Raw genomic sequence first — 142,513 nt, forward strand, 5'->3', positions numbered from 1 at the left:
ACACCGGATCAACTTTATCAGCCATTGAGGATTCATTCTACACCGAACACATATCATGCATCTACCACACTATTGCAATCTTTGGATAACATCATGGGGTAGCTGGAGGCTCACAATTACCCATACATTTGATATATATATACAAGACATCAATTAAGAAATAATTCATGAGGCTTGAATTTGTTCTGATTTTACCATATGTTGGCTCTTTATGCTAAATATTTTTCCATGAGCGATAGTGAAGTCTTATTTGTAAAATAATGAAAAACAGATGAACCATACTGCTTCAAAAAATATGAAGTTCGAAGCTTGAAGAAGTGCTTATGATTTAGAGAAACCTCATAGAGTAGCAACTGAAAACAACTGATACTAAGGTAAACAGACATTTTCAACAATTTTCGTACGTCCTTTAACAATGAGCAAAGCCCATACCACAAAGTCAGCTATAAAAGGCCCTGCAAGAAAAACGTATATAAACTATAATTTCAAACTAGAAAACTAACGGCTATTATCAAGATTATCCAGGCCACAGAAACAGATTGAAACAACAGTACTAGATTTTATAAGTCTTTTCAGTTTCAATCAATGATACGTCAATTTCACTCTCATTTGTATGACAAAAAAAGATCCCACCTTATACAGATTTTGAATATTGGAGTTATTATACTGCTCTCAATTAATGACTCATCAGCAATTATCATTATTTGTGAGAAAATTTACCAGAAACAAAAAAAATGTATGTAGTTCAGAGACAATTGAAACTAGCAGAGCAAACAAGAAATTTGTGACAGATTTAGAGACTACTAAAAAAATTGAGATTGGAAATTAGGAATGTGTCAAAGAGACAACAACCTGATGAAAGTGCGGAAAACAGCCAAAGACCACCAATGGGTCTTCAAGGCCTTCTTTGAATTGTCCAATTCAGGTTAGTAGAGTCTGTCGAGTTTACTCGACTGACAACCGAACCCCCCTAGTTTGACCTTTTGAACCTACGCGAGTTAATTCGTCATCAACCCTGGGTCGGGGCAGATTTAGTCAAGTTTCAAGATGGCATCAAAGAATAACAACAAACAAAATTGATACAAAATAACTGGTTTTTGACTCAACAGTAAATTGCCTCACTAAGTACTGATGGGATATCACATTAACAAAAAAATCAAAGCCCTTTAAAGGAAACCAAGCCAAGCCTGCCTCATGTGCCTAGAAGACAATTTAATGAACTGGAATCATTCTTATAAGACTTCAGGGATGATTCAGTGGAGGTTTACAGAATGGACCAATATTTTAAATAATTCACCAACCACTGAACAACTATCTTTTTTAACATAGCATAAAATGCTATATACAGGTAACACAGAAGGGGACATGCAATTTTCTAAAGGTTACTGTAATTTCACAGAAGATATGGAGGTTATAAAACAATATTTGATAGGGACAAATTGTGAATATTTAATTTAAGGTAGCACAATACAAAGATTTTATACCTCCTATTCCCCAGTTTTAAAATGCTGTAACTTTCTTTATAATGCTTGAAAATTTATTAAATTGGTATTTATGGATAGCTAACAGATTACTCTTTCAAATCAATGCAATGTTAGTATTATACAACAATTATGTAATTAATTATAATGTTAACTGTGTCTACAAAATTTGACAAGAAATTTCTACTTTCAATTGAAATTAGCTACTTCATGGTTATCCCGAGAGTGTTGATTTTATTATATGTTGTTCCTAGAGCCATTATTTACAAAAGTGTGTCTCAGATTTTGGATAGAATGTATAGATCAAATTTTACACCTAATCAAATATTATCTACTTTTATGTGGTAAGGATGCTTACACTAATTAGAGATTTATGAGAGAATGGAATATGATAGCGATAATTTGAAACACCCTTTTGTAGCTCCTGCTGTGTTGATTAAGTTAGTGTTTAAATTTCCTGTATAGTTATAGAGATGAAAGAGCTAAATTCATTCAAGTGAACTGACCAAGATTTTGCCATTAATTGCATAATAATTGATTACATAATGATTGCATAACAAAAATATTGCCTTCATTTAAATGATTAATCTTTTATCTATCTATATATACCTCTTTTATTAATTTATATGTAGTCTTAAGAAAGTAACAGCATTTTAAAGGTTGGAGATTGGAAGTAAAAAAATCTTTGTATTGTGCTACCTTAAAACAGGCAAACTTGTATAACTTCATTATCTCCTTCTATAAAATTGAGAATGGAAATGGGGAATGTGTCAAAGCGACAACAACCCGACCATAGAGCAGACAACAGCCGAAGGCCACCAATGGGTGTTTTATGAACTTTTAAACTTTTTAAATGTTATGAAACTTATACACTATGCTTATAACCACGAAATACAGATCAAGTACAAATTTTAGTACTGTCACTATTACCATTTTTTGTACTTTTATAAATTTATATGATAGACAAGCGGGGGCATCATATATGTCCCATGGACACATTCCTCATTCATTCATGGAGCCAATGTTTCCTATTTTATTAGTCCCCTACCGACGAAGTCGAAGGGGACTTTAGGTTTGCACTCTGTCCGTCTGTCCATCCGTCAGTCAGGCAAATCAGTTTTCCAGACTTTTTTTCTTCATGCTTGAAGATATTGATTTGATATTTTGTGTATTATTTTATCATGACATGTTACAGGTCAAGTTCGATTTTCACGATTTTAGCTTTTCTCCTTGTTCAGTTAAAGCCCTTTCCCTAGAATTAAATTTTTAATGAAATACTTATTAATTACTAGATTTCTGTTCAAAGGGAAATAACTCATTTTTTAAAAAGATTTGTAAAAGACATTGTATTAAGATAAATGACATTTTGGATTTTTTTCCTTTTCCTTAGTAAATTGTTTGAAAAATTTAGTGGTAGGTTTGTTTGTTATTTTATGTAGTTAACACCATGACAAGTTATAGATCAAGTTAGAATTTCGTTCCATTACAATGAATTTTTAACCAGTAGGGGACTATGTATTGTCATGCAATACTCACAGAATGCTTGTTATATTATACATATATACCTACACACATCCCAATATAAATGAACAAGAATGTGATCATAACTCTGATTTAGCATTAAAATTTGAAAGATCATGTCATAAGGAACATGTGTATCAAGTTTCAAGTCAATTTGACTTCAACTTCATCAAAAACTGCCTTGACCAAAAAATGTAACCTGAACACTTGAACTATCATTTTCTAGGCATTAAGATTAGAAGGGTCATATCATACATGTCATAGGGAAGTTCCTAACATGTGTACTTAGTTTCAAGTTGATTGGACTTCAACTTCATCAAAAACTACCTTGACCAAAAAATTTCACCTGAAGCGAGACAGACAGACGGACGAACAAACAGATGCACAGAACAAAAAATATAATGTCTTAAGCTTGGTTTGCTGCTTGGTTTTTATTGTAATGGGCCAAAAATAACTTGTGTTAACAAATTGTAACATTTGTCCACTTTGATTACTTGTAGATTTTTTAAAGCAAAGAGTTTTCCATAATAAGTATGTATGTTCAACTGAGTTTTTAAAAAGAAGAGAGCTATTCTGACAAGTAAGTATTTATAATTACATACATAATGTATAAAACCCCGAATAAAACCTGTGATTTTTTCAGTTATATTATGTTTGGGTTTTTTGACAGATCCTAATGTATTGTCTGACCCCAAAGATATTTTGGTTATTTTTTCACCATTAATATATATATAACTTCCTACTATACAAAATTTTTTTTAACATGATTTCATCTGGGAATCCTGAATCTGGCAAGAATCTACTTTTTATAGTTGACTTTAATTACTGTTGGATTTTACTAAAAACATTTCTTATATAAGTAGACCTAGTATTTCAATTCTAGCAGAAAAACTATGCTAGTACTTACAAAATAGGCTTCAAATCATAATGATTCAGTTAACTTAATTTTATAAAAAGAAATAACGGGGGAAAACATTCCATCCAACAGAATCAAATAATTATAGAATAACTAATCAAAGAATTCAAATAGAGAAAAATATTCAACGAGTGACCGAACAACACATTAATTCACGAATGCGTGTAGCGCATGAGTTAATTATCAGTGTTGTTCGGTCACAAGTTGAATATTTTTCGATATTTGAATTCTTTGATTAGTTATTCTTTTTATTACATTGGCAAATGGCTTTTTTTATGAAATTAAAGTAGAAAATGTAAGGAACTATATCTTTTTCTACGCATTCACAATTTGTTTTGTTCCGACGTCTTGACAACACCTATTGTTGTATGACGTCAGAGGAGTGAAATAACCACGTTTATTTCACATGTGAAATTATCGGTTTTTATTTCACTGGGAAATCAATGTAATTCATTGCAACTAATGTAATAAAACATAATAAAAGCATGTGCATGGGTAAAATACAGGCTTCAATAGCTAGCTGCTTATACAATGTGTCGAGTTCTTAATCGAAAGTGATGAATAATACTAGTCAGAGCTGATATATCCTAACTTTTTAGACTAACGGAAAATATTCAGATATTGCCAACAACTACAGAAGAGGTTCTGAACTTGGGTCATGGAAATACTTTAGAAAAAATAATTATAACAATTTGTAGAGTTACTGCCTTGCCAAGGAGCTGATGAAAAATTAGTATTTCAATTAAGAACTAAGGAGGCTCAAGGGTACAAACAATTCAGCAAAAATATAAACATTTTTGTTTTCATTACAAATTTTATTTATTACACTATTAATTGTAACTTCATGATATGGTACAAAAATCAACCTGAAACATCAATTCGTTTTGGCCCGAGATGACTTTTAAAATGTTTACATCATTAAAAAAAGCTCCAAATTATCTCCCTTTGGTGAAAAAAATGCCATTTTTTTGCATTAAAATTTAAATATCTTTTTTAACTCATCGGTGACCTATATTTTTTATTATTTTTTTCATACAAGCTGTACTTTCACTAAACTATTGTAAAATTTAAGCTATTTCTGTAATTAGGTTCTTTTTTAAATTTCGATATTACCTTTTTTTCTCTTATTAGTTCAACAGAAAAAAGTACCTTAACAAAAATGCATGCTTTTTTCGAAGGCAGATTGTGAGCTAAAATGAACGGTAACCCCATATTTTTATTTTATTTTTCTATTAAGTATTGGATGAAGTTAATTTATACCAAAAAATAGCGATATCCTATATTTCAGAAAAAATTTGATTTATGCCCCCTTAATGTCATTTTCTGTTTATCTCAAGGATAAAGAATGATAACCAAACTTTATAAATTAAATAAAATAATTTTTCATTATTTTTTTCAGAGTAGTGCCAAGATCTAGACATTGATTTGGGAACATAAGAAGACTTCTATTAGAAGTGCATAAAATCTGACATAGATTTGGAATCCTGCTCTATAATGACGTCATTTTGGACATCAATTTAAGGAACAGACGTGGATCTATATATTGCATTTATGAGAACTCAATTTGAATTGTTTAAAAGGTCAGATAAGTCTCTAAATTGGTATTTTTCATATATTCTTTCGTGTATGTTTCTTGTGGCTTGCTTGCTCATTTGGTTTCTTTTCTAGACTTATAATAATCCACTCCTCTCCGGGAAGTGATCAGATTTTGATTTAAATTGAATGTTAAAACTGATCATTGACTGGGTAGGTTTGGTGGAAAATCAACAATGTGTTGTATCTTTTTGTAAGAATGGTACCTTTGGATTGCTCTATGTTTTTCAATTCTAGATGGGTTTAAACTTTTATTGTTAAAATATTCATCGGCTGTGTCTGTGTGATTTTGAAGATAGAATTGAAATTTCAGAAATTTTCATGATGATATTTTCCTGCAGATTTCAGTAGTCTGAACACAACAAAGTTTTTATTGCAGTCAATTGTTGCTCTTGTTGATCATTGTTCAGCATTAATCAAGATTTAAAAAAAATATGCCTTACGCAGTCAATTGCATAAAAATGTTTATTCACCAGTATTCATAATTCATCATTCTACCAAGTTATGAGTTTTGACATTTCCCCCATTCACGTCTTCGTTTTCATTTTAACTCTTTCTTCATATAACTTGAAAATTAAATTTACATCTTAGCTGAAGATGTCAAATTTTAACTTATTGAAAACCCATAACTAACCATAAAGATTTAGATTTATTGATTTAAAAAAAAATGGAGAAAGGGGGAGGGGGTTGCGTTATTTATTTGGTTTATTTGGGGGTTTATTTTGAATTTCACTGCCTTAAGTTTTCATTATGGCAAACATCTTCCTTAATTCATACACAGAATAAAGGATGTGGTGTGTTTTCAAATACACCAAACACTATTCTAAACCAATGTCTCAAGACATGGATGTGACAAAAATGTGTCTTGAGACATATCTCAAGACACAGTTTTATATGTCTCAAGATGTCTTTAAGACATGTCTTTAAGACATGGTGTCTATAAGACGCGTCTTGGAAATTTGTCTCGAGACATCTCAAGATGTCTCCAGACAATAAGGTTCATTTGCTATGTTGTATACGAAAAATGAGTCTGGCGTACAAAATGTAGATCCTGGTACCTATGATGAGTTTATTGAAACAGACCATAAACCGTTACAAACACCACCAAGACTCAGCGTCTTCTTTTGACATACAAATTACAATTTAACATACAATACAAACAATGAAAACTTATGTTTCTAGCCGATCACTTCAGTTGAAATTACCTAATCGAAACAAAAAAATATTTGGTTCCTGATTAATCTGTGAATGAACAGAGTCTATTATTGTATTTACCGATCTCAGAACAGATGTATGATCGATTTTAAAAAAAAACAACAGCAGAAAATAATGAACCCAAAGTTCCAAAGAATGGACTACATTACAGGTCAAATAAAATTGAATCGAAAAATATGCAACGTGAAATGTTAAATAAAATCCGCAAATCGCATATTAGAATTAACAAATGTAAAGCTCAAAAACGAGATGTATTCTTTTGGAATGAATGGAATGGCTGTACAAATAGAAGGTTTTATCAGCAAATGTTTAAAATGTCAAGAGAATCAAAAGGATCAAACAAAAGAACTACTTGGTAGAGCTACTTGGGGAGACCGTTGTCGAAAGTTGCCGCAAATATTTTCCATGACTAAATAGATAAGAACTAATGTACTGCATTATGATTTACACTTAGGCCTTGATGTGCTCTTTTACACTTTTGCTCGCATACATCAAACAAATATGAAATTAGAATCAATTTTTAAATCATGTGTTACCATTTGCTTTGTAACTACCTTCATGGCTCTCATTATCAATAAATATTTTGTATTGGTGACCCCCTCCCACTCCCCCCCCCCCCACCCAATCTCCCAATTTTGCTGGATTCGCTTCTGATTACTCGTATTGCTGCTTGAGCAATTTTTGTGTAAGGATAACCCCACTGTTGATAAAGTCTGTATAGTGTGAACATGCATGAAAGTGACGTATTAATTGAGATATGTATATGACTATAAACAAAGTTATTCATTGTTAACAGGAATACATACACAACAGCATAGCAGCAGTTTATAACAGGTAGACAAAGTGTGATAAGGGCAAGAAATACTGTAAATATTGAACGTTGAAGTTCTTATTTCCAGATATTGAAGGAAAAAAACATTATTACAAATTTCATTTTCTTATGACATTATACAAGGAAAAACTAATTTACTTACACACATCCAAAGTATCTGAATTTCTCATCAGAGTAATACCATTGCTTGTTTAGCTTTACCTGTGCAAATGCCTCCGATACTACAAGCTGCAGATTTAAATTTTGTCTGTTATCAATTTTGTTTTCTCGATCTCTACATGATTCATACTTCAAACAACAATGCATTGCCCTGTCATTGGTTTCTGCGTTGCATGTATTTCCTTTTACTTTGGTACAATTGTTACATGACATTGAAAAGATTACATATTTATCCAGTGTAAATCCTGAAAACATTCCATCATCATGTATAATAACAAACATGCCGTAGGTGCAATCACTATTACTCAACTCTTCTTGGAAATGGTTGTTGTGTGAAAGAAAATCAGAAAAAAATTGTCCAACTCCTTTCAGCGAAATTCTTCATAACAAAAACTGTTTTCACCTTCACACTTCGATATTAGCCAGGAATCAACCTCTAATTTAAAAAAAAAATTTGCATGTTGTAATGTCATCTTTCGGTAAGGATTTCCTTAACAAGAATTATGCACCACATTAAAAAACAGGTGCATTAGGAAATTAAGTCAGTTTTCTACATCTAATAAAGAACGAGGTTAAATCTTTATATATTAATTACCTGATCTTTCGCACCAAACAAGCAACCAGGTTCAGGTAGTGCACTTCTTTATTTTAATAAAGCAACTTGTCTGCTTTATATTTCAAAACTCTTGTTGTATTCTTGGAAAAAGGCAATGTATTGCTTGACATTATTAATCCTGTAACATATTTGAATATACGACCCCCTAAAAGTGACCAAATTTATTACCATATATTGTATAACGCAGAAGAATATACATGGAATTGTAATCTTCATCGTATGCATAGGCGCAGATTCAGTCAATAATTATTGTATTTACTACTTCTGAATTATTTCAGCACCCCAATACTTCGAATTTACGATATCCATAAGTCATTAAGGACCTCTTAAAATATTTTAGGACCTCCATAATTTGATTTTTCAAGATATCCTGAAATATTTCAAGACCTTCATAATTTGAATTTCAGAGGTTCTGAAATATTTCTGGAGCTCCTTGAATACAACGATTAATAATGTCATTGTTGTTTATATTTGAAATAAGACTTATCAAATTCTTCAATTTTGAACATGTTTTTCGATACTTTACAGTTATGCAGAATATCAATTGTGTTATTACTCAATTATGTAATGCTATCGAAATCTGGGACAAACACCTTTAATTGAAAGAGGCCTGGAATGGGGCTCAAGTAAACCTCTTTCCATAAAATGTCCACAAATTCAGTTTGTGGGCATACATACATAAATTCCATTGGCAAATAAATAATATGTAAAGTTTAAACAAAAAGAAAATTATAGCTATGACATTGTTTCCTGTATATTATTTAAATACACACCTCTAGACTTATCTATCGACTACACCGTGTACATGTCATACTTCCTTAATTTGACCTATATAGCTAACGAAAAATGGCGACGTCAAAATCTATTAATCTTGGAGAAGCGCAAATTCTATGTGTATGTCATCTGTGTGAAGATGAAAAACAAATTATATGGAAATGCCTAGAATGTTCCCTGTTGATGTGTGATAAATGTAAAAGGAAAGTACACGTGAAATTCAACACAGCTGACGAACATAATGTCATCAAGGTAACAAATATCGGGAAGGATTGTTCCTTTCAGCCAAATCTTTTTGTTTTATGCGATGAACACCCTGAACAAAAGATTTGCATATTTTGTAAGAAGTGTAATCAGTTAGTCTGCCCTGTCTGTCTTTCCGAAAAACATAAAGATCATTTTTTCGAGAGTTTGAAAGTCGCATATGAGGAAAAATTTCAAAGTTTAAAATACTTTCAGGATAAACTAAAAGAGGATTTGGCTTTTCATTCAATATGTGAAAAAGAACTTAGTGACAGGACAAAATCGAATAGATGTTTTTACGAGAATGTGAAGAAAACAATTTTAGAACAAGAGGAAAGGTTTAAGAAGGCAATTGAGAATGAAACCCAATCCAGACTTAAAATTCTTGGAGACCGATTCAAAGAAATAAATATAAAGACAATAAAAGCACAAAACACAAACGTCAACGCACAAAAAGAAGTAGGTTCAATCTTGGAATCAGTTAATTTAGCTATAGATACAGGTAGTTTAAAAAGTGTAATTGAAACAGAACAATCCGTTAAGTCTTGGACAGAGCCCGAAAAGACTTATCGAGTTATTGATATCAATCCAATTGAACTAAAATGTGGTTCAATTGACCAAACTCAAATTTCGGAAATGTTTGGGTCTTTAAAAGAAGTTTCGGATACAGTACAGATTGAAGTCCTTTATTCTTACAGAAGTAAAGCCATTTTCAATAACATACAGCCCTGCCAAGATGGGTCAGTTTGGGTGAGTGATAAATACTCATGCTTGAGAAATATGGAATTGGGAAACGAAATTCAACAACGACAAGAAGTAAAGGATATAAGTGTTGAAGAAATGCTCGAAAGTGAAAAAGGCGAAGTAATTTTATCTCTTTCTGGACAATCAAAACTTGTAACATTGGCAGACGACGGTAAATTAAAGGATTTTATAGATTTTTCGCCATTTATTTCTCGACCACTCCATATAACAAAATCTGGTAAGATAGTAGTGGGAATTTGTGAAGAAATTTCGTACAAATTGTCAGAAAATAGTGTAAGGCAAATCATCATCATTGAGGCGAGTGGGAAAAAAATGCATACATTTGAATTCGATGCTGACCATAAACGAATATTAACATATGCTCTAAAAGCAACAACAAATATTAACAATGATTTGTATGTGATTGACAAGACATCTAAAGACAAACACGGTCGTCTTCTGTCGCTTGCTTATCCAAATAAACTTATGTGGACGTATACGGGAAATACAACTATAAACTCAAAACTTCAGTTCAAACCGAATTGTCTTGCTGTAACTGCAACCGGAAATATTGTTTTGTTAGACTCCGATACTAAAGTTCTACATATTTTAGATATAAGAGGTGCTTTAAAAACCTTTGTTTCATTATTAAATGTTCACGTGATTAGCCCTGAGTTTATGTGTATTGACGGACAAGAGAGATTGTGGATCAGTTGTGGGGGATTGTCTTCAGATTCTTATATGACGTATTTTACTAATATATTTCAAGGAATGCTTGTTGTCATGTCTTTTACTGGGTTTTGAAATTAAAGATGAAATTAATGCATCGTTATTATTATTTCAAGTTACTTTTATTGAAATTGTGAATGATTTTTATTTATTTGGATAAAGTACAAGATTACCTGTATTCTTGAGTGAGCTCTTTTAACACACAAAGAACCCATTGTTTTATTATATTTTGAAAAAAGAACTGACACTGACGAAGGCCATTTGCTGTGCCAAATATCTGTTAATAGAATTTAATATGCTCGTTGACCCAATAATGTATTCCATTGATATTATTTTATCCTTGAACAATGGATTGTAACTGATAATATTGTTAACACACTCGGTTGACGATTGACAAAATTTAAAAGTTTGATTATTATACCTTTTATTTTGTTAGTCAGTAAAATTATAATGATAACAAGTAATACCTGTAATGTCTCAGGACGAAAACATAAAATCGAATTGTCGACTGCAAACAAAAAATGGAGCAAATTTTGTCCTTATAACATGTAAATTATAAAGTTACAATCACTAAATGCTTTAGAGTTGTGAATTAACAAATGAATGTTATATTCAGAGCCCCTCTAGTTGTGCAAGTCCGTCGCTGGTTTTAAGACGCAAGTGCTGCCAAATTCTTGCCCACTAAATGGTAGCCTGGCATCCTGGCTAAACTTCTCTTCGCTGAGTTCTACTGTCGAGCAGTTAGTCAGGATCCCAGGCTAACCGAATGGACTAAAACAAAATACAAAACGACAAGTTCAATATGAAACATAACACAAATGGAAATGTTATAAATGTAAAGCTCAAAAACGAGATGTATTCTTTTGGAATGAATGGAATGGCTGTACAAATAGAAGGTTTTATCAGCAAATGTTTAAAATGTCAAGAGAATCAAAAGGATCAAACAAAAGAACTACTTGGTAGAGCTACTTGGGGAGACCGTTGTCGAAAGTTGCCGCAAATATTTTCCATGACTAAATAGATAAGAACTAATGTACTGCATTATGACTTACACTTAGGCCTTGATGTGCTCTTTTACACTTTTGCTCGCATACATCAAACAAATATGAAATTAGAATCAATTTTTTAAATCATGTGTTACCATTTGCTTTGATACTACCTTCATGGCTCTCATTATCAATAAATATTTTGTATTGGTGACCCCCTCCCACTCCCCCCCCCCCCCCCCCACCCAATCTCCCAATTTTGCTGGATTCGCTTCTGATTCCTCGTATTGCTGCTTGAGCAATTTTTGTTTAAGGATAACCCCACTGTTGATAAAGTCTGTATAGTGTGAACATGCATGAAAGTGACGTATTAATTGAGATATGTATATGACTATAAACAAAGTTATTCATTGTTAACAGGAATACATACACAACAGCATAGCAGCAGTTTATAACAGGTAGACAAAGTGTGATAAGGGCAAGAAATACTGTAAATATTGAACGTTGAAGTTCTTATTTCCAGATATTGAAGGAAAAAAACATTATTACAAATTTCATTTTCTTATGACATTATACAAGGAAAAACTCATTTACTTACACACATCCAAAGTATCTGAATTTCTCATCAGAGTAATACCATTGCTTGTTTAGCTTTACCTGTGCAAATGCCTCCGATACTACAAGCTGCAGATTTAAATTTTGTCTGTTATCAATTTTGTTTTCTCGATCTCTACATGATTCATACTTCAAACAACAATGCATTGCCCTGTCATTGGTTTCTGCGTTGCATGTATTTCCTTTTACTTTGGTACAATTGTTACATGACATTGAAAAGATTACATATTTATCCAGTGTAAATCCTGAAAACATTCCATCATCATGTATAATAACAAACATGCCGTAGGTGCAATCACTATTACTCAACTCTTCTTGGAAATGGTTGTTGTGTGAAAGAAAATCAGAAAAAAATTGTCCAACTCCTTTCAGCGAAATTCTTCATAACAAAAACTGTTTTCACCTTCACACTTCGATATTAGCCAGGAATCAACCTCTAATTTAAAAAAAATTTTGCATGTTGTAATGTCATCTTTCGGTAAGGATTTCCTTAACAAGAATTATGCACCACATTAAAAAACAGGTGCATTAGGAAATTAAGTCAGTTTTCTACATCTAATAAAGAACGAGGTTAAATCTTTATATATTAATTACCTGATCTTTCGCACCAAACAAGCAACCAGGTTCAGGTAGTGCACTTCTTTATTTTAATAAAGCAACTTGTCTGCTTTATATTTCAAAACTCTTGTTGTATTCTTGGAAAAAGGCAATGTATTGCTTGACATTATTAATCCTGTAACATATTTGAATATACGACCCCCTAAAAGTGACCAAATTTATTACCATATATTGTATAACGCAGAAGAATATACATGGAATTGTAATCTTCATCGTATGCATAGGCGCAGATTCAGTCAATAATTATTGTATTTACTACTTCTGAATTATTTCAGCACCCCAATACTTCGAATTTACGATATCCATAAGTCATTAAGGACCTCTTAAAATATTTTAGGACCTCCATAATTTGATTTTTCAAGATATCCTGAAATATTTCAAGACCTTCATAATTTGAATTACAGAGGTTCTGAAATATTTCAGGAGCTCCTTGAATACAACGATTAATAATGTCATTGTTGTTTATATTTGAAATAAGACTTATCAAATTCTTCAATTTTGAACATGTTTTTCGATACTTTACAGTTATGCAGAATATCAATTGTGTTATTACTCAATTATGTAATGCTATCGAAATCTGGGACAAACACCTTTAATTGAAAGAGGCCTGGAATGGGGCTCAAGTAAACCTCTTTCCATAAAATGTCCACAAATTCAGTTTGTGGGCATACATACATAAATTCCATTGGCAAATAAATGATATGTAAAGTTTAAACAAAAAGAAAATTATAGCTATGACATTGTTTCCTGTATATTATTTAAATACACACCTCTAGACTTATCTATCGACTACACCGTGTACATGTCATACTTCCTTAATTTGACCTATATAGCTAACGAAAAATGGCGACGTCAAAATCTATTAATCTTGGAGAAGCGCAAATTCTATGTGTATGTCATCTGTGTGAAGATGAAAAACAAATTATATGGAAATGCCTAGAATGTTCCCTGTTGATGTGTGATAAATGTAAAAGGAAAGTACACGTGAAATTCAACACAGCTGACGAACATAATGTCATCAAGGTAACAAATATCGGGAAGGATTGTTCCTTTCAGCCAAATCTTTTTGTTTTATGCGATGAACACCCTGAACAAAAGATTTGCATATTTTGTAAGAAGTGTAATCAGTTAGTCTGCCCTGTCTGTCTTTCCGAAAAACATAACGATCATTTTTTCGAGAGTTTGAAAGTCGCATATGAGGAAAAATTTCAAAGTTTAAAATACTTTCAGGATAAACTAAAAGAGGATTTGGCTTTTCATTCAATATGTGAAAAAGAACTTAGTGACAGGACAAAATCGAATAGATGTTTTTACGAGAATGTGAAGAAAACAATTTTAGAACAAGAGGAAAGGTTTAAGAAGGCAATTGAGAATGAAACCCAATCCAGACTTAAAATTCTTGGAGACCGATTCAAAGAAATAAATATAGAGACAATAAAAGCACAAAACACAAACGTCAACGCACAAAAAGAAGTAGGTTCAATCTTGGAATCAGTTAATTTAGCTATAGATACAGGTAGTTTAAAAAGTGTAATTGAAACAGAACAATCCGTTAAGTCTTGGACAGAGCCCGAAAAGACTTATCGAGTTATTGATATCAATCCAATTGAACTAAAATGTGGTTCAATTGACCAAACTCAAATTTCGGAAATGTTTGGGTCTTTAAAAGAAGTTTCGGATACAGTACAGATTGAAGTCCTTTATTCTTACAGAAGTAAAGCCATTTTCAATAACATACAGCCCTGCCAAGATGGGTCAGTTTGGGTGAGTGATAAATACTCATGCTTGAGAAATATGGAATTGGGAAACGAAATTCAACAACGACAAGAAGTAAAGGATATAAGTGTTGAAGAAATGCTCGAAAGTGAAAAAGGCGAAGTAATTTTATCTCTTTCTGGACAATCAAAACTTGTAACATTGGCAGACGACGGTAAATTAAAGGATTTTATAGATTTTTCGCCATTTATTTCTCGACCACTCCATATAACAAAATCTGGTAAGATAGTAGTGGGAATTTGTGAAGAAATTTCGTACAAATTGTCAGAAAATAGTGTAAGGCAAATCATCATCATTGAGGCGAGTGGGAAAAAAATGCATACATTTGAATTCGATGCTGACCATAAACGAATATTAACATATGCTCTAAAAGCAACAACAAATATTAACAATGATTTGTATGTGATTGACAAGACATCTAAAGACAAACACGGTCGTCTTCTGTCGCTTGCTTATCCAAATAAACTTATGTGGACGTATACGGGAAATACAACTATAAACTCAAAACTTCAGTTCAAACCGAATTGTCTTGCTGTAACTGCAACCGGAAATATTGTCTTGTTAGACTCCGATACTAAAGTTCTACATATTTTAGATATAAGAGGTGCTTTAAAAACCTTTGTTTCATTATTAAATGTTCACGTGATTAGCCCTGAGTTTATGTGTATTGACGGACAAGAGAGATTGTGGATCAGTTGTGGGGGATTGTCTTCAGATTCTTATATGACGTATTTTACTAATATATTTCAAGGAATGCTTGTTGTCATGTCTTTTACTGGGTTTTGAAATTAAAGATGAAATTAATGCATCGTTATTATTATTTCAAGTTACTTTTATTGAAATTGTGAATGATTTTTATTTATTTGGATAAAGTACAAGATTACCTGTATTCTTGAGTGAGCTCTTTTAACACACAAAGAACCCATTGTTTTATTACATTTTGAAAAAAGAACTGACACTGACGAAGGCCATTTGCTGTGCCAAATATCTGTTAATACAATTTAATATGCTCGTTGACCCAATAATGTATTCCATTGATATTATTTTATCCTTGAACAATGGATTGTAACTGATAATATTGTTAACACACTCGGTTGACGATTGACAAAAGTTAAAAGTTTGATTATTATACCTTTTATTTTGTTAGTCAGTAAAATTATAATGATAACAAGTAATACCTGTAATGTCTCAGGACGAAAACATAAAATCGAATTGTCGACTGCAAACAAAAAATGGAGCAAATTTTGTCCTTATAACATGTAAATTATAAAGTTACAATCACTAAATGCTTTAGAGTTGTGAATTAACAAATGAATGTTATATTCAGAGCCCCTCTAGTTGTGCAAGTCCGTCGCTGGTTTTAAGACGCAAGTGCTGTCAAATTCTTGCCCACTAAATGGTAGCCTGGCATCCTGGCTAAACTTCTCTTCGCTGAGTTCTACTGTCGAGCAGTTAGTCAGGATCCCAGGCTAACCGAATGGACTAAAACAAAATACAAAACGACAAGTTCAATATGAAACATAACACAAATGGAAATGTTATAAAGTATAATTATTTCCTGTGAATTTTTTGACTGGATTGATTGATTGATTGATTGATAGGTGTTTAACACCATTTTTACCACTATTGTGATATTTTGTGGCGGTCAGTTTTTATTGGTGGAGGAAGCCGGAGTGCCCGGAAAGAACCACCAACTTTCGGTAGGAAAACTGACAATCCTAGTCAATAACGATTGTAGTCGGGCGCACCTGACACGTGCGGGATTCTAACGCACAATCTCAGTGTCAATAGTAATACAGTAGTTCGACTACTTAGCCACTCGGCCATCGGGCCCCCTTTTTAGACTGGATACCATCTAATTACCATCAACATAACTTTAGACGATTTCCGATAGAAATATTAATATAAATATTGCGACGAGCTGGTCGATTGTGTCTCGAAATAAATTATCACCGCTCTACAGAAAGTGTCGTGAAATGGAAAAAAATAAAGTTCTATCAACTCTGGTATCAATGTTCAAAGTTAAGGTATAGATGTTCATAGTGACTAAAAATTGAAGTGTGATAGGCAAAATAGCTAAGGCACTTTTTTCAATATGTAAGCCGAGAAACTCATTAACACCGACCTAGTTAGTACAACGGATGACACGAGTGGTGTAAGCTTTACAATATATTATGTACAAAACATCCAATATTCTGCATATACAAAAAAAAGCTCCTTACGCAGAAACTGCTCCAACAGAGTTATGAGGAGGAAAGATTAAAAATGACACTCCGTAAATTTTATGGACACCATCACGAATTGGTTGATCTATACGATGTGTCTGTGTCTAAACTAACTAACGACATTTTTACCACTTCTTAGATTGTGGTTTACCATCTACATGGTCTGGTCTCCTAAGTACCGAACGTGACCTATTCCCGAATATGACTGTTTTGCCGAGTGTGAATTCGCATTGCTATTAGACGTGTCTCAGTATTTATACATCCAACATTCATGTATTTAGTTATGGTGTTTCTTTTGTAAGTCTGGTTTGATATTGTGTTATGTCTTATCGTTTGTGGTTTGAATTCTATTTTTATTTTTTATTTTCTATATGTATGTAAAGTTAAGATAATTAATCAGCTAGCTCATTTATATGATTTTTAGTTTAAAGCAACTAGATGCACAGGATTTATTTGTTGTACACAGTTTTGATTTAGAAGAAAAACCGACATGGTTAGAAAATACAAATAATTACACCATCACTAACAGAATTCTATATTCTTGTAATGGTTAGAAAATACATAAAATAACACCATTACAAACTTAATCCCAATTTTATATTCTATTTTTAGAAATTTACCTGTGACGTCACTTTTTGTGGCATTGATACATTCGTGTGACGCACAGTTCATAATTCTATTATGATGTACGGTTGTACTGTCGTAAATTAATAGTTTATTTGTACTGTATTTTTGTCACGTAATGTTGTCATTTTAGCGGTATTTTTAACATTGCCATATAAGCGGAAGGTTTGGCTAGCCATAAAACCAGGTTCAACCCACCATTTTTTCTTAAAATGTCCTGTAGCAATTTCAGGAATATGGCAGTTGTTATCAAATAGTCCGTTTCTATGTATGTTGGCGTTTGCTTTTGTAGCAGTTCAGTGTGTCTGTTGTTCCGTTGTTTTTCTCTTATAGTTGATGTGTTTTCCTCGCTTAATCAATTTATGACTATTGAACTTAATACTGTTGCCTTTATTCATGGTCCAAGTTTTATCATTGAATGTACCAGAGACATATAATACAATTATTACATGTCTCTGAATGCACTTTTATATCATCTTTTATATTTTTAATTAGAACGTTTGTTGACAGGTTTTTTATAATAAAGGTCCTAACTGTTTTAATTAAAACAATTTTCAGTCTCTCTCTTTCTTTAAAACAACAATAAAAAAAGTATGCTGTTAAATCAGCCTACTTCAGCAAGCATATGAGGAAGAACAAATCAAACGTATCACTCAAAATAAGTTCAACATGTGTCACCACAAATTGGTTGATCATTACAGTGTTGCATTTTCTCCACTATAAAGAAATTCCATAGGCTCACAATGTTGTACAGCAGTCACGCATTTTGTCTACAAAAAACTTATCAGTGACGCTTGAATCATAAGAGTTAAAAAGGCCTTATAAAGTATATGAAGCTTAAGAGCATTGGAGACCCATAATTTCGAAAAATAATTTTGCGAAATACAGCTATTATAATCTATTCCTGAGATAGAAAATCTTAAGTTTTATAAACTTAAAACAGCTCTGAATTTGGATTGTGATTGAATATTTGACACAGCATAGGTTTGTGACACAAAATGATGTGGTCAAAGAACTGAAAATTTTGAAATTGGATATTAACCTATTATGGTCCAATATCCAAAATCAAAGTACATGGTTAGAATCAGCGTATCAAAGAACCCCAAGAGTTCAAATTTTTATGAAATCAAACAAAAATTTTGGACCTCAATGTGGACCATTTTGACAACGAAGCCAAAAACCAAAATTTAAATACATGGTTACATTCAGCATTTCAAAGAACCCCATCAATTCAATTTTTGCTGAAATCAAACAAAGTTTAATTTTGGACCCTGATTTGTAGCAAATTGAAAACTGGGCCCAAAAAAAATTTAAATACAGGTTTAGATTCAGCATTTCAAAGAACCCAATATATATTCAATATATGTTGAAATCAAACACAGTTTAGTTTTGGACCCAGATTTGCATCAACTTGAAAACTGGGCCCAAAATCAAAAATATAAATACATATTTATTAACAGACAATATAAACTTAATTTTTAAAGGAGTTCGCTTCATCAAAAAATAAATAAATGGGGAATGTGTCCATGGGACACAGATGATGCCCCCGCTTGCATATAACATTATTTAGAGACTCAAGAACAGTAAAGGTAACGCTACCTAAATTTGTACTTGATCCGAGTTTTTTGGTAATCCGCATTGTGTATAATGAAGGAATATTTATTGCAGAAGCAAACATAATGCTATAGCAAAATAACATAATATATAATGACAATAATGACAGTAAACATGCAGAGAACAACACAAAAAGGTCATAACAAGCACAGAACTACAACTGTTATACAATAATAATTTGTAATCTTAGCTTCCATGCCGCTAAATTTACACAATTTTTTAGTTAAATTCTTTGAGCTAGCCTGTAAAAGAAATACAAGCTTTCTATGATTTGGCCATGAGCAATAAAATTTTGGTAAAAACTGTAGCCTCAATGATGTAAAGGCAGGACATACTAAAACAAAATGGTACTTATTTTCAATACAATTCATATGACAGCATATACATATACAATTTTCTCTGACAATATTGTCAAAACGACCAACTTTTATATTCAGTTTTAATGTTCCACTACGTAGTTTAGTGAGTGTATAAGTTTCATAACATTTGGTTGAGGCAAACTTAAGTTAGAGAACGGAAACGCTGATTTTTTTCATTTGTAAAGGGGCATAACTCTAGAACGGTAAAAGTGACGCCATCTAAATTCGAACTGGATCTGTGTTTTGTGATAATAAGCATTGTGTATAATATCCATAGCATTTGGTTGAGGCAGACTAAAGTTAGGAAGGAAACAAAAAATTCAGCAATTTTTCCATTTGTAAAGGGAAATAACTCTAGAACGGGAAAAGTGACTCCAACCAAATTCAAACATGATCTGTGTTTTGTGGTAATCAGCATTGTCTATAAATTTCATAGTATTTGGTTGAGGCAAACTAAAATTAGAGAACGGAAACCAATTATGGGACGTACGGACGTACATACAGACGGACAAGGGTAAAACTTAATGCCTCCCTCCGCTATGGGTGTGGGGGGGGGGGGGGGAGGGATAAAAACATATCTAGCATTTTCTATTAATTTATACAGAAAAACAAACAAACCTACCACAAAATTCTTCAAAAAATTTACCAAAGAAAAGAAAAAAATAATTTCCTAAATATCATTTATCATCAATACAATGTCTTCAAAAAAATCTATTAAACTTATCTGTAATTATCTTCAAAATATCTAATAATGAACAGTAAATTTCAAACTATATTCAATAATCCTACAGAGCTTATCATCAATAACACTTAGGAAACACAGAATTTTCAAATAAATCTGTCAATTCAATTATAATTGTGTAATTGATTTTACGATCATTTATTATCATTAATGTAGATTTCAGTCTGGGTATGGTATTTCACAGTTATCATACTGGAAAACAAACAACAACAACAATTAAAGAAAGCAAATAAATTTTAGATGTATAAAAATACTTAGTGTAATCAAAATTTATATATATAATTAATATCCCAATATTTATTCTTTCATTTGTCACAAATTACTATCTGCATCTTATCTATCAATGTCAACAACTTTATCTATAAGATGTATTGTAATGAAATATATTTGTTAATAAAAATAGATTATTATCTAAAATTACATTTTTTTAATAAGATGTAACATAACATAATGTATGACACCATTGTATTTAAAACTTCACTTACCAACACTTCTACTTCAACAGATGGACAAAGGTTTAATTCAATTTCCAAGGAAATTTTCAACCATAAGAAAATATTCAAACATGTTAACAATTTTTAAATAGAACACAATGCATACACAATTATAGCCACAATTAATATATCTGAATCAGCAAACCTATTTTAAACTATGACTCAATTTTAGATTTCTATAATAAATCTATAAATGTAGAGCTTTATTAACTATTTAATATCCCAACCCTCCTATTCTGGTATGGAACCTAGTGCTAAAATTTCTTACACATCCATACACTTATACTAAAGTTATTGTCTGTGAAACATTTTTTTTCCATGAATCAGTGATGTAAACCACAAAAATAGTTCTCTAAAATTAGATATGATGTTATATCTAGTTTTACACGCTTAGATTCAGCATTTTAAAGAACCCCTAGAATCCATTTTTTTTAAATAAAAAAAAAGTTGTATTTTGGAACCTTTGAACCTTAATGTGGACCAATTTGAAGACAGGCCTCAAAATTAAAAAAAAATAAATACACAGTTAGATTCAGCATATCAAGTAACACTAACAATTTTTTTTTTAAAGAAATCAAACAAAGTTTAATTTTGGACCCTTTGGACCTTCATATGAATCAATTCAAAATTAGACCCTAAAATCCAAATACTAAATACCCAATAAGATTCAGCATTTTAAAAACTCTCAAGAATTCAAGACTTTTGAATTAAACCCCATTGAAATTGCTAAAACAATAACCAATTTATACAAAGTATTGATTTTGGTCCCTTTAAAACTAAACCAATAGGGTCAAAACCCCTAAAATCAAACCCAAACTTTATTTTATGGTATACCACCTTGTGGCACAATTTAATAGCATTAAAAAGACTTATACTCAAGTTATTGTCCAGAAATCAGAAAATCTTAGTTTTTTTGGCCCCTTTTCAGCCTCTTATTATTAAGCAGTTTGGACCATGACCTCTTAAATCAGTCCCAACTTTCTTTTTGAGGTATGGAACCTGAATAAGCTCCAAAATGAATCCCAACCTTCCTATTGTGATGTGCAACCTTGTGTTCAAATTTTGACCAAAGAAATATCTCTTATACTCAAGTTATTGTCTTAAAACCAGACAAATAATTGTTTTTGGACCCTTTCTTGGCCCTCATTACAAAACAGCTAAGACAATAACCCCAAAAATCTATCCCAACCCGCCTATTGTGGTATGGGACCTTGTACTAAAATTTCTTACACATCCATACACTTACACTAAAGTTATGGTCTGCGAACCAATTTATTTTCCATGAACCAGTAAAACTGACCTTTTTTGGTTCCTAATCACAAAACCGCAAGGACAATAGCCCCCAAAAGAAACCTAACCATCCTTTACTGGGATGGAAACTTGTTCTAAAATTTCATAGAGATCCATGAACTTATACTCAAGTTATTGTCTGCGAACCAAAATGTCTTCAGACAACGACGCAGACAACGCCATAACATAATACTACCTGCGGTCGTATAAAAAGTATAAAGTCCTTACTGTGATGCTGATTGGATATTAATCTCAATTTTGAAGTCATCGACGTCAGTACAATTACTAAGGCGAATGACCGCGAGAACGAATGTTGGCATTCTGTCAGGTTGGAAAATGATCAAATGGGATTTAATATAGCTTACTCTTAGCACTTATGTGTTGACATGAATTGTCATTGATATGTTCATAATTTTAAATCAACTGCTAACAAAACTTTAAACTTTTCGAAATATTAAGGATTTTTTACCCTAGGAACGGCTTACCTTAGCTGTAGTTGGTAAATCTTTCGGAATTTTGGGTCCTCAATGCTCTTCAACTTGATTTGGCCTTGTTTACTTTTTTTATTCGAGCGTCACTGATGAGTCTTTGTAGACGAAACGCGCGTCTGGCGTGCAAACCTTTAATCCTGGTATCTATGAGGAGTTTATTTAGCTAAACGGACCCCAGTTACAATACTCATGCCTTACATGCGCAAATGAAATAGAAAGGTAATAAAGCATGAACTTGTCAAAACGAGGGTAAACAGAAGTTGGGACTTTCCATTCAGTAAGAAGCCCTTCAATCACAAAATTATCTGCAAACCTATATAGGTTTATTCGGGTATTATTTAACCGATATGTAGACGTGCTATCTGGATTGTGGAACGTTGTGGACTATCATTTAGGAAAAACATTTACCTTTTCTTGTTTAGACTAAAAGATTAACTAAACGTTTAGTCTAAACAAGAAAAGGTAAATGTTTTTCCTAAATGATAGTCCACAACGTTCCACAATCCAGATAGCACGTCTACATATCGGTTAAATAATACCCGAAAAAACCTATATAGGTTTGCAGATAATTTTGTGATTGAAGGGCTTCTTACTGAATGGAAAGTCCCAACTTCTGTTTACCCTCGTTTTGACAAGTTCCTGCTTTATTAAACTACTTATTTGAATATCAGATTCGTTTTCCTTCAATATAAATGCCCAAAATTCTTTGGAGTTACAAGGAGTACCCTTAATACCATCTATCACTTCTTGTCTTATAAAACTTATATAATCATATTTTGATATAATTTTTTTATGGTTTTTTTTCTTTTTTTTTTTGGCATAGCTTTTTCAATTTCTCTATTACTTTAGTTTGAGTTTAGAATATTCTTTTGGTATTTTTCTCTTCTTTTTAATTACATTGAAAAGACATCAAAGTAACGAACGGCCAAATAGCATAAAGAAACTTTAATATATGACAGTTATTTTCAATTCGATTGATGTGTTTAAGCTTTGGATTTTGCCATTTAATAAGGAACTTTCCGTTTTGAGTTTTCCTTGGAGGTCGGTTTGTTTGTTATTTTACAATATCACTTATCTTGCAGCATTCAAAAAGACAATAGATATAAGAAGATGTGGTATGACTGTCAATGAGACAACTCTCCATCCAAGTCAAAATTTATAAAAGTAAACCATTATAGGTCAAAGTACGGTCTTCAACACGGAGCCTTGGCTCACACCGAACAGTAAGCTATAAAGGGCCCCAAAAATTACTAGTGTAAAACCATTCAAACGGGAAAACCTACGGTCTAATCTATATAAAAAACGAGAAACGAGAAACACGTATGAACCAAAACAAAAAACGACAACTACTGAACATCAGATTCCCGACTTAGGACAGGTGCAAACAAATGCAGCGGGTTTAAACGTTTTTATGGTACCAAACCTTCACCCTTTTTCTGAAACAACAGTGTAACATCACAACATAGAAAGACACACTATAAAATATCAACTGAAATAGCTTAACTCAATCAAAGGACATATTAACACCAGTGAACATACACTGAACAAATAAATTTGACCTATGATACAATGTAAATACAAAATAAATAAAAACTAAGGGAAGAATAATAAAAGTAACATGTTATATCGGTATGAAATGTTAAACAACATAAGAAAAATAATATGCTCGAACAAAAATATCAGCCATTTGCAATAACTTTAAACACAGGTAATTGAAAAGTTTGTCTAACTAAATTATCTTTCGTTCTCCAATCTAGCTTCCAGTCGTTTCCATCAGGCACTTTGGATTTGATTGTCATTCATTGGATATGCCGTCTTTTCCCATTTACATCAAACCATAATTGCTTTGTTTAATAAACTGTTGGTGTATTAACATTCCTAAAGAATTCCAACTGCCCAGTAACCAGTGCTGGCATGCTTATAATCTGGGACCATTACGCTATTACACTAATTGTACTAGTCAAAGTTATAATGCATTGTGAGTGTAAATATGCATTTGATAAATTACTTAATAGGAAATCAGTAAATGTGTATTGAAGACTTTTGTTTGTCATTTCGTCAATTTTCGGTTTTTGTCATAGCTTTTGTCTTTTTTTGTTTTTTACTTAAAAGTTTTGAATGCTCCTTTTGCATCTTCTGCCTCTTTTTATTAAAATGATTTATGGTCCAAGTTTTATCTTTGAATGTACCAGAGACATATAATACAATTATTACATGTCTCTGAATGCACTTTTATATTACTAGTATCTTTTATATTTTTAAACTTTTTTTTATAGGTTTTTTTTTGAAAAAGGTCCTAACTGTTTGTCTTCGGGTTCCAAATTAAAACAATTTTCAGTCTTTCTATCTTTAAAATAACAATAAAAAAAGTATGCTGTTAATCAGTCTACTTCAGCAAGGATATGAGGAAGAACAAATCAAACGTATCACTCAAAACAAGTTCAACATGTGTCACCACAAATTGGTTGATCTTTAGTGTTGCATTTTCTCCACTATAAGTAAATTTCATAGGCTCAAAATTTTGTACGGCAGTCACGCATTTTGTCTACAAAAGACTTATCAGGGACGCTTGAATCATAAGAGTTAAATAGACCAAATAAAGTATATGAAGCTGAAGAGCATTGGAGACTCATAATTCCGAAAAAGTTTTGTCAAATACAGCTATTATAATCTATTCCTGAGATAGAAAATCCTAAGTTTTATAAACTCAATTCATAAGTATGACCAAATCAATGATATTTCATGACAAAATAGAAGTGCTGACTACTGGGCTGGTGATACCCTCGAGGAGGAAACCTCCACCAGCAGTTACATCGACCAAGTGGTTGTAGATAAACTAATCATAGATACCAGGCTTAAATTTTTGCACGCTAGATACACGTTTTGTCCACAAACGACTCATAAATATAAATGAGTGGTATTTTACAAGGTCCTCTGGGGTAAAAAATTACATTGTAGCCACTTTATCATTTTTTTTAAATTATGTAATGCATGCAAAGCAGTATATGTCATCCCTGCAAATGCACCTAGGCTGGCTACCTTTGAACATATTTAAATTCCAATAGTGAGCAAGATCACATATATCATCCTAGCAACAACAAATCATATTGGTTATTTTTACAAGTCCCCCTCTCAAAACATATTGCATATTTCAGATAAACAAGTTCCCCTCCTGACACAATGGTCCCCAGTTTTAGATTTTAATGATTATAAGAGTCATCTGTGGTTTTGGTGAGTGGAAACCTTCATTTAAATAAAAAGATTTGTGGAAAAAAAAGGGACTAGCAGGGCAACAAGGAAGTGATGAATAATGGACGAACAGATTGATGAATAAACAGGTCAAAAACATTACACCCACCCAAATTTCGTAGCATGGGGTACAAAAATCAGTCGAGTTTCAAGTTCAAAGGCTATGATATATTTTGTTAGCTATTGGATACAAAAATATAGAGATCTGGTATGATTGTCAATGAGACAACTATCCAACAGATTTCAAATGGAGAGGATGTTAGCAATCATAAGCCACAGTAAGCTTTAAACAATGAGAAAATATCAAACTGTAGGCTATAAGAGGCATGAAAAATGTAAAACAATTCAAACAAGAAAACTAACGGCCTAATTTATAACTTCACAGTTTACAAAAAAAAAAACAAATATGACAGACATGAACCATTGACCACTGGACTACAGGCTCCGGACTTCAGACAGGCACTTATAGAATGTGGCAGGGTTAAACATGTTTGTGAGTGCACAACCCTCTCCCATCAGTACAGTACATACAATCATTAAAGAGGGCTTTTGTAGCTAATTTCTCTCATTAGTTCATCTTCAGTTATCACTGTCAACTCTAAGATTGTGATTTCCAACCCCACTTGGGGTGAGGCATGTTTGACTGATCTTAATGGACAAGGATTGCCAGTTGTCCTGCAGAAAGTTGTTGGTTCTCTCCAGGTAGTTAAATGTCCTCTACCAATAACTAGAGGCTCTAAAGAGCCTGTGTGGATCACCTTGGTGTATGTGCATATTCAACAAAGGACACTCTCCAACATTGTAGACAAGAACAGAATTCATGACCAAAATCTGTTTTGTTGATCTTATATTGCTGATCATTTAGCCTGTTTAGTTTCTCTCTATCTTCTTTAGTTTTTGCTCAAAACACAAAAGAGGATAAAAAAATCCTCATTTAAGGGCAATCACTCCTATAGAGTGACAGTCCACTAAACTATATCGTCAAAATTTGACTTGTTAGTAGATCTTGACTTGATGATTATTTTTGTGATTTAAAGTGTATCTTTATCTATTAAAATTCTATCATATATGGCAAAACGCAAAAAAAAAGGATAAAATCGTCTTTAAAGGGCAATAACTCCAATAAGGAGTCGTCTGACCATTTCCTTCATATTGTCCTCATTGTAGATTTTGTTTTGCTGATCATTTTTGCCAAGCCAAGTTTCTATCTGTCTATTTAAATTTTCAGAAATAAGGCAAAAATGCAAAAAAATGGTCAAAATCATCATCAAATAACTCTAAGGAGTCAATTGACCATTTCCACCATGTTGACCTATTTGGAGAACTTGTCTTGCTGACCATTTTAAAGTTTCTCTGTTCTAGTTTTCAATTTAGTAGGCAAAAATGAAAAAAAAAGGTAAAATTCGTCATTTAAGGGCAATAACTCCTATAAGAAGTCATCTGACAGTTTAGACAATTGGTAGAGCTCAACAATTTGAACATTTTTGCTCTGGTCAGATTTTCTCTCTTTATAATGGTTTTCAAAATAATAGACAAAACTTTCATTTTACCCCCTATGTTCTATGTTTAGCCATGTTTGCCATTTTGGTTGGTAGGCAGGGTCATTGGACATATTTTTTAAACTAGATACCCCAATGATGTGATTAAAATTTGGCAAAGTAGTTTCAGTGGAGAAGATTTTTGTAAAAGATGACAAAAATTTACGAAAAATTGAAAAAAATTTACTATAAAGAACAATAACTCCTTAAGGGGTCAATTGACAATTTTGGTCATATTGAATTATTTATAGATTTGACTTTGCTGAACATTTTTGCTGTACAGTTTATTTCTATCTATAATAATATTCAAGATACATGTAATAACCAAAAACTGTAAAATTTCCTTAAAATTACAATTTCAGGGTGGACAGATTCCATGTCAGATTTTCTCTAAATGCTTTAGTTTGATAAGATATATATAAACCAAAAACTTTATTTTACCCCTATGTTTTTATTTTAGCCATGGCGGACATCTTGTTGGCAGGCGGGGTAATCAGACACATTTTTCAAACTAGATACCCCAATAATGATTGTGGCCAAGTTTGGTTAAATTTGCCCCAGTAGTTTCAGAGAAGAAGATTTTTGTAAAAGTTAATGGTTGCCGGACGCCAAGTGATGAGAAAAGCTCAAAAATGGTCAACCAGGATCATTCGAACTCTAGCCTTATTTAAAACCATCCATTGCTTCTAAATATACATATATATATATATATAAAATTCGTGAAGGAATTTTCATTTTTTATTATATTCAGTACACATTTCTTTAGCAAATTTTTGTATAGTTCTTTTGGAAACACTCATATCTTCACTTTTAAAGTATTTCTCTGACTGCTCAAGCCAGAACTCTTTAGTCCGTTCAAAGTAATCATTTACAGGCTCATCTTCAGTCTTCACGGGAACGTCACATCCTTCCAATATGTCGTCTAAGTCATCATCATCATCGTCGTCATCATCATCTGACACTACAATAAGGCATAAAATTATTATTAATTGACTTTCAATATTGATAAACATGAGTCTTTTCAAATGATACTGTGGATTCATTATTATTCATAAGATACCAATTTTTGTGGATTTTGTTGGTACAGGCGAACCTCAAATTTAAATATTCAACGAAGTACAAATTTTCTATAGGCTTATGCAGACTTTTGTAAGGACCACGAAATCAAATATCAATGAAAATACTATGGTTCCTTTATCCACGAAAAATTGTTATCCATGAAAATAAATGAATCCACAGTATGTAATGATTTGGTTCATATGTGTATCATGTGTATATTGAGTTACCAAACTTTGTTTATGGCTTTCATTTGAGATGTGGGATATGTCAATGAAACAACAACATATGGACAAAAACAACTTATAAAGGTTAACATATGTTTATCTACAATAAAAAGGTATCTATCTTTACAATGTGTCATGATTTTCTAGAGTCTAAATAGTCAATCAAGCATTTTCAATGCAGAAAATATGAAATAATTGCTAATGAGAAAACTATCCACCAAATAACTTGCATAAAAGCAACTATAGGTTGTCATATAGCCTTCAACAATGAGCAGAACCCTTGATAGTCCATCAAATAGTGTTGTTTTTGGCTATTATCTGGAAAACTAAAAATTGAATGGAAAAATTCTACAGATAAATTAACATGACCTCTTTATTTTTATATTTATTCACTTACTTATAGTTTGAAACAAGACTAATGTTAAGACCTTTATAGCTGACTATACAATATAGGCAATAACTCCTGTTATAATCGTTGCCCTTTACTTGGACAACAAAAGTTTTTAGTAAGTAAAATCCTTGTTTCTGCTGTGCAAAATGCCTTTGCCAAAATGATACAAGATATAATTTTTTAGAAGGAAAGGCTGTAAAGTTATAACTTATTTATGCTTTCATTTGGCTTTAAAAAAGAAGAAGACAAAAAATAACATATAATTAACACATGTGAAAAAAGTAAATTCTCAATTTGATCGGATCCTTCTTATTTGATAATCAACCTTCCATGTCCTCACTTTTCTTTGTTTTGCCTTCATCGTCTGAGGAATCAGAGTCCTCACAAACCTTAAATAAAAACAGGAAACATTTATACAGTCATATTACTTTCAATATTCAATTCAAAGGACATATACCAATACATATAGAAAGAAACTTTATCATGAAATTATGAAAAAGGCTACTAAAAATAACAAGAAGGTTCTTGCTATCCATCACTTCTCAATGTTTGGCTGTAAAGGAGCAGTAACTTCTCCCTAAAATTCTGAAGTGTGGTTACCCCTCATTAACTCCTTGAAAAATGGAGCTACAATCTAATGTGCTATTTAAAGGAATGATACATACCGTTCCTCTAAAAACACAACACAAAATTTCGCACAAGGATCTTCTCAAATTATAATTATTAATTAATGAAAATATGACATTATATAAATTAAAGAACCTTAGTGAGCTCGCTCACATACCCCACGTCCCCACATTGAGAAATAAAATAACTGTAAGAAAAAAAAATTGTATAAGAAAAAAAAATTGAATCATAATTTCCTCTCGATATGCACATCTACATAGTATGTCCTTATTATCTACAAAGTTTCATGAAATTCTGTTGTGTGGTTTCAGAGGAGTTGCGATGACAAACTGTTGCAGAGGTATATTGAAGCAAATAAGTTCAAACGGGCGTAACTCCTAGAAAAAAAATTGAATCATAATTTCCTGTCAATATGCACATCTACCTAGTATGTCCTTATTATCTACAAAGTTTCATGAAATTCTGTTGTGTGGTTTCAGAGGAGTTGCGATGACAAACTGTTGCAGAGGTATATTGAAGCAAATAAGTTCAAAGGGGCGTAACTCCTAGAAAAAAAATTGAATCGTAATTTCCTGTAGATATGCACATCTACGTAGTATGTCCTTATTATCTGAAAAGGTTTCATGAAATTCTATTGTGTGGTTTGAGAGGAGTTGCGATGACAAAAGGTTGCAGTAGTATATTGGGCAAATAAGTTCAAAGGGGCGTAACTCCTGGAAAAAAAATTGAATCGTAATTTCCTGTCGATATGCACATCTACGTAGTATGTCCTTATTATCTACAAAGTTTCATGAAATTTTGTTGTGTGGTTTCAGAGGAGTTGCAATGACAAACTGTTGCAGTAGTACATAAAAGTAAATAAAATGCTTCGCTGGGCGCAGCTTGATACGACCGCAGAGGTCAAACCCTGAACAGTTGGGGCAAGTATGGACACAACATTCAAGCTTGATACAGCTCTGAATTTGGATTGTGATTAAATATTTGACACAGCATAGGTTTCTGACACAGAAAGAATGTGGTCTAAGAACTTCAATTTTTTTAATTTACCTATTATGGTCCAATTTCCAAAATCAAAATACATGGTTAGATTCAGCATATCAAAGAACCCCATATATTCAATTTTTGTTGAAATCAAACAAAGTTTAATTTTGGACCCCAACTTGGACAAACTTGAAAACTGGTCCCATAATCAAAAATCTAAACACATGTTTAGATTCAGCATATCAAAGTACCCCAAGAATTCAATTTTTGTTATAATCAAACTTAGTTTAATTTTTGACCCTTTGGACCTTAATGTAGACCAATTTAAAAAATGGGACCTAAAATTAAAAATACGGTTAGATTTGGCATATCAAAGAACCCCATATATTCAATTTTTGATGAAATCAAACAAAGTTTAATTTTGGACCCTTTTGACCTCAATATGAACCAATTTGATAGCGGGCCCACAAATAAAAAATCTAAATACATGGTAAGATTCAGCATATCAAAGAACCCCATATATTCAATTTTTGCTGAAATCAAACAAAGTTTAATTTTGGACCCAAATTTGGACCAACTTGAAAACTGGGCCAAAAATCTAAAATCTAAATACATGTTTAGATTCAGCATATCAAAGAACCCCATATATTCATTTTTTGTAGAAATCAAACAAAGTTTAATTTTGGACCCCAACTTGGACCAACTTGAAAACTGGGCCCATTATCAAAAATCTAAACACATGTTTAGATTTAGCATATCAAAGAACCCCAAGAATTCAATTTTTGTTAAAATCAAACTAAGTTTAATTTTGGACCCTTTTGACCTCAATGTGGACAAAGTTGATAACGGGGCCCAAAAATCAAAAATCTAAATACATGGTTAGATTCAGCATATCGGAGAACCCCATATATTCAATTTTTGTTAAAATCAAACAAAGTTTAATTTTGGACCCTTTGGACCTTAATGTAGACCAATTTGAAAACTGGACCCAAAATTAAAAATCTAAATACACGGTTAGATTCGGCATAACAAATAAATAAATGTGGTCAAAGATTTTACAAATCTAATGCGCCATACTGTGCAATTAAAGATTACTTCTTGAAATTTTTCAATATTTGAGATTTGAAAAAAAAATAATATTTGAAGAATAATTCTTTTTAATTTCTGAAATCTGAAATGAAAAAAAAATTGACCCCCACAATTTCTTTAACCCCCCCCCCTTTTTTCCCCCAAAAAAATCTTTCCCTCAAGATATGGTCATAATATCTCAATTCAAATTTCCAATGGAGTTTGCAACCATAATTACCCATTTAAATTTACCATAGTGCTAACTTAATCTATTTTATAATAGAATTTAAAATATAGTGTCAAATCTTTCATATGGATTTTGTTGTAAAAAAAAAAGATGCAACATTTGCAGATATTTTTACTGGTCTTCCTTTATAAATATGCATTTCTTTAAACATAATTTAAAAGCAGTGTAAGGGAAGTAACCAAAACGTTGTATTTGGATTACCTCCCTTACACTGTTTTAAATTATCTTAATTGTTCATTAACCATTACTTTATACATAATTTAAAAGCAGTGTAAGGGAGATAATTTCAATGATGTATTTGATTTATCTCCCTTACACTGCTTTATGTTTTGTACTAAAGTATTTGTCCATTAACCAGGACAACCTTGTTTTCCCCCCTTTTTTGCCCCTAATTCTTAAACGGTTTGAGCCATAACCCCCCAAAGCAAATCCTAACCATCCCTTTGTGGTATGGAAACTTGTAGTATAATTTCAGAGAGATCCATACACCGTTCCACAGTTATTGTCTGGAAACTAGAAAATGCTTATTTTTGGCCCCTTTTTGGCCCCTAATTCCTTAACTGTTGGTACCATAACCCCCAAAATCAATCCCCACCTTCCTTTTGTGGTATTGAACCTTATGGTAAAATTTCATAGAGATCCATTCTCTTAAACTAAAGTTAGAGTGCGAAAACTAATGCGTCTTCGGACAACGACGACGACGCCATTGTCATACCAATATACGACCACACAAATTTTTTTGCGGTCGTATAATAAGTTCAAAGGGGCGTAACTCCTAGAAAAAAAAAATAGATTGTAATTTCCTGTCGATATGCACAACTACATAGAATGTCCTTATTATCTAAAAAGGTTTCGTGAAATTCTGTTGTGTGGTTTGAGAGGAGTTGCGATGACAAGAAACAGGACTGACGGACTGACAGACGGACGGGTCAAAAACATTATACCCTCCGCAACTCGTTGCGTGGGGTATAATAATGCATAGCTGGAAGGGGGATAGAGCCGATTACTACCCTGAGAAACATTGTCAACAGAGGCATTTTAAAATGAAGTATAACAAGCATTCTGAGAGTATTGCATGGCAATACATAGTCCACTACCGGTTAAGAATTCATTGTACTGAAACAAAATGCTAACTTGATCTATAACTTTGCATGGTGTAAACTATATTACAAATATCAAGTCATTATCTTCAAGCATGGCGAAAAAAAGTGTGGAAAACTGATTATTTGAATGTATTTTCTATGTCCAAGGACCATATCTCAAAATCATCAGGCCGGAACAAAATTCAAAATTGATCTGTAACTTGTCATGATAAAAGTATATACCAAATTTCAAATCAATATCTTAAAGCACAAAGAAAAAAAGTGTGGAAAACTGATTTGCCGGACTGGCGGATGGACAGACAGACAGATGGAGTGCAAATCTAAATTCCCCTTCGACTTCGTCGGTAGGGGACTAATAAATTGTAATGCCAGATTTTTTATGGGTTAATAGGAGGAAGATAATTTACTCTATTACCCTTCAAGGAGGCGCTTGATCAATTGTGCGATTTATTGAATAGGGGTGGTTGTTATATCCAAGACATCATAGTTTATTACTTTGAATTTTAAAATTAAATAAAACATTCACCTGGGTTGACAATGTTTCTCCAGCTAACAATCTGCCATATCAACCTATCAGCTATGTGTTATTTATATAATAATACACTAATAAGATTATACTTCTCGTAAACACAACTTATGGCATTATTAAGCTACAAATATTTAAAAATATAACAATTCACATACAACAAATCTTTTCCCTATATCCTATTCTTAAACACTTTTTAAGAAGGCACTGACTTGCAGATATTTAAACACACAATTAACAACAACATTTTCTTAGAACCACAGTATTAAAGGTTAACAGAAATCAGTAATACTATACTAACCTTTCCTTTTTCATCATCCTGAATTATAATCCTCCATTCATCCATTTTATGTAAATCAATAGAATATAAATCTGACAAAGTCCATTGTTTATCACCAGATTCATAAGTCCCACCATATAAATATAACATACTATTTTTAACAGTCAATGCTGACCCCATTCTAGGACTAGGAACAAATAAGTCTTTGTCTACACTCATGTCTGTATCATCCATGTCCATAGTATTACTGCATTGTGAAGTAGAACTTTGAGGTCCAACTTTTACAGTAAATACACCATCAGTTACTTCTTCACTAACCCCACATGCCCCCTTTTCCTCATCTAACTTGAGTTTTTTAATTTCCTGTGTTGCTTCATTTTCATCTCCCATGTTTACATTATCATTCTCTTCCTCGTCACTTTCTTCTTCATCTCCTTCTTCCATATCTTCATCATTTTCTTTATTTCTTCTCCTTTTCTTCTTTTCTTTTTCGTCCTTCTTCCCTCTTAATAAATGATATATAAATCAACATCTGTGAATATCATCTTCACAAGTATAAAAATTTGTAAGGGTTCCGCAGAACCCAGTGTCTCGCCTACTTTTGCTATTAATCGCAGGCTCAACAAAAATGAGATGAGGAAAAAATTTAATAAAAATATTCCTCTCGATACCATTTTTATATTGTAAGAAGCTTCTGTCCAAGTTTGGTAAAAATTCAGGATAGTTATGAATCTAATAAATGTTTTAAAAAATTTAACTGCAGACTGTATCTAATGTTAACTGGAAGAAAAACTAAGTCCATTTATAAGTAAAATATGGATAAACAAGTAAAAATTTTAATAAAAAAAAATCTGGATACTATCTTATGATCATAAACAAGCTTTTGTCCAAGTTTGGTAGAAATCCAGGATAGTTTGAGAAAGTTATTAAAATTTAAAAAACTTTAACCACAGAGTGAATATTTGTGGACGCCACCAACGACGACGACACCGACGGAATGTAGGATCGCTATGTCTCGCTTTTTCGACAAAAATGTAAGAATAACATGATTAAATAATGAGTTAGAATATCATTGGCAGGAATGCAAAAATTCCTTTTTTCTGAATGTATACCGAAAAAGAAAGAGATAAAAGCACAGAATTTTTACATGTAAAATATGTTTATTACTGAATGTTAGAAGCAAACAAGAAGTTGCATCTGATATCATGAAAAGTATATCACCACTCATTGATTATTAGAAATTCACAAAATATTTCATGTTTAGCAGGTTAATAACAATTCAAATATCTGTTCAGCAAGTTATGTAACTTTACAGAAAAATATCGTCGTCTATTGTAAGTAGTTCCTATCAATCTAACTTAAGCAGAAAACTTAACATTGAAAATTGCTAATTAATTCAATATCACTGGACCATGACCTAGGAAGCAGGGCCTCAAAAAAGTTGTCAAACTGATATGTACAAATAGTAATGCAACTTTATAGAAAATATCATTGTTCTATCACAAGTAGTTCCTATCAAACTGAGAAGACTTAAAATTAAAAATTGCTTATTAATTAAAAGTGGCTGGACCATGACCTAGGGGGCAGGGCCTTTAAATAGTCGTGAAACTGATATGAACTGATAGTAATGCAACTTCATACAAAATATCATTGATCTATCATATATAAGTAGATTCTATCAAACTAACTTAAGAAAAAAACTTAACATTGAAAATTGCTAATTAATTCAAAGTCACTGGACCACATCATAGGGGGCAGGGCCTCAAATAGTCATCAAACTGATATGTACTGATAGTAATGCAACTTTATATTAAAGATCAATGATCTATCACAAGTAGTTCCTATCAAATTGACTCACTGGTAAGCAGAAAACTAAACAATTGTTGATGCCGACATTGTCATTGATGTCGGAAAAACAATCCCTATGTCTTGCTTCCAGGTGAGACAAAAACTGTTTTAATATTTATGAATGACCAGACAAGGGGGGTAGCAATATATCAACCACACTCAGATTGGGGGTATATTAATAACCATATAAACATTTTATTCCCTTCAATGATTTTATAAAAAATTAAAGATGTATATAAAAGTTGCATTATTTTCATTTCAAACTGACCAGTCTAAACACATTCTTGGAATGTTGTCTTACTTAGTAAATAACTATTTGAATGTGAAAGAATTATCAATCAATTTCAAGTCAAACACTACATAACATCACCTACCTTGGTGCCATATTAAACCATTTTCCCTTTTCCATATCCAACATATACATATTATTATAAAACAACCTTAACACTACATAACATCGTCTACATTGGTGCCATATTGAACCATTTTCCATTTTCCATATCCAACATATACATATCATTATAAAACCTGCATAACACTACATAACATCACCTACCTTGGTGCCATATTGAACCATTTTCCCTTTTCCATATCCAACATATACATATCATTATAAAACCTGCCTTCTAACTGCTCTTCATCTTCTTCCTGATAAAACAATTATGATGGGTGGTTCAATATTAATGCATCATTCTTGTTAAACGAAACTTTATTAAGATAGATATAAAGGCAGATTTTTTTTTTTGGGGGGGGGGGGGGGGGGGGGGGGGATGGGGGGCAGGGGCCCAGGGGTCCCCACTTATGGAGCGACATATATGGTAAAGGCAATAACAAAAATGGAGTTTGCAACCATAATTACCCATTTAAATACATCATAAAAGTCTTAAAATAGAAAATGACATACATAATCATGTCTAAAAATAATATATCTTTAATCAGCATTTTTATTAGTAACTTCTAATAAAATGCTCCGCAGGGCGCAGCTTGATACGACCGCAGAGGTCGAACCCTGAACAGTTGGGGCAAGTATGGAAACAACATTCAAGTTTGATACAGCTCTGAATTTGGATTGTTATTAAATATTTGACACAGCATAGGTTTCTGACACAGAATGAATGTGGTCTAAGAACTTAAAAATTTTAAATTGGACATTCACCTATTATGGTCCAATATCCAAAATCTAAATACATGGTTAGATTCAGCATATCAAAGAACCCCAAGAATTAAATTTTTGATGAAATCAAACAAAGTTTAATTTTGGACCCTTTTGACCTCAATGTGGACAAAGTTGATAACGGGGCCTAAAAATCTAAATACATGGTTAGATTCAGCATATCAAAGAACCCCATATATTCAATTTTTGTTGAAATCAAACAAAGTTTAATTTTGGACCCCAATTTGGACCAACTTGAAAACTGGGCCCATAATCAATAGCACGAAAGCCCTGTAAAGGCAGTTAATTACAGGTTGTGTGTATTTTAAGTCCAGTTATATCATTATCTTGCATAGTACAGTGTACTTATCAGAGGTGCCTTTCAGTATTTAAGATTTAGAGTTCTCTAATGATATTGAATAAGTTTTATGAATGTCATATTCTGAGCACTATATGAAGGCGATTGTTCTCACTTGTTTATGAACTAGTGCATTATGTCCAGTTTGTACCTTTTTTATCTATGTTTATAGTCAAATTAGTTATCAAAGGTACCAGGATTATAATTTAATACGCCAGACGTGTGTTTCGTCTACATAAGACTCATCAGTGACGTTCAGATCAAAATAGTAACAAAGCCAAACAAGTGCAAAGTTGAAGAGCATTGAGGACCCAAAATTCCAAAAAGTTGTGCCAAATACGGCTAAGGTAATCTATTCCTTGGATAAGAAAATCCTTAGTTTTTTCATTGGCAATCATAACACATCTCCTTATTTATATAATGATCTATATTCAACGACCTCAGGTACAAATAAAATGCTCCGCTGGGGCACAGCTTGATACGACCGCAGAGGTCAAACCCTGAACAGTTGGGGCAAGTATGGACACAACATTCAAGCTTGATACAGCACTGAATTTGGATTGTAATTAAATATTTGACACAGCATAGGTTTCTCACACAGAATGAAAGTAGTCTAAGAACTTAAAATTTTTTAATTTACCTATTCAAACCATATCATTATTATTTGCTTTTATATATAAATCAGAAATAACCAATTTAAAATGGAAAATTTTAAAGAAAAAAAAGGAAAAAAAAATCCCCCCCCCCAAATTTTTTGAAACCCCCTTATGATTCATCACCCCCAAACTCAATCCCAGCCTTCCCTTTGTGGTATGGTACCTTGCAGTATAATTTCAGAGAGATCCATACACTTGAACACAAATTATTGTCTGGAAACTAGAAAAATGCTTGGGTTTTTTGCACCTTTTTGGCCCCAAATTCCTAAAAGTTTAGGGCAATTACCCCAAACTCAAACCAAGCTTTCCCTTTGTGATATGGAACCTTGCAGTACAATGTCATAAAGATCCATACACTTACACACAAGTTATTGTCATGAAACTAGAAAAATGCTTGTTTTTTTGCCCCTTTATGGCCCCTAATTCCTAACATTTTGAGACAATTACCCCCAAAAACAATCCCAGCCTTCCCTTTGTGGTATGGTACCTTGCAGTACAATTTCAGAGAGATCCATACACTTGAACACAAGTTATTGTCTGGAAACTAGAAAAGTGCTTATTTTTGGCCCCTTATTCCTAAACGTTTTGGGCAAGTACCCCCACACTCAATTCCAGCTTTCCCTTTGTGATATGGAACCTTGTAGTACAATTTCATAAATATCCATACACTTACACACAAGTTATTGTCATGAAACTAGAAAAATGCTTGTTTTTTGCCCCCTAATTCCTAAAATTTGGAGGCAATTACCCCCAAAATCAATCCCAGCATTCAAACCCTCAATCAGCATCATTTAACAGTAATATCTAAAAATGGAAATTACATAATAAAGGTATTAAAATAGAAAATGACATCATAGTCATGGCTAAAAATAAACAAAATCCTTAATCAGCAACATTTTACAGTAATATCTAAAAATAAAATTCCTTTGTAACCATAAAAGCCCATTTAAATACATCATGACAGATATTAAAATAAATAAAATGCTTCGCTGGGCGCAGCTTGATACGACCGCAGAGGTCGAACCCTGAACAGTTGGGGTAAGTATGGACACAACATTCAAGCTCTGAATTTGGATTGTGATTAAATATTTGACACAGCATAGGTTTCTGACACAGAAAGAATGTGGTCTAAGAACTTCAATTTTTTTAATTTAACTATTATGGTCCAATGTCCAAAATCATAATACATGGTTAGATTCAGCATATCAAAGAACCCCATATATTCAATTTTTGTTGAAATCAAACAAAGTTTAATTTTGGACCCCAACTTGGACAAACTTGAAAACTGGTCCCACAATCAAAAATCTAAACACATGTTTAGATTCAGCATATCAAAGTACCCCAAGAATTCATTTTTTGTTAAAATCAAACTAACTTTAATTTTGGACCCTTTGGACCTTAATGTAGACCAATTTAAAAAACGGGACCCAAAATTAAAAATCTAAAAACACGGTTAGATTTGGCATATCAAAGAACCCCAATAATTCAATTTTTGATGAAATCAAACAAAGTTTGATTTTGGACCCTTTTGACCTCAATATGAACCAATTTGATAGCGGGCCCACAAATAAAAAATCTAAATACAAGGTAAGATTCAGCATATCAAAGAACCCCATATATTCAATTTTTGTTGAAATCAAACAAAGTTTAATTTTGGACCCCAATTTGGACCAACTTGAAAACTTGGCCAAAAATCTAAAATCTAAATACATGTTTAGATTCAGCATATCAAAGAACCCCATATATTCAATTTTTGTTGAAATCAAACAAAGTTTAATTTTGTTGGACCCCAACTTGGACCAACTTGAAAACTGGGCTCATAATCAAAAATCTAAACACATGTTTAGATTCAGCATATCAAAGAACCCCAAAAATTCAATTTTTGTTAAAATCAAACTAAGTTTAATTTTGGACCCTTTGGACCTTAATGTAGACCAATTTAAAAAACGGGACCCAAAATTAAAAATCTAAATACACGGTTAGATTTGGCATATCAAAGAACCACAATAATTAAATTTTTGATGAAATCAAACAAAGTTTAATTTTGGACCCTTTTGACCTCAATATGAACCAATTTGATAGCGGGCCCACAAATAAAAAATCTAAATACATGGTAAGATTCAGCATATCAAAGAACCCCATATATTCAATTTTTGTTGAAATCAAACAAAGTTTAATTTTGGACCCCAGTTTGGACCAACTTGAAAACTGGGCCAAAAATCTAAAATCTAAATACATGTTTAGATTCAGCATATCAAAGAACCCCATATATTCAATTTTTGTTGAAATCAAACAAAGTTTAATTTTGGACCCCAACTTGGACCAACTTGAAAACTGGGCCCATAATCAAAAATCTAAACACATGTTTAGATTCAGCATATCAAAGAACCCCAAGAATTCAATTTTTGTTAAAATCAAACTAAGTTTAATTTTGGACCCTTTGGACCTTAATGTAGACCAATTTAAAAAACGGGACCCAAAATTAAAAATCTAAATACACGGTTAGATTTGGCATATCAAAGAACCCCAATAATTCAATTTTTGATGAAATCAAACAAAGTTTAATTTTGGACCCTTTTGACCTCAATATGAACCAATTTGATAGCGGGGTCCACAAATAAAAAATCTAAATACATGGTTAGATTCAGCAAATCAAAGAACCCCATATATTCAATTTTTGTTGAAATCAAACAAAGTTTAATTTTGGACCCCAATTTGGACCAACTTGAAAACTTGGCCAAAAATCTAAAATCTAAATACATGTTTAGATTCAGCATATCAAAGAACCCCATATATTCAATTTTTGTTAAAATCAAACAAATTTTAATTTTGGACCCTTTGGACCTTAATGTAGACCAATTTGAAAACTGGATCCAAAATTAAAAATCTAAATACATCGTTAGATTCGGCATAACAAATAAATAAATGTGGTCAAAGATTTTACAAATCTAATGCGCTATACTGTGTAATTAAAGATTACTTCTTGAAATTTTTCAATATTTGAAATTTGAAAAAAAAATAATATTTGAAGAATAATTCTTTTTAATTTCTGAAATCTGAAATGAGAAAAAATTGACCCCCCACAATTTCTTTTTACCCCCCCCCCCCCCATTTTTTCCCCCAAACCATAATTACCCATTTAAATTTACCATAGTGCTAACTTAATCTATTTTATAATAGAATTTAAAATATAGTGTCAAATCTTTCATATGGATTTTTTTGTAAAAAAAAAAAGATGCAACATTTGCAGATATTTTTACTGGTCTTCCTTTATAAATATGCATTTCTTTAAACATAATTTAAAAGCAGTGTAAGGGAAGTAACCAAAACGTTGTATTTGGATTACCTCCCTTACACTGTTTTAAATTATCTTAATTGTTCATTAACCATTACTTTATACATAATTTAAAAGCAGTGTAAGGGAGATAATTTCAATGATGTATTTGATTTATCTCCCTTACACTGCTTTGAATTATGTTTTGTACTAAAGTATTTGTCCATTAACCAGGACAACCTTGTTTTTCCCCCTTTTTTGCCCCTAATTCTTAAACGGTTTGAGCCATAACCCCTCAAAGCAAATCCTAACCATCCCTTTGTCGTATGGAAACTTGTAGTATAATTTCAGAGAGATCCATACACTGTTCCACAGTTATTGTCTGGAAACTAGAAAATGCTTATTTTTGGCCCCTTTTTGGCCCCTAATTCCTTAACTGTTGGTACCATAACCCCCAAAATCAATCCCCACCTTCCTTTTGTTGTATTGAACCTTATGGTAAAATTTCATAGAGATCCATTCACTTAAACTAAAGTTAGAGTGCGAAAACTAATGCGTATTCGGACGACGACGACGACGACGACGACGACGACGCCAACGTCATACCAATAAACGACCACAAAAATTTTTTTGCGGTCGTATAAAAAAATGTATGTAACTAAACTATGATGGGAAACCTTTGACTTCTTTCTTTATATAAACTTTTGATTTGGTACCATAGAACTATGTAGAGTAAATGTACATTGCAACATGTCAACTCTTTCAACTCCAAGCAAATTTATATTTCCAAGCATAAAGTAATTTATGAATGAAATAAAATGCTCCGCAGTACAATTTCAGAGAGATCCATACACTTGAACACATGTTATTGTCTGGAAACTAGAAAAATGCTTGTTTTTTGGCCCCTTTTTGGTCCCAAATTCCTAAACGTTTAGGGCAATTACCCCCAAACTCAAACCCAGCTTTCCCTTTGTGATATGGAACCTTGTAGTACAATTTCCTACAGATCCATACACTTACACACAAGTTATTGCCATGAAACTAGAAAAATGCTTGTTTTTTGCCCCTTTTTGGCCCCTAATTCCTAAAATTTGGAGGCAATTACCCCCAAAATCAATCCCAGCATTCCCTTTGTGATATGGAACCATGTGATACAATGTCAGAGAGATCCATACACTTACACACAAGTTATTGTCATGATACTAGAAAAATGCTTGTTTTTTGCCCCTTTTTGGCCCCTAATTCCTAAAATTCGGAGGCAATTACCCCCAAAATCAATCCCAGCATTCCCTTTGTGGTATGGTACCTTGCAGTACAATTTCAGAGAGATCCATACACTTGAACACAAGTTATTGTCTGGAAACTAGAAAAATGCTTATTTTTGGCCCCTTATTCCTAAACTTTTTGGGCAATTACCCCCAAACTCAATTCCAGCTTTCCCTTTGTGATATGGAACCTTGTAGTACAATTTCATAAAGATCCATACACTTACACACAAGTTATTGCCATGAAACTAGAAAAATGCTCGTTTTTTGCCCCTTTTTGGCCCCTAATTCCTAAAATTTGGAGGCAATTACCCCCAAATTCAATCCCAGCATTCCCTTTGTGATATGGAACCTTGTGATACAATGTCAGAGAGATCCATAGACTTGCACACAAGTTATTGTCATGAAACTAGAAAAATGCTTGTTTTTTGCCCTTTTTGGCCCCTAATTCCTAAAATTTGGAGGCAATTACCCCCAAAAATCAATCCCAGCATTCCCTTTGTGATATGGAACCTTGTGGTACAATGTCAGAGAGATCGATACACTTACACACAAGTTATGTCTGGAAGTTACAAAAATGCTTATTTTTGGCCCCTTTTTGGCCCCTAATTCCTTAACTGTTGGTACCATAACCCCCAAAATCAATCCCCACTTTCCTTTTGTGGTATTGAACCTTATTTTAAAATTTCATTGAGATCCATTCACTTAAACTAAAGTTAGAGTGCGAAAACTAATGTGTCTTCGGACGACGACGCCTGACGACGCCGACGTCATACCAATATACGACCACAAAAATGTTTTTGCGGTTGTATAAAAACGAGTTCTTAATTAAGAAATAAACTGATTCGCTGAGCGCAGCTGGATACACCCGCAGAGGTTCTACCCTGAACAGCTGGGGCAAAAATGGACACAATATTCAAGCTTGATTCAGGTCTGAATTTGGATTGTAATTAAATATTTGACAAATTATAGTTTCTGAATAAATGTAGTCAATGAACTTGAAATCGGTTATATGAATTGAATTTATATTCAATTAAAGATTTCTTGCTGTTGTGCAATACACTGTGCTGTTGTGCAATACTTAATAAATCTGTTGCCAGACTATAAACAAATAAAGTTCAATTTCTTCTCAATGTCATATTTGAAATTTATGAAAATCAATAGGGAGATTACATCAATAGCTATAAATAATTCACCAAAGTTTCATGTGAACTGCTTAAAGCATTTTTGAGTTGTTGTCCAAAAACTGGAAAATCCCCCCTTTTTTAATGAATAAAACCCCATAACTCAGAAATGTAAAATCTAAAATTTATAAAATTCTAAAGGGAGCTTACGGATTGATAATTTAGTCTTAGATGCAAGATTTTTTTATCAGTTGTTAGTGGCTTTGAACTAGCTGTCAGTAACTGCGAGTACTCTCAGATTTGTACTTAGTGTCTTTTTGTTGTTTGGATGTACAACTACCCGACCACGTCCACTTGTATTTGTATTTATCCATCTGATGAGTTTAGCCTCTTTCAACTGATTTTTATAGTTCTTTCTTATATTGTACTGTTACACCACTGTCGCAGGTTAGGGGAGGGTTGGGATCCCGCTAACATGTTTAAGCCCGCCACATTCTGTATGTACATGTATGTGCCTGTCCCAAGTCAGGAGCCTATAAAAGTGTAATTCAGTGGTTGTCGTTTGTTTATGTGTTGCATATTTGTTATATTTGTTCATTTTTTACATAAAATAGGCCGTTAGTTTTCTTGTTTGAATTGTTTTACATTGTCATTTCTGGGCCTTTTATAGCTGACTGTGCGGTATGGGCTTTGCTCATTGTTGAAGGCCGTACTGTGACCTATAGCTGTTAATTTCTGTGTCATTTGGTCTCTTGTGCATGTGTGGAGAGTTGTCTCATTGGCAATCATACCACATCTTCTTTTTTATATTTACATCAACAGATGTAAAAAATTCACCAAAGTCAAGGTGAGACAACAAAACTTAGTTGTAAGGTCTCTGAAATTTTTTACAGGGTACGAGTTTTTCTCATTGTTGGAGATTGTACGGTGACAGTAACACCTGTAACTGCTTAAACCCATTTCTTATGCACTTTAGTTTGATAAACTCACTGAATATCATACCACATCTCCTTATTTTTATATGCATTACAATTTACATGTGCATGTAATTGTAAATATATATATATCAGAACAAAATTCATTGCGTCACTTTTATTTATGCATCCTTTGGCACAATACAAGTTCTAAAATTACACACATAAAACAACTAAATGTTATTTCAGATGAAAGTTTTGTTTCAGTTCCATTCATAGGATTTATTAGAATTTTGTATGTTTTGCCAAGTCCAATAATTCGCTCTATGAAACATAGAGACATAGTTGACTAAACCACCAGGTGTCGAACATTCAAGAATTTTCAGGGTTTCTGTTTTATTTGATGAAAAGGTTGCCTGAGCTCTAGGAGCTTTAGGTTTTATCACGGGATATTCTGTGCTGTCAATAATAATCCAAGTCGTAGGAAACTTTAATTTGAAGTTGGATGGTGAAAAATACCTGACTAAACCACTAGATGGCCAAGTGTTAGCCTCACACCACTGTTTAGACATAAAAACAATCCATGTATACACAATATTCTTAACACTAGATTCAATCTAGAATCTAGACAGTTCAAAGTTGGTTGTATGATGCCTCAATTTCATCAAAGTCATAAAAAAACTGATTTTCAACTGACACCCTATCAATTTGAAAATATATGTATCTCAAACAATGTGCTGCTGGACCAAGTGTGGTCAAAACAAATAAAAATATAGTATACAACTCTAAACCGGTATAAAAATGCATGGCTGTGTCACGTGTCTTCATTTCAAAATTCTCTGCTGAAAACATAGGCATTGATGGTGTTTGCGTAATTCCATCTGTGAAGCTCAACATTAGCTCGGCAGTTGGTGGTGGACAGTAATAAATCCTTTCTGCAGTATGAATGACTTCTTCAGGAAAACCAACTTTACAATCAAAACTTTCCTCTAGATTTCTACTACAATATTCATCAAGTTTAGTTCTTTTGTTTTCACAGGAAACTGCCCTGATTTTTCTTTTTGCGGACTATTCAGTCTCTTGCTTGGTCCAGGAAAATAGGCTGGGAATTGCAGTAGACTTAAGTCTCTGTATGGTGGGTTTGCGCCCTGAAAAAGGTTATAAAACATTAGTTTTTTTATAATTAAATGAACTTCCATTAGCAATGTATACTTTGTACTACCTGGCGAAATATTAACTAGATTTATTCATTACAATCTGGATAAAACTATGTTTGCCTGATTCAATGTATGTTATGTAAATCCAAAGGACAAACAATGAGAGACTTATGCAACAAACGTACATTGTTTGTACCTAAATAACTATAATATAGATGAGAGCATGTCATTGTTTTGTTCCTGTTAACATTGTCATTGATATTTTTCAAGAAAGTCTATGAGGCATAGCTTATGCATTCCTGTCATTACTACAATAGCATAATTACTGCTAAAATAATTCTCAGTATGATATACCTCTTGTAAGAAATCATTATAATTGTAGCAATCACCAAAAAATCTCAAACAGATCACATTGAATCGTAATCCAAAAAATTATGACGTCTTGAATTACCCACCCCCTTTTATTCTAAAACGATAATTGCGGTTGTAAACAGACTTTGGTTTATTCGCATGGCGATTACATATATAACTATATATTTCACAAAGAAAATAGAGTTTTACCATGAATAGTTTCCTGCACGTAGTCTTTTTCAGTAAAACGTGCCTTGCAAACAACAGCTGATTGAGATGGACTCCACGATATCATCGTGTTCTCGTCCAATCTGCGTATGGGCCATGGCGTTGATCCAACTTTTCCTTCTTTTTAAGTCATTTGGAAATGCATGTCCTCCTCTTAAATGACATCCAGGTACACAACAACAAGCACTTGGCGTCGTTAATTAAAAATATAACTGAAATAGTTGCACAGTGCAGAAACCGGAAGAAGAGGAACAGGATCCGCTACCACGGCGCCACCTATTCAGGAACGATAATTTGCTACTTTATATAACTGCGAAAATAACGTTAGACGGGTTCACGTGCATAAACAGAAATGCGCTTTAAATTGTATAATATAATTCATGTTCAGTCGACCTTTAATTATTATATCAACGACTGAAATGATTTATAAACATCTAGATTGCAGATAACACTCGAAATTAACCCGAGCTCTTTCCACACGGAATTCAAATAATTCTAGTTTGTCAATCGGTTGACTGCTTATAATGCAAAATACTAATATATCAAAAGTTTTTAAAACTAACAAAACACAATGATCGTTTCTCTATTTCCCAATGTAAATGAAATGAAACAAAAAACATTTTATATCGCAATAAGAAGAGGAGATAATTCAACATTTCCGGATCTACTTGGAGTCTAATGACCCCCCACGTAGATAAGTTGGATATCGCGGAAGGAAGGATTAACCCGGCAACTAGAAAGGCATTAAAGCACTGCCTTTAAAAATCTAAATACATGTTTAGATTCAGCATATCAAAGAACACTAAAAATTCAATTTTTGTTAAAATCAAACTAAGTTTAAATTTGGACCCTTTGGACCTTAATGTAGACCAATTTGAAAACGGAACCAAAAATTAAGAATCTAAATACACGGTTAAATTCGGCATATCAAAGAACCCCAATAATTCAATTTTTGATGAAATCAAACAAAGTTAAATTTTGGACCCTTTGGACCTCAATGTGGACCAATTTAAAAACGGGGCCCAAAATCCAAAAACTTAATACACGGTTATATTCAGCATATTAAAGAACCCCAAGAATTCAAGAATAAAACCCCATTGAAATTGATCAAGAAATAAGCAATTTATAAGAAGTATCTTCTTTTGCACAATACTGTGCAATTGAATATTTCTTGCTATTGCGCAATACTGTACAATTGACAATTTCTTGCTATTGCGCAATATTGTGCTATTGGATATTTCTTGCTATTGCGCAATACTGTGCAATTGAAGATTTCTTGCTATTGCGCAATACTGTGCAATTGAAGATTTCTTGCTATTGTGCAATACTGTGCAATTGAAAATTTCTTGCTATTGCACAATACTTATTATATAAAAATTTACACATCCTGTTTGGTGTGTATCTCCTACCATATCATTATTATTTGCTTTTAAATATAAATCAGAAATAACCAACTTAAAATGGAAAATTTTAAAAGAAAACCTTTGTGGTATGGAAACTTGCAGTACAATTTCAGAGAGATCCATACACTTGAACACAAGTTATTGTCTTGAAACTAGAAAAATGCTTATTTTTTGGCCCCTTTTTGGCCCCAAATTCCTAAACGTTTCAGGCAATTACCCCCCAACTCAATTCCAGCTTTCCCTTTGTGATATGAAACCTTGTAGTACAATTTCAGAAATATCCAAAAACTTACACACAAGTTATTGTCATGAAACTAGAAAAATGCTTATTTTTTGCCCCTTTCTTGGCCCCTAATTCCTAAAATTTTGAGGCAATTACCCCCGAACTCAATTCCAGCTTTCCCTTTGTGATATGAAACCTTGTAGTACAATTTCAGAAATATCCAAACACTTACACACAAGTTATTGTCATGAAACTAGAAAAATGCTTGTTTTTTGCCTCTTTTTTTGCCCCTAATTCCTAAAATTTTGAGGCAATTACCCCCAAAATCAATTACAGCCTTCCCTTTGTGATATGGAACCTTGTGGTACAATGTCAGAGAGATCCATACACTTACACACAAGTTATTGTCTGAAAGTTACAAAAATGCTTATTTTTGGCCCCTTTTTGGCCCCCTTATTCCTTAACTGTTGGTACCATAACCCCCAAAATCAATCCCAACCTTCTTTCCATGGTATTGAACCTTATGGTAAAATTTCATGGAGATCCATTCACTTAAACTAAAGGTAGAGTGCGAAAACCAATGTGTCGCCGGACAACACCAGACGACGACGACGCCAAAGTCATACCAATATACGACCAAAAAATTTTTAATTTTTGCGGTCGTATAAAAATAAATTGACAGCTAATCACCTCAAGACAATACAAAATTTCTTTATACATAATTTTAAAGCAGTGTAAGGGAGGTAATCCAAATTTAACATTGTACTTAAAAATGATTGTCCATTAACAAGGAAACCCTTGTTTTTCCCCCTTTTTTGCCGCTAATTCCTAAACGGTTTGAGCCATTACCCCCGAAAGCCAATTCTAACCATCCCTTTGTGGTATGGAAACTTGTTGTACAAATTTCAGAGAGATCCATACACTGTTCCACAAGTTATTGTCTGAAAACTAGAAAAATGCTTATTTGGGCCCTTTTTTGGCCCCTAATTCCTAAACTGTTAGGATCATAACCCCCAAAATTAATCCCAACCTTCCTTTTGTGGTTATAAACCTTGTGTTTCAATTTCATAGATTTCTATTAACTAATACTAAAGTTATTGTCCGGAAACCAAGTGTCTTCGGACGACGACGACGTGATACCAATATACCACCGCAAATATTTTTTGTGGTCGTATAAAAATTTCCTTTGATGCAATTTCTTGATCTTGAAGATTAGCTTCTGTCCAAGTTTCATAACAACAAAAAATACTGTAAAATGAAAAAAATATTTTCAAAATTTTGCTTTAGACATTATCTCTTAGGGCTGTTCCAGAATTAAAGGCATACAAGGCATTTTTTTAGACCTCAACCACCCATAATACATAATTTTTAGTTTTACTTTGAACTCTTACCAAAAAGAAAATGCAACCACCCATAACTAATTAATTCGGTGCCTCCCAACCCCCAACACAATCAATTTTGGAACAGCCCTTAATCATAAGAAAGCTTCTGCCAAAGTTTCATAGAATTCTATGATGGTTATACAAAGTAATTGATGTGTAAAATAAACTTAACCCCATACTGTGTCTACTTGTAAACTGCCAAAAACTAAGTCCATATATCATAAAAATACAGAAAAATGAAATTCACTATTTTATCAATTTTGCTCTGGATACCGTCTTTGGTCATAAACAAGCTTTTGTACTAATTTCATAAAATTCCAATATGGTCTGACCAAGTTATTGATGTCTAGAAAAACTTTAACCACAGATTAAACCTAAATGTTGATAACCCCAACATCTGAATCTAGGATCCCTATGTCTCCCTTCTGCGACATAAATGTTGCAGGCTCAACAAAAACAGTTGGCTGACAGAAAAAACAAGATTAACCAATGGATAAAGAAAAAATGAAGGAACAGGCAAAAACATTGACAATATTCTCCCTACTTAAGTGAGAGAGGTTAACTACTAACCTCGTCAAACACTCCACCAAAACAGACAGCTTTGTTACCAGGGATTACTACCATAGGCATACCACAACGAGGACTAGGTTTATTTCCAGACTGTTTCCCTTGTACCCATCTCCATTTCAAAGGGGCACTATCATCCTTCTTCTTGGCTAAAAGTAATAAAAAAATTGGTTCAAAAACTCATATGAACAGACAATAAGACAATGTCTTATATTAGGAAAAACTTAACATACTTTATTGGTATTATTACTTCATTCACATTCTGGAGTCATATAAATACTTCTTGTATCTATAAAACTAAATGAGAATTTTTAGCACTGACCATTTACATGTAAGAGTTGCATAGGGTTCTTATATTCAATAATGATATTGTATCATACCAACAGTACCGTAATAAAATTTGAGTTAGTTTCCTGTGAAATGAAGCATGTTTTGACCTTGATTTCTTAATTGAATCTCCTTCCTTTCTATGTGTCCAAGTGTGTGTGCATTCTGCTTTAATCTTTCCTGATTGTTTGACAAATATTGACCAATGGATGCATTACATTTGTATCATTTTGGTTGCTGTCTCATTTATATATAACCCATATCTCCTTTAAAATTTTTAGTCTTTTAAAGCTGAACAAGCATAAGGTGCTTTACAGTGAGTATAGGATTCTCCACCCTATCTCTAAATTTTCACCAGATTGACTTAGTAACAAAAATATAAATCTGTCAGAACAATTACCTCTATCTTGTAGGAAAATTAAGCAAAATAAATGGGAAATTCATAAATTCAGTTAAGTTTTTGTATAAAAGAATTACAGAGAATGTACAAACCATCACAGGCACACAATATAAACATATCAGTATGTATTGTTCCTTTATCAACATCTTTCTTTATTCTCTCTTTGCTGTAGCCTCCATACACCACTGCTTTAGGGATATCTTGGAACACCCCCATCATAAATCCTGACCGTGGGGCTGGTGGATTACCTGTTATCTCAAGCTTATCCCATGAGTATGTTTCAAAATTAAATGCAAATGCATCATTAAAATATTTGTAATCCCTGTAAACAGAAATGAGAAATTCATAAAATAAAAATTATTCGATTTTTAAATATCAATCGTGGCATTTTAACTATGCTTAAATTTGTATAAAATTTTTGAATGATTCAGATTTAAAAAAATTCTTATGTTTATGTACTCTTTAAATGAGATCTATTAAAATTGTAGATACATTTTGAGAGATTTTTGTTTGCCTTATGTTCAGTGACAAATAATTTATATTCACAATGAGAACAAACTAACAATTTATACAAATAAAGGTTCTGCAGGGTCAATAGGTCAACTGGCATGAATGGCACACAATTTGGATAACCATAGGAAAATGAGAGTATGTTAGATAGGCGCAGAAAATTTTGCCTTGCAACAGGCCATCTAAAGACCTCTCAAGAGAGTTGTTACAAAGATTCTTTAACGTGTAGAGAGCATGTATCTCTCCCTACAAAAGGCATCAGATTTAATGTCCCCATTGCTACCAGACATAGCTGTGTATTTATACATCCTGTACAGCCCAACAGATGCCCATTCTAGCAACAGTTTTACTGTTTGATGGTCCAAGGGGATAACCATTTTTATATACTCAAGACAACCAGTTATATTCATGATTAACAAACCTAATGTTGTCATGGAAACCTCCAAACACAATCAACTGTTTCTTACAAATAACCATTCTGTGACCACTTCTGCTGGATGGTGATCCAGGGACACTGAAACCCAAATAAAATTCTAAAATTAATGTGTATATTTCAAGTTTTATTTATGTTCATGAATATCAAAGGTGTAACTTGTCTAGTACCAGTTACACTTGTCTAGTACCAGTTACAGAGTATTGTCAGAAATTCAGTTTTTCTTGAATACTGTACAACCGGAAATCTGTTTGGAGTTACTAATCATACTTTTAGCACCATCAACTAAGAATTTAACTCTTTTTAAAGTAATAACAAGAGTGCACACGCTGAAATGTCTCGCCTTCTTTACTAATCATTGATATTATGTTGATAGTCCTAAATATAAAGCTTTACTACAACTATCACATACACTTAACATGATCCAAGAAAATAAGGTCAAGGTCATATAAACCAAACAAGAAATACATGTACACCTTACAATCATTCAATACACTAAATATAGTTGACCTATTGTTTATAGTTTCTAAGATACAGATTTAACCAAGAAAACTAAACATTGACCAATGAACCAAGAAAATGAGGTCAAGGTCAGATGAACAATGCCAGGCAGACATGTACTACAGCTTGCAATCCTTCCATACAACAAATATAGTTGTCCTATTGCTTATAGTATTAGAAAAACAGACCAAAACACAAAAACTTAACACTGAGCAATGAACCGAGAAAATGAGGTCAAGGTCAAATAAAACCTGCAAGACTGACAGGTACATCATAAAATATTTCCATACACCAAATATAGATGACCTATTGCATAAAGTATTAGAAAAAAAGATCAAAACTCAAAAACTTAACTTTGACCACTGAACCATGAAAATGAGGTCAAGGTCAGAAGACACCTGCCCGCTAGACATGTACACCTTACAATCATTCCATACACCAAACATAGTAGACCTATGGCATACAGTATAAGAAAAACAGACCAAAACACAAAAACTTAACTATAACCACTGAACCATGAAAATGAGGTCAAGGTCAGATGACACCTGCCAGTTGGACATGTACACCTTACAGTCCTTCCATACACCGAATATACTAGACCTATTGCTTATAGTATCTGAGATATGGACTTGACCACCAAAACTTAACCTTGTTCATTGATCCATGAAATGAGGTCGAGGTCAAGTGAAAACTGTGTGACGGGCATGAGGACCTTGCAAGGTACGCACATACCAAATATAGTTGAACTATTGCATATAGTATTAGAAAAAAAGACCAAAACTCAAAAACTTAACTTTGACCACTGAACCATGAAAATGAGGTCAAAGTCAGATGACACCTGCCCGCTAGACATGTACACCTTACAATCATTCCATACACCAAATATAATAGACCTATGGCATACAGTATAAGAAAAACAGACCAAAACACAAAAACTTAACTATAACCACTGAACCATGAAAATGAGGTCAAGGTCAGATGACACCTGCCAGTTGGACATGTACACCTTACAGTCCTTCCATACACCGAATATACTAGACCTATTGCTTATAGTATCTGAGATATGGACTTGACCACCAAAACTTAACCTTGTTCACTGATCCATGAAATGAGGTCGAGGTCAAGTGAAAACTGTCTGACGGGCATGAGGACCTTGCAAGGTACGCACATACCAAATATAGTTATCCTATTACTTATAATAAGAGAGAATCTAACATTACAAAAAATCTTAACTTTTTTTTCAAGTAGTCACTGAACCATGAAAATGAGGTCAAGGACATTGGACATGTGACTGACAGAAACTTCGTAACATGAGGCATCCATATACAAAGTATGAAGCATCCAGACCTTCCACCTTCTAAAATATAAAGCTTTTAAGAAGTTAGCTAACGCCGCCGCCGCCGTAGCCGCCGCTGGATCACTATCCCTATGTCGAGCTTTCTGCGACAAAAGTCTCTGTTCAGAGGTCGAACCCTGAACAGTTGGGGCAAGTATGGACACAACATTCAAGCTTGATACAGCACTGAATTTGGATTGTGATTAAATATTTGACTCAGCATAGGTTTCTGACACAGAATGAATGTGGTCTAAGAACTTAAAAAATTTTTAATTTACCTATTCAAACCATGTCATTATTATTTGCTTTTATATATAAATCAGAAATAACCAATTTAAAAAAAAGGGAAAAAAAATCCCCCCCCCAATTTTTTGAACCCCCTTATGATTTATCACCCCCAAACTCAATCCCAGCCTTCCCTTTGTGGTATGGTACCTTGCAGTACAATTTAAGAGAGATCCATACACTTGAACACAAGTAATTGTCTGGAAACTAGAAAAATGCTTGTTTTTTGGCCCCTTTTTGGCCTCAAATTCCTAAATGTTTTGGGCAATTACCCCCAAACTCAAACCCAGCTTTCCCTTTGTGATATTGAACCTTGTAGTGCAATTTCAGAAATATCCATACACTTACACACAAGTTATTGTCCGGAAACTAGAAAAATGCTTGTTTTTTGCCCCTTTTTGGCCCCTAATTCCTATAATTTCGAGGCAATTACCCCCAACATCAATTCCAGCTTTCCCTTTGTGATATGGAACCTTGTAGTACAATTTCATAAAGATCCATACACTTACACACAAGTTATTGTCTGGAAACTAGAAAAATGCTTGTTTTTTGCCCCTTTTTTGCCCCTAATTTCTAAAGTTTTGAGGAAATTACCCCCAATATCAATCCCAGCCTTCCCTTTGTGGTATGGTACCATGCAGTACAATTTCAGAGAGATCCATACACTTGAACACAAGTTATTGTCATGAAACTAGAAAAACGCTTGTTTTTTGCCCCTTTTTTGCCCCTAATTTCTAAATTTTGAGGAAATTACCCCCAATATCAATCCCAGCCTTCCCTTTGTGGTATGGTACCATGCAGTACAATTTCAGAGAGATCCATACACTTGAACACAAGTTATTGTCTGGAAACTAGAAAAATGCTTGTTTTTTGCCCCTTTTTTGCCCCTAATTTCTAAAATTTTGAGGAAATTACCCCCAATATCAATCCCAGCCTTCCCTTTGTGGTATGGTACCATGCAGTACAATTTCAGAGAGATCCATACACTTGAACACAAGTTATTCTCTGGAAACTAGAAAAATGCTTATTTTTGGCCCCTTATTCCTAAACGTTTTGGGCAATTACCCCCAAACTCAATTTCAGCTTTCCCTTTGTGATATGGAACCTTGTAGTACAATTTCAGAAAGATCCATACACTAACACTCAAGTAATTGTCATGAAACTAGAAAAATGCTTGTTTTTTGCCCCTTTTTTGGCTCTAATTTCTAAAATTTGGAGGCAATTACCCCCAAAATCAATCCTTTCATTCCCTTTGTGATATGGAACCTTGTGGTACAATGTCAGAGAGATCCATACACTAACACACAAGTTATGTCTGGAAGTTACAAAAATGCTTATTTTTGGCCCCTTTTTGGCCCCTTATTCCTTAACTGTTGGTACCATAACCCCCAAAATCAATCCCAACCTTCCTTTTGTGGTATTGAACCTTATGGTAAAATTTCATAGAGATCCATTCACTTAAACTAAAGTTAGAGTGCGAAAACCAATGTGTCTTCGGACGATGATGACGACGACGACGACGCCAACATCATACCAATATACGACTGCAAAATTATTTTGCGGTCGTATAAAAATTGAGGACGTCATAAAGTGATAACATCATGTGCCGACATACATATCTTCCCAGGACATGCCAAATAACAGAAAACTTGGCATTTCCCAGTCTTATTTGGATCAAACAAAATATAATTTATACATATGAAGTATGTATCTAAAGAAAACAGCAGTATGTCAAATTTTCTATAGCTTTTGTGTTTGCATTAAATGCAAGGAGACAGTAATTGATAACTGATAGTTTGCATAAAAAACATAATAATAACTAGCATACAATGTATCTTAAAAAGTCCAACTTTTTTATAAATTATCTCCCCCTCAAAAATAGTTATGTTTTGCTTTGATTTGTATTAGCAGTATTTTCATGTTTAATTGGAGCATTTTCATTACTGACTCTGTTTTATTGATAACCAAAATACATTAATCATATACATACCGAATTTTTTCCCATCTCTTATCTTTCAAATGAAAGACCCATAATTCTTTGTAATGGTAAAATTGTGATTGTGTTGGACTTGCAAATTCTCCACCAAATATCCAAAGCTGTCCCCCGCCTTGTTTTAAGGTTACAGCCTATATACAAAAAATGATAACATGCATTCATATAAACCTAAGATAATGTATCCTGTATATTTAAACTCATAAGTCCAAAATTAACAGACAATGATACGGCAAAAAAAAAAAACAACCAAAAGACAAACAACCGTAAACAAAACACAACATAGAAAATAAAGACTGAGCAACCCCACCAAAAACTAGGGGTGATCTCAGGTGCTCTGGAAAGGTAAGCAGATCCTGAAATGTGGCTTCCATCCTGTTGTTCATGTAAGTACAAACCTGGTGATAAGTCTAATTAGGTTTTAGCCTTTTTTATTTCATAAGGCATAGCATTTTTTTCATTTATAGGATTTTTTTGTCTACCTGAAGACAATTTATTCTTTTGTTTTATCTTACAAGAGTGCATGATATGCCTGTCTTGTGCATATTGAAATTTTTGCTAAAGTAAAATGGAACATTAAGAGGGCATCTAACAGGGAGTTCATAAAATAGCTCTGTAGAAAAACTACCATGAGGATATACTTCAGTATAATTATCCCCTTTAACTGGAACATTTATCCTTAAAAAAATTCAAATGCAAAACTCAGCCTACATTCACCAATTCCAACAACAGTGTAAAGTTTGTGGTAATTTGATCCAAGCATACTACAGCTAGTGTGTGACATGTAAACAATTGCCTTTAATCTGACGGTTAAAGTCAATGTCCATGTAATGACAAATCCTTAAATTTTCAAAGTCAAAAGGTTTCTTATATACACTAATTCCAACAATTGTATAAAGTTTCCATTAAATCAATCCAAGTAATGAAGTAAACTATTTTTAGTGTGCAACATTTGAACATTTTTACTTAAATCTGGATGTGGTAGGCCTGTTTATGTGTGTTTTGTGAACAGACAGATGTGCGAAACAGACGTGACAGACAGATGGACAATGGTTATACAATAATATGTCCTGTAGATGATGGACATATAATAAAGTACAAACCTGATGTGAACTTCTTGGTGGAGGTGCATTTGGTGCCGTGACCTTTGTCCATTCATTCTTCTTGATGTTATAGAAAAGTAGGTCATTGTACATATACATCTAAAATTAAAGGGAACAATAGAAATGATAAACCTCACTTAAAACTAGAGGCTCTAAGGAGCCTGTGTCCCTCACCTAGGTCTATAAGCATCTTCAACAATGGAATCTCTCCGACATTGTTAGATTAGAATAGAATTCATGACAAAAATTTTTTTTTTTTGTTGATCTTGTCTTGCTGATAATTTTTTCTGTTTACAGTTTCTCTCTATTTTCTTTAGTTTTGCCAAAACACAAAAAACAGTAAAAAAATATCAATTTAGGCAATCACTCCTATAAAGACTAACCCAACGATTTCGGCAAAGTTTTCCTTATTTGTAGATCTTGTCTTGCTTTTCACTTTTGCTATTTAAAGTGTCTATCTATCTTTTATAGTTTTCATGATAGTAGGCAAAAACGTAAAAATTTGTCATTAAACAGCAACTAATCCTTCAAGCAGTTGACTGATGATTTCAGCTATATGACTTATTTGTAGATCGTCATGCTGATCATAAGGTCTACTATATTTGATGTATGGAATGATTGAAAGGTGTACATATCCAACTGGCAGGTGTCATCTGACCTTGACCTCATTTTCATGGTTCAGTGGTTAAAGTTAAGTTTTTGTGTTTTGGTCTTTTTTTCTAATATTATATGCAATAGGTCAACTATATTTGAGTATGGAATGATTGTAAGGTGTACATGTATTTCTGGTTTGGTTTATCTGACCTTGACCTCATTTTCTTGGATCTGGTTAAGTTTATGTGATATTTGTAGTAAAGCTTTATATTTAGGACTATCAACATAAATCAATGGTCAGTAAAGCAGGCGAGACCAGGGCTTCCAAAATTTCCTGACGACAGCCAGACATTTTTCAAAGAAATATTTTTGACGGTCAATGATCATCTGGATACTTAAATGTAAGTGAGAGGATGCATAAATTGATATATGTGTCTAAATTATTAGTAGTGTTATATGCAATAAAATTATTTATAACTGTTTTGTTTTCTTCATTCTAAAAATAAATAAAATATTATCCTCGGTATTGTGTCATTTTTCTGTGTATCGTAATACAGTAACCATCATTGCATCAATCAGCTTCAGTACCTGACTGTTCTCATGTTTTTGTTTCTGTTAATATAATCTATCTTCTCTCTGTGAGTACTTAACACTTTGTAAATTAAGGCCATCTTATTTGAAACTGTTGATGTTGGCTTTAATTGCAGTACAACTTGATCATCAATACACGTGATACTTTTCTTTTTGTGTATTGATTACCTGACCACGTGACTTTTACAACTGATGCGGTATTTATAGATAACATTGAGGAGGCCCAATGAAGGATATTGTTTTAAACCGTGTAAAATCTACTGAACAGTGATAACATTTTTCTTTGTACAATTTCCCAACCTGATTTGGAAAATAAGGAATAAATAAAAACATACTCAGTTGATAAATAATTTAATGAATAACAACATGATATTTTATGTAAGCATATAACAACGTTTGCCCATGATGGCAGATTTGTAAAGTTCAATTTGAGACAAAGTCTTTATAACAGTCGGAGATTGTCATGATTGGATATTAGTCTTTATGATTTTAATTATAAAAACAGTTTTTAATATGAAAAACAAGAATAGAGAACGCCCCCCTTATTTATTGGACAACTCAGCTTGGTATACCCATGGAAGTATTATATTGACAGGAGTCAATATAATACTTCCATGGTATACCCAAGCGAAGCTATTCTCTGTGTTTTTCCTATATATTTTAGTAAATTTTCCCCTTGAGAGTACCCCAGTATTTAACACGATGTACAGTGTTAAATAAAATAATATATATCATACTTATTCATTTATAAATATCCTTATTTGAAGAATAACTTTTAAATATCAGGATACTTTTTTAAACTGAATGCTCATTTAAAATAATATCTATAAAGCGTAATTAAATAGGATGTTGTTCCATACACGCTTACATGTTTGACCTCGTTTACCTGATTACCTTTATGTACATTGTTATGCATCATTAATTCTATTGATAAACACAAGCTAAGGACACCTCATCAAAGGTAACAAACCTGTAATCAGTGAATGATTTATGGCTTCAATATAACTTATTGAAGGGATAATTGTTTGACAGCTTGTTGTTATTTAAATAAAAGAAAACGTGTTTTTTCTACTTTTTATTGATGTACACAAGCTAAAGACCAAGCCGTACATTTATGTACCCAGAGGATTAGACTAACTGAGACACTTCAAAGTATCTGAAATATGCTGCTTCTGTTTTATTAAACCCAATTATGACCGAAATATATTTGTGAAATAGATTGCCACAATTATAAACTAAAATGCCCAAACAGACATGCCCAAAGCCCCAAACGGACATTTTTATCGATCGATATTTTGGTAAAAATTGAAATGACCGTTTCATGAAAATGCCTTGAATGACAAAATGTGGCACACCAATTCTATTTGACCGTTTGAGGCTGAGAGCAGCCGGTCTTTTTATGAAAGTTTCGGTCAAGTCCGGAATATATGACCGTTTTGGAAGCCCTGGGCGAGACATTTCAGCGTATGCACTCTTGTTCACATATTAAACAAAAACACAACTTTTTTTTTTTAAAATCGTCATAAAAGGGCAATAACTCAAATAAGGAGTCGTCTGATGATTTCGTCCATGTGGCCTTATTTGTAGATCTTGTCTTGTTGATCATTTTTCGAATATAAAGTTTCTCCTTATCTATCATAGTTTTTCAGAAATTAGGCAAACATGAAAAAAATCGGTAAAATTCATCATTTAAGGGCAATAACTCATATAAGAAGTCCTCTGACAGTTTTGAAATAAATAGACAATATGTAGATCTCATCATTTTGAACATTTTATTTTCGCCACTGAAAGATTTTCTCCATTCATAGTGATTTTCAAGATAATAGACCAAACTTGCATTTTACCCCTATGCTCTATTTTTAGCCATGTCGGCCATGTTGGTTGGCAGACGTGGTCATCAAGCACATTTTTTTGTTAAGTTAAATACCTACTCATTATGAGACTCCGGCAAATCGGATACCCAAAATGTCAGCAAAAAAATATCCCATTACCTGATATATTCAATTAGACGATAAAGGTATATTCATTGAATATTCTGCAATAATGAGTAGACCTAATCCTGAGATGTTACTAGCCCTGACCACTGCTATATATATGAAAGGGCTGGAGTGATTTTTATCAGAAACATCACCACGATGTTTGTGTAAAAAAATTATCAGCTGGTTATGTAATGCTCATATAAAAAAGAAGATGTGGTATGATTGCCATATATTTTTTTCAGTTTTTAAATCCTTTATTTATTAAAATGAATCAAATGTCCTGAAATATTTATGTGAAGAAAAATCTACCGTCCATACCATACCACAAAAACTAAATATTGTTCAATGAACCATGAAATTGAGGTCAAGTTCAGATGAAATCTGTCAGTCGGACATGTACCCCGTACAATCATTCCATACACCAAATTTAGTTGACTTACTGCTTATAATAAAGGAAAACTAAACATTTTTGTGGTTTGGTCTATTTCTCAGATACTATAAGCATGATAAGCAATAGGACCACTACAATTGATGTATGGAATGATTGTCAGGTGTACATGTCTGTCTGCCAGGTTTCATCTGACCTCGACCTCATTTTCATGGTTCATTGGACAATTTTTAGTTTTTGTTGTTTTGTTTATGTCGAGATATTATTAGCAATTAGTCAACTATATTTGGTGTATGGAATGATTTTAAGGTGTACATGTCTGTCTGGCAGGGTGTATATGACCTTGACCTCATTTTCATGGTTCATTGGTCAATTATAAATTTTGTGATTTTGTCAGTTTATCAGATACTATTAGCAATAAGTCAACTATATTTGATGTATGGAATGATTGTAAGGTGTACATGTCTGTCTGGCAGGGTTCATATGACCTTGACCTCATTTTCATTGTTCATTGGTCAATGTTAAGTTTATGTAATACTTCTGAGTTAAACCTTCATATTACAGACTTTCAACATAAATTCAATGATAAGTAAAACAGGCAAGACATTTCAGCATGTGCACTCTTGTTATCTATTGTCTCAGACTGGAGTTCCATGTACCGGAAGAATACTAAGGAATTTGCAAATTTATGTAAATAAAATCATTTTAATTTCAATATGTTGTGTTTTAGAGATTTTTTCACGATTGTGCAATTGGGACGAGGGGTCAAAATTGTGTAGTTCACGTCTAAATCCTGAAAGTTGGCAGGTATGCAGTTCTCTAACTAAAACCTTGCTTTCTGATATATTTTTAATATGGCAACCGTTCATAAATTCTATATACAAAAAAAACCCACTCGTATTGTAGAGACAGTCATTTCCATGGAGCCATGCAACATGTCACTCACCTTTGAACCAGTAAAAAATTCTCCTCCAAACATAATAAGTTCATCCTTGTCTGGATGGGCATTTAATGTTGTGTTTGACCTGTAAATACAGAATATGAAAATAAAAGGAATATCTACAGTAATATCAGCTAAATCATCAATGATATGTCCAAAAAATATCAAGTGGGAAATGGGTCAATATCCCTAATGCACCTCCAATTGAGGAACACAAAAAGTTGTGTGTAAACAAAAAATCTGTGTGTAGTGATATTGGACATGTTTCAATTTTTAACAAGTGACTGAGCTTAACCATTTGTGTTGATCTGGAAAGTAGAGGACCATAGAATAAATGTGTAAAAACTATGGAGTTATTAAATGTATTCAAAGTATTAAATTTTCAAAGAAATTATTGTGTGAAAAAAGGGATTTTTTACCATGAAGATTTATCACGAAAGGATTTTCGGGGTATGCTAATTTACGGAAAAATGAATCACACTTCGTACCCCGAAAATTTAATCACATATGTGAAAATGTCTCAGCTTCGAAACGAGCCATCATACATATCCAAGTTTACGATATGGACTGAGCTAGAAAAGAAAATGTTACCATTACCGCCTATGTAGAAACAATTGCGCATATTGCCCCAAATGTGTATGAAATTTTAGTCTCATTTGAAAATCTCATTTATAAACATATTAATGTTGCCTTCTTGTTTTTTGTAGATCCCACCATCTTGTACTTGAATGTTTTTATTTTTTTTAATCAATGATGTGATACACTAATCAGAATTTCTTATTTTCTTAATATAATTTGGAATTCATTTTCTTAAATACAACTATCTTCTGTCCATTTTCACTGGATATAGATACTTAAAGCAATTTGCTGTTAGTCAAAGTTCCCTCATCTCCAATATTGTGTTTTGCATCTATCAAATTATATTGCAAACTTTTAACTTCTATATAATGTATGGGACCAAATATTCAAAGTGTCTTGTCTTAAGATAATGTAATGTTTTTTTTTTTGTACTGCAATTTTCTAAAAAAAAAAAATCAAGGGCCATTTGGACTTGACTCAGGTTAGGCTGACATATTCTTATTCTTTAATTAATAAAAACAACAGTAATGTCACACCTGTCACTAGTACTTGTATTATATTGGTAATGTGTGTATCAACTTGGGTGATGAGAGATTACATTTCTCCTCAGTAACTTTATAATTACATTGTAGGTATAAATGTTTGAGTTACCTTGGTGATGGAGGAGGACATTTTTCTTCTATCACCTGTGTCCTTGACTTATCTTGTTCTTGAAATTCTGCTATTAATTTTTCTATGTCATCCTATAATATAATAAATATAAATAAAGTCGATAACTATGGTAATCACAAAATAATTTTTCATTTATCTCCTCCAAGGTTGATGGGTTATTATTTTGTCATTCCTTCCACCCAACAAAGGATGGATAGTTTGTCTGGAAAACTACTCCTACAGATTTCAACCAAAAACTTTCATATCATGCAGATTGTATCCATAAATACCAAGGGAGTGTTGTCTGTTTCATTCTCTTAAAATTTTCCACAAATGACAGGTTGTTGAATTTTTTTTATAATATAATGCATGTAGTGTAAAGGATTTGTATGGTTGACATCTCATTCAGTTTTCAAGCTAGTATGCAGACTGTTTTTACATATATCAAAGCTGGGCATTATATCTTTTGATTTTCTGCAAATTAAACTGTTCCAGGCTTTCAATTTAAATATCTAGCCATTAGGGTGCAAGGTGTTATCTTACAGATTGTAGGCAACATATCAAACTTCAGGGAATACTCAGATGTAAGGTGGTGTGTTCATATTTCTACAACATTTGATATTTTTGTTAACAGGTAAAAAATTTCTAGCTGGAGAAACATGATTTTTTGGCAATAGGAATAGATTAAATTTACCGGTAAATGAAGTTACAGCGAATCCAGCTCAAATTAACTTTTGAATGATCTTATAGATTCATAGTTGAAAAAAGTCACAAAAAGGGTTTAAAGAGCAATATTCTGGACATCTATGCATGTATATGCTATGGCCTTGTCAGTTTGTTTTCAACTTATTAGTTTGAGAATCCTTTTGGTATCTTCAATGATAGCCTCTCTTTTAGATGTAAAGCTTTGTTAAGGTTCATGTGAACAAAAAAATGTGCACTTTAAAATCCAGCAGGGATCATCTCCATGACCTGTTTTAAGATGGCGCACTGCCATCATTAAAATATCTTCCGCCATCGTCAAATGATCCCCACCATCGTTAAATTATCTTCTGCCATCATCAAATGATCCCCGCCATTGTCAAAAATGTGTTTTCGTTTCATTAGCTGCCGCCATTTTTTTATAATTAATTGCATGTACCGGGTAATTGTACAACCCTTATTGTATTATAATCCAAAGGGTCCTCCTGATTACAGTTTTAAAGCCCTGAGGGATAACAGCTGAAGATTGATAATCACTTGTACAGGTAGATCAACACACCCCTGACAGGATAACAAACACTTCATCAAGATAGACGATTGACTGCACTATTTAATTACGTTACAGCAAATGCTAATGAAAATTTGAATAAAAAAAAAAATTTTTAAATCCAGTTACAAACAATAAAGTTTAACAAGTCGAACACATGCCATTATATTGACTTACGCAATCAGCATCCCCCTTTTTAAACAAGTACAAAATAAGACGTAAAACAGTACATAATTTCATGCCAAAAAACACCAGTACAGCAATTATCGATAATATTGAATCCCTTTACAAGTTTAATAAAATGCTCCGCAGGGCGCAGCTTGATACAACCGCAGAGGTCGAACCCTGAACAGTTGGGGCAAGTATGGACACAACATTCAAGCTTGATACAGCTCTGAATTTGGATTGTGATTAAATATTTGACACAGCATAGGTTTCTGACACAGAATGAATGTGGTCTAAGAACTTAAAAATTTTAAATTGGACATTCACCTATTATGGTCCAATATCCAAAATCTAAATACATGGTTAGATTCAGAATATCAAAGAACCCCAAGAATTCAATTTTTGATGAAATCAAACAAAGTTTAATTTTGGACCCTTTTGACCTCAATGTGGACAAAGTTGATAACAGGGCCCAAAAATCAAAAATCTAAATACATGGTTAGATTCAGCATATTAAAGAACCCCATATATTCAATTTTTGTTGAAATCAAACAAAGTTTAATTTTGGACCCCGATTTGGACCAACTTGAAAACTGGGCCCATAATCAAAAATCTAAATACATGTTTAGATTCAGCATATCAAAGAACCCTAAGAATTCAATTTTTGTTAAAATCAAACTTAGTTTAATTTTGGACCCTTTGGACCTTAATGTAGACCAATATGAAAACGGAACCAAAAATTAAGAATCTAAATACACGGTTAGATTTGGCATATCAAAGAACCCCAATAATTCAATTTTTGATGAAATCAAACAAAGTTTAATTTTGGACCCTTTGGACCTCAATGTGGACCAATTTAAAAACGGGGCCCAAAATCCAAAAACTTAATACATGGTTAGATTCAGCATATTAAAGAACCCCAAAAATTCAAGAATAAAACCCCATTGAAAATGGTCAAGAAATAAGCAATTTATACGAAGCATCTTCTTTTGCACAATACTGTGCAATTGAATATTTCTTGCTATTGCGCAATACTGCACAATTGACAATTTCTTGCTATTGCGCAATTTTGTGCTATTGGATATTTCTTGCTATTGCGCAATACTGTGCAATTGAAGATTTCTTGCTATTGCGCAATACTGTGCAATTGAAGATTTCTTGCTATTGTGCAATACTGTGCAATTGAAAATTTCTTGCTATTGCATAATACTTATTATATAATAATTTACACAACCTGTTTGGTGTGTATCTCCTACCATATCATTATTATTTGCTTTTAAATATAAATCAGAAATAACCAACTTAAAATGGAAAATTTTAAAAGAAAAAAAAAGGAAAAAAAAAAAATCCCCCCCCCCCAAATTTTTTGAATGATTCATCACCCCCAAACTCAATCCCAGCCTTCCCTTTGTGGTATGGTACCTTGCAGTACAATTTCAGAGAGATCCATACACTTGAACACAAGTTATTGTCTGGAAACTAGAAAAATGCTTATTTTAGGCCCCATTTTGGCCCCTTATTTCTAAACGTTTCGGGCAATTACCCCCAAACTCAATTCCAGCTTTCCCTTTGTGATATGGAACCTTGTAGTACAATTTCAGAAAGATCCATACACTAACACACAAGTTATTGTCATGAAACTAGAAAAATGCTTGTTTTTTGCCCCTTTTTTGGCCCCTAATTTCATATATTTTGAGGCAATTACCCCCAAAATAAATCCCAGCATTCCCTTTGTGATATGAAACCTTGTGGTACAATGTCAGAGAGATCCATACACTAACACACAAGTTATGTCTGGAAGTTACAAAAATGCTTATTTTTGGCCCCTAATTCCTTAACTGTTGGTACCATAACCCCAAAATCAATCCCAACCATCCTTTTGTGGTATTGAATCTTATGGTAAAATTTCATAGAGATCCATTCACTTAAACTAAAGTTAGAGTGCGAAAACCAATGTGTCTTCGGACGACGCAGGACGACAACGACGACAACGTCATACCAATATATGACCGCAAAAATTTTTGCGGTCGTATAAAAATAAATACATGAATATTAATTATATATATATAACTGCAACTTGATAATCTGAAGAAATTTCGTATCGTTATTCCGAATTCATTTAGCAGTTTACAATCAAATTAGTACATCTGGTTTACATTCAGAATCGAAAGATGCATGTTGCATAGTCTATTACTATGAAATTTGCAATTTAAAGTCATTAAAACCATTGAAGTTGTAAACGTTTTACCTCCAAATCTTTATTCAATGTTTTACAAAACAGGTATGAAACTTCTTCTTGTTGATGCTGCAAATCGTCAATACCGGTTCATGACTTCCAAATTTGAGAAAAGATCCCACTGATTTTTAAGTCCTAAACAATTACCAAAATGGCAAGAAAACGACATAGGAACCTTAAGGACAGTTTGTGGTCATTCTTGACTAAGGGGAAGCCATGCAGGCTTGAGACTGGAATTGTTACAAATGACAATTAATGAAAATATTGGTTATTCTATAATGAAATAAATATAACAAGCAATATATCAGTCTATTCACCATTCCTTACATAGAAATGGAGGAATGAAATACTTTTGATTATGCCACACTGTAGACGTGGGGTTTTGTGATGGTGAAAATTCCTCCATTGTTAAATTTTCCTTCATGGAGATCCCTGATCCAGTTAAGTATTTAGTTTTCTAAAACATAAAATGCATTTGAATTTTATTTTATATCTAGGGCATGCTATGGCTTAAAACATTTCCAGATACTACGGACTTAGGTTTGTCTGTACATTTTGAGGTGAAAACACAGTCATTTTAACCAAAAGGTCCACATAAACCTTAAAAATATAACAGATATAGGAAGATGTGGTATGAGTGCCAATGAGACAACTCTCCATCCAAGTTACAATTTATAAAAGTAAACCATTATAGGTCAAGGTACGGCCTTCAATACGGAGCATTGGCTCACACCGAACAGCAAGCTATAAAGGGCCCCAAAAAATTACTAGTGTAAAACCATTCAAAAGGAAAAACCAACGGTCTACTCTATATAAAAACGAGAAACGAGAAACATGTATGAACTACATAAACAGACGACAACTACTGTAATCAGATTCCTGACTTAGGACAGGTGCAAACATTTGCAGGGGGATTAAACATGGTACCAAACCTTCTCCCTTTTCTGAAACAATAGTATAACATCACAACATAGAAAAACACACTATAAAATATCAATTGGAAGGCTTAACTCAATCAAAAAACGTAAATTAACACACAATGAACGAATAAATTTGACCTGTGACACCTGAATGCAAATACATAGTTTATAAAAAATTACAAGGGATAAATAATTAAAGTCAAAAGTAAATAAACAGGTTTAAACAAAGTTAAAGTATGATATCACTGTGAAATGTCAAACAATTTTTAGAAATTCATCACTTTTGAAGAAACCTGCGTCATATTATACACAGGTAAATGAAAATAATTTTGTTGTAAGTATACTTCTTCTTCTGTGTGTATAAAATCTTCCGTTTAGGAATACCAAGAAATTTCTTTAAATCAATAAAACTAATCTAACACTTGGTACATATGGGGTGAATATCAACAATAAAACTATACAATTAGTGCTAGATAAAACTTCCTGTACAGGTCCAAGAACAGCATCTAAGGAAAAATGAAATAATTTTGATGTTCATAGTACAAAGAAGTGAAAATTTGTAGTAATACCAAATAATCAAAGCTGGTATATAGACAAGATCCATGTTAACATTAAATAACAAAAAAGCATTACAAATAGTATCAACAGGTCAAATTAAAAAGAAAATACGATTTGGGAGCACTGGCAGTTACTGACAGCTAGTTAAAAGCCAAAACAATTAATAATAAAAAATCATGCATCAGAGACTAAAATCAACTAAAATACATCCCAGGGATTAAGTATTTTAACGTCATGAACAGTCAAAGAAGACATGACTTGTGCAATGCCAAAAATAAATGTATATATTATCTTATGATCATAAACAAGCTTCTGTCCAAGTTTGGTATAAATCCAGGATAGTTTAAGAAAGTTATTAAAATTTCAAAAACTTTAACCACAGAGTGAATATTTGTGGACGCCGCCGCCGCCGACGTCTGAATGTAGGATCGCTATGTCTTGCTTTTTCGACAAAAGTCGAAGGCTCGACAAAAATGAACGTGTGTGTGTCTCTATACATCCCGTTTGAAAAGAAAATACAAATTTAGTTATGTTTTAATTTGCTAATGACAAAATCGATATTAGTGCCAATGTAAACTATATTCAGAGATCTAATTACAACATTGGTACGATAACCCTTACTAATAAGTTTGCTTAAAGGTTCGATGAGTTTACACGGATCACATAATGATTTTCGCGCTTTAAGTTCAATATTAACATAAAATTTAGGATGTGAAATACCATTTTTAATAAGTTTTCTACAGGTACAGCCAAATTTACTAATCAAATCTTTGTATCTATGAAAGAATTTAGTAAAAGTTTTAAGTAATTTATGGTAACGAAATCCCTGACTTAATAATTTACCAGTGATGCATTGATTACGTTCGTTAAAATCTATGACATCACTACACACATGGGCATACCAAACGAGTTGGGATATATAAACACTGTATGATGGAGCCAAAGGCACATCGCCGTCTAAAAAAGAAAATTTAACAATAGGGAATGAAAAATTGTCTCTTTTGTCGTAAATTTTAGTATGGAGTTTCCCTTTAGAAATTGAAATGTCTAAATCTAGAAATGGACAACAGCTGCTGTTTATGTTAGATTTAGTTAAAGTAAGTTCTTTTGGGTAAATTTTGGTAGTATATTTAGAGAACTCTGGATTATTTAACGAAAAAATATCATCCAGATAACGGTAGGTATTGTTGAATGTATCAACCAAATGTAACAATGATGTGTCTCTACTGAGTCTGGTCATAAACTGAGATTCATAGCAATACAGGAATAAATCTGCTATTAAAGGGGCGCAGTTAGTGCCCATAGGAATACCTACTACCTGACGATACACTTTATCGCCGAAACATACATACATGTTGTCCAGGAGAAAATTTAAAGCTTCAATCACATCCTCACATTTCTAGTAAGTGTATCTAGCATACTTTCCTTTATCGTCACAGAAAAAGGCTTTAAACGAGTTACAGCAAATAAATTTACAATGAGATTTTTTCGAAAGACCATTTTATTAAATATGAAATTTTTTTCTTTATTAGATTGTGTGGAAGTGTAGTGTAGAGAGTAGAAAAATCATAACTGTCAACAGAACCATCAAAAGCATGTATTCTATCTAAAACCTCAAAAGAATTTTTTCATTGTTACATTGCAAATTTGGATGACATCTAATATGAGAGTCTGGTTAGGGGGTCCCTGATTTTTTATTATTTATATTTTTTAGATCATTTTTCGCTATTCTTTATTTGATATGATGAATAGACACAGAATGAAAACTGTCCACTTAAACCATAAAGGGGTAGTACATATGATTTATTTGTCTATATTTGATTTATTCAAGTTTATCAAGCAAAGGATCTTTGTGTTATTGATAAATGTAATCCCTGAAATCATTTCAGGGAATTTGTAAAATACTTCTTAAAATTTTCAGTGATTATGTAAAATCACTGGTCATTTTCAGAGTTATACATAATCACTAATGATTCTACAAATTCACTGTAACATATATACCTTGATGAGTTCTCATTGGTGACATGTAATTGCTTCTGACTTCTTGTGCTGCATTTTGTGAAAATTAAGGTATAATCCACTAATTGATGGATATTTATGACTGGTTTCCTAAGCCTGCATCAGTTCAAACTTAAAGGGTTGTTAAGTTGAAATGGACAGATCAGCAGGAGACTACTGACATACCTATCAACTGACCTGGATCCTGCGGGTGTGACCCAAGATTTTCACAATTCTGAGGGGTCACCCGGAACATCCGCCGGGTGACCAAATAACCGGGGAATTCGGAAAACAACCCGTTTTCACCCAGATTCCTAAGCCTTCAGACTGATTAGATATAAACTGATATCTTTAAAATACCGGCAAATTCGTAATTCTTCCTGGACAAGAAGTTCAACTAGCTGTGTAAACTCAGCTCAAGTGACCCATTTCAGTGCATGGCTTCACTTGGTAGCTTTGGTGTCAAACACACTGTTAATTAACACCAATTACCTTAGCTTTAGGTCGTAAATAATTTGTGTATTTCAAAGTTGTTTTAAAAACAATTTGAGTTACTTCCCCTTTTTGTCAATTTACAATATAATCCTTGAACTTATGTTTTTTTTGTAGAAAGATTAAATCTAAAATGAATTGAATGCAAAAACATATCAGAATAATACTTTCTTATTGTTCTACCTTAGAACAATTAAAAAATAAAAATTTTGAAAATTACTTTTTTCATCTATACCTCCTTTAATTGTTTAACTTTATTTTATTATATTCTAATATCAACCACTGTTTTACAGCCATTCAAGGTTGTTAAACACTTCCAGTAGTAGATATATTCTACTGTATAACAGCTGCACAAATATATGCAAAGAAAACAAATAGTGGAACATTGAATGTCATGGACTGAATAAAATCAGGAATAAAGGCAATGTAACACAAATCTATCAATGGCCTCCAAGTGCAAAGAAATAATAAAATGTACAATTTTAAATTACTTAAACATGTGGACATGTGTTGGACACTTTGATATAAATTATAAGAAAAATGTCCCCTAAATACTGAAATTCAGCTCGAAAAAGTGTATACGCGTTATGACCTGAGATTTCATTCTTCTATGCAGGTCATCACCTGCATTTTCATTGTCATAGGTTGACAGGTATGTACTGAACAAAAATAAGATTTAATAAATGAAAACTCAGAATTTGTAAGTAGGAAAAGGAAGGTCATTGTAGTTTTTGCTTTTCTCTAACAAAATGCAGCAAGAAGTGTCAGAATCAATTATATGTCATCATGTTGTTTATACCAGAATTGAGTATAATAATCAATAATTAAAATAATCAGTATATTGATGGTGGCCGCAAAATGGTAGAAATCCACCAATATAAATTTGGCAAATAACTGGTTATTCGGATATTCTTGTATAAGTAGGGAAAACATTTAGACGTACTTCGCCCTTAGATGCAAGTTCTTTCTTAGCACGTTTTGCAGCATTCTTCTCTGTTTTTAAATCTGTCTTTTCTTTTCCCTTTCCTTGCTTGTCTTTTTTGTTTTTCTTTCCCATTCTGTCAGAACACACGTGTTCTAAATATAAACAATCTATGCAAACATGTTGTTACGATAGACGGTATAAAACGTACTAACATAAAACGCATTGCTGATTGGAAATTGATTGATGCACTCCACACAAAAGTATTCAACGAGGCTTAGGCGAAACGTTATCATGATCAGCTGGGACTAATTAATGATGAACCTATTATCTGTTGGTCCCAGATTTCAGTTAAGAGTCTTACGTCCCAGCTCGTTAAAACGATAGACGGACAAGTAGATCAGTCGATATTCCTTAAAATCCGTTCTTTCACACAACTTTTCAATTTTGAAACTGACTTGGACTAAAAAATGAAAGAATTAGAAACTTCTGACTAGAACAAAACATATAGTAGTAATCAACCATTATTTGATTTTCAGTGTCCGGGGCTACTTAAATATCTAAACTACTTCAAACTATTCTGTAAACTATGTCACAAAGATGAATTGTTATGGATTAATCAGATGTAACTTTTCCGTTTATAAAGGAAAGTACGGTAAACAATTGAATCTGTATGAATAAAAGTATGTAAGTTGATCAATTCAACTTAAAAATCAGTGCCATATTGATCTGTAATTAACCATATGTCACAACAAGGACGTATAACTAACATACGTCCTTGGTCACAATTATCAGTGGTTCACCTGAGAAAATAAACAAAACTTTGAATTGTTTGAAATATTAAGGAGTTTCTACACCAGGAATAGATAACCTTATCTGTATTGTATTTGGCAAACACCTTTTTTGGGCCCTCAATGGTCTTCAACATCGTACTTTATTTGGCCTTTTAACTTTGATTTGAGCGTAACTGATGAGTCTTTTAAGACTAAACGCGCGCCTGGTGTACAGAATTAGAAGTTATGAACGGATTTTTTTGGGGTATAACTTTAACTTGTTCAGTGGCGGATCCAGAACTTTTCATAAGGGGGGCCCACTGACTGACCTAAGGGGGGGCCCGCTACAGTCATGCTTCAGTGATTCCCTATATAATCAAACAAATTTTTCCCACGAAAGGGGGGGGGGGCGGCCCCCAAGGCCCCCCCCCTCCCCCTGGATCCGCCTATGCTTGTTAATTACCTGGTCTAAACAAAATTTTAAAAATGCAGCAAAACAAATATGAAGAATAGTCTGGCACTGTCCCAGGCTAGGAGAGGGTTGAAGGCTCACAAACATGTTATACCTCGCAACTTTCTTTATTTACCTGTCTAAAGTCAGGAATCTGTTATTCAGTGGTTGTCGTTCGTTCATGGCTGTCATATTTGTTTTTTCGTAAATCATATGGCTATAAATCAGGCCTTCAGTTGTTCCATTTGAATTGTTTCACATTATGTCATGTGGACTCGGGGCCTTATATAGCTAACAATATACAGTACGGGGTTTGCTCATTGTTGAAGGCCGTATGGTGACCTTCGATTGCTTTTATCCACGTCATTTTAACATTGGTAGATATTTGTCTCATTGACAATCATACCACATCTCTTTCCAGATAACATCACTGATATTCAAATTACCTCATATATTCCTTTGCCCCGGATTTCAACAACGGCCACCATGCAGATATTATAGGGTTATTTCATTAATATTGAGGAATATTGTCCTTTTTTAGATTCGGCAAAGAGCTCACCAGAGCTTATGGTTTATGTGTTTTATAATATGCCGAAATATAAAACAAAGTGTTCTATGTCTATGTTTCAGTATTAGCATATCAAATTCCACGATCTTGTGAGTATTGCAATACATGGTATATTGCAAGGGACAATGTTCCTCAATATTAGTACAATATCACTTTAATAGTAAAGTGCCGAATATGTCATCAACATTGATCATTCTTCGTACAACTCTTGCATACAGCTCTCATTCCTATAGTAAGGACGCAATGTCCATCTCCATCATCTTGTTTATCTCTCATTTGACGTTTGTTGAGACACCCCATTGCACTGTGTTTTACGCCCTGGGCCATTCGACCAACTAGGCTATATAAAGCTATAGATTTCTTTAATCGTATGATAGCTTCCAATGAGATATTGTATACCTTTGCAGTTCATTTTTTTCTCTTCAATATGTCGAATAAAGGATGATGTCCATGCATTGTCCGGGTTTGGCAATACTTTTTTCACCTACTTGATTAATCAGCTCTTCAACTGGTCTGTAAAGGTTTTGGTCAGTTTCAAATATTTTGGAGTCAAGCATAACGTAGAGAGACATTAACTGTGGAAATGCGCATCTCCATAAGGCAGTAAAATGGGCACCGTTTAATTTGAATACTCAGTGGCATAAAGTAAAACATATATACAAAACCACGTCAAGCAAATTCATGAACTAGCGTCTGCAGAATGTGATCATATGCACATATGATGTCAAACTCAGTTGGCAAGAAGTTCTTTTTTGTTTAGCGCTAAATAGTCTTAAATAATATATTTTTTTTGAATTATTATCACTGATAGAAAGTCAAGATTCTCAAGAAACCAACATACATGACTTTTTATATTTGTTTCAATTTGATGTTGCATTATATGCTATACTGATCATATAGTTAGTCTAACATGCATAAAAGTAGGTGTAGGATAAACGTCATCAGAAACCTCCTCTGATGTAAATAACAAGGCAACCCAACGACACCAGTAGCCGACTATACGGTATGGAATTTTCTAATTGTTGAAGGCCGTACGGTTGCCTATAATTGCTTACATCCATTTCATTTGAACTTGGGTGGATAGTTGCCTCATTGGCAATCATACCACATCTCCTTATTTTTATAAAGTTGTGACTGAGTGCGAAAATATGCAGATATATATAGATACCAAATGTACAAGCTGCAATGTCACAATGTGATATTTTTTGTAAGTGATGTTATCATAGTGTATCTATAAAGCTGATATTTTGCTGCATAAAAAATTGCAATATCAATATCAGGAATATCTGATTATCTTGTTTATCGGGCTGAATTCATCTGGTTTTAAGAATCCAGGCTAGACAATGTTATTCCTTAAAACCACTGTATGCACGTTGGTACAAAGTATAAAATAATAAAACATTGTAAACAAAATAAATTGTGCACATGACAAGATAAGAATGTTACAATTACTATACAAGAGCATTTAGTTATTGTAATAGAAAACATACCAGATAGGCAAAGGCTAACTAGGAATACCTGCTAATGAACTAATTACCTTTATTTATTTAAATATATTTTTTTACTTATTTCTATAAGTTTTTTTGTAAAAAAAAAAAAAAAAAAATTTCGTTTACTCTTTTACAGTAAAATGTATCCAAAACTCTTTTCGTCAGTCATCTTAAGATCTACAATTCCAAAAAAAAAAAGAAATTCGTCGCCTATAATTCTTGGCATTGACATAAATTGCAATATCTTCTTTGTCTACCTAAACCTATCCATCTACAGTTTTAATTGGTAATCTATGATTACCAGTTCTAAATCTACAAAATATAACCCTATCTCTAGCTGGTAATATATCTAAATATTTTTCTAACACAAACTTATCCTTATATAATCTGTACGGTAAGCCTTTTGACGAATTATATATATCTGAATGCCAGTGTTGTTGAAATTGGTAAAAAACTTTTGTTTTAAACTAACATAATCAATACAATATATAGGCCGTTTTACAAGCTATATAATATAACTGGACAACATCAACGACTATGACGATGATAATAATGATAATTATGATTTGGTGTCGTCCAGTGACAAATATAAAATGCATATAAGAACGAAAACATGTACTTTCAGATCTGCACTTAGTGTCTTTTTTGTTGTAGGGATGTATAAAGACCCTGCCACGTCCGGTCTGTGTTTTTGTTACTTGTTTTTCTTCTTTGTATCGATCTGATGAGTTAAGCTCTTTTCAGCTGATTTTTATAATTTGTTCATATGTTGTACTGATACACCACTGTCCCAGGTTAGGGAAGGGTTGTGCGCCCGCTAACATGTTTAACCCCGCCACATTCTGTATGTGCCTGTCCCAAGTCAGGAGCCCGTAATTCAGTGGTTGTCGTTTGTTGCTGTGTATCATATTTGTATTTAGTTCATTGGTTTTACATAAAATCAGGCCGTTAGTTTTCTCGTTTGAATTTCGGTGCCTTGTATAGCTGACTATGCGGATGGGTGTTGCTCATTGTTGAAGGCCGTACTGTGACCTATAGTTGTTAACTTCCTAGTCAGTTAGTAACTGTTAGAGATTTGTTTCATTGGCAATTATACCACATCTTCTTATGAGCTCACCTGGCTCGAAGGGCCAAGTGAGTTTTCTCATCACTTGGCGTCCGTCGTCCGTCGTCCGTCGACCGTTGTCGTCGTCCGCCGTCGTTAACTTTTACAAAAATCTTCTCCTCTGAAACTACTGGGCCAAATTTAACCAAACTTTGCCACAATCATCATTGGGGAATCTAGTTTAAAAAATGTGTCCGATGACCCTGCCTGTCAACCAAGATGGCCGGCATGGCTAAAAATAGAAAATAGGGGTAAAATGCAAGTTTTGTCTATTATTTTGAAAACCGTTATAAATAGAAAAAATCTGACAGCAGCAGAAATGTTCAGAATGTTGAGCCCTCCCAATGTTCGTATAAGTCAAAAATGACAGACGACTTCTTATAGGAGTTATTGCCCTTAAATGACAAATTTTACCATTTTTTTTTTCATTTTTGCCTATTATCTTGAAAACTATAATAGATAGCGAGAAACTTAAAATACAAAAATGATCAGCAAGACAAGTTCTACAAATAAGACTACATGGTCGAAATCGACAGTCGACTCCTTATTAGAGTTGTTGCCCTTTGATGACGATTTTTACCAGTTTTTTTGCGTTTTTTTCTTATATATGTAAAACAATTATGATATATAGATAGAAACTTAAATAAGCAAAAATGATCAGCAAGACAAGATCTACAATTAAGACAAATGAAGGAAATCATCCGACGACTCCTTAATGGAGTTATTTCCATTTAATGACGATGGTAACTATTTTTTTTGCGTTTTGCCTTATATGTTAAATATTATAATAGATAAATAGACACTTAAAATCACAAAAATGATCAGCAAGGCAAGATCTACTAACAAGTCAAATTTTGCAGATATATAGTTCGTAGTTTGTCACTCTTTATATTCGAGTGATTGCCCTTAAATGAGGATTTGTTTTACCCTCTTTTGTGTTATGAGCAAAAACTAAAGAAGATAGAGGGACACTAAACAGACTAAATATCAGCATACAATATCAACAAAACAGAGATTTTTGTCATGAATTCTATACACGTATACAATATTGGAGAATGGCCTTTGTTGAATATGCACATAGACTAAGTTGAGTGACACAGGCTCTTTAGGGCCTCTAGTTTTTATAATGTTATATAAATGTATGGACCCTATCTTGTACATGGACGAAACGCTTAGCCGGATTTTCAACGTTCTAGTTTACAAGATAAATATGTCCACAGGAAGACTTGTCACCCTACCCAACCACATTTATTCTGACTCAGAGCCGACCTTCTCCGAAATTCTACGTGCATTGCGGAGAATCAGCAAAAACAATGTTGAGTATTTGGTTTTGATTCGTTTTTCTTTGTGGCTTCGTAAACGAACATTGTAGAATTAGTTTGGAAATTTTTTTTTATCTATAACAAGTCATAGATATGCACTATCTTTAACAAAGGACTACGGGTCAATTTCTATGTATTTATTTAAGGGTGCATGTACTTTTGGAAAACTAACCGAATCTTGTGATTTAAAGATTACAGTATTTAAGCTTCATAGATATGCGTTCTTTGAGGTTCCGACATCATTTAACCATTTAGAAATTTTATTCAGATTATTAATTTGCGTTACAAAACGCGTTGGAAGAAAATCACATGCACTTTCAAGCGAAATTGAAGTAAAGACAGATGTGGAAAAAACTAAAAATTCTTTATATATTAGCTGGGAACAGTATATCTAACATATATATGTTCCTGATATTAGATATATATATATATATATATATATATACGACTGTAAAATCTTTAAATATTTAAAAATAACAGGAGCCTGTAATTCAGTGGTTGTCGTTTGTTGCTGTATATCATAATTGTTTTTCGTTTATTGTTTTGTACACTTGCTATGCGATATGGGTTTTGCTCATTGTTGAAAGCCGTATGGTGACCTTTATTTGTTAGCTTCTACGTCATTTGGTCTTTGGTGGAGAGTTTTCTCATTGGCATTCACACCACATCCTCTTATTTTTATAAATAGATTATCGAATACTTGATAACATTTTCATTCTTAAATAGTTTTTAAGTGTTGATGAACATGTTAAAAATATCTCCTCACTTTATTTGCCGCTTCCAGTCCATACCGCCGCTTTTGTTAAAATGGCTTAAAACTGCAATTGCAAGATTCGTAAATTTTGAGCATCCATCTTAATATGAAAAGGAAATGCATTATAAAATTATTCGTAGTCCGTAGCTATCATTCATAAGTTACTATAAAACTAATCCAACATACACATTTGGGAATAATATATCTGGTACTTCTCGATTTTTACTAGTGTACATGATGTATACAGAATTTTAAGCTCTCTCAATACATAAAACCTTAATGGGGGGTGGGGGTCTCATTGGGGGTGTCTGATCACGGATCCCGTTTATTGTTTTGTCAAATTCCCGTATCCCACTTATCATTGATATATAATAACGTTTGTAATTTCACGTGTCCCGCCCGACTTCGTTTCCCGTTTTTACGCACAATAATTTGACTTTCTTTCTTTCACGAGTCACGCTTACAAAAAATCGACCATTCCAGCGTCGCATTTAGACCGCAATGAGACCCACTTAATGAATTTTCCCAAAATATGTCTATTTCAACAACTGAGTTTTTGAGGACATCGATCTTCTTATTGTCAACGGCCAGCGGAATTTTCATATATTAATATTGTCCGGGTGTGAAAATAAAGTCCAGCCTGAGACTACAATAACACAGTCAGCAAAATTGAAAGGAAGATATATTCAGTTAACAGAAACGATTACCTGTTAAAATATTTTACTATTTTTGGAACATTTATGAGATCAGGTAAGCTTCTAGTGTATTGGGGTTTTTGAAACGGAACCTTAGACATTGTCCACCAAAGGTAAAAGAAAGACCATATATACCAAAGTCTAGTACGGACAGAAGTGGAGTAAGCAACACGTTCCCAACGGAACCCACAAATGAAAACCCAGATCAAACAGCATATTTGTTTTTCGTTTATTGTTTTGTACATAAATCAGGCCGTTAGTTTTCACATTTGAACTAATTGATTTTACATTTGTCATTTTGGGTCCTGCTATAGCTTTCTTTGTCAGTGGCCGGGGGGGGGGGGGGGGGGGGGGGGGTCCGGGGGTTTGAACCCCTCTTTTTTTTTACCATGAATTTGAATGGAGACATATATTTGGAACACCCCCCCCCCCCCCGCCCTTTCTCCTTGGTTGGAACCCCCCTTTTAACCTTTTAAAAATTGCTGGCGGGATCCGCCCCTGTATGTGGTATGTCTGGTGGAGAGTTGTCTCATTGGCAATCATACAACATTTTCAAGGCTTATTTTTATTGACAGTGAAATGCTACAAAATTTGTAAAGAACCAACAAAATAAGCCAGAGAAGCCAATCAGTGTAACTCAACTGGAACAATTGGAACAAAGAAGAACCATGGCAGATGACACCCTCATGGACAAAGTAGTCCACCATCTAATAGCTATACCAGTACTCTATATCTCAACACCAGCTACACTTTGAAATTCCTGCCATACCACTACAGAATGAACTCATACCAACATTCATGTTTTCCCTAGAACAGTTACCATCTGGATGACTCTGTCAGAATCTGTTGTGCTCGCACCATTACTGGAGACCCTCAAGTCATCCCCCAGGGGCACCAACCAAAGAGAACCAACATCAACTAACGAGCTTGAGAACTTTTGTATATATATATATATATATATATATATATATAGTGTACATACATGTTATAGTTATAATCACCGGAGCTATCTTTTTTATTGGATTATTTGCGCACATCACCGTGACTTACTCACATGCACACAAGTCCTCGTTATTAGATTCCAGTATGGATTTTGACGAGAAACGAAGTTGAAGTTGAAGTTGAAGTCTTGATTGAAGACAGAGAATATATCAAATGTGGCTCTGTTGAAGGGGAAAAGCTATCTGTCAGGGGTGGATCCACCAGGACTTTTCAAAAGGGGGATTATTGAATGATATAGCGCCGCCGAGCAGAGCGTTTCGAACATTTTTTTGGACGATTTTATACTAAAAATGTATACATGTATTTATCTTTTTTGCGATCAAACATAAATAGGTATATATATACATATATATATAAAACAAGTCTAAATTGAAAACAACGTTCAACTTGACCTATGATTGCGTTGGATAAAAACCGCAATTTTTATACGTGTGCATGTAAAAAATTTCGTTGTAGAAGGGTCTAAATACAGCACAAACAACATTTTCCAAAAGACCAAAAGAGTGAAAAAATATATTTTAACAAAACGCATTTGACTAGAAGGTCGAACAACTGATGTTCTTAAACCCTGTAGACTGCCATTGGCGATTGCCAAATAAATTGATCACAAGGTGTAACAAAATGGATCTCTATATATATATGTATATTATAATCGCTTGTATCAGAGGCTTTTCTAATGTTCATTGAACACCAGTGAACTGTATATATGTGACTCTAAATAAAGTTTACTTACGTCACTTAAACTAATGTGGGAGTCGGGGGAAATCAAAGACAACATCTTTGAACAAAAAAACTAAATTGTGCAATACTGTTAACCCCCAAAAACCGTAATTAACTTTTTTGTTTTACAGTAGATTGGCCTAGCCATGGTCAGCCATGATTTTATTGGGGTTCCGGCATAAATAAGATTTATTTCAAGAATCAAGTCATTTTTTCTTCAATGTCAAGCAACAGATAAAATGGTTTTTTTTTATGTTAGCTATATATAAGTCCGTAAAAAGAGCTCTAGTAATGGACTTCTGGATTCGTTCCAAACTTTAAATAATTGAAAAAGAATGAAAGTAAAAGTAGCATTTCGTAGAATTGTTTAATATTTTACGAAAATGTGAATGAGTTAGAATGTGTGATTAAAATATTAAATACGCTTACAATTTTCTTAATAAAGATATTTAATGTAATTTTTTGGACGATTCACTGACTAATTACTAATATATTGAAACATTTGAGACAACACGATTTAATAACACAAAATTACATGTTGTACATCACGAGTCATTCCAATGCAATAAATTATGTTTCCTTTATTTTGCAATTCTTTGTGAAATATTTTGAATATACTATGCAACCTAAAGTATTTTTTTACAGAAAGAGAATTAAATGTATCGTTTTAATCAAATATATGTCATGGAAAAGAATGGATTTACCAAAACTTATTGGCTAACCTCAAGGATTCCCGGATGTAGGTCTAATCATGTCAATGGCGAATCTGTCTTCAGACAGATGAATATTTTAACTTTATAGCGATTCCCTGAACAGGAAAATTGTTCCACACATCACAATGGTGTGTAAGGAATTAGATGAACTCTGTGCCAAATTCGGAAGCCTTAGTCCCCACCTACGAATAGACTACATTTATGGAATGTTGCGAATGTGTCTGCCTCCGGAGTTGAGGTTTATAGGTTCTGTTGTCGAGGATCTGGCCAAAAAGGATTTTAATCACCTCAGGGAACATGAAAATAAAGCAAACAATCAGACCGAATTGAAGAAATATAGAAATGTTGACGAAAAAACGTTAATCGAAGGGATGGCATTTAATCTATCGCTTTTACATTCAGTGAACACTCCATGTGCAAACATTATTTTTAGCTTATTGGAGGAAAATTCTAAAAGTGCATTTCACATTTCTAATTCAACAGACAAGAAAACTATTGATATTATTTTATTGGTGCTAACAATGGCAAAGTATCACCCAGCTTTTACTTTTCACCAAAGAACTGTTTTTACAGAGTATTACAAGAAAGTAGAACAACAGTTGCACAACATCTATGCTAAGGTACATAATGATTTCAACATGTTTAGCCAAAAGGCATAATGGTTTCACTTCAGCCTCTCACCTTGAGTCCTCTGCTTTACTTTGTTCTCACATGACTCAAATGTTTCTGACATTTCTACACTTCATCTAAATTATATAATGTACACCTGTCAAACAAGCACACTACATACATTATATATATATAATGAAGCAGGCAAAATGTAGAAGGTGGGCAGGTCTTCAGTGTGAAAGTGTATTAGACCTTTCAGGGAAGGATCCAGGATTTTTGAAAAGGGGGTGGGCATAATTCCTGAAAATGGAATGTAAACTGCAGAAAGTAGCAAGGAGGAAAATTTTGGTCAATTTTACGCTAAAAAACTATATGTTTTCCAATGAAAGGGGAAGGATACGCCCTCTTCGTCCCACTCACTCCGCCACTGCCTTTTCTAAACCAAACATTTCAAGTTTTTTTTTACAGCAATTAACTAAGGTGGGGGTGGGGGTGGGTTTAGTTGTCAAATAAATTTTAGGTACAATTAGTTCCCTCAATTTAGAAACTGGTTTGTTTTGATTGGTCTTAGTTTGTTTATACTAAACTAAATACATTATAAACATGATAAAGTATCCTCAGAAAATACAGAAGAGTCCATCAAAAGCAATTTAATGTGGAGTGACACAAATGTAGCATGGTTTCCTCTAAATTTTCTAAGACCTATAATTGTGAATTAACCACATTTTATCAAACAGTACATGTACACACAATGTATATATTGTGCTAATTACAGTTGTCGCTTATATATAATTAAGGCTATAAGAGCACAATGTACATTTGTACATTGTACATTGTGGTTATACATGTACATTGAATACTACCATCTACATGTAGGGAAATAAATTTGCCATGAAACTTTTTAAACCCTAATCTACATCAGTGGTACATGTAGACTTTATACATTGTAGATGTATACATGTACATTGTACATGTTATATGTACACATAGCTGTATATTATGTTTTTATACATGGTTGGTTGTATTTTCAATATCCTGTTTGGATTTGGTTACCTGCTAGAGGAAGAACAATATATGAACCAGTTTGACATTGTTTAACATATACAGTAATTTACCGTAGAAAGGCTTGTATAGTTCGCACTGGTACATAGTCCGCACCCCCTTCTCCCCACGAAATTTTAGGTAAAAAAACTTTTTGTAACTGTTAGAAAAGGTCTAATGAAACTCCGGTAATTTCAAATCCTGTGCGGTCGTTTGCAGTATTTTCTTGGAAAAACCTGTTTTCCATCATCAAACAGAAGCTGAAACTGCTTGTAAATGATTCTAGAACGCTTCATGATTGTTAAAATAAGTTTAATTCACTTAAAAAACAATTTCGAAACTTGTGTATGTTTAAACAGGAAGTTTAAAAAGCATGTGTAAAAGAAGAAATTAACCGGTGAGAGTCGAAATTCGTACATAACAGATATCACTATAATACGACTTTGAAAGTAAAACAGTTCCATCCTTTTGTAAAACAGTCTTTAATATATCTATCACATTAATGTTTGAAGGGTCTTAAGCTAATACAAACCATATTAGTCAGTATGAAACACCAAAACGGAACGAACAATAACCGATTACGTTTTGTAGTTTACAAATTCTAAGCTGGTTTACGGTTGTCTTTTTGACTATGTTTGTATCGTTTCAATCAAACAGATACCAGTTTATTTCAACCAATGCATTGAAAAGAAACGAGAAATTTGTAATGAAAGGTTTAGTTTTTATATTTATCAGTATTAATTTGATATTGAATAGAAATAACTTATTAATATGGATGAGTTAAAATTATTAGTTTGAAAAATGATAAGAGCGCCCTCTACAATATAAATAACAAAGATGGCGGAACGTAAACAAACCACCTCGCCCGCGAAATTGAAATTTTTCTCTTATTTCTTGCTTATTGTACTCTATAGTCCGCACCCCGTCTGGAAGGTCCAATTTTGGAGAATAAAACCGCAGACTATAAAAGCCTTTCTACGGTAGTGCAACTGTTGAAAATACATTGAATTTTTTCCAATTCAAAAGTTTTTATTTTATCCCAATGAAAAATATTCAAAATGCAAGATATGAAAATGTACAAATACAATGTAGACACACCAGACAGGATAATACATTACTGAAGTTATGATGATTTTCAAGCTTAAGTGGTAGTTATGATTAATATTCAAATAATCTCAGGACATTAGTTCTCAACAAATTTTAAGGACAACAAAAATGTATAATGAATGCTAGGTGACTATAGGTGTACTCAACAGTATAGGAACTAGTGCCAGGAACAGATGGTCACAGGAGTTGAACAATCTCTTGATGGTTCAACCCAGGGAGTGGAACTCTTTAACTTTAAATGACTGACTTTAACAGAGCAGCTGAATTGTGGTCATCCATTACCAAGAAAAGTCTGGCTTGATATTGAAATTGTTATAGATAGCAAATAATGATAATATTGGTTATTCATGTTATTCTATAACCCATGATAACAAAACATCATAAACAATACATGTATGTCAGTCTATTCACTATTCCTAGCAAAATATGGAGAACAAATTTCAATCATGACGTGCAGGTTATTGTCCTGGTGAAAGTTCTTCCATTGTTAAATTTTTATCCATGCATACACTGTGTCGTATCCAAATATCAAGAATTGTTGATTTTTAGTGCGTAAGAGGGGGTACTTTTTGAGGTAAAAGGTTGAGACTTGTTTTCAGTTGTCAGAGGTCGATCCTTCCTTTATCATGTTTATAATCATGTCTGTCTGTTGACTCTAATATACTGTCCCACAGGTTGCAGTGGCTCAAAAATGTAAGTCAGGAACGTTTCAGTATAACTTACATGTACAATCATAAGATTTTTTGTAAAAAGAATCACAGATGTTTATTGGTTATTCTCCATAAAGTTTCTGTAGTAAACTTTATAAATATATGGATCAGAGTATTTTAAGGATTAAAAATTGGAATAGATTGTTTTTGATTGACATACATGTAATTTGAGTAAGATCTTATTTTATTTCCATTTGCTGCCACATGTTGGAGGTCTAGGTGGACAAATATCTTCATAAATCAACGAAATTAAACTTGTTATACTGACCCCTAGACTTCCCGCAGAGAAGGGGGCATTAAAATGTAAGTGTTACCCTTGTTTGTCTCTAACTTAAGTTTGCCTCAACCAAATGTTATGAAACTTATACACAATGCTTATTACCACAAAACACAGATCAAGTTCAAATTTGGGTGGCGTCACTTTTACAGTTCTCTAGTTGTGTGTCTTTATAACGTTACATGTAACGTCACACTATGTATGCAAGCTGGGGCAATGGCATCATTTGTGTCCCATGGACACATTCTCCATTTATTTATTTTTCAATTTTTATTTATTTTAGCCTTGTATTGTTCATCACTGATATCTACTCTAGTACAATGCAGTAAGGATCTCTATTCAGTATGTTTCCTTCTTTATGTTGGAATATTTATCATGTGTATATGGTAAAAATTTGATTAAATATTAGATACATGTAGATAAAGTCCTTCCTATCATTCAATTCAAATTTATGGAAATACATGTACATTGTACTTCATTCCCCATGCATCATGTGCATACATGCACAATGTAAGAATAAGTTCACTCACAGGCACTGGTAGATTGATTGATTGATTGTTGGTGTTTTAACACCACTTTTAAGCGCCACTTTTGGGCTATTTCGTGGCAGCCAGTTTTTATTGGTGGAGGAAGCCGGAGTGCCTAGAGAAAACCACTGACCTTCGATAGGAAAACTGACAATCTTAGTCAATTAAGATTGGAGTCGAGTGCACCCGCACGAGCAGGGTTCGAACTCACAACCTCAGTGTTGACTGGCTAGTGATTACAGTAGTAGAACTACTTAGACCACTTGGCCACCGAGGCCCCTAGCACTGGTAGAAAGTTATAACTAAATATCAGCAACTTATATCAAAATAACAATGAACCTGAATTCATGAAGTTGAGACAAATAGCCAACTGCAATTTTACACATCAATGCACCACAATGTTCTTTAATAAAAGTAAAATTCACATTTAAACAAGTCATGCATGCATGGATATCATATATATAATGGTCACTGGAAGAAATATATGTTTATAATAACCCTAACAACAACATATCCAAACAACCATGCAAACATAATTGAATGAAACAGGACCAAAAACTATTAAAAAAGCTCAAACAACAAGGCATCATAATATTCTTAAAAATGAAATCAGATTGGTCTATGACTATCAAAACTGAGTCCATGGCAAACAGAATTTAATTATTGAACATAATCAAAATAGTTCACTTAAAACATCTTGCAACATTCATAACACTACATGCATTTAAATAGTTATCTCTATAAACATGATAAATTACATTGTACAAATAGTGCATAGAGGTACAAAATAATCCTATTGTGAAGTTCATCATGTATGATTATCCATTACAAGAATTACATAATATGATCCAACTGAAAGTTTTAAGAGGAGCTCCATTAACCTGTTTTAAAGTATCTCATTTAAGTCATGTTTGTCTAACATGCTTTTGACATAAAATGTTGACATCTGGGAAAAGAATAGAAAAAAAAGATGTAATGTTTGTGACTTTTGCAGTTCCCTCAACAACTGATGCAAAAATACATCATAAAACAAACTGACATACATAATTGCTGTTAATATGTATGTATATATATATGTTGTATTTAATTTATTATACACCATTTTTATATCATTTGATCCTGTTTAGAAAGTGTGTCAGATAAAAAAGCTATTTTAAAATGATTCATTTGTATCAAATTAGATAATAAGTTGTGTTTCAAGATAAAAGATTTATAGGATAAATCATTCATACATGTAATCAAATGTATTGTAAAGTACAGGTTTGCACACATCCTTGAAAAATTGAAAAAAAAAATGGAATTAATTTCTGTTATTCAGGGCTTTGAAGTTTGATCATGAACTGCCTTGAAAATTGAGAAAATGGAGTTTATTCAAGAAAGAAAGTCTGGAATAATCAATTTCATATGTTTGGTACATGTAGCATGTTTTTGAAACTTGTGTTATTTTCTTATCACTTCCACGTAAATATAGAATTACTTGCTTTGAATTGTTGTAAAGTCATGATTTTTTTCATATTTGATCAAAACAGTAGGAACTTTTAAATTAATGACAATGATTAAAGTTTTAGAGGTTTGTACATAGTTGATTAGTTTCTAACTGTTCCCAACATAAAGTCTTACTGTCAAAAGTTACTTATCTCAATTCTTCATCTATGCTATTTGAAACCAGCTTTGAAAATAGATGATTGTCTTGGAGAAATCCTGAAAAAAACCTGGAATTTAGTTTTACCCTTGTCCGTCCGTACGTCCCAAAATTGGTTTCCATTCTCTAACTTTAGTTTGCCTCAACCAAATGTTATGAAACTTATACGCTATGCTTATTACCACAAAAGTTGAAAACACAAATCAAGTTTGAATTTTGGTGGTGTCACTTTTACTGTTCTAGAGTTATGCCCCTTTACAAATGGAAAAATTGCTGAAATATTCGTTTACGTTTTCTAACTTAAGTTTGCCTCAACTAAATGTTATGAAACGTATACACAATGCTTATTACCTCAAAACTAAGATCAAGTACAACTTTTGGTAGCGTCACTTTTGCAGTTCTTGAGTTTTGTTATTTATAACGTTATATGCAAGCGGGGGCATCATCTGTGTCCCATGGACACATTCCCCATTTATTTATTACAATAAAAGGTGGGAGGTCAGGGTATTCTCTTATATAGAGCCAGTAGATATAAAAGTAAGAAGATGTTGTATGATTGCCAATGAGACAAGAACCCACCAGAGACAAAATAGTTTTATGAGTTCCCTATTTATGTTCATACATGTAGCGGACAGTGAAGTAAAGTGGCGGGGTTTATTCCTCATGATTAAGTTCAGAATTAAAGTCTTTCTGTCTTTACTTTTATGTATCTATTATCAGGGTTTAAATTTCTATGCCCCAAATTAAGTTTTAACCTTGTCCGTCTGTACCTCTGTTCGTCCCAAAATTAGTTCCCGTTCTCTAACATAAGTTTGCCTCAACCAAATGTTATAAAACTTATACACAATGCGTATTACCACCAAACACAGATCAAGTTTTAATTTGAGTGGCATCACTTTCACCATTCTCATGTGATGTCCCTTTATAAATGGGAAAATTGGCAAATTTGCCGTTTCCGCAATCCAACTTTATTTTGCCTAAAATCAAGTGTAATGAAACTTACATAATGCTTATTACCACCAAACTCAGATCAAGTTTGAATTAGCGTGGCGTCACTTTCACCATTCTTGAGTTATATCTCTTTGTAAATTGACAATTTGCAGAATTTGCCGTATACATGTATTTACAAGATGGGCATCTGTGTCCCATGGACACATTCTTCATTTATTTCTACTTATTTATATAGATTTCTTGACATAATGTATACCTGCTCTAGTAGGGATGACAAAGGTTTTACTGATTGTCATCTGCCTGGTTTCTTTCAGAACATTTCCCTTTAAAGGCCTTTTAATTATTACTTTTTTTATCAGAACAATTTTTCGGAATTGAAAAATTGTTATATGAAAACAAACTGCTTTTTGATACATGAGGTAGCTGTAGCCATCCTTCTTAATATTTTTATTCAAAATGAATTTTGGAGAAAAGCTACGACTGTTGTCATGGTCATTATGGTGGATACATTTACATTTATGTACCTTTCCCATAATTTTATTATTCTGAATTTAATTAAAGGCATCAAATGAAAGTAGGATATTGGTGTTAAACTGCTTATGAGTACATGTACATTGTATTTGTTAATATTACAGCAGAGTTTAACGACATAAACTACCCATGAGTATCTGTACAGTATGTAGCAGTATTTGTTGTTTTGTTGTTATAGAAATACCTGAACGAAAAGTTCTCTTTTTTTCTTGAAATAGCAAATGCATTATGACAGAGAAGTTTCATTTCTGTAGCTATAGATTGATATGACATCTTTAGTGTAAATGTTTAAACTGCAAAGAATGTAAAAATATGCTTTCTCATTACTGACAAATTTATTGTAATGAGTTTGTAATACATTTGTGTACATGTAAGAAGCACTAATATATAAACTTAAGCTTAAAATAGGATTTTAGTCCTGTTAAAATAATTTGACTTCTGTTGTAGACAAATGACAATGATCGTCATTCACCAAACCCGACAGCCACTCAGTGCTATACATGTTCTGTTGCCAGCAAAGTACATAGTCCACCTAATCATCATAAAGGTAGGTATTTCAATACACAATTGCCAGAAAAAAATGTATTGATGTATACATACCAGAACATTTAATTTTGAAATGGAATTTTTTGGCTTATTAAGAAATGGGTACCCAGCCGTTTTTACACACAAAGTATCAACTGTAGTAGTCATAAAAGATGGTAGTTGATAAACACATTGTACTTGAGAATAATATCAACATGTTCATGATGGGAAATATATATAACTATGACAACATCAAAGAACTTGCTTCATTATAAATGTTGAAACTATTAGATACATTGTATATTTCCATTCTAAATAACGATGGAATTGAAGTAGAAATTTCCTGTATTTCCTAAAAACAAAAAAAAACAACACATTTTGATTCTGGTGTTATTTCCTGCATGACCAAGTTTAAACATAATAGTTCTATGCTTCATTGCACTTGTGGGAGAAATAATTGCATCCTTCATCAAAATAAAATATACATGCAATTGTAAGGCTGTCAAGAGGTAATTAAAGATATTTTCTAACACTGCTAAGATTCTGCTTTCAAAAGAATAATCTGAATTGTATTGTGATTGAAATCAAGTGGTGTATATTGCAAAGAATGGGCTATTGTCAATTACTATAAGTACCTCCACTTTAATTTGAGACACTTAGGAAAATAGATGACTCAATGGTAGAGTATATTGCTAAAAATAAACAGATGTCCTAGATACAGGCATTGATTGTTTTACATGATTAGCTGTAAAAGCTTCAGTTCATGGAGGCCTGTAAAAAGTTTAACATTGAAGAAAAGAATTTTTATACGATTTGCGGTCATATATATTGGTATCACGTCGTCGTCATCAGCATCCTCCAAAGACTTTTGGTTTCCGGACAATAACTTTAGTAAATGTCAATAGTAATCTATGAAATTTAAACACAAGGTTTATAACCACAAAAGGAAGGTTGGGATTGATTTTGGGGGTTATAACAGTTTAGGAATTAAGTGCCAAAAAGGGGCCCATATAAGCATTTTTCTAGTTTCCAGACAATAACTTGTGGAACGGTGTATGGATCTCTCTGAAATTATACCACAAGTTTCTATACCACAAGGGGATGGTTAGGATTGGCTTTGGGGGGTTGGGTACAATGTTATGTTTACTTTGCTTTTGAATTATGTATAAAGAAATGTTGTATTGTCTTGAGGTGATTAGCTGTCAATTTATTTTTAGAAGTTACTATTTAAAAATGCTGATTAAGGAATATTAATTTTAGCCCTGATTTTGTATGTCATTTTTATACAACCGCAAAAAAATTTTGTGGTCGTATATTGGTATGACGTTGGCGTCGTCGTCGTCCGGTGTCGTTGTCTTCCGAAGACACTCGGTTTTCGCACTCTAGCTTTAGTTTAAGTGAATGGATCTCTATGAAATTTTACCATAAGGTTCAATACCACAAAAGGATGGTTGGGATTGATTTTGGGGGTTATGGTACCAACAGTTAAGGAATTAACTTGTATGTAAGTGTATGGATCTCTCTGACATTGTACCACAAGGTTCCATATCACAAAGGGAATGCTGGGATTGATTTTGGGGGTAATTGCCTCCAAATTTTAGGAATTAGGGCTAAAAAGGGGCAAAAAACAAGCATTTTTCTAGTTTCATGACAATAACTTGTGTGTAAGTGTATGGATCTCTCTGACATTGTACCACAAGGTTCCATATCACAAAGGGAATGCTATGATTGATTTTAGGGGTAATTGCCTCCAAATTTTAGGAATAAGGGGCCGAAAAGGGGCAAAAAACAAGCATTTTTCTAGTTTCATGACAATAACTTGTGTGTAAGTGTATGGATCTTTATGAAATTGTACAACAAGGTTTGATATCACAAAGGGAAAGCTGGAATTGAGTTTGGGGGTAATTGCCCAAAACGTTTAGGAAAAAGGGACCAAAAAGGGGCCAAAAATAAGCATTTTTCTAGTTTCCAGACAATAACTTGTGTTCAAGTGTATGGATCTCTCTGAAATTGTACTGCAAGGTACCATACCACAAAGGGAAGGCTGGGATTGAGTTTGGGGGGTGATGAATCATAAGGGGGTTCAAAAAATTTGGGGGGGATTTTTTTTTCCTTTTTTTTTCTTTTAAATTTTCCATTTTAAATTGGTTATTTCTGATTTATATATAAAAGCAAATAATAATGATATGGTTTGAATACTGTGGATTCATTATTATTCGTTGGATACTTATTTTCGTGGATTTTGTGGGAACAGGTCAACCACGAAATTAAATGTTCAACGAATAACAAATGTTCTATAGGCTTGTATGCAGACTTCTGCAAAACCACGAAATTAGATATCCACGAACATGTACGTTTTCCTTAATCCACGAAAATTGGTACCCACGAAAATAAATGAATCCACAGTAGGTAAATTAAAATTTTTTAAGTTCTTAGACCACATTCATTCTGTGTCAGAAACCTATGCTGTGTCAAATATTTAATTACAATCCAAATTCAGTGCTGTATCAAGCTTGAATGTTGTGTCCATACTTGCCCCAACTGTTCAGGGTTCGACCTCTGCAGTCGTATCAAGCTGCGCCCCAGCGGAGCATTTTATTGTAACTTCCAGACATAACTTGTGTGTTAGTGTATGGATCTCTTTGACATTGAACCACAAGGTTCCATATCACAAAGGGAATGCTGGGATTGATTTTGGGGGTAATTGCCTCCAAATTTTAGGAATTAGGGGCCAAAAAAGGAAAAAAAAACGTGTTTTTCTAGTTTCATGACAATAACTTGTGTGTAAGTGTAAGGATCTCTATGAAATTTTACCATAAGGTTCAATACCACAAAAGGAAGGTTGGGATTGATTTTGTGGGTTATGGTACCAACAGTTAAGGAATTAGGGGCCAAAAAGGGGCTAAAAATAAGCATTTTTGTAACTTCCAGACATAACTTGTGTGTTAGTGTATGGATCTCTTTGACATTGTACCACAAAGTTCCATATCACAAAGGGAATGGTGGGATTGATTTTGGGGGTAATTGCCTAAAATTTTTAAGAATTAAGGGCCAAAAATGGGAAAAAAACAAGCATTTTTATATGGACAAATACTTTAGTACAAAACATAATTTAAAGCAGTGTAAGGGAGATAAATCAAATACATCATTTGAATTATCTCCCTTACACTGCTTTTAAGTTATGTATAAAGTAATGGTTAATGAACAATTAAGACAATTTAAAACAGTGTAAGGGAGGTAGTCCACATACAACGTTTTGATTACTTCCTTTACACTGCTTTTAAATTATGTTTAAAGAAATGCATATTTATAAAGGACACTGTGTATCATCGCCACCGGAAATTGGGTACTAACGAAGCGGAGAGAAATGGAAAAAAAAGTAAACAAGGTAAGAATTCATTCAATTTAAAGCATTTCTACTGATTTGACGACGGTACCCGCTTAAGAAATGATTTTCTGATATATAATTCTTTAAATTATTAAGCCGATAAGTACAAAATTAAGACAAGATTTTGTGTTATACTCAAGAACTTGCCACTTAGTACCTGAACATTTCGAGGTCGATCGTCCTCTGTCGCCCCATTGGCAAGATATTCAACTGTTTTTCATTATTTTTCCAGACACGTTTTTAGATTATTATAGTGTGGTATCATATTTACTGAAATTTGTTGTCAAAATGAACGTTTTTAAAGAATATAGACCATAAAAAATAAAGTCTAGGGTACGGCAACTTGCTCATGTTGACAAATTTACTGTATGGCAACTTTTCAACTGTATGGCAACTTGCTAATTTCAAAATATTTATTTGCCGTCTTTTTAAAGAAAATAAAGTATTAAGTTCAAATATCTAATTATGCATTTGATAAAAATACAATTCGCTTGACACCATTTAAGATGTATACACAATATAAGGCTTGAACACAGTCCTATTACATCTTTTACATACCTGATGTATACAATATGAATACGGCATATACAAAAGCTGGCAAATGTTGTAACTTTCGGAAAGGCATGTCACTGTTTTACTGACCTGTTGTTCTGCCCTGACGTAACGTTTATGTTACCCATGTCCGTCCGATCCGTCTCTCCCGTCCGTCCAGAAAGTCCCAATAATTGGTTTCCGTTCTCTAACTTTAGTATGCCTTAAACAAATGTTTTAAAACTTACACGAAATGCTTATCACCACAAAACACAGATCAAGTTATAAATTGGGTAGCGTCACTGTTACTGTTCTTGAGTTATGCCCTTTTATAAATGAAAAAAGCTAAAGCTGTCGTTTCTGTTCTCAAACTTTAGATTGCCTCAACCAAATGTTTTAACCATACAACATTAGTCAGCATTTGCATATAAGTGATGAACATTTCGGGGATGGGTTGTGGGTGGAGGGAAGGAAGGAGGTAATGGCAGGAGAATTTTTCCGCATTAAATATTTAGAACCATTAAGTGAATGAATTCTCTTTCAACTTTCAGATAAAATGAAATACGAATGAATGATCATTCTCTGCCAAAAAAAAATGTTGTATTGCTACACCACGGCACCATATTAAGGGAGGTTTGAGTGCTCACAAACATGTTTAAGTCCGCCTCAATATATATGTGTCTGTCCCTGGTCAGGAACATGTAATATAGCGGCTGTCGTAAGTTGCTGCCTGACATATTTGTTTATGATTTTTCATAAATCAGGCAATTTTGATACGGTATGGGTTTTGTTCATTGTGAAGTGTATAGTTGGTCAAATCTATTTCATTTGGACTTTGTTTGAAAGTCCTCTCAGTGAAAACCGTTCCATGTCTCCTTTTTCAATTAATGTTATTGTCTTATTTGTAAAAGGCAGATACAGCCAATATATTAGAATAAAGAACATTAATTTTCTAAAAAAAAACTTCATCTCTATATAGTAAGAAATGAACAAGCTCGGTGGCTAACACTGTTTAAATTAAAAAAAAATATTAACCTTAGATTAATCATTTTTGAAAAGAATGAAAGAAGAATCCGATACAAGGGATACAAATCCGGCTGTGGCTACGGCATAAACTATTTATATAAACTTTCTACTTGAGAATAAAGATGACCTTGTATGAAGTTTTTTTGGTTGTCATCTTAATATTATATACTTATTAATACAATTCACAAAAGCTAGCATCTTCGACTTATATTTGATATTTAAATAGTCAAATAGAGGTACGCAACGACGACTTCTGAACGAAATTAACGGCATATATTTTATACTATTTGATAAGTAGTTTATTTTGTATATTTGTAAGCCGGTAAAGCTTTGATACAGCCAAAATTTCGTCACTTGATATTATCTAAACAGTGATTAATTTCATCTTTAAATTACAATATATTGCAAGACGCCGTACAGACAAAAGTTGTTATTTTGCAATTCGCCGTACAACGTCCTGCAATTCGCCGTACAATAAACAAACAATGTTTTGGTCCATATTCTTTAAAAAAATCTTTATGACAACAGATTTCAGTCAATATGATGTTACACTATCATAATCTAAAAACGTGTCTGGAAAAATAATGAAAAACAGTTGAATATCTTGCCAATGGGGCGACAGAGGACAATCGACCTCGAAATTTTCAGGTACTAAGTGGCAAGCTTTGGAGTATAACACAAAATATTGTCTTAATTTTGTACTTATCGGCCTAATAATTTAAAGAATTATATATCAGAAAATCATTTCTTAAGCGGTACCGTCGTCAAATCAGTAGAAATGCTTTAAATTGAATGAATTCTTACCTTGTTTCTTTTTTTTTCCATTTCTCTCCGCTTCGTTAGTACCCAATTTCCGGTGGCGATGATACACAGTGAAGGAAGACCAGTAAAAATATTTGTTAATGTTGCATCTTTTTTTTTTTACAAAAAAATCCATATGAAAGATTTGACACCATATTTTAAATTCTATTATAAAATAGATTAAGTTAGCACTATGGTAAATTTAAATGGGTAATTATGGTTGCAAATTCCATTGGAAATTTGAATTGAGATTATGACCATATCTTGAGGGAAAGAATTTTTTGGGGGGGGGAGGGGTAAAAAGAAATTGTGGGGGTCAATTTTTTCTCATTTCAGATTTCAGAAATTAAAAAGAATTATTCTTCAAATATTTTTTTTTTTTCAAATTTCAAATATTGAAAAATTTCAAGAAGTAATCTTTAATTGCACAGTATGGCTCATTAGATTTGTAAAATCTTTGACCACATTTATTTATTTGTTATGCCAAATCTGACCGTGTATTTAGATTTTTAATTTTGGGTCCAGTTTTCAAATTGGTCTACATTAAGGTCCAAAGGGTCCAAAATGAAACTTAGTTTGATTTTAACAAAAATTGAATGTATGGGGTTCTTTGATATGCTGAATCTAAACATGTATTTAAATTTTTGATTACGGGCCCAGTTTTCAAGATGGTCCAAATTGGGGTCCAAAATTAAACTTTGTTTGATTTCAACAAAAATTGAATATATGGGGTCTTTTGATATGCTGAATCTAACCATGTATTTAGATTTTTTATTTGTGGGCCCCGCTATCAAATTGGTTCATATTGAGTTCAAAAGGGTCCCAAATTAAACTTGTTTTATTTCATCAAAAATTGAATTATTGGGGTTCTTTGATATGCCAAATCTAACCGTGTATTTAGATTTTTAATTTTGGGTCCCGTTTTTTAAATTGGTCTACATTAAGGTCCAAAGGGTCCAAAATTAAACTTAGTTTGATTTTAACAAAAATTGAATTCTTGGGGTTCTTTGATAAGCTGAATCTAAACCTGTGTTTAGATTTTTGATTATGGGCTAAGTTTTCAAGTTGGTCCAAGTTGGCTCCCATCTCAATGATGTCTAGTTTACTATGTAATACGCATGCGTGAAATTGTCTTCAGCAGATTAGACACTTAATTCGGAAAATGCAAAATGTTTTCATGCCAAATTAAACGAGTGCAACTATTATCTGTTATATTCATACACTTTTAAAAGTAATCAAATTAAAAAGCCGGTGATTTCCTGTCAATTTGATAAACAAAAAGAATCCCGGAAATGAATCTGGAATTACTAGTACTTTAAGTATTGTTGCAAAACTTCCTGTTTTGATTTCATCTTCAAAATCGAAAGAAACGTTAGCGATGTCTGAGAAATTAACCATTTTGAGTCATTAAAATCATTTCAATTTTAAACTGTTGCCTTCCCTAAACTGTTCTTGAACGTTTTTAGAAAAATGGTAAGAAAATTCACAAAGTACATGCGATGAAACAGTCAATACAAGTTCGTTGATGCTTTGAAACTAGTGTTATATCAACAATTTGAAAAAAAGCCACCAACTTTTTATACGCCCGTTTACGGGACGTATTATGGTATACCATGGTCCGTCTGTCCGTCCGTCCGTCGGACATTAACTCAAAAACGCTTAAACCAATTTGCATAAAATTTTGGTGAATTGTTTATATCTATTGACGTGAGCTCCCTTTCATTTTTTATAAATTTTAGATTTTACGTTTCCGAGTTATGGGGTTTTATTCATTAAAAAAAGGGGGGTTTTCCAGTTTTTGGACAATAACTCAAGAATGCTTTCACCAAATTGCAAGAAATTTTGGTTAATTGTTTATATCTATTGACATGAGCTCCCTTTTGATTTTTATAAATTTTAGATTTTACGTTTCCAAGTTACAGGGTTTTATTCATAAAAAAAAGGGGGATTTTCCAGTTTTCGGATAATAACTCAAAAATGCTTTCAGCAGTTCTCATGAAACTTTGATGAATTGTTGATATCTATTGATGTAAGCTCCCTTTAGAATTTTATAAATTTTAGATTTTACATTTCCGAGTTATGGGGTTTTATTCATTAAAAAAGGGGGGATTTTCCAGTTTTCAGACAATAACTCAAAAATGCTTTCAGCAATTCTCATGAAACTTTGGTGAATTATTTATAGCTATTGATGTAATCTCCCTATTGATTTTCATAAATTTCAAATATGACATTGAGAAGAAATGAACTTTATTTGTTTATAGTCTGACAACAGATTTACTAAGTATTGCACAACAGCATAGTGTATTGCACAACAGCAAGAAATCTTATAACCAATTTCAAGTTCTTTGACTACATTTATTCAGAAACCTATAATATGTCAAATATTTAATTACAATCCAAATTCAGACCTGTATCAAGCTTGAATATTGTGTCCATTTTTGCCCCAACTGTTCAGGGTTGGACCTCTGCGGGCGTATCCAGCTGCGCTCAGCGAAGCAGTTTATTAGCTTTTATCGTTGTTGAGTTGTAGACCTTTAAGTAGCGAAAAGTGATACTTAGAGCATTGTCCATGCAATAACTTGAAAATGCATTAAAGAAATCTTTTCAAATCTAGATATGTTGTTTCTTGTACATGTGACTAATGATAGTCTAGTTCAATTTTCACTTTTATCGTTGTTGAGTTGTAGACCTTTAAGTAGCGAAAAGTGATACTAGATTGATTTTGGCCTTTCCATTTCTGAACTCATCAAAAATTCATTTATTTTTTTTACTTGATCCTGTTTAGTGTCCAGATTTAATATGCAAACATCATTTTCATGCAGGATAATCTGGTTTGCTGTCAATCTGACAGCCTCTTGTTTTTTACCTACCTTTCAGTTTTCTTGTTTTTAAGCAATTTTCATGAGAAATTTGTATGTTAGCCTTTGTATAATTTTCGAGTTATCTACATAAAGGAAAGTGAGAGCCTTCTCATTTTACAGTTTAAGTGTTACTGTTGGTGTTTCTAAAATATCTTTAGTGAAATCTACATGTTTTGACATTAATATACAGAATATACTGTAATCTCATTCTTTCTATTATTTAATTGAATCCTTCTTGCCAATTCTGTGATTAATTGTTTGTTTATTTGTCTGTCAATGTGGTATAAAATCAACAAAATCACTGTTAGATGGCATGTATAAAAAAAACTGTTACAAATTACGTGGGTGCGCAGATGAAGGCCAATAGTTATTACATAACTCCCTACCCGTACATTGTACACTTACAGTTTGAGGCTCGAGTCACTCAATTTTCTGATAGTCAATCATTTTGGTATTCCTAAGAAACTTTATTTCATCCACAAATTACATTAAACATGACAAAATTGCATTATTAAAACAAAGTAGCATTCAATTTAAACTAATAAGTGAATGTCAATACGAACAAATGGAAAGTAATAAGCCTTTTATCCTGATAATGAAGTAAGAGAAAAGAAACAAGTTCTCTTGATATAAAGGTCTGCCCTGTAAGGTCTTTTGGTAATTTTTTTTTTATCATTTTCCCTTATCTTGTTTTGGTACTGAAATTGTTGTCACACTTAAATGAATATTGAATAGATTCCAAATCGGAGTATTCAATTTAAAATTGGATTCTACTAATGCATTTCCAATGTTGACATCTATTTTGCTGACTTTGTTACATTTTTCAGGCTTTCAGTGCTCAGGAAAAGATTAAAAACAATGGATTTCGCACCAAATCCTTAATAGTAGATTAAACATTTTATGCTTAAATCTGTACTGGACATGAACAGGTTGGGTCACCTAACACACAACATTTTCTTTTGGCCTAAAATCTGCAGATTTTGTTTTTTGATTTGAATTCTGCTGTCAGCAGTTCCTGTAGAATTTTCCTAATTACATAATTTTCATTGCTGTTGCATGGGAATGATGTCTGAACTGACTTTAGATTAAAATCATAAAACAGTTTTGTGAATCTACTTTAACAAGAAGATACATGAGACATTGTAATTGTTATTGCATGTATATTATACGTTTTTTAATTGAAATGCATTCCAACAGTAAATTAGAAATACTCAATGAAGCAATTATCAAGCCATTCTAAATGTTTTACTGAAAATCACTTCATTTTAGAGTCAGCACTATGTTATATAACTAAGTCATATGTGTGTATGAAAGATAAGTGTCTTCAAATCTTCTGCATTAAAACAGTTTCAACAAACATGTTATTATATGATAACTGTACAGAACTATCCCATTACTGCAGTAGATAATTATTGTGCTTATAAGTTGTATATTCATGTTAGATAATAAAAGATTTGACTACCCTAATCTCTATATTGATGTCTATAAGTAGTATTTGGTTTTTCATTTTCTATAGAAGGAGTTTACTATGTTATAATGAATGAATTATGAATCATACTCATCAGCGCAGGAACGAAAATTCAAGAAGACGTTTCTTTGAAAAGGTTTTAAAGAAAAATATAATTTTTTGAAATAATATTTTGGTACTCTTGAGACATACATTGCTTCATGAGATCTTCATACAGCAGGATACACAAAGGTGGTAATAGACCTTTTTATGATAAATTTCAAAGTATACCCTGTAAAAAATTGACCCAGGAAAGAAAGCAGCATTTTCCCATCAAATTCTGAGTAACTTTAACTAAGGTGTTTTTCACAGTTAAAGGTTAATTTACTGCACAGATGTCCTTACAGGGAATGAATACTCCTTAATAATTAGGTTGTGTTATAATAAGAAATAAACTTATTAGACAATTTGATGATGAAATGTTATTGTTTTGTAGCTTATATTACAAGCATAGACATGATAGATTTACTAAAACAAGAGAAGATACACAGGAGACACGACAGAAAACATGAATATCGGATACAGGTTTGTTTGTTTACTTAAGTGACGGTGTCAGAAACATGAATATCGGATACAGGTTTGTTTGTTTACCTAAGTGACGGTGTCAGAAACATGAATATCGGATACAGGTTTGTTTGTTTACCTAAGTGACGGTGTCAGAAACATGAATATCGGATACAGGTTTGTTTGTTTACTTAAGTGATGGTGTCAGAAACATGAATATCGGATACAGGTTTGTTTGTTTACTTAAGTGACGGTGTCAGAAACATGAATATTGGATACAGGTTTGTTTGTTTACTTTAGTGACCATGTCAGAAACATGAATGTCGGATACTTGTTTGTTTGTTTACTTAAGTGACGGTGTCAGAAACATGAATATCAGATACAGGTTTGTTTGTTTATTTAAGTGATGGTGTCAGAAACATGAATATTGGATACAGGTTTGTTTGTTTACTTAAGTGACGGTGTCAGAAACATGAATATTGGATACAGGTTTGTTTGTTTACTTTAGTGACCATGTCAGAATCATGAATGTCGGATACTTGTTTGTTTGTTTACTTAAGTAACGGTGTCAGAAACATGAATATCAGATACAGGTTTGTTTGTTTATTTAAGTGACGGTGTCAGAAACATGAATATTGAATACAGGTTTGTTTGTTTACTTAAGTGACGGTGTCAGAAACATGAATATTGGATACAAGTTTGTTTGTTTACTTTAGTGACCATGTCAGAAACATGAATGTCTGATACTTGTTTGTTTGTTTACTTAAGTGATGGTGTCAGAAACATGAATATTGGATACAGGTTTGTTTGTTTACTTTAGTGACCATGTCAGAAACATGAATGTCGGATACTTGTTTGTTTGTTTACTTAAGTGACGGTGTCAGAAACATGAATATCAGATACAGGTTTGTTTGTTTATTTAAGTGACGGTGTCAGAAACATGAATATTGGATACAGGTTTGTTTGTTTACTTAAGTGACGGTGTCAGAAACATGAATATTGGATACAAGTTTGTTTGTTTACTTTAGTGACCATGTCAGAAACATGAATGTCGGATACTTGTATGTTTGTTTACTTAAGTGATGGTGTCAGAAACATGAATATCGGATACAGGTTTGTTTGTTTACTTAAGTGATGGTGTCAGAAACATGAATATCGGATACAGGTTTGTTTGTTTACTTAAGTGACGGTGTCAGAAACATGAATATTGGATACAGGTTTGTTTGTTTACTTTAGTGACCATGTCAGAAACATGAATGTCGGATACTTGTTTGTTTGTTTACTTAAGTGATGGTGTCAGAAACATGAATATCGGATACAGGTTTGTTTGTTTACTTAAGTGATGGTGTCAGAAACATGAATATCGGATACAGGTTTGTTTGTTTACATTGTACTTAAAAATACACAAAGATATGTGTCTAATAGTTGCTGATAATGACAAAATGTGTAAGACAGATGCCATGACAAACCAGTATAAACCTTCCTTTGGAACAGGAGTATATAAAAGATGAACAGTTTTAAAAAAAAACCTGCTTTTTTACTGAATGATAAAGGTCAACAGTTTTCACAACTATTCATTGAACATTTAACATTTCATGTTTTTGTTATTTAACAGGTTTCTTGGTCTAATAATGAAAAAACAGAAGTCAACAAAACATATCAAGAATTACGAGAATTTCATCAAAAGGTAAAAATATGACATAGATTTGGACATATCACTTCCATCAGTATTATCAGTTCATGCCTCACATATCCTTGATTTGGACATATCACTTCCATCTGTGTTATCATTTCATGCCTCAGAAATCCTTGATTTGGACATATCACTTTCATCAGTATTATCAGTTCATGCTTCACAAATCCTTGATTTGGACATATCACTTCCATCAGTATTATCAGTTCATGCCTCACAAATCCTTGATTTGGACATATCATTTCCATCAGTATTATCGGTTCATGCCTCAGAAATCCTTGATTTGGACATACATGTATCACTTCCGTCAGTATTATCAGTTCATGCCTCACAAATCCTTGATTTGGACATATCACTTCCATCAGTGTTATCAGTTCATGCCTCAGAAATCCTTGATTTGGACATATCACTTTCATCAGTATTATCAGTTCATGCTTCACAAATCCTTGATTTGGACATATCACTTCCATCAGTATTATCAGTTCATGCCTCACAAATCCTTGATTTGGACATATCACTTCCATCAGTATTATCAGTCCATGCCTCAGCAATCCTTGACTTGGACATATCACTTCCATCAGTATTATCAGTTCATGCTTCACAAATCCTTGATTTGGATATATCACTTCCATCAGTATTATCAGTTCATGCCTCAGCAATCCTTGACTTGGACATATCACTTACATCAGTATTATCAGTTCATGCCTCAGAAATCCTTGATTTGGACATATCACTTCCATCATTATTATCAGTTCATGCCTCAGAAATCCTTGATTTGGACATATCACTTCCATCAGTATTCTCAGTTCATGCCTCAGAAATCCTTGATTTGGACATATCACTTCCATCAGTATTATCAGTTCATGCTTCACAAATCCTTGATTTGGACATATCACTTCCATCAGTATTATCAGTTCATGCTTCACAAATCCTTGATTTGGACATATCACTTCCATCAGTATTATCAGTTCATGCCTCACAAATCCTAGATTTGATTGGCGCTCTCTATGAGAAATATCCGATCACTAGGCAACTCAATTTTATTAAGATTGTTTAAGCTTGGATTAATTTTGAATGATTGATTTTTCTGTAGGCTATGCATCAAGGGTTCTGATATGGTCATATTTTCCAGTCAAAGATAACCATCTCAGGATAAAAATAAAGATAAAAATTCTTCTCAGGCTGAGGTAGAAAGTAAAACAAATTAATAACATAGAAGGCAGCATTATTGACAGACTTCCACTTTATTAAGAGTGTATCCACATTAGGTTTTACTGTATCCACTAATGCCATTATAGATTCATGAAACTTAAAAAACAAAAAACCTGCTAGAATCTGACTAAATAAAAATGTAAAGGTATATTAAAGGGAATTTTAAGGGGAATTCAGAAATTTGTTATTCCGGTAGACAATACACAAAAGAGACAAATCAAAAGTTAATAGATACATGTACGTGATATATCCTGTACTGATTGCTCTGGAAGGGTAATCACATGTAAACAGGCATGATGTTCTTCAGTCTTAAAATTGTTTCCTGTTTTATCTAAACAAAATGAATAAATTTTAGAATGTTCTGGATTAAGTGTAACTAGCATGAAAATTGTTTCATTACAGGACTACTAACCCTATTACAGTTTTCAGACACGATTTAAGTTTCTTTTTCAGACAAACCAAAATTATGATAATGTAATTTTTTGATGGAATCACATGTTACATGTTAGTTCTTTTGTGGTAAATTCTGGTGTGTTTATTACAGATGCATCAGCAGTTTCCTGATGAGGAGAACATTAAACATGATGGGGTCTCATTTTACTTAGGTTTGTATTCCTATAAATAGAATTCCTGTCGGTATTGATCTTAACTATGTTCCCAGAAAGATCAGCTGGTCTCCTGCTCTACTGCATTTAGTCTTGTAGTTGAATGTCTAATTTGTGATTTTAAAATAATTAAAAAAAACAATAGGGGCTTAATTAGCTTTTAAGGTCGTATCATTAATTCTTGCAATTACACATAAAATGCACCTAAAATAATGTATCATAATTCATGAAATTAAACTAAAGTAAAGCTCAAAAGTTTTAACAGAATTCACAATTATTTTGATGACTTAAGATCAGAATATGTAATTAAAATATGTATATTATTTATCTTATCAGGAAGTCCACAGAAAGATGATGGCCATGATAAAGGACATCAGCAAGTAACTTCATTTGTAAGGTAAGAACTGATTGATGTAGGGTAGGTTACCAGTGACAAGAAAGAGATATTCAGCTATATATATATATAAATAAGGAGATGTGGTATGAACTATCTACCAAAGACCAAAGGATGTGTATGTAAACAACTATATGGCACTATTCAGCCTTCACCAATGACCAAACCAAATGCTGACAGCAAGCTTTTATCTCACATGCAAACAACCCAAAACTGTAACTGATAACTAAATAAAACAGTACAAAAAGCAAGTTATGTTCTGACATGTACTTTAATTCTTAGACTGTTTTGCAATAAGCCTGCAAGAGTTACACTAGTGGACAGCAGATTTCAGTTTATTTAACAGAAAAATTTGTTCAATGTCCTTGTAAATAATTGTGCAACAGTTGCCTAATTTGTTTAGATTCAGCCTAAAAGACTGCCTTCTTAGTTTATTTTTCTGCTTTGCCAACATATTATCACTTTACTCCCTTTTAAGATTTATGTAGTTTGAATGCCAAAGAACCAATGTTATGGATACCTGTACATATGTTTAATGGAAGTTTGCACATTTAATGCAGTCAGTTTTAAAATCAGCAGAGATCTCAGCTACAGAAGGCTTTTTGTTCTTAAAAACTTATATTTATGTTGGATGAGAAAGAAAAATGAAAATTCCCATGTCATCTTTAAGAATTTTATGAGTCTACAAAACCTACATATTGATAAGTTCAGTTCATATGCTGACAGCCTGACAGAGATGGTATCATATGTAATATTTGGATTAACTTGGGTGACAAATAAACCTGCATTTTGAAAATACTTTTCTGCAGAAAATCATATATTACATAATTTGAATTGCATGTTTTGAACAAAAAATATTTAAGAAATGTTATGTAACAGTTGCTTATATTTTATTTGAAAATATCTGAATATTATGCAATACCAAAAGGCAATTTAATATAGTTCATTTAATTGTCTGAATAAAGAAAAACCATTCAAAAACGTGATTGAAAATGGATGAAATATCTGTCTTTGTGAAATAGCTGATCTATCGACTTCTGAGAATAAAATATAAAACCCGAAGTATGTAACAAAAGGGAATGAGAGAATATTGATATGGTTATACTTTATTGAACTTAAGAAGTTTTAGGAAAATAAATAAATTTACTTCCAAATAATGAATATTTGCATACATTGTATCATAGATAAGTTTTGATCAGATTAATATACCTAATAAGTGCTATGGGGATTAATAAGTTTCCTCCTAGTATTCAGTCATCCTTTGGGATAGTATGCTGATTGTTGGTATTAAAATTGAAGATATTGGAAGTGTCATGAAATATTTAAATTTTTTTCTGGTTGAATATTTAATTTCTATACCCATTGGTCTTTGAAAATTTAAAGCAAATATTAGTTTTCTATCTTCAACATAGATATGTTTGTTTCTTTTTTGAGAGATTGTGTAATGAGTAGGATGATATCTTATACAAACATCAGTATGTTTGGCCTTTATTTGATCTCATTACTCATTTGATTTATGCTAGTTACAGGGAACCTATATAAAAATAAGAAGATATGATATGATTGCCATTGAGACAACTCTCCATTAGAATATTAGATGCGGATGGCTCTCTCACAACCATTAACTGTATAAGATAATGGCAACATCTTAATAAAATTTCAGAAGGAGATTGTTTTGGTGCAGACAAGTCAGCAGTCTTATTGTGCAAACACAATAGAAGTTATTTAACTTACAGTAAATTCTGATAATTTAGCCATGTTTTTATTTTTGCAAAAATTGTGATGGATTAGTTTTGTTTCTTTCTACGCATAGACCTATCTGTTTTTGAAAGTGCTCTCAAGTCTCACGGCTACATTTCTTGTAAGATTTATGAAAATTATATAGAAAGTTTCTATAAGAAATATCTTGTAAAAGTTCGGAAATCAATGCTGATAGCAAGGCTTTCTTAAGAGACGGTCATTTTAACATAATTCGCGATCTTTTTGACCCAACCTTTTGCCTTAAACAGCCACACATTTCCGGTCATAAAAATGACATGATCATTAAGTACTATCAAAACAACCCCTACTTTAATACCTTCTCATTTTAATCAAGGCTAATTAGTTGTCGAACAGCTGAAATTTACCTGTTCAGGTGACAGGTAAACTATTTTGAACCGGACATTGATCGGTCTATTCAAAGTTATTTTCTTACATTTCACAGGTTTGCATCTAATTAATTTAGTCAAAAAGATTTAAATTATCAGAAATACATTAACAAATAAGATTTGATGAAAAAATTAAAGAGGTGAAAATGAAAAATCGTCATAACCACGTTGTTTGAACCAGAGACATGTCTCTATTTGAAATAGTACACGTGTGCGCATGTGCATGTGCGCAGGTGTGAAATTTAATTATGCATCCTAATTTCTTTAAAAAATGCTTAAATTGTCATTGATAACCTTTATCTCACGTTTATTTCGAATATTTTCTTGAAGAAATAACGTAGAATGAGCTACTTACACTCATTCATGCTTTGCAAAAGTACACAGAATTGACGTATCCGTCTCTGGTCCATGTTTTACCATTGTCAAGATAACATCCGGTTTCAGATTTAAAAACGAAAGTAAAGTTTTTGACGACGTTATTTTGAACAAATAAAGAGTCTTAAGGCAGATATAAGTACGCTGATGTTGCACACTTAGGATGATGCACTGCCAATTTAACAGTTTACGTCAGAATTTCGAATTTGAATCAAAGAAAGTTTAATATCCTTTTTTTTAAAATATCAATCATTGGGATGGCCAACTCGGCAACTGATTACCATAATTGCCTTTTGTTTATTTAGTCTTAAAAGATTAAAATCTGGATAATATATAAAATGTCCGGCTGGCTAAAAATAATTTTGGAAGCCCTGGCTGATAGACTATTTTCATGTGGAAAATGGCCCCTGATAATATAGAATTAATGGAGTTACCGCCCCTGAAACAGATAAAATTATTTACTGAGACAGAGGGTGGCTCTTCTTTTATTTTTCATTAAGAATGATGAGAATGGGAATGGGGATGGGGATGAGGGAAATTATCTGTTTTACCTGTAAACAAGAGTTACTGGACTTGATCCTATAAAAAAAAAACCATTTTGACATTGTTGGCAGATTGGCTATTTTTATGTACAACTTTTTATTTTAATTGTTGTTAAATGGTGTATTTTTACTTTGTAGTTACTTATCCAACTTACCAAAACATGTCAGGGAATCAGACCATTTCATACAGTTCTTCAAGGGAAACAACTTTCAAAATAACCCACCACTACCTGAACAATCAGCGTTACCTGACATTCCACCTGCTAGTGATGGTAATACAGAAGGTAAATAGCTATATTAATGTAATCTTAAAGTTCCTCAGTCTGTTAGGGGGCTTTTATAATCGTTAATTATATTGGGAAAATCAAATTTGTGTCTGAAAGATGCATTATAGCTATTGTATATTTCAGTTGTTTATTGATTGGCACCTTTGTTTAACAAAAAAAGTTAGAGCACTGAAATAAAATGGTCTGCTATTTCTTTTCTTTCCTTAAAGATGAATCAATACAATTCCATCTAAGCTTATTTCTTTAAATTAATTGCTACAAGATTGATTCAGGGCTTAGAAACGCCAAAACAGGAGAAGAAAAGTACTTTATAAAGAAATGGGAGAATAGAGAATAATTTGTTTGATTTATCAGAAGATAAAACAGTAACAATTCCTGGTGTGCATTGTTTGATTCTGTTAAATGTGCTTCCTGATGTGTATTTATTTCTGGAGTAATCATCATCCATATACTTTATTTAAAACCTTATTTCGAGCTGTTCATTTTCTGATAATGATTATGTTCATCATTGATTTAAACTTTTATTTATTTAAAAAATTACAAAAAATGCTATTATTTTTATTTGAAACTACAAACAAGGACATAGTCACATAAATTAACGATCACAATATAAATTAATGTTGTGCCAAATCTGTTTAGATGTGGAATCAATGTTTACTACACCTTACACACCAACGCAGTCTTTCACTGTATACAACTCTAATTTTCCTCAAGGTAGGAAGATTTTTCATTACTGTGGTGTGTCACTGCTTGACATTGTACGGCTTGAGTGTTTACCACATGCCTACAAGTGTGTAGTATTTATCATCTCTCTAGGATTGTATATGCCATTTGAAAATTGTTTACACAAATATTAATTGACATATTCAATGCTATCTTAGATCAGTATACTAATTACAATTCTTTAATTTGATAAGGGAGGCTCAGTGTGTAATGCATGAAGAGTTTTGGGGCTATTTTTTATAAGAACTATAAGATAATGTACATTTAAGTTTTTTTTATATTCCTGTTACTGCATTTATTTGAACAGATCAGATCAGTTTTCAACCATTTTTTTCGAAAGGTCTATTAGAGAAAAAACAATAGGGGGGTTGGAAGGCACTTTTTTATGGCCATCACCCATACAATTGCATTTTACTTTGCATATATAACCACACAATTTGAACTAAGAGATGTGCCCCCACCCATACAAATTTTTTTTAAAGTGCCTTCCAACCCCCCATATATTTTTCCTGGAATAGCCTAAACTGTTTTTATGATTTAAAAAGAGATAATCTCCAAAGCAAAATTATTTTATTATTAATTATTTAAGATATTTTTATTTTCTTTTTTAAGTATTTTACTGATAGATGGACTTAGTTTTTTTCAGTAAACATTTATAGACAGTCTGGTATTATAATTTTTTACCATGTAAACCATCATGGATTGTAGTTAAACTTGGGACAGTTGCTAATCTTAATGATCAAGAATCACATCTAAAAAAGGAAATTGATTTAAAATATTCTTTATTTTACTAACTGTTTACAGTCAACATTACAATTTTACACTGACAGCAGGCAAGACACAGAGTTCTGCAAACACTCTACAAATTTTCATTTAAAAGACACTGTCTTGTGCAGAGCAATAAAATATCAATGATTTAAAAGACAATAGTTTCATTTTGAATCAATAATTTTAAAGACCTTGCTCAAGTCTTACATTGCTTGCCTTTTTGAATGACTATCACTACCAAATATTACATCTTGGTTCACTCTTCTTGCTTCCCTAATGACTGTTTCATTTTTATGTGCATGAAGTCATAGTTTATTACTGAACGATGGTTGTGGGATCAGTTAAGAAAGGCCTAAGATTTATCACCAATAATTAAAAAGACAATGATTTAAGGTTTGAAAAGCAATAATAACATATTCAGTTTAATGATTTCAACAACACATAGCTGAGAGGGTTTTAGAGCAGATTTTTACCCCTTGAAAAACTATTGTCAACTTTGACTTATGTTGTTTAGGGGTTACAATCTGCTCTATATCCCTCTCAACCAAGTATTATTTATATTATAATAACTCACTAACCATTTCTTAAAAAGAATAATACTCTTTTACATAGTCTTTGAAGCAAAACATGATCATGTTAAATTAATGAAGTAATAAGTTCTCAGCAAATTTCTATCCCTGATTCTTTAAAAACACTTTAAAAATTGAATAAGAGGGTGAAATCATCTTCATTCAAATCAATTTTTTTTGGTTAGAAACCCATCACATTTGTTCCTTTTGTCACCTTAATATATATGTAGAATTTTGTCACATTTGCACCATGGGTAGAATAGATTCTGTTATATTATCAATAGAAATATATACTATATATATATATAAGAAAAAGATGAACAAAAATATAGCTATTTATATTCAGATAGGTAGTCAGTAGTATGAATTGAGCAATCTCTATACATTATCCCAATATGAACTGACATTTGTTAGTTTAGAAAGATTGTGTGTTGTTAGATTGTAGAACTTTACCAGAATGAATATATATTGTCATGTTGCTGTTTGCCTTACTGCTGGAGCTGAACAACAGTGCTGCATGATCTATCAGGGGACAGTTTCATCATAGATAACTATTAACATACATCATTTAACATGTTAAACAGGATTTTGCTTTAATTTTATTTTTTTTCTGGTTTGGGGAAAATTCACATGTTAGACAGCTGTATTTCAGGGAGATGTTGGAATATGTAACGATTATATAATATCATCAGTATTTCATTGTGTGACATTGAAGTCCAGCATAAAGATGAAGAACCGCTTATTAAGATTTTTCTAATGCAAATCAGCTACACATCTTCCCTAGATAACCAATGACATCTTTGCCATTTAATCACTGAGATTAAAATGACATTTTTAATTAAAAATGAGATAGTTGTAAGATTAAATGGTTGATGTTGACTGTGTAAGTTTTCTGTCAATTTTGATAGAATTATTAAAAGATTTAAACCAATAACATTTCTGTTATTTTGTTACTTTCTGGATTTAACACATCTGTTTTCTTAACATTTACTTGTTGCATGAATTTTGTTGACATACCATGTTTTATTTTATTCTGTTTTTGTTTCTATATGAACTACAAACTTTGGCAGATATCTGTCAGTGCTTTACTTTATGTTTTTTCTTGAAGTATACGTTTTAACATTGATATTCACTGAGACACCAGTTTTTGTGGCCCTGAACAATAAAATATAGACTATAATGGAAAGGTATTGTGTGACATTTTGTAATGTAACATATGTGTCCCACACATGTTTGTAAGGAGACATATTGTTTTTGTCAATGCAAAATACAAAGACAAAGTTACTTCTCATCATTCTCTTCAGTTTTCATATTATGATCCAGTTGGTTTGGGGGACTTGAGAGCTAGCTGTGACAAACTAGCTCAGGCTCAGAATTAGCTAGTTTTGTCAGGATAAAGCATTACTGACCAAATTCAAAATTATGTTTTTAGATATTTGATCAGATTTCAATTCCAACATTTACCAGATTTGAGATTGATTAAAATGTGTAACAGGCAACACACAAAAATATACCACAAAAATAAGTATAATAAAAATAAAGGTTTAGAATATATATTTCATTTAAATAATAATTTTTCATGATGATTATTATTTTCTTTTCTCTTTTCAGGAGAGTCAGTTGGTTGTATACCATCACCTATGACAGTTCAACATGTACCTTTTTATGGACATATATTTAGGTAGGTTCCTTCACTTATGTAGGGTTCAAGTTTGTGTATCAGCAGAAAGTGATAAAGAAAATATAGCTTTACTTGAAGAAGGAAAAGTCAAAGCCAGAGAAAGGGCCAATTTTGATAATATTTATAAATTTGTCCACTATCTTTTTGATCAGTTTATATCAAATATATTATTTTGTTTTATAAATCAAGAAGTTCAATCAAATTGTCACAATGATATATAGATTTCACCACTGCAACAAGTGTGTTACGATATTTCTCCACTCGAGACAGTTAAATTTTAATATTTAAAGCGCGAGGTTTGCTGAGCTTTTTAAATAATTAAAATTTAACTGTTGAGAGTGGAGAAATATTGTAATACATGAGTTATAGTGTAGGAATCTGTTTCTCTAATGATTTTTATCATTCCTTTTTCAAAGAGTTGTCTTCTTTATATGTGATGTCATCAGGCATGGTCGCCTTTTTTCATGACGTCACAATAGGAAATTCAGAAGAAACCAAGAAAATTTAACGTCATAATTAAATTTCTACAAAATTTTTGCCGAGAACAGATATTTCACTAGTGAGGAGAAATATTTTTCTCACACCGATCAAGAAATGTGAAAATAGCACAAAAATTAGAGAAAATATTTTGTCAGTTGATACAACTTCTTACAATCTTGATGCATCTTTGGACTCACCTTTGAAGATGACGAGTCCAGACAGATTTTCAAGAGTCCAGGACTTGTGAACTCACCTTAATGAGAACCCTGCCCAGGTACTTAAAAAGGCCAGTAGTAGGGTAAAAATGTAATAGTCTAGTCAAGTGCTTTGTTGTGACATAGCTACAAATGGCTTAATCTGAGGATAGATGCAAAATAAGAAAAAAGATAACATTGGTGTTGATATTGAATGTTTTTGTTTTATCTTTAGGCATCCATATCAATCTCCAGCATCCTCTGGTCATGCTTCACCAAACAACAGTCGTTCAGCCTCTCCTGGAGATACTGGTATTGATCAGATTACAGCCCTGGTCAATAAACTTCAACTACAGAGATATAGAAGTGGTCTAGACAAGTTCACTATAGAACAGGTTGGTCATTCTATTGATATGATCAAATGAAAAATAAGACATTTAATAATATGTCCCTCAAACTAAGTTTTTATTACCATGTATGGTGTTAAAATTATAGTCTAACAAATTTTAAAAACAAGAAATAATGATATACAAGTTATTCCTGGCAGTGATGTGAAGCAGGGAACATAGTACTAAGCATCGAAATGCCTTTGATAGATTTGGATAAAACACATATGGGCGATTTATATCAACGAAATATCTGCATTTTTGCATCAATCATGATTGTAGTTATTGGAAATCATTTGACTGGTTAGGAGGTTATTAATAGCATTGATGTTCTTTATTGTTTTCAGTTGACTGCTCTACCAATAGATATGATGGTTAAGGAATGTGGTATGAGCTTGGAGGATGCTAATAGGATCTCTGCTGAGTTGGAAGAAAGGTCAAGGTAATATAACTGATAATACATAGTGATCTATATTGAACTAGAGGTTGTTGATAGAAAGTGAAAGGATATGGAGTAAATGTACATGGGACAAAATCGCACACAATACATATAGAAACATAGAAAATTATCAATGAACAGGACATGAGACAAAAAAAGGTGTAAAAAGTTGATTTGATTTGAACTGACAAATGGCTCTGATACCTTCCTTTATTTCTGGAATATAGAGTTGGTCAGTGGTATTGAAATGATACATATAGTCTTCACCCTGTTGACTTAGAGTTTTAAAATCAGTGGTACTTGTATGCAATATTCAAGTGAAAGTTGTTCTGTATCATTAGTAATGACATATACTGTAGATTCATAGTTATTAGTGGGATATCAATCTTCATTTGATGTCGTGGGTATAGATCTGATAATTGATTTCGTGGGTATAGATCTGATAATTGATTTCGTGGGTATAGATCTGATAATAAACCACACATTTAAATGTTCAACAAAGTATAAATATCAATAGGCTTGTTACATGTGTAAGCAAACTTATTCAAAACCAAAAAAATCGTATATCCATGAAAATTTCAATTTTTCCTCCATCCATGAACATGATGAAAATTGGTACCAACGAAAACAAATGAATCCACAGTAACCAACACGCACATATATATTTGCACATATATATTTCCGTCACTGAAATGATACCTATAAATATGTTCAATTGAGATTTGTTAAGAATCACTGGCACTATGCATACATTAAATTGAGAGTTATTCAGTGGTACTTATATTTTACCAACATTCATGTGTGATTCAGAGTTGTTCAAAATAAATGGAACTGGTATGTTTACTATGCATAGGTTCAATTTGGAATTGTTCGGAATCAGTGGCACAGATCTATTTCATATGTAAGAATGAGATTTGTTCAGAATTAAGAGGACTCATACCTTTTTCCTATGCAGATTCCAAAATTGAAACTATTTCCTTTGTTAATTCCATGATGGTATTACAAAACAAAAATTTTTAATAAGAAACATAATGATATTACAGAAAAAAAAATGACAACAAGGAAACTTTTTTTAACAGATCTATAAATAGTTTTATAGTTAATCTAGCAGGAAGTGAAAGTAATGAAGTATTCTGATTTAATTTATGTATTTTTGATATTTATCTCCAATTACAATTGACTTTTACTAAACAGGACTGTTAAGTCATAATTCTATGTTATGTATATGACTGCTTAACCAAGATTATCATCAAAGTTGCTAAAACTTATTGAAGAAAGGATATTTTTATCAGAGAACATATCAAATTTGAGACTTTTTTAGTACATTTTGTCCTAATTTTCTATACATCTTACATTCATATAGATAGATAGTGGTCTGATATATTTCTATATTTGAATTTATAAACATCTATCAAAACAACATATGTCATAGTTCACTGAATACCATATTCTGAGACAAGGATTTGATTTCTTGCAGAGAAAAACCACCAACTAGATTACCAAATGGAATTATGGAACCTTGTATTCCTGGACCAATGTCTCATTACCAAGCATTGTACATGCCCCCACCTCAGCCTATGTATCCCATGATGCCTTACCAGATTCCAAGCAATGTAATAGCTGCCAGAGATACCTCGTCATCAGAGAACTCTAGTCCCTCGCGTAGTCCTGTACCTCAGAAGAAACCTCCACAAAAAGGTGCTGATAGCTCATCAGATGATAGTGAGAAAGGTAGAGTATTTAGTCCTAACAATTAGAACATGGGTTAAAAGGTTCATTGAAATGGTATCTTTACTCTTTATTCTGTGCTGTCTCAAAGCAGATGACCTTTTACTTTTTCCTTTAAATTGAAGCATAATAGAAAATGAGTTATGAAACTTATACCTTTATCTTGCAATCAGATTAGTTTCAAGGGTTCGAGATCATGGATTCTTCCATATAGAAGATTGGACTTGCCATTTCAAGCAAGATTCCATCATGTTAGTGTTGAGCTTATACGTAATTGTATGCCAATGTTTGGGCCTACCTCGCATAAAAAAATATTTGGTTATTATCTTGAATATTATTATAGATAGAGATAAACTGTAAACAGCAATAATGTTCAGCAAAGTAAGATCTACAAATAAGTTGTCATGACCAAAATTGTCAGTCGACCCCTTTAGGAGTTATTGCCCTTAATAGTCAATTTTTAACAATTTCTTGTAAATTTGTGTAATCTTTTACAAAAATCTTCTTCTCTGAAACTACTGAGACAAATTAAACCATACTTGGCCATAATCATTATTAGGGTATCTAGTTTAAAAAATTTGTCCGATGACCCTGCCTTCCAACCATCATGGCCGACTTGGTTAAAAATAGAACATAGGGGTAAAATGCAGTTTTTGGTTTATATCTCTGAAACTAAAGCATTTAGAGCAAATCTGACAGGTGGCAAAAATGTTCATCAGATTTAGATTTATCTGCCCTGAAATTTTCAGACGAATCCGACAACCCGTTGTTGGGTTGCTGCCCCTGAGTTAGTAATTTTACAAAAATATTGCAGTTTTTTGTTTTTATCTTAGATATCATTATAATATCTAATATCTAATACTATTAATTATGATTTTACATGATTTCCAAAGCATCAGTAAATACAGGTGAGCGACACAGGCTCTTGAGAGCCTCTAGTTGTTATTATCTTAGATATCATTATAATATCTAATATCTAACACTATTAATTTTGATTTTAACCTTATTTTACATGATTTCCAAAGCAGCAGTAAATACAGGTGAGCGACACGATGAGGTCGAAGGGGACTTTAGGTTTGCACTCCGTCTCTCTCTGTCCATCCGTCAGTCCGGCAAATCAGTTTTCCACACTTTTTTCTCTTCGTGCTTGTTGATATTGATTTGATATTTGGTATATTGTTTTATCATGACAAGTTACAGATCAAGTTTCGAATTTTGTTCGATCTGATAATTTTGTGCAGAGTTACGGTCCTTGGACTGCGAAAATTCACTCAAATATTCAGTTTTCCGCACTTTTTTTCGTCATGCTTGAAGATATTGACTTGATATTTGTTATATAGTTTACACCATGACAAGTTATAGTTCAAGTTAGCATTTTGTTCCAGTACAATTAATTTTAACCGGTAGGGGACTATGTATTGCCAAGCAATACTCTCAGAATGCTTGTTTCTTTTCTTTTTGTATGACAACATTAATATGCCTTTTTATTTTGTAGGAAGTAGAGTTGATTCTCCATTTCTGGATGCTAAGAAGGAAGTTCATAATCCTAGTCAGAACACAGAGGAAGTAAATAGTGAAACTCCTCTACAAGCTGATCACCATGCCTTTGAGAATGTACATGGGCACAGCAGTAGTGGCAGTGGATACCAGTCAGATCCAACTCCAACACAAGGGCCTTTCATGCGAGTGATTTTTCCCAACAACTCTTACAAAGCTCAGCCTACTCATAGTAATCTGAATTTTCCAAATAAGACATTAATCAGTATGCCAGATACTGTTGGTGGACGTCGTATAGGATATGCCTATCCGTACCAACGATGTGATAACCAGACCTTGACTACAACTGTAGCTTCAAACAGTAGTAGCAATGGTCCAGAAATGACACGTAGGCCAGTAATACCTGGTCAGATTCCAATTATTAGATCTCCAACAGTCAGTGGAAATGGCCGCAACTTCATGTGTTCTGTTACCGCATCAGCGACTCCTGTAATGGCAGCGAATCTTCAAAACAGTTTAAATGGCAATATTCGACATATTGGTCTGGCCCCATCAGTATCAGATCCAGGTCTTTCACCTAATCAAGATTCACAAAACGGTTCTGGAAATCAGAGTCCATTGCCAAATGGTAACCCTGTTACTTGTTCCGGACCTAATGGACACATTAGTCATGCACAGTGTACTTCCTGTGGCTGTACCGGAAGCCATCAAGTTCCATCATATCAAGTCCACTTACCAAATCATCACTACCTACAGAATCAAATGATGTTTCCACCTTTTATGAATGCAAATCCAAACGGAATCGTTCATCACCCATATTATCATCATCCACATTTCCAATATCCAATATCAAATGGAATACCTCCGAGTTACCTTCAAGCAATCAATCCTCATCCATATCCGAATGTAGCCGGGGCTCAGTATAGCTGTTTTCCTCCAGTTGTGTTACAACGTCGGAACAGTGCAGGATACAATGCTGGAAAGCCACAAAGAACCACTTCTGCAACTTGTTCCAACTGTGGGTCAACTGATCATATATCCTCCGAGTGTAAAGAAAGCTCCATGGAATCCATGTCGGGTAATTCTTCATAAAACTCTTATCTTCTTTGAGTATCAATAGTCCCAAGTTCCTGTAAAAAGATATAAGAAGATGTGGTATGAGTGCCAATGAGACAACTCTCCATCCAAGTCACAATTTGTAAAAGTAAACCATTATAGGTCAAAGTACGGCCTTCAACACGGAGCCTTGGCTCACACCGAACAGCAAGCTATAAAGGGCCCCAAAAATGACTAGTGTAAAACCATTCAAACAGGAAAACCAACGGTCTAATCTATATAAAAAACGAAAAACAGTCAGTAATTTAAATCTGTGAATGGCCAGTTTTCAGTATTGTGACAAGGAAAATATAATTACTTATTGATAAACTAATAAACTAAATGTGGGATTCATGCAATCACTTAAGCTATTCAACACAAGGTTATAAGTGAAGACAATCCTAGTTATTGTAAGTGAAGACAATCCTAGTTATTGTAAGTCAAGACAATCCTAGTTATTGTATAAGAGGCCATTCTGTTTTGATTTTAGGGGATTTCTGCTAAATCCATGATTTGTCTGTTATAACTTTCTTTGTTCAACATAGTAATTGATTTCCAGTACAGCCGTTATTGCCTCTATTTATGATGAATTATTTCACGTTTTGGGATAATGTATTACCCAAATAGAATTGCTTATTATATATGTAAGGTAAGAAAATAACAAATATTTACTTTGTATGATAATAATGAATATTTACCTTGTATGATTGTAACAAATATTTACCTTGTATGATTGTAACACATATTTACTTTGTATTTTTCAGCTTCTTTTCATTTAAAATATGATCCTAAATCAAATTCGGATTGACTAGCAAAGGAGAAAAACAACTACAGATCACCCAAGGCTAACTTTTTCCCTCAAAGAAGAAAACATTTTATGTATTTACCAAGAACATTTTCTCTGAGAAAGTGAATGTGGAGAGTGGTTTTATACCAGACTTTCTGGGATCTCTGTGATATCCCATTCTCCATATTTTAATCGTGTGATTTGGTTATGTAACTGTTTTAAATTGTGATTATTCTTACAAATCAGTGCGATTTATGACATTTTGTTTAATCATGTTTTGAGAGTGTATTGATGTATTTTTTGAATGAATCAGTTTTTACTAGTGTTTGAATCTTTGTTTGATCATGATTTTTAATGATTTATGCCTGTGTAAATGATAATAATATTGTGATGTGTAAATTATGTTGTGTGAATATTTCTGCAGCTGAATGATTTAAGAAGTTTGATTGGTCTAGAAAAGTAATTGTCTTTTTCAAGTGACATTAATGAATGTTGTAAAGCAGAAAATGTTTATATCTGATAAAACGTGAAAAGGGATTTTATTTAATAAAAGGGGCAAATGATTTCAGAACCCAGAAAAAATATAAAATCAAAAGACCTTGTTCTTATAACATGTTTAATATGTTGAAAGTGGAATAAAATTGATAAAAAAGCAATTTATAGGGTAGGAGCTATATGTAAGACAGTATTTAATATTTGATTTTGAATTGTTCATTCTGCTAAAGTACTTATAAGATTTGATAAAGTTCTAAATAGCATTTAATTTAAATGTACTTAACTGTTAGGAATTGATTTAGTATGTAAATTAAGTTTTATTTTTATTTTGAATAACTCTTCTGTGCTTAAAATTTCTGTATAATCATAACTTGCAAACTGTGGTATTGTTGCATAATCTAGAAAGTTCTCTCATTCTTTTAGTGCACATGATAATTTGTTAATCACATTAGTATTATTGCAACAATTGAAGTATATCCAGATACAACTTTTTTTTTATCGTTTATCATGACTTTTTAAGATGTTTCTTGACTAAGTTATTTTTGGCTGTGTTGAACAAAGTGTGCTGTAGAGTTTATTTACTTCAATTTTTTGTTGGTTTTGATTTATTGATTTCAGTAGTTTTTTACTTGCTGCAGAAGAAAAACCAAATTTATAGTAAAATGAACTTTCAACTCGGAAGTTTAGAATCATAAAATATCACATTATTTATTTAAATATTCAGATTCACTCTGATGTCCCCATTAAAGCCTTGATGATATTGGGTTTTTCCCTCCACACAAATAATCCTAGGTTAGTGCAATTTGAAGTATTAGTGCTTGTATTTGTTTAAAACATATAATCAGATTTTGTATTTAACTGGTAAGTGCTTTGTCATAAACTTTGTGATATTTTTGTGCCATGAATGATGTAATAGTTCAGTGATAATTCTTCAAAATAGTCCTATACAAGATCTTTTCTTTCAAACATGTTATTTAGCATTGTATTAAAGGGGATACCTTCCAGTGAAACAAAAGATTTATTTTATGAAGGAAGAATCATTTTAGGTTTTAACAGCATATTTTTCTTTTTTGTTCCAAAAGGAGGCAGCAAGAATTAAAACTGGCAAAATGACCCATTACCTAAGTGCTCTCTTATATATGTTATGGTCATAATTCAAGAATGGCTTGTTCTTTTTCTCATAAATAATAAAATAAGTAACTTAAAAATAAAACTAAATAAAGTTAACAGGCATTCTGATTTGATCGTTTTAGTTTTCAAGACCAGAAAAGTAAAATTTTGTTTTAAAGCAGAATAAGTGTGCAAAGTGGATATTTTTAAGTAAAAAGTGCATGTTAATACCTTGTATTGTATATTTTAGTAAAAAACTGTATGTATGGTTCCCTATGTTGTATGTGAGATAAGTATTGATAACATTGACCAGGGTTCTAGTCAGCTTAAGAATGTGAATTTTGATCTCATTATTACCATTTTAGATCTAAAAAAAATGTAGAATTTCTGTTAAAAAGATTTCTATTAAAAAAATCCTTTCCTAGTATGGATACATGATTTGAATATTGTCTGGATTGACTAAGATGTTTTGTTGTTGGCTCTCATTTTGTTGTTTTAGTTCAAAAAAAAAAATAATTGTATATTTGTAATTAGAATCAAGATTTTTATTTAATTTTATATATCAAATTATTAATTCTTGAACTGGATTATTTCACATAAACATTGCATTCGAAAAAAAAAGTTTAGAATATATGTTTAACAATACTTCATATGCAAATGGGTATATTCATGATAGGAATGTGCAGGAGAATGCTTGATTCAAATTTGCATAGGTATTTTTGTCCATAATGAAATTTTTAATAGACCATTAAAAGTGAACAGGAGAGAACTTTTTATATATGTAATCTAATTTTAGTTTTATTCAGAGTAGTCCATAAAAACAGCCATCATGCCCTAGACCTGTCATTTCGTCCAGAACATGACGGTGAATTTTTATGTAAATATAACACGAGTGTTGATTTTCCATGATTAAAATCAGTGATCTCATATTTTTATGGTGACATTTTAGATATTGTTTCAAACATGTTTAATGTACATATATTTTAGTGCTTTCTTTTTAATGGATGAATAATATGATTACACAATGTATTTGTTTGTTGAGGCCTTAAGTTATAGTACAATTATGTAAGGATTTTTCTTGAGAGAGTTGTCAGGTTATATAAAATTAGTGTAAACAATATTTTATTGTGCAAATAAGAACATGAACAATACAATATGACAGTTCTATTTGGATTGGAAAACATGTGCATTTTTACTTATACAAATTTCTCTCTCTGTTGTCATGTTGTCCCCAATATTAATGCAGTCATGATTAGTACAAAAAAGGAAGAAGAGCTATACATGTTGTAGGTATTTGATTTAAATGACAAATGTACTAAATTTCAACATTTATTCTTATTAGTCATGTCCATATTTACTTGTTACTTCTCTTAAACCCATTCTCAAGGGAACAGCTAATGATTGACTGTTCATGTCTTTTGTTATGAAAGCTATGATGGGTTAAATAATTTAAATAATGCCTCTCCTCCTCCCACTTCTATCAGGGTCATTCAATTGCAGATAACTATAAATGTTGGAGACATAGTCCCTTATCAGATATCATTTTGTATTTATACATCTTATACAGCCAAACAGACATCATTTTATTATACACTGGAAGTTAGTGGACTACATATTGATATCAATCAATTGCTAAAGTATAAACAAATTTTGTAAATGAATATTGAAAATTAGTCTTGGATGGTTCAATATTGAATTTTGGTGATAAAGCATTGTTAAATAATTTCTATTGAAACATCCATATGTAACAGCAAGCTGACTTAGTGTAATCCATATTAATGTATAAAGATATTAATTGAAAGGGTCATCAAATGGTTTACATTTTTTCAAAGCCTTATATTATTTTTGTTACCCAAGTTATTTAACATAGTGAGAATTGTATATGTTCAGTAAGATATGTTTTTTTTAATGGATAATTATAAAAAGATAGTGTTGTCCCCCCTGTCATAGAAGATTGTGATTGCATTCTCATAAGTATGAAAGGGTTTCCTGATCTTGATCTGAAAAGCATGATTTATTGTTTACGAGCTCTTTTAGTTGTGGTTATTTTTTTGTCATCACCAATGGTTATTGTCAGGTTTTATAATACATTTGTCTATTAGAGATCTCCTGACTTTGACTGATTTTCATGGATCAGTGAGTCAAATATTTTTTTGTGACTTGATCATTTCAAAATAAATGTTTAAATTAGATTTACTATCTTGTACCCCTATGAGTCCCTTTAAAAGTATGTGTGTAATTTGGCCTTTACATTAAAGACCTTCATGGATATTAATTAATAATATGTTACTTAGGTATTAAGATATTTCTTGTGACCACTTTTCTTTTAATATGTCATTAATCTAGATTCTATTTTTCAATCACCTTGGCAAGAAAAAAACATTCATAAAGTACATGCACAATGTTAAATTTGCTATATTAAATTATTTTAATCTTAATAATCACAATGAAAGATATTTTACAGCTTTGGGGCAGTTCAAAAGTTTTATTGATTTAATATTTTGGTTTTATATTTATATTTTTGAATTTTTATAGTTCTTTTAATGTCTATGTTGAATGTATTCAAAAAGTTATATAATGATAAAAAAAAATGTCACATATTTAGATACTTTTGAACTATATTTGAAAATTAATGCTAATTTAGAAAAAAAAAACTTGAATTGTTTTATTAAAAAAAAATTGATTCACTGAATATTTATACATGCATGAAACCTATATTTTTTGTGTTTGCATCTATACATTTCTTCTTATATTCTAGTCCTATGAGCTAACTTACAAATACTGGTAATTAAGGTGCTAATTGAGTGTATTCACATACATATTACAGTCCAATTTTGGTAGCTTAATGTCAAGGGAACCTTGTTTGAAACTTTTTATTGTTGAAAATGTACCAATGCAGTGAAGTTTTTTTGTTTTGGTTTGTATATTTGCTGAGCATATTATTTTTTACTAAGAAATGACTTTCTAGAGATAATAGGACATAGGGGGTATAATTTTCTTTAATGTTCATATCTTTATAATGTAGTGCCATCAACTTTATAACTTCAATTTTACTAAAAAAAAAAGTGTTTATAAAATTTCAGACAAGGACTAATTTGGTTCTATATTAGTTCATATCCACCAAATTGTTGTCAAAATGTGATTGAATGTCAAACTGTGTTAAGAATTGTTCTTAAAATTTATATTACCAATTTTTTAATGTAATGATTTGCTTGTAGGTAACCTCTTAGCAGTTGTAAAATATTTGTGTCTAATATCTACAAATTGCATTTTATAATATTTCAGTGTTCAGAAAAAAAAAAGGCAAATTTTGAGTGTTCAACGATTATAGCATATAAAAAACAAGATCAAAAAATTAATCTCAAACTGGTAGCATCTATGCAGGATATTTTTTAACATACTTATTTTCTGAAATTGTTTTCTTTTTGATAAGAATGTTGTCGGAAATATGATTTATGGAATGTATCAAACAAATGCAAATAGTACTTACAGTAGACTACTTGATATTTAGATGAAAATGTATCATCATTCCTGTGTCTTAGTTTAAAGCAGTATTAGTTCAACACCTGTATTTAAACTGTATCCTAACCTTTTTGATGAGAAAACAAATTGGATAGAAACTTTTAGAACTAATGTTTGATATTATGTTTTAAACAAAAGCAAACAGACTGTCTATTTCATTTTGTTTTTAACTGGATTTTCGAAGTAAAAATTGGTTATTGATTTGGCGATGTACAGCGGGAGCGGCTGCCAAACAGTGTCCGTTCATTTACATGAAAACGCTTGAAGAAATTTTTTAAAATTTAGATATGTTGTTTCCTGTGTCTAAATGAAGGTCAAGTTCAATTTTCACGATTTTAGCTTTTCTCGTTAGTTACTTATAGTCCTCTTTTCCAAGAATCCAATTTTGATGAATTAATCCTTTTCTGTACGAAGGGAAATAACTCATTTTTAAAAAGATTTTTTAAAAGACACCTGTATTAATGATAAATGACATTTTGGATTTTTTTTTCTTTTCTTTGGTAAATTGTTTGAACAATTTTGTGGTAGGTTTGTTTGTTATTCTATATAAACTAATTGTCTGAGTGTGTGTTAATTTTAATTTTTACTTGATCCTGTTCCAGATTTGCAAATTCATTAGATAATAATCTATTTGTGTTAAAGGATATATTTCATTACATTACATTGTGTAGATAAAGTTGTAGAATTTCATAGATAAGTTGCAGATCTTTATTAGTTTGTTAAAAATGAAAGAAAAATATTGGGAACTATTAACTATATATATAAAGTTTGATTACACTAAGTGTTTTTAAATGATTTTCAACTTTTATCAAGATAACACACGATCTGTTAAGTGTCAATCACCCAATTATAATTGTAGTGACAGATTAATTTGAAAACTATTAATTATATTAGATTGTAATTTGAAAATAAATATAACATCATATCTAATTACATCATATCTAATTTTAGATTTGCATTATTTGTTCATGGAAATAAAGTTATTTCCCTTTGAACAAAATTGGTTTAACTAAGAAGTATTTCATCAAAAATTGAATTCTTGGGGTTCTTTGATATGCTGATTCTAGCAATGTACATAGATTTTGGATATTGGACCATAACAGGTAAATATCGAATTTCAATTTTGTGTCACGAACCTATGCGGTATCAAATATTCAATCACAATCCAAATTCAGAGCTGTTTTAAGTTTAAATGTTGTGTCCATACTTGCTCAACTGTTCAGTGTTCGACCTCTGCAGGAAAATTCGGGTTGCTGTCTCTCTGACAGCCTCTTGTTGATAATAAAGTAAATACATTACCCTAGGATCACAGGTTTTAGTCAGTGTAAAAAGCAAACACTGTAATCCTCAGACCTTGATTAACCATTTATTATATCAATCCAAATTTGTTTTTTCGTGTTTCTTATATGTAAGATAACAGCAAAAATTAGAGTATTTGTAATGCTCATGTGAGACTTTAAAGACTTGTGAACTGTATTTTAGACAATATGTCACTTTTTGGTGCAGTAAAATTTGGAATTAATTATTTTGATACCATTTCTTTTTATATTTCACTTAAATATTAAATAGTCTTTACAAAAAGAAAGTTAAAATGGTGTCTTGTGTGCATGCTAGAAAAAACCTAGCTGAAATCAGGATATGGTTGCAGATACTTATTTTTATTTCAAGAATAGAAATAGATTAAATATACATATTAATTTTGTAAGCTTTTTTTGAAAACATAATATGACTGCTTGCAATAACATGTCTGTACATAATCATTTATAAAACAGGTTTTGTATATGCATATGAAAAAATGTATCAGCAATCTTGGTTGTATGATTTTAATGATTTTTTAAAAGGCAAGTTGTTTGACTATTGTGTTACTGGGATATAATTATGTGTCCTTTAAAATACAGAAATGTGATATTACTGGCAGTTAAAATTATACAAGGACTAAGCATGGTTTGAGAAGTATGTTTAAACAAGGAAAATATATCACCTAATAGAAATTTGAAGGGAAAAAGTATTGCATAGATTTGTGGGTAAGGCTTGAAAAATTATACCAAACAAAAATGGAGAAGTGAAAAGTGTGGTGTGGTAGAATTAGGATTGAATGAATATTGTTTGCCTAACTATTTTAGAAATAGGAAAGAAAAAATGTAGGAAAGGAGACTCCTGCATTTACAAAGATTTTGTTATGTTACACACCATTTTCCTCTTCACAAAAAAAGTCTATTGTTTTGAATTTAAAAAAAAACATTGTATACTTAATTTTGTGCACCTTAAGGTTTTTATCCATATTCTAAGTTTTGAGCATTCCTGATAATGGCTATATCAGAAATCTTTTGCAACAGAAAAACATATTTTGATCTTGATCAATGAGTGAATAATAACAAAAAAGTGTGGGCAAACTCAGTAGGAAAATTCAAATTTGTCTACGTACTTCACATCACATGAACATAACTTTTTGACTGCCAGTAATATCAACTGCTTACCCCTATTGTTTAATTTATTATAATGCATTGCTCAAATATTGGCTGATTGTACATTGGATAGTTGTGTTAATTATAAAACGCCTGTTTGACCAGTCATTGACATTTTTAAGAATATCAGTATGTATGTATTTTATGCATAAAAACCAATTCATGTAAAAAAAAAGATAAAAATAAAGAATTAAATAAATTCTGTGTTTTTTTAATTTATAGGGTAACATACAACTCACTCCTGTTATCTTGAACTAAGATAAGTCGAACATTCCAAGGATCAGATACAGTTAAGTTTATCCCTGAACAATTAAAAGTGATTGCTCTGTTTAACATGCTATATCACTATTAAAGAGCAAGTTTAATTGTTTTGCTATGTTAGAATGATCTCCAATTATGCGTCTGAAAAGCTTGTATTGAATTTTAAACAAAATAGCTATATTATTCTTAACCATTTAACGAATTTGAAACTATTCAGGCAGAAAAGGCATTGTGATGTCAATTATAACAACAATCTGATAAAGGCATTAACTTGCAGAAGAATAGAAACAGCATGTTTTGATAAACCCTACCCATAATATCTGAAGATTTACAGAGATCTAGAGGATATGGAATTTCAAAAAAAAAGAACATTTATCAAAGACAGCTATACAGCCCTCTCATGCACAAAAGATTTACACAATTAGAATCAATGAAAAAGTGCACAACCTTGTTATGACCATACTAGCCAATATGTTTAATGTTTAAATTGTTCATTAATGATGTATATTTCTACCAATTGTCTCACATTTTGGAAAAAGCTCTGAAATGAAGACTTCTAAGGACCGAGGTCTTAAGAAAATTGCAAAACCTTTTTTGTCATGGATTCTATTATATTGGTTAACCAAGATTTGTATTGTTTCAGATTTTTATACGACCGCAAAAAATTAGAATAGATGATTAAGAATATAAATATTACTAAAGCATTTGGACATGATGGCATCTATCCCTGTGTAATAAAGGAAATGTCAACAGTCATTCGACACCAATTTCACTTCTTTCACAATCCACCAATTGGGGTACCATTCTAAAAGAATGGAAAACGGCCAAATATCTGCCCACTCTTAATATAAATGATCGATCCATACCCAGTAACTATCAACCAGTATCACGTACCTGTATTACATTTTAGTTTATGGTATAGAACCACTAATTAAGGCCCGGTCGGAAAGAACATACAAGAAAGTAGTACATATTTTAAACAAAATAGTTCCTACGCATAGCTGTATCTTTGTCAATAGGTGGAATATTTGGGTAGTTTTGGTATCAAATGAAAGCTTAGGGACTTGGAATCACTGTAGAACCCTTGTTGAAAGTTTCTTTTGAATAATAAAGAAGTATATACAATTTTAATAGGAGGGCACATTTGCCCTGTTGTTCAGATCAGAAGTACCTGTTTTTGTACTATCAAACTTCCGGGAACCAGTACGCTCTAATATGCAATTAAAGGTATGTTGAATTTTTCAGCACAAGTCAGGATAAGGTATAGTTTTGACATGAAATAACTGCTACTTCATTTGAACTTAAGACAAAGTAGCCATTAATGCTTGAAATTGCAGAATTTAACATTGAAAGCAATGGGGCTATGAATTAGTGGTTTTATACCTATTCCTGAAAGGCATGTCAAATTCTATTTTTAGAAAGCATACCCTTTACAATGAAAATTAGTCACATTTGTTGTCAGTAATCATGTTTCATTATTTTTTTTATGTAACAATTATGTTGGTGTCAAATTACAACCCTCAAATTGCTACAATAAGGTATTTCAGCCTTTTTTGATCATTAAGCATGCACACAGTTAAGATTTTACCTGAAGTTTAAATTTTTGCATTTCCTAAGACTGAAACCAATGAAACATGTATATTATGAGTAGTTAATAGTATAAATATTGCTTTTGGTCAAATTATCTAGTGAGTGTTCATGTTTTATTGGGTTTCTTATTGAATCATTTATTACAAATGAAATTAATGTTTACTTATATAGGATTTCCAAAATCTCACTTGAAATGCATTTTATAACCAGTTTAGCAAGTTCTCTAGCTGGGAGATACATAAATTGCTCTTGTTGATCCATGTTTATACATAAAAGTATGGTTTTTACCAAATCACTCTCCTTTTTCAACATGTAGAAAAAAGGGGGGTCAAAATTATCTATTATTTTTTTATGTTTGGACCACTGTATTTATATTCAAGGAAGAATCTTTGATAAAAATAAGACAAATATGTAAGGACACTGTTATTTGAGTAGATATTAACAAATAAGAACTGGTAAAAATTGAAAAAGTGTCATATCTGTCACTATAAGTATCCATATGGAATTTTCTTTGTATAACGCATATGTTACTACCAGTCCAATTTGAGCTTGAATTCAGTGATATTTTGTTTTGACTAAAGCTTTATGTGTTTTTCTATGCTAGAAATAGATTATAGAAGGAAATGAAGTCAAGCAGAAGTCAATATAACAAGTTAGGTGCTGTTATAGGTATAGAACCACTAATTAAGGCCCGGTCGGAAAGAACATACAAGAAAGTAGTACATATTTTAAACAAAATAGTTCCTACGCATAGCTGTATCTTTGTCAATAGGTGGAATATTTGGGTAGTTTTGGTATCAAATGAAAGCTTAGGGACTTGGAATCACTGTAGAACCCTTGTTGAAAGTTTCTTTTGAATAATAAAGAAGTATATACAATTTTAATAGGAGGGCACATTTGCCCTGTTGTTCAGATCAGAAGTACCTGTTTTTGTACTATCAAACTTCCGGGAACCAGTACGCTCTAATATGCAATTAAAGGTATGTTGAATTTTTCAGCACAAGTCAGGATAAGGTATAGTTTTGACATGAAATAACTGCTACTTCATTTGAACTTAAGACAAAGTAGCCATTAATGCTTGAAATTGCAGAATTTAACATTGAAAGCAATGGGGCTATGAATTAGTGGTTTTATACCTTATAGAACACATGAGCTGCGTCGGATAGAAATAGACCTTATGCAAGTGCACGTAAACATGTACATGTACAAGACTTTGATCGCTATTGGAACATTCAAATACGAAATAAAAGATGAATTTTGTAGGGTTCTTGTATCAACCAGGAACATATATATTGATACTCAATTTTCAAACAGTTACAGTCTTTGCATACAGATTTTTTCAACCGGAAATATGTTAACAGATGTTTTGATATTCATTTGTAGAAGTTCGATTTCTATCCGTCGCAGCTCACATCATATGTTGCAACTCTTCGCAGACCAATACTCCATAGATGTGACACGCAATTAGTATTTGTTCATAAAAGACTGGGCAACTTCCATCGATAATGGGAAACAGATAGATGTCAAACTCGACTTTGAAAGGTCCTTTGATTAAACACCACATGAACTTCTAAAATAGACCAACACACATGAAACTGGAAAAAAACTCGTTCTTTATGAAGAGGGCCAATGCGAGGTTGAAAATGATTGCAATTCAAGAACAATAGCGGTGCTCTCAAAAGTCCAGCATTACATGGGACCTATTTTATTTTGAGTAAACATCAACATACCTGAAAATATACAATGTCACCAGATATAACACATCAATGCATGATTGCAAAATAATATATAATTATATATAACGACGGGAGAACAAAGATAAACGTGTGAATTGGGCAAAAACATTGGGCATGAGATTCATACTGGCCAAATGTAATATGTTGACACTCAGCTTTACTGAATTATCAGACTATGAGAAAATGAGAAAATCAACAATTCGCTTTCATTGTTTTAGTCTCTTACAGTTTTTCAATGGCGTTGTCATTCTCTCTCGACTCATGAGTGTTGAATGTCCCCTTATGATCTTCCGCCTCTTTTTTTTATACACAATATGGCGAACTTTTGTTCTTCGCTGTCTTACACATGCTAACACATGGATATATATAGAGTCCAAAAATATATTTCGCATGAACCATTGAAATAAATGCTGCGTTACGAATTTTGTAAATAAATACAAATAAAATTTAAAACAACTTTCAGAATTTAAAATGAGTTTTAAAAATAGCTAATGTTCCACAAATTGATGATTGTCCCTTTCATATTTAAATTGCTTTAACAACAATTTATTATTTCTTGTTAATCAAGTAAATGAGTAAATATAACACCAACTATGAACACCGTACTGTTTTTAATGATAAAGATTTAAAAAAAAATATTTAAAGAATGAGCTTATTTATCGGTTGGGCACTCTTCCTGTATTGATATTTGAATTCACTTCCTTATCATAAATGAGTCATCTGTTCCTTTTATGGAAATTTACAAGAACAAAACAGGTAAGTACATTACTATGCCTGCAAATTGGATTATTCGATTTTGTAATTGACATATTAAAGTTCCATCAATCCCTGGTCGTGTCTGTTAATATTTTCTTTAATTAAATATACGTGGTACCGAAGACTTTAGGTACACGTAGACTGGATTGTCCTTTCTATTTTTTCCATCATTTCAATTTCATGTTTTGCTAATAATAGCCATTTAGTAACTTATAATGTTTTAGATCTGACTTAGATCTGTTAGAGTGCATGCAATCTAAGTCTCTTTCATCTTGAAATAGTATTAAACATTTGACTTTTCTATCCCTTACACAAGTACTCCCCATTCCAAACTAAAAGACAAATTGAAAGAATTGTTCCTGTTTTATTTCATAAAAAAATGGCCAATGTAGATACAAGTATCTTGTTTTAGGGAGGGATAAATCTTACTTTGTAAATAAAAATTGTTACGTTTGGAGATGTTGTTTTTGTCGAGCCTGCTACTTTTGTCGCAGAAAGCTCGACATAGGGATAGTGATCCGGCGGCGGCGGCGGTGGCGGCGGCGGCGTTAGCTAACTACTTAAAAGCTTTATATTTTAGAAGGTGGAAAATCTGGATGCTTCATACTTTGTATATGGATGCCTCATGTTACAAAGTTTCCGTCAGTCACATGTCCAATGTCCTTGACCTCATTTTCATGGTTCAGTGACTACTTGAAAAAAAAGTTCAGATTTTTTGTAATGTTAAATTCTCTCTTATTATAAGTAATAGGATAACTATATTTGGTATGTGCGTACCTTGCAAGGTCCTCATGCCCGTCAGACAGTTTTCATTTGACCTTACTCATTTCATGGATCAGTGAACAAGGTTAAGTTTTGGTGGTCAAGTCCATATCTCAGATACTATAAGCAATAGGTCTAGTATATTCGGTGTATGGAAGGACTGTAAGGTGTACATGTCCAACTGGCAGGTGTCATCTGACCTTGACCTCATTTTCATGGTTCAGTGGTTATAGTTAAGTTTTTGTGTTTTGGCCTGTTTTTCTTATACTGTATGCAATAGCTCTACTATATTTGGTGTATGGGATGATTGTAACGTGTACATGTCTAGCTGGCAGGTGTCATCTGACCTTGACCTCATTTTCATGGTTCAGTGGTTATAGTTAAGTTTTTGAGTTTTGGTCTGTTTTTCTTATACTGTATAAAATAGGTCTACTATATTTGGTGTATAGAATGATTGTGAGGTGTACACGTCTAGCTGGCAGGTGTCATCTGACCTTGACCTTATTTTCATGGTTCAGTGGTCAAAGTTAAGTTTTTGAGTTTTGGTCTTTTTTGTAATACTGTATGCAATAGGTCTACTATATTTGGTGTATGGAATGATTGTAAGGTGTACATGTCTAGCTGGCAGGTGTCATCTGACCTTGACCTCATTTTCATGGTTCAGTGGTCAAAGTTAAGTTTTTGAGTTTTGGTCTTTTTTTCTAATACTATATGCAATAGTTCAACTATATTTGGTGTATGGAAATATTTTATGATCTATATGTCAGTCACGCAGGTTTTATTTGACCTTGACCTCATTTTCAAGGTTCATTGCTCAGTGTTAAGTTTTTGCGTTTTGGTCTGTTTTTCTTAAACTATAAGCAATAGGTCAACTATATTTGTTGTATGGAAGAATTGTTAGCTGTACATGCCTGCCTAGCATGGTTCATCTGACCTTGACCTCATTTTCATGGTTCATTGGTCAATGTTTAGTTTACTTGGTTAATGTTAAGTTTATGTGACAGCTGTAATAAAGCTTTATATTTAGGACTATCAACATAATATCAATGATTAGTAAAGAAGGCGAGACATTTCAGCGTGTGCACTCTTGTTCATCAAACAATCGACATGTTCATGGAAACTAATTGAGTCCCCTTTTTACCGACCTGTTTCTTTATTCATATGAGGCTGATTTTATACATGAGCTTCTCAGGAAGAATATAAGAGGCTAGCATTATCATTTAACTTTACGTTCCGCTATAAAGATGATGTCCTCTCACTAAATAATTCAAATTTTGGTGACTATGTTGAACGCATCTATCTGATTGAACTTGAAATAAAGGATACAACAGATACAGCTAAGTCTGCCTCATATCTTGACTTACATCTAAAAATTGACAATGAGGGTCGGTTGAGAACAAAACCTTGCGACAAAAGAGACATGGTTTCTGCTTTCAAATTGTGAGCTTTCCATTTCGAGCAACGCCTGCATATGGGGTATATATCTCCCAGTTGAAACGACATTCCAGACTTAGCATTTCCGATCATGACGACGGATATGTTCCAACTGTCGTAACCCCAATCCCGTCCTCAGTAGGATCTTCTTACCCTTTCCGGAGCACATGAGATCACCCCCGGTTTGTGTTGATGTTTGTGTTGCTTAGTCTTTAGTTTTCTATGTTGTGTATGTGTACTGTTGTTTGTCTTTTGGTCGTTTTTCGGTTTTTGCAATGTTAAATGCCTTTGTCTATATGCCTATTTGTTTTTCTTTGTTGGCATATTTGTTTGTTTTTTAGTGATTAAGACTATAATACAATGTTGACTGCTGTATCCCTATTATTGACTTTTTTACTATTATGTCTGTTTGTTTTGTTCACACATCGTTGTCAATATAAAGGAATTTTATGCGACTGTCATACAAGTAAGAGGTTTAGCTAGCTATAAAACCAGGTTTAATCCATCATTTTCTACATAAGAAAATGCCTGTACCAAGTCAGGAATATGATAGTTGTTATTCATTTGTTTGATGTGTTTGAGCTTTTGGTTTTGCCATTTGCTTAGGGACTTTCCGTTTAGAATTTTCCTCGGAGTTCGGTATTTCTGTTATTTTACTTTTTGTCAATTTGTTTTCGACTTTGAGTTTGAATGTCCCTTTGGTATTTTTCGCCTCTATTAATGAAAGTCATTGGTGTATGTAAATCTTTCATCTAACTGCATAGATGGGATTTTTGTTTTGGTTTTAATCGAAAAAGACGTCAATACAATACCACTTACGGTTGTAAGACAAAATGTGGGTTGGTAGGGGGTTCTTTCTGTAGGACTGTCTGTCACGCATTCATTCTCCACATTTTGTCTTACAACCGAAGAATGTTTGTTTCTTTGCATCGCTACCGTTTTTAGTTTCCGATTAAGTCCATTTCAGAATTAATGCAAAATAACTTACCTTAAATAATGCTTTGTTGACATTTACGTTGTTCAAATATTTCTGTTTCTGATTTTTGGTGTAAATGTATAGTAACTATGACAGGTTTCAGATATATAATTTTTCTATTTAAATCCATGGACTTCAGTTTCAAGCAGAATATGAGGTTCTGTCTATTCTAGTCATACTTCATTTATATGGTTGATTTTTTTCTAATAAAGCCTGTTTATAAAAAAAAGTACTTACACTATACCATTGATAGAATTGAGAACGGAAACGGGGAATGTGTAAAAGAGACAACAACCCGACCAAAGAGCAGAAAACAGCCCAAGGCCACCAATTGGTCTTTAACGTAACGACACATTCCCGCACCCGCAGCTGTCCTGGGTTTATTTTTAATGTGTAATTTTTAAAACACGGACCCTTTTACCCACAAACATCGACCAACAAGTATATTGAAAAAACAAGCTATACAGAAAACTAAATATTGATCAACACAAACCCCATCCAAAAACCAAGGTGAATTCAGGTGCTCCATGTAATCAGTTCCTACTCCACTAATGGCTGTCATGGCTACGACAAGCAGCAATCACGTGTTAATTCGACTTCTATAAACGAGTAAGGAAAGACGGGATTGTGGCAACGATAGATGGAACAAATTCATGATCATCGTTGACACACAAAATGTATAGGCAATCAAGCCATAGTGGTGCTCATAAATCTTTGGAATCGATAACTTCAACTCCTTATTTCATAAGCTTCTTTATGAGCAGTTATTCTCTATCATGATAATCTTTGAGAAACATAAGCTTTAGAATATCGTATCATCTAGAAATTATATGCCGCATATGCAGGTGTTACTGGAATGATGCTAGATGAAATTGAAAATTCACAATAGTTTAGAATCGACCTTTTTATAAGGTAAAAACAGCTGTATTCGTTATATAAATTAAAGTTTCTATTAAATTAAAACAAATAGAGGACAATAGCTATCGTATTTATTCAATGGGACAGTTCATCTTCCAAGAATTTAGATACCCTGACCAAAACCAACTTATTCTCGTAATAGTAAAAAAATCAGTCTAACACTGAAAGAGAAAATTAAATTTTCATAGCAATATAAAATTAGAATTGTGCAAAACATTAAAAAAAAAAGAACTGAAAAATCGATATATAATATATGAATTATTTTACATTACAAGATAGTTTTGATCCTGTATATATTCAATTTCTGTTTACGGTGAAATTTTTTTTGCAGACCTCTCTCAGCCATTATGTATATGGTCTAAACTTGTGTATCTTCAGGTGAATAATGGATTGGACTAAAGAATTATCGATGTTCGTAAAAGAAGGCAATCGCGAAAAGGTGAAAATATTGTTAGAAACAGTATACGTAGATAATTTTGAAGTGTCCAGCGAACACCTTTTACTCTTGGCAATTGACAACAATGACGTTAGTATGGTCCTGCTCCTGATGGATTCCAAATTGCATTTTAACACCAAAAACGTTCAAATCGATCCAGTACGTCATGCTACCCGAAATTCGGCTGTGAATGCAGATGTATTGGAAGCATTAATTCATTCAAATCTGGATATCAATGCTAAAGATTCGCATGGCATGAATGCTTTACATCTGGCAGCACAGTTTAATTTTGAAGAAAAGCTGGTGGTTTTATCACAGTGTCAATATCTTAGTACAAATGAAGTGGACTATTCTGGTAGGAATGCACTACATCATTTGATTGAAACTACATGCTTTGATAATATGGATCAGTTTAAAAGATGTGCCATGTTACTGATTGAGAAAGGTGTTAACATCAATGTACAAGACCAAATGGGGGAGACGCCTCTTCATAAAGTTTTCCAAAACTACTGTAATTTCATCCCTAGAATTCTGTCATTCTTCCTTCAAAATGCAAAGGATATAAATCACGAATTGAAAGACAACCAGGGATATACTGTTTTCCATATTATGGTTTCAAACACAAATGAAAGCATAAAGGAACAGACAAACTTTGCCGAATTAATTGAAAACAAGGACAAAATGATTAGAGACTTCTTGATTGGTAGATTTACTTCTGTTGAACCTGTTGTATTGGTACGCCTGTTAAACGAACTAAATAACAATGGCAATTCTGCATTTGAAACTTATGCAGACGGCGAACAATTTACAATGGAAACCATTTATTGCATGATCAAGAGAGGGGCTGATGTAAATAACAAAGATAGTCTTGGTAGCACTCCACTCATGAAAGCTGCTCTGAGAGAACGCGACGAACTTGTTGACGTTTTTTTAAGAGCAGGTGCAGATGTGAACATAACAGACATCTTTGGACAAACTGTTTTGTTTAGAGTACGAACCATACACTCATTTGAAAGTCTATGTGAATATGGCGTACAACTTAACGTGAAAGATAAGTTTGGTCGTTCTCCCCTTACAAACAACTGTTTATACACTCCAATAGGATTTCCACCTATGGGAATGACTTTGCAATCTAATTTAGCAATACATCCTCCACTGGCAACATTTTTTCTGGATCACGGCGTAGATGTAAATATTGTAGACAGATATGGATCCTCTCTGTTGCATTATGCGGCGTGGTATTCTGATTTTAATATGATACAGGTTTTGCTTGAAAACGGTGCAAGGAAAGATCTAGTCGACAGACATGGATACACGCCATATGATCTTGCCATTCATCATGGTAACTGTGAAGTATTCCAACTGTTAGAAAATGATCATAATCATGTCGTCAATATGGATACTTCAGAAAAACGAAAAATATATGAGAAGAGTGCTGCCTATGTACGGTCTATTATTCATCATCAGGAAGTAAACAATATGCAGCAAACATTGAAATGTGTTGGAATAGATGATAATGCAGAAGATTTATTACAACTGTTGATGTCGTCACCCAGAACAGGTTTTACTGATAATTTATGTGATACATCAAAAATAAAGTCTGATGTCCATGAACTCATGACCAGAATCGCTAATGTTATTGGTGAAATGGATGGACGATTCCAGTGCACTATATTTCCAACCGGAAGTTCAGCAGAAGGTTCTCAAATAGGTGATCCGGTCGAAATGGATTTTGTTTTCTGTTTATCATACTTTAACCGTCAATGCGAGGTTATTCAAACAGATGATCTGCTAGAAACTGGATTTGCTATTTTGAAATTAAAAAATTATCACAAAGGTCACGATCTGGTATCGTTCGTTGATGAAAACGATGTATTACAATCTAACATTGTTCGCGAGAGATTTCAAGATCTCACAACCAGTGCAGTGAATAGGGCGGACATTTGGTCTTCCGAGCACATTTATTTCGACGGACTTCTGGGATTTCCGGAAGACAAACCAATAATCAATCTTAGAATTCAGTGGTATGGAGCTGTTGCTAAATGCATAAGCATAAGCATCGATATTGTTCCTGCAATTCATAAACCAAACTGGATTGCGCGAGATATCGACCATAGCTTTATGGAGCTGCTTATTCCGAAGGTAAAGGAGGCAGGATTCTTTCTACTGTTTCATTTACCTCATGCGACCACTACTTTGAAGCCATGTTATGTTAGGATATCGAGTGCTCCAGCTGAGGTTGAGATTATAAAGACGATACCAGACTTGCTAAGAGAGAGTTTTTCTCTTTCTAAAATATTAAAAAGTTGGCACTTTTGTCCTCTTGTTCAATTTAGTGATGACGAAGATGACAGCTCTACTGACACAGAATCTTTTGAGGACGAAAATAATGATGACAACGATGGTTCCGATGAAAGTGGTAGTTTTAAACCAACAACAAAGAAAACTAAACAGCTACGACACTGTATAATATCCCAAATTAGTAAAGATCAAATTGGCGTAGGTGAAAAATCATCAGATAATACTAGTAACAGCGAAAATGCGTTGGAAATTCAGAAAGCAGCTGGATGGATAGTATCTCTTGATGAAACACATGTTATCAGAAAAATATTCTTACCAAAGGAAAATAAAGCTGAGCATATTGAAAAAATTTTCGGAAAATATGCAAAACAACCGTCTCCTGAAATGACTGTTGATAATCATATTGAAAGTCGCACGTTGTTTATATCAAAAGAGGATCAGCCTACAACAAGCAGGAGAAATCTGGATTGTAACGAACAAATCGCAAATATAAAAGATATTCAAAATAAAAATTTAAGTGAAAACTCAGTTTTGACAGCTTGCACGAGTTCAAAATGTGGTAAACAGCAAATTAACAGCAATAATAGCACAGGGAAAAAGTTCGAATCACAAGAAACGGGAGAAAACGGTGTCTTAAAATCTGATATCGTGTCATTACAAATGACAGACGAAAGCAATGAAACTCAGAGTGAGTATAACGTCCATTCAACTAATTTAGCAAACAAAGAAGAAATTTTAGAAAAAGTAGAAAGTTGTTCAGAATCGGAAATTTCACAAGATGAAAGTTCGTCGACGTTTGAAGATGATTTTGTTGGAGGAGATGTTGTACAAGCAAAGGACGAAATTTCAAGTTATATGCTGAAAAACTGTATATTTTATACAATCGTACTAATTCGAGAAACTAAATTAAAGGACTTGAGTCACATTAAAGTCACAACAATAATTTATGAAACCCTTTTGAAAGCCGCGAAGTCCAAACAATTACCATCATACTTTATGCCATACATTGATATTTTCTCATATGTTGATACACATATTCGCAAAATGTCTTCAAGTAGAGCAGAAAGAGAACTCAAAAAACATTGTGCAAGAATTGAAACATTTTGTAGGGTTATTCTTGGAATTCTTTCTCAAAGAAACAAGCAAAGTTATAATTAGTTTCGATGTGCTTGTCTATATGCATGTATTCACACCTTTCCAAGTAAATAGTTGTCACAGTTTTGTGTCAAGTTTTACATGTAGTCTTTACAAGTTATTTTTACAGTCCTACATCTAGTACTAGTCTATCAAGTTGTGAAGAATATTTTGTTTCTTTTCTTAAAATCAAAAAGAAGTACAAAGTTATGTAACGCGAGGGTACCCAAATTGCAACTATTTTGACAGTTTGTTCATCCTCGTTTATTTAAGAAACAGAATATAGTTTTCATTCTGTGTTTATTTTGTAAATTTATCCTTATTTGCTATACAATTACAGAAATTAAATTTTGAATCCATATTGAATCATAGAAATAATACGTTTGAACAGACCTCCTAACGATTGAAGATACTGTAATGAGGAGTACCTTAATTGCATACATTCGAAAAAAATTGAAATTTTTCACCACATTTTTGTAACAATTTGACATTAGTCCATGCTCAATATGAATTTTGTTAGAAATAGATGCCTTTGACGTATTTTAATTGCTCTTTTTTTAAATGCCAACTCCTTTTGAACGTAATTGATTGAATACTCCATCTGTTGATATATAATGTGACCACGTACTGTGTATTTTAAGTATATTAAGCTATGTTGAAACACGTGTATCCTAACAAATGATAACAATACGAATTTTTAGTCTGTAGAAAACTTATAAGATTCACGTCGCTGTTTTTCTAAATAATAGGCGCAAATCGGTTACTGACTGCAATTCGGGTACGGTGACGTTACATATCAAAAGCAAACACGCAGTACAATTCGAGAGAAGACTGATACTTCGTCCGAAATCCCCATCAATACAATCTAGGCTTGATTAAAATCAAGTGTCTACACAGACGAATTACAAACGGAATAGACAAACAGGCCGCTTCTGCACAAAAATATAAGTCTTTTTCAGACCCTTTTCCATGTTTTTACTTTATTGACGACGGTCAGCACTATTGGTTGTTTTACTTTTTACGTGAACCCCGGGGTTCTCGCCTATATATTGGTGAGTTTTGTAAGCTTCTATGGGCCACTCGGATGTCTCCGAAAACAAGATTCTCGGAACCTCTCGAAAATTTTCGATCATTTATACAGGTAGTTATCTATGTCTTTGATACGGTCCTCTATGGATAGGCTACCATGTGACATTGTATATTTTAACAATCAACGATCGGATAGTAAAAAGAAAATAAAGACTAGGTTGCATTCAAAAAATCATTTATATGTTAGAACCTATTTGCGTTTTGACAAAACATATGTGTTTTAATAATGTGAATGTTTGTTCAATATCAAATATATTAATGATAACGCAATTATACAATTAATGCTTTGAGACGGTCCCTGTACGCGTTGTGTGTGTAGTATTTAATACAACGTGCTGTTATGCATTGTGACAATAAACCTGGGAATATTTTATTAATATATAATGTCCCAGAATAAACTGATTATTTCTTAACGTTTATCACGTGATATTTTGAATTCAATCATAGCCTGGGAAAATGTCGGAAAGCATGAAGAAAATTAACAAAACGATATTACTTTTATAAATATTTATCTTAGGTCGGAAACACAGTGGTCGGAAAGCAGAAAGATAATTAAACATTTTGTTACAAAAGGATTTTTCTGTCAAAAATATTTAATTTCATTAATAGATACTACCAGACCAAGAGAATATTCATTAACATTATTAAGTTTAAACTGGGGGAAAAAATCAATCTACTAAACTCAAAATCGTTAACTTTTTTTCTAACTTTTTTTAATTTTCCCGCATCTGCGCAGAAATCGTTTCCGGTATCGTTTATCTCGGAATTTGAGTAAACTATTATGGGGATGTGCCTTATAACAATAAGCAAATCAATAAAACTAAAAATCAATACAAAAATCAACATACTAATGAAATCATATCGTTTCTTTGTTTACATTGAAAATGACGTCACAACTAAAATCCCTAACAGGACCAACATCGGAAACGTTTCCGTATTTCCTTTAAATTTCCTTTTTAACAGATTCTGGAGTTAAAATATGCTTGAACCAAAAAAGTCACCTTTCACAGGTAACACATGCCTCATATTAGAATATAATTAAAAATATATGTGCATTATGTCCAATAGGTTGAACAGTCTTACATTTATGAAAATTATATGCAACATATGAGCACCAATGACCAGGGATGCGTACAAATAAGTTAGTTTTTAAATTTTAAACGGAAGTGAATGAAAAATACTTACATGGTTTCAATTCACAAGGATTTTAAATCCGAGCATCTCACAAAAAACGAAATCAATATTTTACAATAATCATAACATAATTTAATCACTACGTTAATTATTTTATACTGTTTTAGTATGGATCTATAAGTCTCTCATTGCCATTTAATCCGGAATTTGTGTGAACGCAAACCGAGAGTGTGCGTGTGAACAGGGTTATATAAAATGTGAATGAACCAAGACGTGTTGGATAGCTGGTCAACACAATAAATACAATTTTCAAAATCTAAATCTTTGCACTATGATACGATTTTGAAAATTGTGTTCATTGTGTTGACCAGCTATCCTACACATCTTGGTTCATTTACATTATATATCACCCTGTTCACACGCACACTATCGGTTCGCGTTCACACAAATTCCGGATTAAATGGCAATGAATCCGGAGTCAAAACACTTGAGGTAGGTAGTTTGACATCCGAATTTAACTATTAAACAATAGATTTGAGCCTAGATTAATATATGTGATGACGCAAATGCGTATTCCTATCCAGAGTATCAGTGCGAATGCTTTCTATTTACTATTTCTTTCGCAAAATAATCACGTACATGCATAAATATTAATTTCACTCTATTATGTGAATTTTTGCCTTTCTTAACTAAATTCAGGATACGGCAGTAAGAGCTTGACATGTGACTTTCAAGCATGGTCATCATTACTTAAGGTATTCTGACCTCTAGCGGTTTCTCTTTTTTTTTGAGTGACTGTTCCATAATAAACTTTGACATTTTCGAAGTGCTAAGGATTTTCTACCCCAGGAATAGATTACCTTAGATGTATTCCGCAAAACTTTTGTTTCGAAATTTTGGGTCCTCAATTCCTTTCAACTTCGTATTTTATTTGGCCTTTTTTAACTTTTATATTCGAGCGTCACTGATGAGTCTTTGTAGATTGAACTCGCGTTTGGCGTGCAAAATTTTAATCCTGGTATCTTTTTACATCTACATATCTTTTTACATAAATTGGTTCTTTTGAGAGTATAATCAGGTATTCTTAATACTTCTGAAAATAAGATATTCTTCAAAACCAAGTTTTCCTGTAGAATATTTGGATTGATTCAAGTATCTTCAGGAAATCCTTAAAATTTTAGATGTTTTATGAGACCAAAATAATTGTCTGTATAAAAGAGGTACCAATGAAGCTGGTTTGTTACTCTCAAGAAAAATATACGAAACCTTCTTATAAGTTGCATGTCACTGGGTTTCACTTCACATGGAAATTGGACTTTAAATTTATCTATACAACATCTACCATGAGTACAGACCGCTTCAATAACGAGTATACGAATAATTGAAGGCATCCAGGAAACAAAATAAGAAGATATAATAGATAAAATAAATGCATCCAGGTTATAAAGCAAACTGAGTGCTTAAATGTATATTGCGATTGGTTTGTGCAATTTGCATTAGACATCCGATTTGCAGAAACTGGGATTTGCGATAGGATTATGAAAAAAGATGTATACTCCCAAGTTATACATAAAATAGTCAAGCCTTAAAATGTAAATTCAAATAGTAGCTGTATATATACAATTTTCTATTCACAACTATCCAACATTGCTTTCAACTGACTTGTGCAAGAATCTACAAACAATTACATATTTCTAATAAAGGTGTTTAACATCATCATTATCTTATTCTATTCACTGTCAATTATTTCAGTTCAAAAGCAAACAAAAATTCAGCAACAATTGGTGAAGCCAGTCAGCGATCTCGTGTTCACGTATTGCTTTTCTTTTTTTTAAAGAAAGTAACTTGTTTTATTTATTGCATATATATGCAATTTATCCAGCTGTGTTTCCACACAATATTCTATACTAGTAATTGAAGATATTGGTATCAATTTTTACTGTAGACACGATACATTCGTGGTTGAAAACGATTGACCAAATATTATATGTAATAACATTAACGATACAAAGTTACTGCACTTTTATGTGCATGCTCTCTCTTCAGTTATGCTTGAGGTATAACCTATATACAAAATGTATATGGATTTTATGATGAAAGTATAAAATTAAGAAAATGTCTTCAATAATGAGCAAAACGCATACCACGTAGCAAGTTAAAAAGGCCCCGACATAATAAAATTTGAATCAATTCAAACGAAAAAAGTTGATGTAAAAAAACCCAACAATAAACGGAAAACTAATATGATATACAGCAACAAACGACAACTATTGAATTTCAAACTAGCTGAGCTGGGACAGGTACATACAAAATATGGCGGAGTAAACATGTTTGTGGGCGCACAACCTTCCCCAAAACATCGGACAGTGGTATAACATTACAACATAAGAACTAACTGTAAAAATCAGTTAGAAATGGCTTGACTCATCAGATCGATACAAAGCACACAACAACAACAAAAATAGCAAAAAGACTAAAGACACAAAGTACCTTTTTGACAGTCCTTGCAATTACTGAAAGTAAGTTAAAAGCCAATAACAGCAAGTAATAATAATTAAATCTTTGTTTAGTAAAAAGCTGATGAAATCTATTTTTTTTTAAACATGATAGTAGTGCTTTCTCCCAAAAATACAAGTACCACAGCTATAGAACGAAAATTCTGAAAATTCTTAAAATTGGAAGTAATTCTTCATAGTACCGATCATTGTATCAAAATTTTCACAAAGATTCGTTCAAATTTAGGAAACTATTTCTGTAAATCTGGTAAATCATAATTTAATTCGTTCATCATCGACGTGAGCATAAAAATCTATAGAATAGGGTATCAGTATAATAAAGATGAACCGATTTCGAATTCATACGTTAAAAATTGTATGCTGGAACTTGTAATAGAGGAACCACTGGTTAAATCCTTGGCATATAACATAAGCTCACTCTTTTAATATTTGGACCTTTCTCTAGACAGTCTTCTCATAAAAATAGGAAAACACTGGTAACTTTTGACGCTTGAATAGTGATATATAACGAGATTACTGTTCCTCATATATGACTGACTGATCCATGACATACTTAGCATTATAGCTATCAAAAATTGTTTATAGGCTTCTATGACAAATAGGCTTTACGCTTCTGGTGAAACTTTATCTAAAGCCAAAGTGTTTGAACGTAGTACTTTAATTTAACTAAGAAATGTATAATAAGTTCTCTTTCTGCAATATTTACCTAATTCTTCTACATCTTCAAAATAGTGCCTTTTCCCCTCTCCCTTATTTTCTTCAATTTCTATCATAATTCTTTAGTTCCAACTATTATCAATGAATTTATAGAGTTATATTAGAGTAAAATATTTTCTCCAAACATTTTTTTATGTGGTTGATTGACAAAAGGAAATTATTTAAGGTGCATAGACATTTTTAGGTCTCAAGTATGTACATTTAACCAAGAAGAATATATGTTTAACACGGCGGTACAGATGTTTAACAACGATTTTTTTTATAAAAAGTACACCAGTTTATAAATGGATATATTCATTGAAAATTTGCATTTCATATTTATTTCGAATATTTGACATAATACATATACCATATACACGGTTTTGTCTACATGCATTTTTCATACATATACCTTATAAGACGTGTGTAAAAAAGTTATTTCTCTA

General features: G+C 32.6%; 5 protein-coding genes and 1 long non-coding RNA gene across 8 annotated transcripts; 5 read left to right on the plus strand and 1 right to left on the minus strand.

Annotated features, from left to right (window-relative positions):
* The first annotated feature begins 9,134 nt into the window (after nucleotides 1–9,134).
* LOC127702677 (uncharacterized) lies at nucleotides 9,135–10,916 on the plus strand. Its single transcript, XM_052206977.1, has one exon. The coding sequence runs from the start codon at nucleotides 9,180–9,182 to the stop codon at nucleotides 10,896–10,898; it is 1,719 nt and encodes a 572-aa protein (XP_052062937.1). The 5' UTR covers nucleotides 9,135–9,179; the 3' UTR covers nucleotides 10,899–10,916.
* Nucleotides 10,917–13,849: 2,933 nt separating this feature from the next.
* Nucleotides 13,850–15,622, plus strand: LOC127702676 (uncharacterized). Its single transcript, XM_052206976.1, has one exon. The coding sequence runs from the start codon at nucleotides 13,886–13,888 to the stop codon at nucleotides 15,602–15,604; it is 1,719 nt and encodes a 572-aa protein (XP_052062936.1). The 5' UTR covers nucleotides 13,850–13,885; the 3' UTR covers nucleotides 15,605–15,622.
* Nucleotides 15,623–28,164: 12,542 nt separating this feature from the next.
* LOC127702675 (kelch domain-containing protein 4-like) lies at nucleotides 28,165–71,193 on the minus strand. The gene is made up of 12 exons (XM_052206975.1): nucleotides 71,025–71,193; nucleotides 62,464–62,555; nucleotides 61,240–61,318; nucleotides 56,742–56,840; nucleotides 55,636–55,772; nucleotides 51,512–51,604; nucleotides 50,673–50,902; nucleotides 49,857–50,002; nucleotides 36,355–36,446; nucleotides 33,972–34,455; nucleotides 29,444–29,507; nucleotides 28,165–28,405 (listed from the first exon to the last, which is right to left on the minus strand). The coding sequence occupies exons 1-12, from the start codon at nucleotides 71,136–71,138 to the stop codon at nucleotides 28,176–28,178; spliced, it is 1,860 nt and encodes a 619-aa protein (XP_052062935.1). The 5' UTR covers nucleotides 71,139–71,193; the 3' UTR covers nucleotides 28,165–28,175.
* Nucleotides 71,194–80,623: 9,430 nt separating this feature from the next.
* Nucleotides 80,624–123,991, plus strand: LOC127702670 (zinc finger CCHC domain-containing protein 14-like). 2 transcript variants are annotated; one of them, XM_052206969.1, is made up of 14 exons: nucleotides 80,624–81,216; nucleotides 88,439–88,538; nucleotides 99,067–99,155; nucleotides 100,750–100,821; nucleotides 102,584–102,644; nucleotides 102,981–103,041; nucleotides 106,241–106,386; nucleotides 107,029–107,103; nucleotides 110,061–110,130; nucleotides 111,040–111,199; nucleotides 111,538–111,632; nucleotides 113,107–113,360; nucleotides 114,853–115,932; nucleotides 116,714–123,991. In XM_052206969.1, exons 1-14 carry the CDS (start codon nucleotides 80,722–80,724, stop codon nucleotides 116,755–116,757), a joined length of 2,802 nt encoding a protein of 933 aa, XP_052062929.1. In that variant the 5' UTR covers nucleotides 80,624–80,721; the 3' UTR covers nucleotides 116,758–123,991. The 2 variants fall into 2 exon arrangements, with proteins under 2 accessions (XP_052062929.1, XP_052062930.1); XM_052206970.1 differs by lacking the exon at nucleotides 107,029–107,103.
* On the plus strand, nucleotides 99,184–99,618 carry LOC127702706 (uncharacterized). The gene is made up of 3 exons (XR_007982544.1): nucleotides 99,184–99,259; nucleotides 99,416–99,519; nucleotides 99,572–99,618. It is a non-coding gene; the product is annotated as an uncharacterized LOC127702706 (long non-coding RNA).
* A 4,606-nt stretch (nucleotides 123,992–128,597) lies between the features above and the next one.
* On the plus strand, nucleotides 128,598–136,733 carry LOC127702667 (uncharacterized). Of its 2 annotated transcripts, none has more exons than XM_052206957.1 (2): nucleotides 128,598–128,671; nucleotides 133,093–136,733. In XM_052206957.1, the coding sequence occupies exon 2, from the start codon at nucleotides 133,147–133,149 to the stop codon at nucleotides 136,654–136,656; it is 3,510 nt and encodes a 1,169-aa protein (XP_052062917.1). In that variant the 5' UTR covers nucleotides 128,598–128,671; nucleotides 133,093–133,146; the 3' UTR covers nucleotides 136,657–136,733. The 2 variants fall into 2 exon arrangements, with proteins under 2 accessions (XP_052062917.1, XP_052062918.1); XM_052206958.1 differs by having other exon boundaries at nucleotides 133,140–136,733.
* The last annotated feature ends 5,780 nt before the right edge of the window (nucleotides 136,734–142,513 follow it).

This window comes from Mytilus californianus, unplaced genomic scaffold, assembly GCF_021869535.1.
Source record: "Mytilus californianus isolate M0D057914Y unplaced genomic scaffold, xbMytCali1.0.p SCAF_5, whole genome shotgun sequence".
Classification (NCBI taxonomy): Eukaryota; Metazoa; Mollusca; class Bivalvia; order Mytilida; family Mytilidae; genus Mytilus; species Mytilus californianus.

Excerpts from the sequence above, each read along its gene's own strand:
- LOC127702677 (XM_052206977.1), top strand. The coding sequence starts at position 9,180 with ATGGCGACGTCAAAATCTATTAATCTTGGAGAAGCGCAAATTCTATGT.
- LOC127702670 (XM_052206969.1), top strand. The coding sequence starts at position 80,722 with ATGGTGTGTAAGGAATTAGATGAACTCTGTGCCAAATTCGGAAGCCTT. Across the intron at positions 106,387-107,028 it reads TAGTGATGGTAATACAGAAG|ATGTGGAATCAATGTTTACT; the intron begins GTAAATAGCTAT and ends AAATCTGTTTAG. Across the intron at positions 107,104-110,060 it reads CAACTCTAATTTTCCTCAAG|GAGAGTCAGTTGGTTGTATA; the intron begins GTAGGAAGATTT and ends TTCTCTTTTCAG.
- LOC127702675 (XM_052206975.1), bottom strand. The coding sequence starts at position 71,138 with ATGGGAAAGAAAAACAAAAAAGACAAGCAAGGAAAGGGAAAAGAAAAG. Across the intron at positions 36,447-49,856 it reads TTGGTGGAGTGTTTGACGAG|GAAGAAGATGAAGAGCAGTT; the intron begins GTTAGTAGTTAA and ends TTGTTTTATCAG. Across the intron at positions 29,508-33,971 it reads AGGATGATGAAAAAGGAAAG|GTTTGTGAGGACTCTGATTC; the intron begins GTTAGTATAGTA and ends TTTTTATTTAAG.
- LOC127702667 (XM_052206957.1), top strand. The coding sequence starts at position 133,147 with ATGGATTGGACTAAAGAATTATCGATGTTCGTAAAAGAAGGCAATCGC.
- LOC127702676 (XM_052206976.1), top strand. The coding sequence starts at position 13,886 with ATGGCGACGTCAAAATCTATTAATCTTGGAGAAGCGCAAATTCTATGT.